Genomic DNA, 143838 nt, shown 5'->3' on the forward strand with positions numbered 1-143838 from the left:
AAACACACACAAAAAAATGATGATGCAGTTATATGTATCATCAAATTACCACCCCCTTTTTGTAGTGTTTTATCTATGTACCCATAGGGAATATTAGGAAAAACGGAATTGCAAATTAACTGAAAAAATGGAACAAACTGTAATATGCACAATCTATTTCTGAAATGAAAATTCAAACTTCCCTTATGTAAACAGGAATTCAGAAAGGGGGAAGTTCAGGTTAAAAGGATACTTCAAGATACGCCTTGATGAAAAGCAATTTAAAATAAAACAAACCCACCCGCCCCACATCCTTTTATTCCTCATGCTGTTTACAAATTTCAAACCAGAATTGGGCCTTCGTTTATGCTGAAGTTGCAACGCACAAGTCAAGCAACAGTTGTATATGACCCAGAATCGTAGATAGCTGCAGATTATATGACCAAAAGGGCGTCGCTCTGGATCACTCAGAACCAGTTCCTGGGTTCCTGCCAGTTCTAACCTCTTCTGTAGAAGAGGTTCCACAAATCTACCGTACAGTTTAGAGCCGGTTCCAGCTCCCTCCCCCCGCCTGTCCGCACATCATCAAGATGAAGAGCGAGAGGAGGAATTCTGGGAGTTGAAGTCCACAAATCTTAAAGCTGTCAAGTTTGAACACCCCTGGGGTTTTTTTCCTAAAAGGTTAGGGGTGCAAGGGTCTTGTGACTTGACAGCTTTAAGACTTGCGTGCTTCAATGCCAGAGTTCCTGAGCCAACATGACTGGAGGAGGAATTCTGGGAGTTGAAGTCCACAAGTCTTAAAGCTGTCAAGTTTGAACACCCCTGGGGTTTTGTTTTTTTCTAAAGGGTTAGGGGAGCAAGGGTCTTGTAACTTGACAGCTTTAAGACTCGCTTGCTTCAAATGCCAGGCCAACATTTTGTTTGCTAAGCAAGAGCGTTGTTAAGTGAGTTTCACCACATTTTACAAGTTGGCCACGCCCACCCAGTCACATGGCTGGCAAGCCACTCCCACCTGGTCACATGACCAGCAGGCAGCTCCCGCCCAATCACATGGCCAGCAAGCCACTCTCACAAAACAGGCCGCACCTACTGAAGAAGTTATAACAATTTTTGAAACCTACCACTGCTCAGAACATAACAAAAAAGTTCAATTCCAGTTCTCTGACAGACAAGGAACTGATGCTGCTTTTAATAGAGTCTTTTATTTTTCTTTTAATTTTTTTTTAACATTCTGGGGGCAGCTGATTGGACCAATAGGCTGCTATAGAAGTCCCCTTTTATTTCTTCTATACAACTGGAATGAGCTGTGAAAACAAAGTTGCATGCATTTGACTCTTAAGAAGGGGTCACTAGGGGTGTTTTAGGTCTTTACGTTTGTTTAGGAGGGGAGACCGATAGGTTTAACGCAGAGCTTTTCAATTTTGGCAGCTTTAAGCTAGCTGGGGAATTCTGGGAGTTGAAGTCCACACGTCTTAATATGGCCAAGATTAAAAAAAAAAAACCCATTGGTTTAAAAGTCTCTAACTTATTTTGCTCCTAAAAATGTAATTGTCCTGTTTAAATTGGGTATATATTGCTTTGTGAGATGAAATGCATTCTCACCCTTCTAAAAGAACATCTATTGTTTTAGAACAGGAGTATCGAACTCAATTTCATTGAGGGCCACATAAGGGCTGTGTTCGACCTGGGGGAAGTGGGGCAGCTTGATGTCATTCGTGTCAGGGGCACATGTGGTGGCCAAGTGCTAAGGAGGACTTCCCTCAGACCCTCTCCCCCTCATTATAATCTCCTTCCTTCCTTCCTTCCTTCCTTCCTTCCTTCCTTCCTTCCTTCCTTCCTTCCTTCCTTTCTTCATCTCTTCCCATCTTTCTGTCTTTTTCTTTGTCTTTCCTCTTTCCCTTCCTGTCCCTTCTTGGATGCTCAAATACAAAAGGGGAAACATTTCTCCTTCTCTTTTGTTTTTAACCCTCTGCCGGCAAAAAGCAACAGTGCCTTCTTTCCAGTGAAAACAGAGCCTGGGAAGGCCGCGTGAGCTCCATTTTCACTGGCGGAAGCACCGCCTTCCAGCCCTCCGCTATTCCCAGGGTGGCCCCACGGGTCAGATCTAAGCAGCTCCCGTGGGCCAGATATGGTCCGCGGGTCTTGAGTTTGACACCCCTGTTTGAGAGCCTAATAGGTGCAGAAGGGATACTGAAAGTATTCAAACAGTTCCAGAATTGTTTGAAGAATTTGGCAGCTTCTTTGTTTTGGGGGTTAGAAGGTAAGGATTGAGTGTGATCTCGGAGACCGTATAATTCAATCCTCTCCGTGGTGCAAGAATCTATTCCCACAGCATCCTGGACCAATTTATTTATTTTGCAAATATATATGGCTTCTCATCTTAGTCAAATATGTCTGGGCAGCTAACAAGCATCAAACAAATGCATACCTATAAAAACATAGAAGGTAAAGGCACCCTATACTCCTCCTGAATAACCACCTGACGCCTCTAAACCAGGTGTGTCCAACGCTCAGCCCTGGACAGCTATTAATGCGGCCCATAAGACTACATTTTAAACATTATTATGTGATTTTTTTAGCAATAGTTCCTATATTATATATTGTATTATACAGGTAGTCCTCGACTTATAACAATTCATTTAGTGACTGTTTGAAGTTACAACAGAACTCGGAAAAATGATTTATGACCATTTTCCCACACTTATGACCATTGCAGCATCCCCATGGACATGTGTATTTACATTCGGGTGTTTGACAACTAGTTCACATTTATGAAGGTTGCAGTGTCCCGGGGTCCTGTGATCACCTTTTGTGACCTTCGGACAAGCAAAATCAATGGGAAAGCCAAATTCACTTAACAACAGTATTGCTAATTTAACAACTGTAATGATCCACTTAATAACTGGGGCAAGAAAAATTGTAAAATGGAGCAAAATGCACTTAATAAATTTCTCACTTAGCAACATAAATTTTGGGTTCAGTTGTGGTCATAAATTGAGGACAACCTATGCTATAGTGTGTGTGTGTGTGTGTGTGTGTGTGTGTGTGTGTGTGTGTGTGTGTGTGTATACATATATACATCTTCTAGTCCAACCCCCTGTCTAGGCAGGAAACCCTATACTGTTTCAGACAAATGGCTATCCAACATCTTCTTAAAGACTTCCAGTGTTGGGGCATTCACAATTTCTGGAGGCAAGTTGTTCCACTGATTAATTGTTCTAACAGGAAATTTCTCCTCAGTTCTAAGTTGCTTCTCTCCTTGATTAATTTCCACCCATTGCTTCTTGTTCTACCCTCAGGTGCCTTGGAGAATAGTTTGACTCCCTCTTCTTTGTGGCAACCCCTGAGATATTGGAAGACTGCTATCATGTCTCCCTGGTCCTTCTTTTCATTAAACTAGACACACCCTGTTCTTCATATGTTTTAGTCTCCAGTCCCCTAATCATCTTTGTTGCTCTTCTCTGCACTCTTTCCAGAGTTTCCACATCTTTTCTACAACGTGGCAACTGAATGCAGGATTCCAAGTGTGGCCTTACCAAGGCATTATAAAGTGGTATTAACACTTCACATGATCTTGATTCTATCCCTCTATTTCTATATATTTCTATATATTTCTATATATTTCTATATATTTCTATATATATATATATATTTATATATATATATATATATATATATATATATATATATATATATATATATATATATATATATATATATATATATATATATATATATATATATACTTAAAGCATAAATATAACAAATGTAACAAAAAAGGCAACAGTAAAAAATATTGGGTTTCTGTCTGGATGGACTCTTGTGACGAGCCTAATGACAGAGAGTGGAAGTGTGACCTTCCTCCCATACTTGGGCATACCAGGGGTTGTGACTTTAAGTATATATATATATATATATACACACACACACACACACACACACACACACACACTTCGTAGATTTTCACGGGTGTAGGTATGCTGGTCTTGTTTTATTCAGGTCTTTTCCCGTGTAAGATTGAGATTGTCTTGGCAATGTTTCAGCGAGGTCTCACTCGCCATCTTTAGGCTGGGTTTTGGGTATATATATATATATATATATATTGCAATTATGCTGATAAATAAATAAAGGGAGACTAGTATAGATCTTTTTCAAGCTATTTAGCTCTCATCAGCTAGCCATACCCTTACCGGGAATTGAACCTAATATTACATATTAGGCAGTTATATTAGCCATTAAGCCACAGGCTCTCCTCCTTTTTCAGCTAAGCCAGGGAAATAGGTATGTATTGTGTCACAACCCCTGGTATGCCCAAATAAGGGAGGGAGCATACTGCTTCCTTTTTCTGTGTATCGGCTCACTCTGGGAGCCATGCAGGCAGAAAGCCATTTTTTTATGTTGCCTTGTTACATTTGTGGCTTAGTGAGTAATATAACTGCCTAATGTCACAATATATATATTGTGGCTAGTGGGTAATATAACTGCCTAATGTCACACTATATATATATATAGTTTGTCAGCGTCCTTTCTAAAATTTGGGGCTAAACCTGGACACAATATTCTAGATACAGTCTGGCCAAGCCAGAATAGAGTAAATACATTGAAGCTGCTTAAGGCACCCACTTCACTCTTTAAAACTCTTAAAACCTGGCCCCAAATGGGCCATGATGACCCTCCACCCACCTAGTTGGGGGGGCATCCCTTTGCAAGCACCAAGCAAAGCAATGAGGGTTTTTTTTTTTGTTTCATGCTGACGTAATATGCTTTCCCAAGACATGTTGCCTCCCGGTTGCTCACCTTTTGGCTTTGGCCTGCTTCCGATTCGGGTGGTTGCCATGCCCGCTTTTCATTTTGCCCGCTTTGCCCTTGGATTGTTCATTCAGGACGTTCTCATAGTTTTTTTGGAACTCCGCGTCCTGGCATGTCTCCCGGGGCTGAGGTAAGCGGCTGATGTACCTCGATTGTCCAGAAGTGCCTTCAGATGCGCTGGAAGGTCGTTTTTCTTGGTTGATGGTGGCCCCTTTCTTCCTCCGGATTACTAAGAAAGCCAGGATGGCCAACAGGAGCAGAATCAAAATTGGTACGATGATGCCAACATAGAGACCATACCGAGTGCTAGCAGTGCCAGCAAAGCAGGAATTCTTGTGGTAATCCGTTACATTATCCAGTCTTCCAGAAGTGAAGCACTGGCATTGGGTGCTTTGGTTTGAGCAGTGGTGGCAATAATCCAAAATGCCAGAGGCCACCATGCAGTGACAGTCCACGCGGAGCTTTTGCAGGCAGTGATAGGACACTTCAATGGATAGAGAGCCAAGTTGGTTCTTCTCCAAATGCAGGACCTTCAGCTTGGGAGTTTTGTCAAAGAAGTCAGAAGGAAGTTTCTTTAGTTTGTTATTGTGAAGAAACAACGATTCCAGCTTTTTTGGAGACTCCAATTCTGATAACTCTGGGATGTTGTTGTTGGATAGATCCAACTCTTTCACTTGTTTCCACATAGTGAAATTAACTTTGGGATAAGGGTTCTGGATACTCAAATTCAGGCACGGTGTCTCATTGAAGTGGTTAAAAACGGTCCTGGGACATGCACCATCCACGAGGCATCCAAGGGGGAAAAACAGCAGAGTGGCCAGAAGTCTCCACATCCTACAGTGCATAAAGGCAAATTGGAGGCATGTATCTGGCAAATGGGTGAATCTGTCAATTCTAATCCATCCTAATTCCCGTGATTTACAAAACTGCTGTCCTAATTTCCTCTCTTTTTCTCTCATTTATGCAATTCTGCTAAACCTGATGGTCTTTTACAAAAGTCAGCACCCCAATGTTGGGTTTTTTTGCCCAGCATCTCAAAATGTATGTATGTTAGTTTTGCAATTTTGCCTAATTTTTGCAGATTTCCCTCCCCACAACCCCATACAAAAGAATTTCCCAATATAATGCTTTTTCGGGTTATACTATATGAATTTTCACTTTTTTTAAAGAAAAGAGTGCCACAATATTTATAAAAAACAGTATACACATTTTGAATGATATCTGAATGTCACTTCATGCTTTGGTTTTAAAAAAATTAAAAATGAATTTGCATCTAAATCCTTCTAAATGTCTTTCCAACCTCAACAATAACATGGCAAAAAGGCTAGATCATTCTGTATCATGGTTTTGATTTGGCAGCCAAGGAGCCCTTCTCAATTTTCATTATTTTATTTTTTCATTATGTTATAAGGATTCTTACAACAATTAAGCCAAGTGTACAAGAGATCCTGTAACTGTATTCACATGGCACAATTGGTTGCAATGAGGAAGCTTTTCTAAGCCTTTTCCAGCTGAAGCTGCTTTTCCATAGATTATCATCATTATTTCTATGTGGTGAAAAATGCAGTGGGTAGCGCTATTTGTCAGGGTTCCAAATAGCAAAGGATTCCCAGATGTGCCATCATGGCTCTCTTAATAAATTGGAACTTTGAGGAATCCTTTGCCTTGGACTCTGATTTACCTTTGGATGCTATTTGAGCAGGGTTCTTTTTCAAAACAGAAAGGATTCCCCAGATGTTCACACTTTCTCTTTCTGTTTCCTTCCGTTCCTTAGCCGTCCCCACTTCATCAGCCTGCAGGCTGTCTTTTGTCGCCAACTTGAAGTCCTTCTCTTGTATCAATCAGAGACTTGCGTTATCCCTGATATCAGCAAGACGTGGTCAAAAGTATCGGCTGCAGTCTCAGAGCATCGAGACCGCACATCCGTACCGTAGGGACATTGGCTCCTCCTCCACTTTTGGATGCTATTTGGAACCCTGACATTATTATGGGCAGAATAGGAAGAGGCTTATTCCACCTTTATGTGGCCATTTCTTGGCAGAAATACAAATTTAGATTTTTATATCACATCTGTAAGATTTGGAGTGCTAAAAATTCATGATTTAAGAAAATGGAATATGGGGAACCACACAGTGGCTAAGTAAAGACTGACCAACTGAATGAGACCAAAGGTCGATTAATCACATTTTCGTGCGTTTCCAAAAATGGTCTGGCACATGATTGGCGTTCAAAGATAGATTGCCTGGGAATAAGGTGGATCAGGGGTGGGAGGATTTGCACGGATTCAGGCGATCCTCTAGCTAGCATTCTGCCCAGTTTGGCAAACCCCCAAATGTCACCCCTGGCTGGCCACGCCCACCCCATCCCACTCCTCCCAGGACTCTCCCATTCATCATGCCAGATAAGTGCAGGGCCTACACAGAGGCTCGGGGAGGGGGGAAATGGACCTACTGGAGGTTTGGGAAATCTGGAAATGGGCCTGTTTCCGGCCTCCGGAGGGCCTCTGGAGCCCAGGGGAAGCAGTTTTTGCCCTCCCAGAGGCTCAAGGAAAGCCTCCGGAGCCTGGGAAGGGTGAACCCTGCCCCCCGTGGTGCAGGAGGGTGACTAGACCATGCCCACCCAGCAACAGAGCAGTGAACCCGTTGCTGCAATTTTTGAAGCCCACCCCTGAGGTGGATCTACATAGCTAACATGCTCGAAAAAAGATCTAGATCAAGTCATTAAGCCCAGCCCTCAGATTCCAATGAAAGCCAATCAGATGTCTTTAGGAGGCCAATAAAAGCCATAAAGGGAAAGTCAGTTGCTGTTGAATACAAAAACTCCATTTTGCTATTAATGTCAGGAAACAAATACTAGAACTTTGAAATGAAATTTGCACCCTCAAGTCAGTCTTGATTCCTGGCAATTATCTGGGCATATTCTTGAAAATAGTTTACTATTGCTTCCTTCCTGGGGCTGAGAGAGAGAGGGACTGGCCCAAAGTCAGCCAGCTGGCTTTGCATCTTAGCCAGAACTACTCCACTTGACTCTCTCTTACTAAAACTTTACTAATCTAGATCATAATAGTAGAATCTTGAAAGTCACCTCTCCATCTTATACCAAAGAAAGTCAAGGCAGGGCAATCTGGAGAGTGTTTCTCACACTTTTCTTCATTCCTGTTTCACTAACAATTTTACTACTGACAAAGCCATCCCTGCTCACCTCTATAGTCATGTCCAAAAGACATACATTGGCCTCTCCTTCACTGTGAACCATTTACTAATGAGCAACTTTATTTTGTTTACAGAAGCATTTGTGCCTTCAGAAACAGAATGGAAAGGGTTAATGATCAAGGGGATGGAGTTTAAGGGTCTAGGACTGTTCACCTCACTAGTACCCTTCACCACCCCTTGTTCGCCTCCAGGGTTGGCAACCCTACCCCCCCCTGAAGAAACTCGACACGTAACACTTTCTCCCTCCCTCTCTCTCTTTCTCCCTTCCCTTCCTCCAATTGGGTGGTGGTGAACTGGCTCCTGAGCCCAAAAGGCTGGGGTGAGCAGTATTTCGCCAAATGGCCCGTGACAAAGGGCCTGGGACTGAAGAGGCTGGGTCCCATTGCCCAGGCTGAACAGCTAGGGTCCTTTCAGCGGAGGAGAAATGGTAGAGGTTAATGCCTGGGGGTGGAACCCTGGGGGCGAACAGTCCCATTCTCGAGTCTAACCGTTAGACCAAAACCGGAAAGATCCAAGTTCCTATTAAGCCACAACTATCACAGTTGACTAGTGTCAGTTAATACTTCTGTAAGACATGCTACCTCCCAAAGTTTGTTGAAGGATAATATGGGGGAAGGGGGAAAGGAGGGAGGAATTAATTAAATAAGCTGCCTGGAATGTGCGTAATATCTAAACTCAGACTAGGAAGACACCCCTTCAACTCATCCTCAGCCATGGAAACTCACTGGCTACTTCTCTCATCAAACCTTCCTTGTTGCGGAAATAAAGTTGAAGCTTCTTTATGGGAAAATAGAGTCAAGGAGTCCACAATGCAGACTGGATGGTTGAGAGATGATTTATACACATATGCAATCAACTTTATATCCTACTTTTCTTCTAAGACCTCAAGGTGATCGTGATAGTTTTAACTTCATAACAATCCTACCAATTACAGCAGGTTGATCTGAGAGATGGTGAAGGACCCTAAGTCACCTTTAATTAAGCTTGAAAGGTTGAGAGCGGAGTTGAATCTAATCCGGTGTAACTTTTAAAACCGCAACCCACCCGTTCTGTTGCTTTGCTTTCCCATCCTCTTCTATTGTACAGTAACTGCACTCCCATTCTGCCCCCAGTAGTTTATTCCAGCTGCTACCTGAGGAAGGCTTTTCAAGGCACTAGTCCACAAGATACATGGGAGTTATTTATCCACCCACCCCAACGCTGCTCACACCATACCTTGAAGTCTTCCAGAGGTCTTGTCAGCTTTGCTCTCTTGCGCTGTTGGCATTGCTTGTGAAGGGAGGAAAAAAAGGGAAGCAGTAAAAGTTCCTTCTTTAAAAAAATCTGTGAAGGGTGGGAGGAAAGAAACGGAAGTGCTGGGTGGGAAAGGCCCAGTTACTCAACCTCCTGAAAAGTCAGCACAGAGAAGTGTCAGCCATTGTTAAGGGGCTGAACTTAACATTTTGGGGTTTGGTCACATCTTTGCAAACAAGTTTCCTAAAATATGAATTGGTTCTTTGGAGGTGAGCGGCTGTTATGGCCCGCCAGCAGCCAGCAGAGCTGGCAGCAGATTCGGACAGGGAGGAGGTTGGGGAGGAACATGGGCCAGTCCTGGAGTCTGGGGAAGGGTCTGATGAGGGCTCTGTGTCAGAGGCAGAGAGGGGGACAGAGCCGTATGCCAGTTATCAGCTGCCTTCGGAGTCAGATATCAGTGAGGCAGATGAACAGCTGGAGCCTGTTCCAGGTGTGCGCATGTGCAGAATTGCCAGCTGAAGGGAACAGCTAAAGAACAGGGGTCAATTTGGGAGTAAAGCCACAGGTGAATGATGAATGGCCCCTCCCAGAGGAAATAAAAGAGGAGAGAAAGGGGAGTGGAGTTTGCAGGAGGCAATTAGTTCGCTTAATTGGTTCGTGACCCTCTGAGACTCCTTGCCAAGTTTTGCAGATATCGGCCTGGCAGCTCTCCAAGCCAGATAAGGTCTGTGACTGTAAATCCTCCCTTGAAAGACTTTACTGGATGTGAATGGGCAGAATTCACAGTCAATTATTAAAATGATTTTTTTTCAGGACAAGGAGTTGCTTCATGCTCGTGGGAAGCCTGGGTCGGAACAGCAGCTTCAGATCAGAAACCAGGAAAAAACGAGAATGGAACCTTGAGAGATGAGAGGCGAGGATGCAGCCAGAACACATTGGGGGTGGGGGTCAAGATGCACTCAAATTTGGGGCAGTCCATTGTCAGGCCCAATTTACAGGGAGACTAACACTGAATATGTAGGGGGGAAACTGTATGATGCATGTAAGTCCCCCTCTCACTGCACCTGGGAATTTCCTCCTGCCAGTCAGCTGTTGAAGTGGCTGTTGTTAAATACAATTTTAGCTTTCTTCTAAAGATGGGCATTAAACCCGTCTGTCAAGGTTCCAACTAATGAACCCACCAATTCAGCAACTCTGAGCCTTCTTACTTTCTCAAAGAACTGTTTTATTGAGTGACTCATTTCGGCACGATTGAAAACAAAACCACCTCTGGCTATTTCCCGTGCTTTCGGTATAATGGATAATTCCCTCCCTCATTGTCACATGTCACATTGTCCAATTTGGTGTTCTGGTGTCTCATTGGCAGCCTCTTCCTGTCTCTGGCCAGCACCTGTTGGGTTGACCTTGGTTCCCACGGGATAGTAGATTGTTTTGCCTGGTCTGCATTCCAGCCTCTCCCCCCTCCTATATTGTGCGGCAACCTGAGGAACAGAAAGATGGCTGCGACAGGCCCGATCCCTTGTGAAGTTGATACCATCTTTGAAAATGTTATCAGCCTAATACATGTAGTTGCCATTCCTTCTGTGACCATTTGAAGTGATGATGGTGCTGAACAAAAAGACTTACAGTTGGCCCTCAAAGTTGTGACCATCTCAGTGTCACCATAGTCACACGGTGATTGCCATTTGGGCACTTGGTGGCTAAATCGTGTTTACGACAGATTCAGCATCCCATGTGATTGCCATTTGTGACCTCACTGCCAGCTTCTGACAAGCAAAGTCAGTGGGGAAGCCTACAGGAAATCACAAGTCACGGTCATTACCTGGCACTTAACGACTGTGCCCCATGCACTTAAAGACTGGAACTGGAACTGCCAGAATTGCCATTGCAAATCCACATGGTCTTGTGAGTATTTTGTTTTACGACTGTGTCACTTAGCCATGGAGTTTCCAGTCCCAATTAGGGTCTCTAATTGAGGGCAACCTGTAACGGAGAGGATGGTACAGTACAGTGGTGGGTTGTCATTTTTTTTACTACCGGTTCGGGTGCGCTCACGGGCAGAGCCTCCCGCCTCTGCTACTACCGGTTCGCCTGATCCGATCTAAACTGGGATCAACCCACCTCTGGTACAATATTGCCATGAAGCAGGAATCTCTCTGCAGCTGCAATACACACCTGTCACCTATTTTAAGCATGGCTTCCTGTTTTTGGGGGGTTGCTGACCAAGCAAAAGTGGAAACTCTGAATGCTGTAGATGTGTTGCTTCCATTTTTATTTCCTAGCATGCCTCAGAGCTTCCATTGAACAATGTGGAGATGGTTCCTCCTTCGTGCTCAGCACCTGCTCCTTGGCTAAGCCTTTAAGCAGCAAGGGAGCACTTCTTCTAGGTAACTTCCCAATTTCCAGAAAATATCCTCTTAAATGCCTCCAGTGATAGAGCACCCACAGCTTCTGGAGGAAACCGGTTCCACTGTCAGGAAACTTCTCCTTAGTTCTAGGTCAGTGATGGCTAACTTTTTTTTTTGTTGCGTGCCAAAAGTGCATGCACACACACCCCATAATGCAATGTGTGCGCGACCCCCCCCCCGTGGACCCTGCTGTCCCACGCATGTGCAGACGACCTCCCTGCATGGGCCTGGCCCCATGTGCATGCACATGCAATCTCCCATGCTTCCCCCGCCCGCCACGCATGCACGTATGACTCTACCACCACATGCCTCCTGCTCATACATGCATGACCCCTGCCCTCCCGTACATGCATGCATATCTCCCATATGTGCCCCCCCCGCTCATGCGCAGCAGAGGCCCAAAAACCAGCTGGCTGGCGGGAGGCGCACACGTATGCACGGTGGAACTGAACTGGGGTGATGGCTCGCATGCCCACAGAGAGGGCTCCGCGTGCCACCTGCGCCATAGGTTCCCCATCAAGGTTCAAGGTTGTTCTAGTTCAGAGTGAAGTTTGCCTTTCTCAGACACAAGAGAAATGCTGGGAAGATCAAAAACAAATACGTTTGCTGTTGGAAGAAATATCCATCTGGTTCAGTTCCAAGCTGGGAGAAAGACAGTGGAAACATGGAAGCTGATTGGAAAGATGGTTTAATGGTGAAGCAGAACCACCAAGCACATGTGATTCTAGGTAGATGACCTCATGGAGTTGAAAGTGAGGGATATTTATACCTTCTCTTGGGCTTTACACTTGAACTTCCTGTTCCTGGTCAGGAACATATGTATTCTATTGGCTATGGTAGGGGTCATAGTTACCCCTATAGGTTGTCCCAGGTTTGGTTGAAGTTTGCTGGGTGATGCATTGTCCTTAGGAGATTGTGCAATGTGGTGAGCTCTGCTGCTAGTGGGTTAATCCTATTATCTCCTGGGTGGGGGGCATGTCTTAATCCCATCATACAATGCAATACAATAGCAGAGTTGGAAGGGACCTTGGAGGTCTTCTAGTCCAAATCCCTTCCTAGGCAGGAAACCCTATACCGTTTCAGACAAATGGCTATCCAACTTCTTCTTAAAGACTTCCAGACTTTAAGAAGATCTCATAACTTCTGGAGGCAAGCTGTTCCAGTGATTAATTGTTCTGTCAGGAAATTTCTCCTCAGTTCTAAGTTGCTTCTCTCCTTGATTAGTTTCCACCCATTGCTTCTTGTTCTACCCTCAGGTTCCTTGGAGAATAGTTCACCTGGAGTTGAAGGTCTTTTGTTTTGTATATAGGATGGCCCACGCTTTCCTAATGGGCAAACAATATCTGCTGGGGGCTATTATTAAGAAAGGTGGGGGCTGCTTTCCAAGAGCATGTTTCTCCATTTCTCATTTAGAGAAATATAATAGTCTACCTTTCTACTAGTTCTCAAAAGGTTTCATTCTTCTGGGAGAGGGGCGGGTGCTAGCTTTCTACAATGCTTTTAATCCAGGTAGACCAAATCTTACAAGCCCGAGTTTGCTCTTTCATGTACCCATCAGTTGATCAACAGGAAATAGATGCAAACTGGAACTGAAAAGACAGGCGTGCATCATAATTCCAGAATTGCAAGAGAGAGGAAGAATTCATGTTTAGTAATGTTCTCTGGGCCCCGTAGAGCTATTCTGCAAGACAGCAGTTTATCCCTTAAGTTTGGCATAGCTGAGTTGCTAAGCTCTATTTTTATCCAGACTTCTAGTTTGAGGGAACTACATAGCAGGCAGAAGAGATTCTTCAAATTATTTAGGGAGTTCTACCACAAGATAAAGGGACGTGGAGGCTCAGTGGCTAAGACCCTGAGCTTGTTGATCAGAAAGATCGCCAGCTTGACGGTTTGAATCCCTAGCGCTGTGTAACAGAGTGAGCTCCCGTTACTTGTCCCAGCTTCGGCCAACCTAGCAGTTCGAAGGCACGTAAAAATGCAAGTGGAAAAATAGGAACCACCTTTGGTGGGAAGGTAACAGTGTCCAGTGCATCTTCAGCGTTTAGTCATGCCAGCCACATGACCATGGAGACATTGTTTGATAGTGCTGGCTCTTCGGCTTTGAAACGGAGATGAGCACTGCCCCCTGGAGTCGGGAACAACCAGCACATATGTGCAAGGGGAACCTTTATCTTATCTTTTACCTTACCACAAGATACAATGTGTAGTGGTTGGATTTGGATTTATTCGACTTGTATGCCGCCCTATTCCCGAAGGGACTCAGGGCAGCTGAACAAAAGCCAAGGGGAGGGGAACAAATACAAAAAAGTAAGACAAAAACAAGACCACAATACAAACAATTTAAAAATCACAACAAGCACAACCAATTCGAGTAGGGGTGGAACTCAACAGCCCCAGGCCTGCTGGGACAGCCAGGTCTTAACGGCTTTACGGAAAGCCTGAAGGGTGGTGAGGGTCCGAATCTCCACGGGGAAATCGTTCCAAAGGGCCGGAGCAGCCACAGAGAAGGCCCTCCTCCGGGTGGTCGACAGCCGGCATTGGCCGGTAGATGGAATTCGGAGGAGGCCTAATCTGTGGGATCTAATGGGTCTTTGGGAGGTAATTGGCAGAAAGCGGTCTCTCAAGTACCCAGGTCCAATACCATGTAGGGCTTTATAAGTGACGAACAGCACCTCGAAGCGTATCCGGAGACCAATAGGCAGCCAGTGCAGCTCGCGGAGGATAGGTGTAACGCGGGTGTACCGAGGCGCACCCACAATCGCAGACCCTAACATCCTCCAGGCACTGACACATCATGTCAACCGCTTCACTGAGCTGGCATGGGGCGGACAGATACAATGGTTAAGAGATTAAGAGATCAGGCTAGAAACTAGGAGACAGTCAGTTCTAGTCCTTTCTTTGGCATGAAACCAGCTGGGTGACCTTGCACCAGTCACTTTCTCTCATCCCTAGGAAAGACGCAATGGCAAACCACTTCCAAAAAACTTTGCCAAGAGAAATTCAGGAACTTATCCAGGCATTCTCCAAAACTAGAACACAATTGAATGGAAAATAAAAATCCCACAAGATATAGCAAGGGAATAAAAGAATGGCTGTAAACATACCAATCATTAATCCCAAATGCAATTCTCTTGTTTATGGCTTAGAGCAAGAGGGTCAAACTCGATTTCATTGAATGCTGCATCAGGGCTGTGTTTGACCTTGTGGGGGGGCAAGCTGGGCATGGCCAGCTTGACATCACTTGTGTTGGAGGCATCTGTGGTGATCAAGTGCTAAGGCAGGACTTGCCTCAGACCCTCCCTCTCATTATAATCTCCTTCCTTTTCTTCTTTTTCTTTTTCTTCCCTCTTCATTCTTTCTTTTCCTTCTCCTCTTTCCTTCTTTTTCCTTCCTTGCTCTCTTCCCATCTTTCCTTATCTGTCTTTCCTCTTTCCCTTTCTCCTTTCCTGTCCCTTCCTGGATGCTGAAATGCAAAAGGGGAAACATTTCTCCTTTTGTCTTGTTTTTCGTTTGTTTTACTAGTCCTCTGCCAGCGAAAAGTGAAGGACTAGCCCAGGGGTGGGTTGCTAATCCCGTTCCAACCGGGGCCGGCGGCGTCCTCGTGCACGCGCGCAGTTCACGCATACGTCTTAGCACCTGCGCGATGCTCCAGCTGCTCGCAGAGAGTCGCGCAGGTGCTGTATGTGCCATCCAGCTGCTCGCGGAGAATCGCGCAGGTGCTGGATGTGCCATGCGCCTGCGTGGAAGCGCAGAAGCCTTCAAAGACCGGTAAGGAGCGCAGGCGGGCGGGCGGGTGGGCCCTTCGCCGTTCCCGGAAGTTACTTACTTCCGGGTTCGCCGACCAACCGGTTCGCGGGGACCGCCACGAACCGGTTGAAACCCACCCCTGGACTAGCCCATGGTTCCTCTGCCAGCGAAAACAGATCCTGGGATGACTGCCTTTGAAAGACTGACAACACCAGAGTATATGGTGCTGTACTTGAATTTAAACAATGATTATTAATTGAACTGTGATTAAAAAACATGGCTTAGTACATTATGTAAACCCAGCCAGTGACTGGTGGAGTCTTCCCCTGATTCTGCTTGCAATTTTGGACTATAATTGCTCCTAAAGATGACCATTCACTACTGATAGTCCTTAAAACTTTTATTGTGGGCCTTCTCACTAACATCTAACCAGCTGGTTGTGGATAGAAGAAGCAGGAAAAGGCTAACCTAACTCAGCAGAATTTTACTTAGATTCTTACTCACCAGCTGGTGGATGGCAAGACTGAAATTCTGCCAGAAGATTTCTCTAGCTAATGAGTTTTTGCAAAGGGGATCTCGAAAGGCTGTTGGAAAGAAAGGCAGGAACATGTCATTATAAGAAACAAAGGCCACTGGAGTTCAAGAGGAAGAGGAACAAGGACCTATCAGAGCAGTCCTGCGGAGTTAAGAGCAATCAGGAATTACTGTATTTTTTGGAGTACAAGACACACTTCCCCCCCACCTAAAAGAGGGTGAAAATTTGGGTGCCTCTTATACACCAAATGTAGCCTCACCCACCCACCGCCCCCCCACCCTTTGGCCTCTACCTCCCAATAATTTGCCTCCTTGCAGCAAACAGCCAGTTTCAGCTTCAGCACAGCCTGATTAGCACAAGCAACTGATTGTCGGCCTCCCAACCGTCAGCTGTTTCAGGCTGCAGGGATTGCCATTGCTTATTGCCACCTCCGCACACCCCATTTTTGGCCTCCGCGCCCTTTCCAATCCCCACTGGAACAGGTGGAAAATAGGGCTTGCGGAGGCCAAAAACGGGGCTTGCGGAGACAGCAATAGGCTATGGCAATCCCTGCAGTCTGAAACAGCTGATGGTTGGGAGGCCAACAATCAGTTGCTTGTGCTAATCAGGCTGTGCTGAAGCTGAAACTGGCTGTTTGCTGCAAGGAGGCAAATTGCTGGGAGGCAGAGGCAGATTCTTTTTCTTCAGGCTAAACTGAAACTGAAACAGGCGGTTTTCTGTTTGCTGCAAGGAGGTAAGTCAATAACTATAAATGTCTATAGAATGTTCAAATTATTAGACTTATTTTTTAAAGACTGCTTAATTATTATTCTAGACAATTTAACAAAATGAAGAAGCTTTTTAAAATAAATGCTTGATCTGAAGAGGCTCAGTGCTATTGCATCTTCTTTTAAATAGCGGAAAATAACCTATACTTTCAGAAAGCCACATCAATTTTAACAGCATCTGTACAAGTATAGTCTGAAATGAAACAGTGTCCTGTTGTAGTATTAAGATAAGGCAGCTGAGTTAGACCCTGACTTAGTCATGTTTGGAGTAGATCTACTTAAATAATTGGGAGGAGTTAGCGTGACCACATTTAAGAAAACTTTCTGGCATTAATATACTGCCATAATGTACATTTCTATGGGCCAGGCACACATGCACAGAAATACACCACAAACAGTGTATATTGACTGTACTGTTTGCTGTTTGCTATAAGGAAACAAATTCCTGGGAGGCAGAGAAAGATGTTTTCCTCCCCAAAAACTAGGTGCGTCTTATACTTCAGAGCAACTTATACTCCTAAAAATACTGTACCGAGAACAAGCTAAAATGTAGGGATTGAATAGAATAGAATAACAGAGTTGGAGGGGACCTTGGAGGTCTTCTAGTCCAACCCCCTGCTCAGGCAGGAAACCCTACACCACTTCAGACAAATGGTTATCCAACATCTTCTTAAAAACTTCCAGTGTTGGAGCATTCACAACTTCTGGAGGCCAGTTGTTCCACTGGTTAATTGTTCTAACTGTCAGATTTTTTCCCCTTAGTTCTAAGTTGCTTCTCTCCTTTATTAGTTTCCACCAATTGTTTCTTTTTCTTGCCTTCAGATGCTTTGGAGAATAGTTTGACTCCCTCTTCTTTGTGGCATCCCCTGAGATATTGAAACACTATCATATCACCCTTAGTCCTTCTTTTCAATAAACTAGACATACCGAGTTCCAGCAACAATTTTTCATGTTTTAGCCTCCAGTCTCCTAATCATCTTTGTTGCTCTTCTCTGGATTCTTTCTAGAGTCTCAACATCTTTTTTACATCGTGGCAACCAAAACTGAATTGTGAAAGCTTCCCAGCCCCCCTTTTAATACAGTACTGTATTTCTCAACCCTGGGAACTTTGAGCCATGTGGATTTCAACTCCCACACTGACTGGGGAATTCTGGGGGAATTCAAGTCAACACATCTTAAAAGTTCCCAAGGTTGAAGAAGCACCGCTTTAATAGATCCAGGGTGCCACCTGCAGGCAAGTATCCAAGAAGCAAGCTGCCTAGTACTTTTCCACAGGAGCTTGCTCTTTGTTCTGGGGCAAAATTCGCATTGGGGCTAGATGTTAATAATAACTGCCCGCCACTTCTTGCTTGATTAATGGAGATCTCTGCAAGGGGGATTTCCAAAATGTCAAGGAGGAGGCCACAACAACCAGGTGTTCAAAACCCTGCCCTTTTTTTCCCCTACATCACAGCGCCACCTTCTTGGCTGTTGGACCCCTCCCTGCAGACCCACCCCCCCCACCCCCGCCTCTGTCTCCCTGCTCTGTCACATTTTGTCACCTGGCTTGTGCAAACTAACACCCTTGCCTGGCTATATGTAGGTTGCTCTTTGAGGCAGCTATGGATTCTTCCCAGTGATGGTAGCCAAAGTCCAAAACACTACATTTTGTGTGATGAAAGTGATTTCTCTGGTAGCTGCCAGTCAAAGTGGAAAAGTGGTGCATAGCTGGGTGCCTTGCACCCTTGAGTGTGCGCAGAAGCCCCCTTTAAGAATCTGCCACTTTTATTTTTAATATAAGCAAAAGCAAAAACAAATTATTTCTCTTCTCTTCCCTTCTCTTATCTTCTCTTCTATTATTGGAAGAAATGTCCTTCTGGGTTCAGTTCCAAGTGGGGAAGAAGACACTGGAAACATGGAGGCTGCTTGGAAAGATGGTTTAATGGTGGACAGGATCACATGGTTTGAGGTCCTGGGCAAAAAGAAAAAGAGATGCTGAGAGTCCCTCTGTTGGGCTTTGAATTTGAGCTTGTGTTTTGATTGGTTGTCAGACTCCCATGGGGCCATGCAGAGGTAACTTTGTAAGTTGTCTGTGTCCCAGGTTTGGTTGAGCCTTGCTGGGTGATGATGTAATGAAAAGGCTTTGGGCAATTCCAATTATGGCTCTGCTTGAAGGAGGTAAATCTTTGTACAATAGACTGGCCCAGGCCTTAATGGCCTATTGACAAAGGGGTGTGTGTGAGTTTCTGCCTCCCTTTTAGGGGGAAATATTCTGCCCTTTTAATATTTCCTAAAATATCTCATTTTCCTAGGAGAGGGATGGGTGCTAACTTCCTACACCTATTCTATTCTATTCTATTCCATTCCATTCCACATTTTTTTAAATTAAATGTTGGGTCAATGGTGAAGACACACCAGGCTAGAAGAAAGCCAACTGGGTTAATCCCCAGGAGAGTCTCTCTCTCAGCCCAACCCACCTCACAGGATTGTTGGGAAAAACAGGAAGAGGAAGGAGTATTAAGTATATTCACTGCCTTGAGTTATTTATAACAAATAATAAAGGCAGGATGGATGGATGGATGGATGGATGGATGGATGGATGGATGGATGGATGGATGGATAGATAGATAGATAGATAGATAGAAATAAGTAAGTAAGTAAGTAAATAAGTAAGTTAAGTAATATGCTACTACAGTACTGTATTTCCTCTGAAGAAAAGGAAGTCCTCCCACAAACTATTTAACCTGCAAATGGATAATTATCGTAGATTTGCTGAGAACATTGAAATGTATGCAAATTAGATTCCCCCCCTCCACTTTTCTAATCTTACCTTTCTAGTAGAGATCTTAAATTTACTTGACAGAAAAGCATAGTAAATAGAATTTATTTTTTATTCTGGCTGCACCTAGCCCAGCTAATTTGGAGGAAATCCCTGCCCTGGCCAAAATATTTAGTTATGGACTTTCCCTAGAAAATCATCATTAAGCTATACTGTAAAAAGCACTCAGCTACATTAGGTAAAGGTTCCCTTTGCACATATGTGCTAGTCGTTCCCGAATCTAGGGGGCGGTGCTGATCTCCATTTCAAAGCCGAAGAGCCAGAGCTGCCCGAGGATATCTCCATAGTCATGTGGCCGGCATGACTAAATGCCGAAGGCACACGGAACGCTGTTACCTTCCCCCCAAAGGTGGCTCCTATTTTTTCTACTTCCATTTTTATATGCTTTCGAACTGCTAGGTTGGCAGAAGTTCCAATATCTAACGCACTGCCACAAAGAAGAGGGGGTCAATCTATTCTCCAAAGTATCCGAAAGCAGGACAAGAAGTAACAGATGGAAACTAATCAAGGAAATCTAGAAATAAGGAGAAATTTTCTGACAAAACAATTAACGAGTGGAATGGCTTGCCTCCCGAAGTTGTGGGTGCTCCATCACTGGAGATTTTTAAGAGGAGATTGGGCAACCATTGGTCTGAAATAGTGTAGGGTCTAGTGCAGTGAGGGCAAACCTTTTTGGCACCGAGTGCCGAAAAGGGAGCATGTGCATGCGCTTCTCAGGGCTGCAACCCGGAACAGGAGCTGCCAGGGGGCTGGTGCTTGCTGGGAAATGAACTTCTGGTTTCCAGCATATGCATGCACGCTGGCCAACTAATCTTCCGGGTACTGGTGCGCATGTGCGCGTGATGATCAACTGGCCAGCATGTATGCTCACGCTGGAAAACGGAACACCAGCTCTTCCCGTTTTCAGCACTGCTGCACGCACAAAGGCTATCTCATCGTCATGCACACATGTGCGCCAGAAACCCGGAAGAGGAACAGGCAATGCCTCACGTGCCAGGTGACATGGCTCCGCGTGCCACTTCGGGCAGGCGTGCCATAGGCTCGCCATCACTGTCTAGTGCTTGAGCAAGGGGTTGGACTAGAAGACCTCCAACGTCCTTTCCAATGTTGTTATTTGGTTATTCTGTTAAGTCCACTACAGGTGAAAAGAGTCACATGAACACAACATGCAGACTCTGCAAGACTCGGAAGTGTATTTAATAAGACGGAGCTAAATAAAGAGCCAAGATTTCTGTGAACTGCCATCGCCATTTTTAAATGCACATTCAGGATATATTTCAGGAGTTCTGCATAGAGAGCATCTTTTCCCATCAAGCTTCAATTTGTGCCCAGGACTCAGACCTTGATTACGGCCCAAGCAGCAAAGCACTAAGGCCACTCAGCAGGATATCCCCTTAATCATTAAAAATGATAAAAGATGCCTTCGAGGAGAACTTAACCCTGGATAAGTGTGTGAGTATGCCCATGGCATCTTGACCTTCCTTTATTGAACAGCAAATTCCTTCCTACCCATATCCCTGGCCACTGATCGCTCTATAAAGTGACATCCCTGATCACGTTTTGAGAATTTATTTCGGTGCCAACCAGAAAGCAAAAGGAGAGAAGGAGGCAGCCCTGTAAAATGGACAGAGAATTTTTAGAGCAAAGTGAAGTCGACAGCACCGCGATGACGGCGATAGTGGCCTGCATAGTAAAATGTACAATTCCCCCTCTCCCCATGCAGAGTGTGGAGGATATCAGGAAATGTATAAATGAAATATATAACATAGAACAAGAGAATCGTATTCAAATGGATACATACGGATTAAAAGGATCTGTAGCCTTCGTTTTCCATGGCTTTGTAGTGTCGCCTGCAGTGTAGGAATGTTTCTACTGGTATAGTTGTGTGAGAGAATAAGGATGAGAAAGAAAGGAGAGGAAAATACGTGAGATAAGGTGGCTGTTTTTATGTTTCTGCTTCTCCATCCAGTAGAACCCAAGTATTTATTAGACAGAGGCAAGAGAAGAAAGATGCAGCCAATTTTCTTTTAATTCCAGTTTAAAGGAAAGTGAGGATATATTTAGAATCACATGAAAGAGATTTTTTTTAGATTTATTTCTCTATAATTTAAAGAGAGGAGCAAGAATTCACCCCCTGCCTCTGCTTTTAATGCAGAAGTACGCTAATTGGAGAAAGGATTGCTAGAGGCTCTCTCTCTCTCTCTCCCCTCTTCCCCCCTCCTGTATTTTCATGCAAGACAAGGGATTTTTTGCTTGGTTCACACATTCATTGGTGAAACCTAATTGCTAAGGAGGTATATAGTGAATTTCACCTTCATCTCAGAGAGTGTTAACCCATGGTTTTTATATTAGTAACACGAAAGGGCTGCCGTTAAAAAAAAATGTTTCAGATGTGGCTAGCCTCCAGATGATAAAATTGCCAATATTATAATATTCTTGCATAAGGTCAAGGTTCCCCTGGCATATATGTGCTAGTTGTTCCCAACTCTAGGGGGTGGTGCGCATCTCCGTTTCTAAGCTGAAGAGCCAGCGCTGTCTGAAGACGTCCCCGTGGTCATGTGGCTGGCATGACTAAATGCTGAAGGCGCATGGAACGCTGTTACCTTCCCAGCAAAGGTGGTCCCTATTTTTCTACTTGCATTTTTACTTTTGAACTGCTAGGTTGGCAGAAGCTGGGAGAAGTAACAGGAGCTCATGCAGTTACATGGCGCTAGGGATTCAAACCACCGAACTGCTGATCTTTTTGATCGACAAGCTCAGCGTCTTAGCCACTATGCCACCGTGTCCAGACTATACCTGCATATACAGATCTATAAAATAGCCATCCTGGGGAGGAAAAATGGGTGCGGTTTTCTGTTCCTGGGTTTGAGTATCCTAGTGCCAGAAAAGTCAAAATAATAATAATAATAATGAGATGGAGCAACAGTCCCAGGAGGAAAAGTTATGCCTTCTTCTCAGCTAAGATGGAGAAGGAGGAGGAATAAGAAGTGTATACAATGTGCAGCACGCAGGAAAAATAGGAGAGTTTGTCTCCTTAAAAAATTGCATCATCGAATGAAGCTGAACAGAGAGAGGGGAGGAATGGTACAGAATCCAGACTTCGAGTGCTGGCAATCATAAAGGAATTCAAATCACAACAGATCACAAAAGAATCCAAGCTCAGGCGTCCTCCCCAGGAGTAAATCCAGCTTTGCTTGAAGACATTCAGTAATAGGGAAGACTTGAGAATTGGTTCCACAGTTCAAGTACTCTTAAATTCGGACGTTTCTTCTCCCTCCTTGGACCTTATCTCCCTTGTTCTATGTCCTGCTTTTTAGGATGGTAGAGAGCAGGTCTTGGCTCCAAATGCTTTCAGAGGAGAGTAAGAGAGCAGCCTTGATTGGAGCTCAAAGCCCTGAGCATTTTTACATGCATCCCATAATAGCAGTTAAGACTTACATACTGCGCCATAGTGCTTTACAGCACTCTCTGAGCTGTATACAAAGCCAGCATGTTGCCCCCAACAGTCTGGGTCCTCATTTTACCTGACCTTGGAAGGATGGAAGGCTGAGTCAATCCTGAGCCCGTCAGGATCGAACTCCTGGCTGTGGGCAGAGTTAGCCTGCAATACTGCATTCTAATCACCGCACCCACCTCTCCTCCTCTTACAATGCATGTGAAATAAAAATGTCAAATTAATGGTTGTGTGGCTGCCACCTCCGCTACCTATAGATGCCTATGCTTGACCTGTTCTGTAACATCCTCTCAAACATTTGAAAACTGCCACAGGTAGTCCTCAACTTGCAATGCGGTTCATTTCGTGGCCAAAGATACAACGGCGTTGAAAAAAGTAACCCTTCGGCTGTTTTTCACGCTTAACTGTTCATTGCAGTGTCCTGATGGTCACATGATCAAAATCCAGACGTTTGGCAACCGACTCACCTTTATGACGGTTGCCGTGTCCCCGGGGTGTGTGTGTCACGTGATCCTGTTTTGCGACCTTCTGATAAGCAAAGTCAAAGGGGAAGCCAGATTCACTTAACAACCATGTTGCAAATTGAACGACTGCGATGACTCACTTAACAGCTGTAGCAAGCAAGGTCGTAAAATGAGATAATACACACTTAACAATTGGCTCACTTAGGAAACCGAAATGTTGGCTTCAGTTGTGCTCATAACTTGACATTTATGTATATATGTATGTATGTATTATTTATTTATTTATTTATTTATTTATTTATTTATTTATTTATTTATTTATTTATTTATTTATTATTCAGCATATGGCAAGGACTGCCTATATTCTATCCCCATGATGGCAAACCTATGGCAGTGGTGGGTTCCTACTGGTTCGGCCCAGTTCGACTGAACCAGTAGTGGTTTGGCAGCCTGTGTCGCTGGAACTGGCAGCGACCCAGTCCTGCCACGCCCCCCAAACCGGTTGCCCAGGTGGCACCATAGGCGCCATCTTGTTTTTCAGTTCTGTGCATGCGCAGAATGATTTTAATTGCATGCACACGTAGTGCGCACACTAGTGCACCGGCAGTAGTGCCTGCCAGAACCCATCCCTGATGCAGCACCCTCTCTGTGGGCACGTGAGCCGTCACCCGAGTTCAGCTCCGCCATGCATGGGGGTGTGCCACCCGCCAGCCAGCTTTCCTTTGGGTCTCTGCCATGCGTGCGAGGGAGCTGGGGCACATGTGTGTGGAGGCACATGTGGAGCACATTCGCATGCACAGGGGTGGGGTACATGCGAGAGGGGGCATTTTGGGGGTTTGAGCGCACTCGGTCCGGAAAAGATTAGCCATCACTGTTCTATCCCCTCTCGGTTCTCTCTTCTCAAGGCTAAGCCCTCTCCTCCCTAAACCTTTTATCTCGTCGGGTTTAGTTTTTAGACTCCTGCCCCTCCTCATTAGCTTACCTCAAGCCTGCCCATTTGCCTGAATTATTCAACGGGTGCCGTATCCAGAAGTGGGGTCAGAACCTGAAATGGAATTTGATAAATCAGAGCATCCTAAATTGAGATTATTATTGCTTGTGTTCAGTAAACTCCCGTTGATATAATGCAAAATTGCAGTTGTCTTTCTGGCAGCTACATCACGCAATCAGCAACCATGCCAGGAATTAATGAAGATTACAAGCCCTGGGACTGAATACCATGGATGGTACTACTATCCTACTTGGTTCTTCTCTCCAATTTAATGAAACCATCGATAAACATGCTCGAGCAGAAGTATTTAAGCTATCTGTGGATCCACTTAATTGGCATGTTATCAAATCCACGCTCGTTTTCCTTTTCTGAATGTTTGTATTGACAAATGCTTTGCTGAAAGCAAGATAGGCCAGGTCTAGCATTCCCACAGTCTACTAATAAAATTAGCCAATCAAAAAACGACGATCGTTGATCAAAATGTCTTCCTGAGCTATTTATGCTGATTTCTGGAATTACTGCATTCCAGTGCTTCCAAATTGAATTCTTTAGTCTTTCTGCATATTGAAGTCAGACTGAATTCTCTGTAATCCCCTGAATCCTTTTCCTCTCTTTTTGAGCACAAGAACAATGGGTTTTTTGTTTCAAATTTTCTATACTGTTTTTATGTAGATTTTAATATTTTATTGTATACCGCCCAGAGTATCTCTGGGAGGGAGATGGTCAATTCTGAAGTATGATAAAATAAAATTCATTTGCTATCCGCCAGTTGCCTGCCCCGTCCCCGCGGAGGTTCGGACCCTCACCTCCCTCCAGGCTTTCTGTAAAGCCGTTAAAACCTGGCTGTGTCGGCAGGCCTGGGGTTGACGAGTTCCCTTCCCCCCCTCGAATTGTGTGACTGTTGATTGTTTTTTTTAATTCTCTTTGTATCTTGTTTGTTGTATTACCTTCTTGTTTTACCCCCCCCCCCTTTGGGTTTGTTAGCCGCCCTGAGTCTCTCCGGGAATAGGGTGGCATATAAATGCAATAAACCTTCAACCTTCAAACCGTCAACGTCACTCATTCTTCAGAATTTCTCAAACGTAATTGCATAGAGGTTCATAAGAGAGGCACGGTGGCCCTACTTGGAAGGTTGAGAGTTCAATCCTAGACAGCAACAGATGTTTTGCTATCAGAGCGCAAAGAGAAAATATCTGCTGCAAACTCTGCATAGGTGTCAGGAAGGGCATCTGGCAGTAAATGCTCAGCTCCATACAGTCACCCTGACACCACCCGAAGTAAGGGATTACAGGGTTCATCAAAAGAGAGGTTCACCTAAAGATTAGGAAATTCCATCAGTACCCTAGATTGCAATTCATCGGACCATGAAGATTTTATTTCATTCAGGGGTGTCCACCCTGCACCCCAGTCAGAAAAAGTCAAGAGGGCGGGAACAATGATGCAACCAAAGCTCCATCTGTTTCTTATATGCATCTCCATCACGATGTCATGGCTGCCATTTTCTTTTTCCTTTTTTTCACCATATTCTGCAGACGTCCCTGAATTCATTAAAAGTAATCTGGTATTCCCCGACCACATTTGTATCCGTTTCAAGCATGATTCTCTTCCTCATAGCTGTCTTCTGCTTGGAAAAGATTGGGATGAAATAAGACCTGATTAGTTCTATCTTTTCTTTGTTGTCTGCATTTCCCTTCTTTTTTAAACCCTGTTTAAAGAACCTCCTTTCCATTGTTCTTAACAACCATTACCAAATTCAGCTTATTTTAATCATTAGTTCCCCCTCACCTGAATTCTCCCCCCAACCCCCTTTATTTTTTAAAAACTTCTGGCCTGTGCCCTGTTCTGTTTTCGCATTTTTACTAAGATTTTTTTAGTTACCTCATTGGCCTCTTTTTCTGTCCTCATTATTTTTTCCATTGGAACTGATTGCAAATATGCCGTTAGTATGAATTCCCACCTTTTCTGAACTCCTTTCCCATTAGCTTTCCCCTCTCAAGGAATTCTACTTATTGCTCTTATTAAAATGTGCTCGTTATAGGTAGCTTTTTCTTCCTTTAAAATCAAGAACTCCAGAATGACAGGGAGTCCTCGACTAACGACCACAATGGAGCCCACAATTTCTGTTGCTCAGTGAGACAGTTGTTAAGTGTGTTTTGTCCCATTTTACAGCCTTTCTTGCGAACCACTGCGATTGTTCAATTAATGACTTGGTTGTTAAGTGGTTTTGGCTCCCCCTGTCAGACCTGGGAGCCATCTTTTACATTGGGCCTTCAGGCCTGCCACATTTGCTTCTGTGGAAAAAACGGGAAGGGGGATCAGATGGAGCATGGGTGATATATAGTCAAAATAACATTCTTTTCTCAGAGAGTCAAGGACGCCTTGCCCTGTAGCTGCTATGGTGTGACTGGGAGGCATCTCCAGTTTTGGATGGTGCCTGATTGGACCCTGTGATGGATATGTGGGTGCTGGGCAGGGAGTTCAACTTTCTTTTGGGTGGGGAAAACCTGGAAGCTTTCAGAGTTGGGTTTTTCCAGATGTGTCATTGTGACATCTCTAATAAAATAGAACTTTGAGGAACTTCAAGCCTTCTTTCGTTGGAGGTGTTACTTGGAACCCTGACACCTCCCCTTGTCTTGGCTTGTCAGAAGTTCGTAAAAGGTGATCACGTGACTCCGAGACATTGCAACGGTTATAAACATGTGTTAAGTTGCCAAGTGTCTGGATTTTGACCATGGGGATCAGTGGTGGGATTCAAATAATTTAACAACCGGTTCTCTGCCCTAATGACCAGCGGTTCCACCACAAATCCGCGAAGCCCTTATCCGCGGAGACATAAGCGCGAAGACTAATTCGCGCCGTTCGAAGCGCTAAGGAAAAGCGCGAGCCTACCGCAATGACATAATCGCGGAGGGCAAATTCGCACATTCTCAAGCACTCAGTACCCTAAACCTAACCTTAAACCTAACCCTAAAACAAACCCCTAAACCTAATCCTAACCCTTACCTTAATTGAAATCGGCTTTCTGCTGTGGCGCCGTTTTAAAGCGCCCTTCTGTTGCCGCGCTGTTGTCGTGGCGGTGATGACGATTTTATCACCGCTATTTTGACGAGCGCGGTTTTGTCGTGCCACGATGACCAGCTGGGTAGGTGGGGCTTGATTGTCATGTGACTTGGTGGGCGTGGCCAACTCAATGTCACTCACGTCAATGGGCGCTTCGCATCAACTGTTACAATGTAATCAGGGTTAACCAGAGGCAGTTTCTGTAAGCAGGGCAATAAAGATTAAGCTACAAACAACACCAGAATGTTTCCTTCCTGCCTTCCTTACAGGGATTAGCCCTGTGAAGTGGAAAAAAACAAAATGAGATTTCTTCCAACAACTGGTTCTCCGAACTGCTTAGAAAGTTAACAACCGGTTCTCCTGAATAGGTGCGAACTGGCTGAATCCCACCACTGATGGGGATGCTGCAACGGTCATGTATCTGTGGCAAATGGTCATATCACTTTTTTCAGTGCTGTTGTAACTTTGAACGGCCACTAAACGGACTCTGGTAAGTGGAGGAGGACTGCTTGTACGTGATCACTTCCCTCAACATTCAGCCTATAGGCCAGGTGCCCACATGAACCTGAATGTGATCCAGTCATGCCTAGCCCCCTCCCTCGTGCCCCATATCGTCGCTTTCCTCTTGTTTCCAGCCCATGAATGAGATGGCCTTAAAATACTGTTAGCCGAACCCAAAGAAAAGAGTGTTGTAAGTTGTGTTGTTGGTGCTGAGCTTGCTCCTCTAATCTTGCTCTCTTCCTGCAGACATTTTGGGACCAGGCTAGCAGAGGTGGGTTCCGGATCCCGTTGCAACTGGTACGGTGCAACAGGGCCCAGTGTCCACCACATGAACGTGCGCAGCAACACGCATAGTGCGTGCATGCGTCCTTACCTCCTGCGACACTCCAGCTGCTTGGCGGAGCGTTGCGCAGGCACCGTACGCTCCGTGCCTGTGTGCGGAAGCGCCGAAGAGCTCAAATACATGTAAGGAGGGCAAGTGGGCCCTCCGGAGCACTGTACCGGAACGGTACCCAGTGCTCCCAGCAGGCACTGGTACGCCCATCCCGGGGCGTACCGCCTGCAACCCACCACTGCAGGTTAGGTAACATTGTCAGTGCATGGTGGAGTGACTTTGCAGGTTTTATTTTTAAAAGAAAATATCTGCTAGTTTGTCCTAGGAGTCTTGATTGGAATATTTGCTTTTTCCTGCATTGCTTTTGAGGTGGAGTATAGTTCTTTATTTAATTGTTCTCCACTCAGATGAATCAGCCACATGAATTTAACCCAAAACCTAAAAGATCACACCTCCTGACTAGCGATCAACACTTAGATAAACAGAGATCAACATCAAGTAGTAAATGATAACCCGGTCAAGGAACTACCACATCAATAAACCACAGCCTAATCAAGGAACCACCCAAAATACTCCTACCAACACTTCCAGGGCAAGCCACATGCATATAAACAGACAGCAAAGCCCAGTCCTTTTTAGCATTGGTGATGTTATCCAGTTGGGTAATAAAATGTCTGCGAGAAAACAACTAAGCTCAGAGAGCACCACAGTGTAACCCTGAGCTACAAATATTCTCTTCTATCGGAATCCATAAACACAATGTGAGAAGCTCCGTCTACTGCTTACATTTCCTCAAGAAAGAAGGCAATGAAGATGAAGAGGTAAACAGATTTAAACACACCATCCTCACCCCATAATTATTAGCCAGAAAAATAGAAACCAGCATCAGACAACTAAAAATGATCAACCACCATTCAAAAAGGATGAACCACCAGTGCTCTTCATTCCCCTACACTGATGGCGTTACCTAGTCTGGTAATAAAATGTTTGCAAGAACGGGAGTAAGCTCAGAAATCACCCAGAAGCCAGCAGTTCAACCCTGAGCTACAAATATTCTCCATTGTGGTAAGTATTCCAACCTCATCCCAAAGCAGCTTCAAAAAAATCTGCTCGTTATCTGGAGAGAGAAGGAAGAAGGTTAACAGCAACTGAAACAGAGATAACTCACTTAGCAACCACCTGCTTAAAAGGTAAATATAAAGGTTCCCCTCGCACATATGTGCTAGTCGTTCCCGACTCTAGGAGGCGGTGCTCATCTCCGTTTCAAAGCCGAAGAGCCAGTGCTGTCTGAAGACATCTCCGTGGTCATGTGGCCGGTATGACTAAACGTCAAAGGCGCACGGAACCTTCCCACCAAAGGTGGTTCCTATTTTTCTACTTGCATTTATGTGCTTTCTAACTGCTAGGTTGGCAGAAGCTGGGACAAGTAATGGGAGCTCAGTCCGTTATGCAGCACTAGGGATTCGAACCACCAAACTGCCAACCTTTCTAATCAGCAAGCTCAGCGTCTTAGCCACTGAGCCACCACGTCCCTCAACTGCCTGCTTAGGAATGGAAATGCTGGTCCCAATTGTGGTTGTAAGTCAAGGACTCTCCCAAGAATCACTGAATGATGTTAAAGGCACTGCAAGTCACTAGAAAACCGTACTTAACATTTCCCACTTGCTTAGGATGAAGACAAGATAGTCCATCCTTTTATGTCATCCCCTACTCTCTATAGCAGTCTTCTCAATCTTGGCGACTTTAAGACCTGCGGACTTCAACTCCCATAATTCCCCAGCCAGCTTTGCTGCTCCATATGGGAAAAAATGATCTGGAAGACCAAGCATAATTTCTTGGAAGGCCTATTTGGCAAAGATTGCATCTCAGTAAATGTGGGAGAAATGAAATACCCACCTCATTGCACAGTATGAAGAAGGCTCTCTTGGATAAAATATATTTATTTCTTCATACCCACATAAATAAATTGTGGAGTTCATTTGCTCAGGATTTCATGATGGGCACCATCTTGGGTAGCTGAAGAAGCAATCGAATAAATTCATGAAAGTTTAATGCTCTAAATGGCTACTAGATATGATGGCTTTATGTCACCACCTCCAGAGAGGAAATATCCTTCTCTGTTCTTATTACTGAGAGCCGGTTGCTTGGGAACATGAATGGAAGTCTCAGCTGCATTTGTGGGTTGATAATGGTCTTCCTGAAAGCATCCTGTTGCACTCAGGAGGTACAAAATGTAATCCTAGGTAGACTTAATAGACCAAAAAGAACTCAGATCTTACATTTGGGGTGGAAGGCCTGCATATTTCAACTTATATAGCTCAATCACAATTCTGTTTTAGGACAACCATACCGGAATCAGAATCATAGGGCCGTGGTGATTGCTGACTGCCGACAGTCGGCAGTTCGATCCTGACTGGCTCAAAGTTGACTCAGCCTTCCATCTTTCCGAGGTCAATAAATTGAGGAGCCAGATTGTTGGGGGCAATATGCTGACTCTATAAACTGCTTAGAGAGGGCTGTAAAGCATTATGAAGCGGTATATAAGTCTAAGGGCTATTGTTATTGAAAGGGACCTTGGAGATCTTCTAGTCCGCCTGGGAGCCAGATCCAGCCCAGGGGATGCTTAGATGTGGCCCATGGGGCCACCCTGGAAATAGCAAAGGACCGGCCCGCAATGCCTGCCAGTAAAAACAGTTTGTGAGGGGCACGTGTGGCCCTCCTGAACTCTGTTTTCACTGGCAGAGGGGTGCTGGAGGCCGTCGCAGCCAAAAACGGACCTCAGGAGCCCGTTTTCGCTGGCAGAGCACTTGGGCCACCACATCCCCCTACTTGCCACAAGTGACGTCATGCTGGTCACACCCACCCTGGCCCCCTAAGATCAAATACAACCCTGATGTTGCCCTCAATGAAATCGAGTTTGACACCCTCTCTTAGTCCAACCCCCAACCCATGTCAGGCCAAGTAATCCTATTACATAATTCAAGAAGAGTAAGTATGAGCTAGATAAAAATCCTTTTGGTGTTCTTATAATATTTTTTTTAAAAAGGGGGGGTGTAGAAGTATTCACCAAATGGCGAGAATTCATACATTAAAATTTAACAGGAAATCTGGTCTAGAAAATCAAGAGAGAAGCCAGCAGGAAAGGTTACAAATCATGATCACACAACGTCTCGCTTAATAACTACAGCAAAAAATTAACTCACTTAATGACCATGTTGCTTAACAAGGAATTATCCAGTTAACGTTGTGATTGTATGTTGAGGGACTACCTGTACTGGATTGAAAACAATGTGGATTGTTTTATAGGCTCAGTCAAACAGACAAAATATAAAGAAAGCAAGATAGGAAACCATGCTGATAATTCTACTCTGGGTCACATGACTTCAAGAGAGACAGGAAAGGGACTTAGAATGGAACAGTCAGCAACATTCTAAGTCATTGCCCAATTTTTTTCTCCATAAGGATGCATGGAAAGAGTTCTTCAGGATTTTTTTTTCTCTGCAGTTCCTGGGTGGGTCCGGCTTTTTCAGACTCAAGACTCACGCCAATAGAAAAACCATTATACCAATAAAACTTAAATAAATACTTCTTCACAGTGCTTTATAGCTCTCTCTAAGCGAAAGGGACGCAGTGGCTCAGTGGCTAAGACGCTGACCTTGTCGATCAGGTCGGCAGTTCAACGGTTCAAATCCCTAGGGCTGCGTAACGGAGTGGGCTCCCGTTACTTGTCCCAGCTTCTGCCCATCTAGCAGTTAGAAATCATGTAAAAATGCAAGTAGAAAAAATAGGGACCACCTTTGGTGGGAAGGTAACAGCATTCCATGCACCTTAGGCATTTAGTCATGCCAGCCACATGACCACGGAGACGTCTTCGGACAGTGCTGAACCTTCGGCTTAGAAACGGAGATGAGCACCGCCCCCTAGAGTCAGGAAGGACTAGCACGCATGTTTAAACAGTTTACAGAGTCAGCCTATTACCCCCAACAACCTGAGTCCTCATTATACCGTCCTTGGAAGGATGGAAGGCTGAGTCAACCTTGAGCCGGTCAGGATCAAACTCCTGACTGTGAGCAGAGTTTACGTGCAATACTGGCTGGAAATTTTGTCTTTTTTGGATGGGCTGGGTTTATCTACATGGCTAGGAGTAGGTTTTTTTTTCCTTTAAATCAGACAATTTCCATTGAAGGGACTCAAATGAAAAGTCAGCCCTTGTGCCCTCTGGGGGAGCAGGGCAGCTTACAGGGCCTTTTGGTTTATGCATCAGTGGGAATATCAGCCTTCTGGTGATAACTGTGTCTCTTCTTCCAGAAGACTAAGATTGCTGTGCCTGAACGAGGTGGAGGAGGAGGAGGAGGAAGGAACAGAAGGAGGAGGAGTGAGATGTCCAGACTCCTCTCCCATAACGGTTGAAAACTGGGCAGGGAGGTGCGGCACCTCATGGATGAATTAAATGGTGCAATGGGAGTGCTGATTTCACAGCTGGTCTCCAGCTCTGAAGACAACTAATGTGCGTGTGCAGGAGAGCAGAGGACGGAAAACTCTTGTTACAGGTTGAGCACCTTAGCCTGACTTCGCTCCGCCTTAGTAACCAGCAGCCCCTGATGGAAGCTCCGATGTGAGGCCATCCTTGGGTTCCTTCTGCTTTTTTCAGAGTTATCTGCTGAAAGACAAACTGGTGAAAGACGTGAGCCCCTTCACGTCATTTTTTTCAACACTGTGGAGCTAGAAACAATAAAACCTGTAAGGAGTAAGGAACTTGGGTTCCGATCCCTTTTTAAGTAATTACATTTATTTATCGAAGCTATTAGATGGATTCTTAGTTGGGTTCTCCCTGGGCAATATTGTAGTAGATTACATTTATCATTTTTCATTTTTTACATTATCATTTTTTAGGGATGCGGTGGCCCAGTGGCTAAGACGCTGAGCTTGTCAATCAGAAAGGTCAGCAGTTGGAATCCCTAGCACCATGTAACAGAGTGAGCTCCGGTTACTTGTCCCAGCTTCTGCCAACCTTGCAGTTCGAAAGCACGTAAAAAATGCAAGTAGAAAAATAGGGACCACCTTTGGTAGGAAGGTAACAGTGTTCCATGTGCCTTTGACGGTTAGTCCTGCTGGCTACATGACCACGGAGACGTCTTCAGCTCTTCGGCTTTGAAACGGAGATGAGCGTCGCCCCCTAGAGTCGGGAACGACTAGCACATATATGCGAGGGAACCTTTACCTTTTACTTTACATTATAATTTATTACGGTTACATATATCCTTTTTCCAATAACATTTTTGTTTCTGTCTTGCAACACCCTTGCAAGGCAGGAAGACGACCAGTAGAATTCCAAGATCATACCTTAGTTTCAAGCTCAAAAACGGCCCCCCCTATTTTTGCATCTGTTCGCAGAGTTAACTCAAATACTGACAATATACTAAAGCCATAAATTACCCGACGGGACAGGATTCACATAAGCTTTCCAAGCCTCCCCTCCCCTCCCCTCTAAACCCCCGAAGTTAGCACTCTCCAAGGGCTGGTCGCTTTCACAAGCGCAGCCGCCAGGTCTCCATCTGACTTGGCTAACCGTGGAGCGGGAACCCAGCCTGCTCGCATAAATCAGCCCAGCTCTATAACCCGGGAGACCCAGAAAGAAGCGCGAAGCGGCGGCGGCGGCTTTGAGCGGCCCCCGCTTCTCCTCCTCGCCTTCCTCCAGAATGGAAACGGCATCGCCCTTTTAAGAGCCCAGGCGATAGGAGGGAGGGAGGGAGGGAGGGGGAGGAGGCCCCTTTCTTGGAACAGCCACGGAAAGGCGAGGAGGGGAGGGGAGATCGCGGGGAGGGGAGGGTCCGCCGGAGCCGTCTTCGCTCTTTGGAGGCAGCCCGGAGCCATCGGCGCGGCGCCCAGCCTCCCTCAGTCGGGGTGGCGTCCGCAGGCTCCGCGCTCAGTCTAGCTCGGGGGGCGCTCGACGGCGGCGCGATGGGGTTCCAGCGCTGCTGCGGGCGGCGGCCCCGATCCCCAGACCGCTTCCTCCTCCACCTCCAGCTCCTCTAACGGCAGGTGCCGCGGCGGGGGCTTCCCCCCCGAGCCATGTACGCCAAGGGCAAGGGCTCCAGCGTGCCCTCCGACGGACAAGCGCGCGAGAAGTAAGTGCTCCACTCCCCGGACGAACCCCCCCCCTCCCCAGCCCTCAACCTCCCCTCCGCCGCCTCTTCCTCCCCGGGGGCGACGGGGACGTCTCGGCACCCCACCTCTCCCGCTTGCAAGCAACTCTCCGCTCTTCCTTGCTTAAACTTTGAAGCCGGAGTTGGGCGCGCGCGCGTCGCTCCAGCCGCGACCCCCTCCCCTGAAAAGCGCGCCCCCTCCTTCCCTCCCTCCCTCCCTCGGATTGGGCGCCGGCGGGCTCCCCCTTGGCGCGAGGGAGCCTGCCGGGGTGGGGGTCGTGTTGGGGGGAGAGTCAGGGCTCGGCGCTCCCGGGGAGCCCCGTCGAGGAGTGGGTGGGAAAGTTACGGGATGGTCTTTCGGAATTTGGGGATGGGGGAGGTCGCCCGAGAACGGAAGAGTTGCTCCTGGTTAAGAGGCGGAGAAGGGGGAGGTCGGAGGCGTCCTCCTTCCCCCGCACACGCAGCCTTCATCCCTGGGAGAGCGAGAGAGAGCGGTTGGACAGCCCCGGGCACTTTGCGCTTTCGCCCGACGTGCGGGGATGGAAGGCACCCGGCGGGCGGCCTTTGCCTGGAGACCAAGCGCAGCTCCCCCCCTCCCCCCCGAAACTGCACTCAGATGGGGTTGCATCTGAGTGCGGCTTCGCCTCCATCGTCCGTCGTGCCTCCCCCCCCCCCCGCTTCCTCCCTGCATCGCTCAGTTGTTTGCTCCAGGCACACGTGGGCGGCTGGTGTGTCTCTTCCTGTCTTCGACAGACCCCCTTCTGTATGTCCCCCCCCTTCCCCAAATCTTCCTGCGATCGGGGGGGGGAGAGGGGGAGGAGGACCGTGACAAGTGGAGTTTACCCCCCCCCCCCCCGCTCCCCCGCCAAATGGAACCGCCGTGTCTCTGCTTGTATGCGCTGGAATGAGGACGCTGAATACCTCGGGGTGGCGGGGGGGGGGGGTTTGACCTCAGTTTTCCTCAGCGATGATGTTTTGCTTGCTGGAGCCGAGGAGGTTATGAAATACGTAGGGGCTACTCCGGGCGGGAGGGAGGAGGGAGGGATATAGGGGAGAGGGGGGTGGGTGCTGAAGCAGACCTCAATGGGGAAGGATTAAAACGTGCATATCAAAGTTATTTACAGAGGAGGGGGTTCCTACTGGTATTGCAGAGCTTCCCCCACCCCCAAATCTTACAGAGGGTTTTCTATTCCCGGATTTTGGACTATGCAGGCATGCATAAATGAAGTCTCTGCAATATCCCCCCCCCCCTTTTTCTGGTAAAGAGGAGATGTGGAACTCAAGGCCACCAGATACAGCAGGCTGCTTCTAGTCTAGTCACTGGAGTCAAATAGGGCATGTTAAGCAGTTTTTTTCCAACCACAGACCACTTCTATTGTTATGCCCACGCATATGGCTCACAGATCTGAGCTGTGCTACCTGTGAATTAGGAATTGACATCTAAAAACATCTGGAGATACCTGTTGGGAACAAACTGCTTCAGGATATGGGAGAGCTCACCATTTTGGACTACGGTATTTATTTTCTTCAGTGGCCATTCACAAATTCTAAGACCTTTGCAACAGAAGATTCTCTTTTATGATACCTTTACAGAAGAAGGGACGCGGTGGCTCAGTGCCTAAGATGCAGAAAGGTTGATTGATTGATTGATTGATTACATTTATATGCCGCCCTTTTCCCCGAAGGGGACTCAGGGCGGCTCACAATTCAAATCAGGGAAGGGGGTACAGACAGGGGATAAAAAAGACGAACATAACAATACACAATTTAAAGCACACAACAACCATACCATTCGAGGAGGGGGGCAAAAGCTCTTTAGCCCCAGGCCTGTCGGAATAGCCAGGTTTTAAGGGCTTTGCGGAAGGCCTGGAGGGTGGTGAGGGTTCGAATCTCCATGGGGAGCTCGTTCCAGAGGGTCGGAGCAGCCACAGAGAAGGCTCTCCTCCGGGTAGTCGCCAGTCGGCATTGGCTGGGGGATGGAATTCGGAGGAGGCCTAATCTGTGGGATCTAATCAGTCTATTGGAGGTAATTGGCAGCAGGCGGTCTCTCAAGGTTGGCAGTTCGCCGGTTCAAATCCCTAGTGCCGTGTAATGTAGTGAGCTCCCGTTATTTCTCCCAGCTTCTGCCAACCTAGCAGTTCAAAAGCATGTAAAACTGCAAGTAGAAAAATAGGAACCACCTTTGGTAGGAAGGTAACAGTGTTCCGTGCACCTTCGGTGTTTAGTCATGCCGGCCACATGACCACGGAGATGCCGTTGGACAGCGCTGGCTCTTCAGCTTTGAAATGGAGATCATCACCTCCACCTAGAGTCGGGAACGACAAGCACATGCGTGCAAGGGGAATCTTTACCTTTACAGAAGAAGATATCTGTTTATGGTAGGCAGATGCCATAGTACTACATAATGCTGCATAAATATGTTTAATAAAGTCCTTGGAAGATTTGATGGGAGGTCTACGAATCTCTTTATGCCCCTTTCCTGGCCCTTCCCCTTTGGTTTAACAGCTGTTTGGCCAGAAGACATTTGGTTAGGGAATGCTTTTCCCCCCACTGTTTCCTCTCCATGCCTTGAAAAGCTTCAGCTAATTAATTCCTTCTTGTTGAGGTGCAGTTTTAAAACCACCAAAACAGCAGCAAGAGAGAAAGTTGGCAATTGCGATGGCAGCATCTGGGCAGGGGTTCTGGAAACCTATCACAAACGTGGGGTCTAATAAGGTAAACCCATCATATCTGGGCTGTAGAAAGTTGGATGACCACTTGATAGCAAAATATGAAGGATTTTTCTGTTTCTCATTTCTCATGTCCAATGGACATCTGGATTTTTGCATCCCAGATAATGGTAGAACTGGAGCGCTTAAGGAAAGCAAAAGGGCCAGTGCTCTGAGGCCAAAAAATAAAGTAAAAAATGAGGTGAGAGAGGCTGCATAGTCACTAGCAAGACTGTGATACATCCTATTCAGTTGTGCAAAGGTGCAGTGAAACACAGAGTCAGAAATTAAACCCATCTCTGCTTTTCTTTAAAGCAGTGTTTCTCAACCTTGGCAACTTGAAGATGTCTGGACTTCAACTCCCAGAATTCGCTGGCTGGGGAATTCTGGGACTTGAAGTCCAGACATCTTCAAGTTGCCAAGGTTGAGAAACACTGCTTTAAAGCAACCGTGTCTTCTTTCCTGAACCATGCAATAGCTGCAGAGGCTATAATCCTTGGGGGGGGGGGGATCAGATTGCTTTAAATAGCTATAGATAGGTGCTATGCTTGTATTCCTCCATGCTCTGATCAAGCATCTTTTCTGAATTATTTCCACTGCACAGCTCTAGTAGCTACGCTAATCAATAAGGGTATGTGTGAGATAGAAATACAGTATTTTCAGGAGGTTTCCCCAAAAAAAATCCATCTAGAAAATTCCTATAAAGCAGGCCGCTCATCTTTGTTCATGTAATGTGGATAGGAAGGCTTGAATCCAGGAGCGTTCTTTGGTGAATCCCGAGATCCTTCGTCCTCAACATAAAACTACGGTTAGGACCAGAATGTCTGTTGCTAAGCGAGGCAGTTGTTAAGTGAGCCGTGCCCAATTTTACGACCTGCTTTGCCATGTCTGTTTAAACGAATCCCTGCAGGCAAGTGAATCACACAGTCATTAAGAAAATCTGGTTTCCCTCATTGATTTTGCTTGTCAGAAGCTGGCTGGGAAGATTGCAGAGAGCAGAGAGTTACCACTGCTATTAGCTGCAACCCTATAACCCTGAAAGTTGATCACATGACCCTGGGGATGCTGTGGTGGTTGTAAGTGTGAGTACAGGTCGTAAGTCACTTTTTCCCCCAGTGCCATTGTAACTTCAAACAGTCGCTAAGCAAGTGAATGGTTGTAAGTCAAGGACTACCTAAATTTTGTCTTGGAAGTGAATGTCCATATATTTGGGTGCCTTTATGAGTTTGCCTTGAAGGGGATGTGAGACAAGTGGCGCATCTAAACTATGCCTTGTGCAAAATTGCTGTCTTGAGAATTCCAGATGGTAGACCACACTTTTTTCTAACCTCATGCCTTTTAAGTTATGTTGAATTTGGATTCCCAAATCCAAACTAGAAGTCTAGCACTTTCGGCAAGCATCAAGTTGGGGAACTCAGTGGCCAGTCTTGCGATAATATCCTTCCCTCTGGAATCTGGTAGACCCACAAACACACTTTTAGCTTCCGGAAAGCCATAAAGGGCCAGATCTTCTAGGCATTGTGGTTGGGTACAGTTCAGAGGTGATATTCAGCCGGTTCAGACCGGTTCACCCAAACCGGTAGTGGAAATTGCAGGTGCCTCAGCTCTATGCCGTCCTATTTAGGCACATTTTTGAGGCTGGGTGCATGCGCGGAAGGCATGGGCTCAAGCAAACTGCATGCACGGAAGGCTGGGTGCATGAGCAGAAGGCCGGGCGCATGCATGGAAAGGGCACATGTGTGTGAAGCGAGTGGAGGGGGGGGCAACCAGTGGTAACAAAATGTGAAACTCACCACTGGTTCAGTTGGAACCTGAGGATTGTATGGATCGCAGATGGTGGGTTGGTGTGTGTGTGTGGGGGGGGGGGGGTTCTTGTTTTTGGCTTCATTATTATTGTGAACAGCCCGGAGTTTTGTTTTACAAGATGGATGGCCATATAAATCTGTTAAGCAAACAAACAAATACATGTGTGCGTGTGCAGGGGTTAATACAGTAGTGTTTAGTTGGTTGCTAGATCATCTGCCTCTATCTAGGTTTTATAGCTCTTTTTGCACAGCTAAAGTAATTTTCTTGGCAGAGAGGAGTTTTGCTCAGTAGGTAGAGCACATATGTTTTTTATCTGCAGGAATTCCAGGTCCAGTCTGTGATATCTCCAGGAACTAATATCATAGATAGCTGCTACTGGCAAAACATGGCTCTGAAATGTTGTGTCCTCTAACTCAGGGGTCTCCAACCTTGGCAACTTTAAGCCTGGAGTTGAAGTCCGCCAGGCTTAAAGCTGTCAAGGTTGGAAACCCCTGCTCTGTTTCAGGCAGCTAGTATGAGTTTACTTTATTTATTTATTTTAGTTTGTCACTCATGTACAAGATAACAGGAATAACAATGAACGTGATAAGAACATAGGAAATTGGTACAAATAAATGGGGACAGTAGGACAGAGACGTTAGGCACGCTAATGTGCTTATGGACGCCCCTACTGACCTCTTACAAATGAGCGTGAGGTCAACAGTAGACAGTTTAAGGTTAAAATTATGGGAGTTTGTGGATGTAACAAAAGAGTCAGGTAGTGCATTCCAGGTATTGACCTCTCTGTTGCTGAAGTCGTATTTTCTCCAATCGAACCACAAAACTGCGTTCGACTAAAGCGCGCTCAACGAAACCGCGTAACTGACGTCATCACAGCGCGACAACAGCGCGGAGAAAAAAGCACGCTGTAAATGCTAAAGCTAAAATTAACCCCTAAACCTAAACCTAACCCCCCCTAAACCTAATCCTAAACCTAACCCTTAACCTAAACCTAACCCTAAACCTAACCCTTACCTTAACTTGAATTGGCTTGCTTTTAAAGCGCTATTTAAAGCGCCCTTTTTTCTCCGCGGTCACTGTTGTCGCCCTGCTGATGACGTCAGTGACGCGGTTTAATCGGGCGCGCTTTAGTGGAGCGCGGTTTTGTCGTGCCACGGAGTTTGTATCTATTGTGCGCTCGTGTATTATTGCGGTTGAAGCTGAAATAGTCATTGACAGGTAGGACATTGCAGCAGATACCGTATTTATCGGCGTATAACACGCAGTTTTAAAACTAAAATTGCAAGCTTAAACCCTGCCTGCGTGTTATACGCCGATACTCCGGGTGGCAGAAGCCCGGGACCCAGTCAAATTCGCTGCGCAAGGTGAAACGGCCGGCAGCAGCCCTGCTCTCCTGCTGCGGCTTCTGTTTCAATAGGGAAGAAAACTTCCTTTCGCTTCCCGGGCTTCTGCCGCCCGGCAGAAGCCCCGGGACCCAGTCAAATTCGCTGCGCAAGGTGAAACGGCTGGCAGCAGCCCTGCTCTCCTGCGGCCAGCGTCCGTTTCAGTCGCTTCCCTTGTCCGTCTTGATTGCTGGAAGCAGTAACAAACGGCGCGTCCGCTCCGCAGCGCCCTGACAACCACCCCAGCCTCCGGCTACCGGGCCTCGCTGGAGTCAATTGCAAAGCTGCGTTCAGCGCTTTGAGGACCTGAGGCATCTTGGGAAATGTAGTTCCCTATCAGAAAGAATGGAGTAGCTGCGAATTTGTAACAACATAATATAACTTGGTGCTTCGCAGGTTACGAAAATCTCGTTTGATTTGCACACTGTTTTTTAAAAGTTAGATAAAGAAATTATGGTGTGAAAGCGACTAGATAGCCCCCCTCCCCTTCCTGTGTGTGAGAAAGGGAAGGAGAGGAAGGAAGGAGGGAGGGGGGAGGAAAAGAAGAAGGGAGGGGGGGAGAAGATGGAAGGAGAAAAGATGGATGGAAGGAGAAAGAATGGAAGGAGAAGGAGGAAGATGGAAGAAGAAAGGAAGAAAAAGAAGAAGGGAGGGAGAAGGAAGGAGGTAGGAAGAAAAGGGGAAGAGAGGGAAAGAGCAGAAAGACAAAGAGGATGAAGTTGATAGGCAAGAGGAAGGGGGAAGGAAGGGAAAAAAGAGGGAGAGAGTGAAGATGAGGAAGAGGTTTTTGGTTTTCCAAAAAGCAGTGATTCTGATTAAGTTTTTTTGCTCAAAGAGGTGTTTTTTCATTTCATATTTGCCTTTTAAGAGGAGTTAATGTTATAATTCATGTTCTAATGTTATAAATTTTAATCCAACATTAAGTTCCGAGCTTCCAAGTCATTTATTTTTAATGAAAAAAATTTTTACTCAAATTTTTGTGTTAAAATGGGGGGTGCGTGTTATACGCCGGTGCGTGTTATACGCCGATAAATACGGTAATTTCGTGTACTACACTTAGGTCAGACTGTAGGCAGCGTACTTCTAGGTTGTCCAAGCCCAACATTTCAAGCCTGGTGGCATCAGATATTCTGTTGTGAGCAGGGGAGTGGAGGACTCTTCTCGTGAAATACCTCCGGACTCGCTCAATTGTGTTAATGTCCCATATACAGTGTGGATTCCAGGCAGATGAGCTGTATTCAAGAATTGGTCTAGCAAAGGTTTCCAGAGATTGGTTTGAGCACGGAAAGCCCCAACCTCAGAACCATCAGTTCCATTTAAATGGTTTTTGAGTTCAATGGCTGGGAAAAACCCCTAAAAACCCCAAGGAGAGTGCCTGATTATTTAGATAAAATCTAAGCAAGATGGGGCAGTGAGTTGACTACTGTATGTGATACATCCATGTCATGTATTGTGAATATTCCATTTTAAAAACAATAACAACGGACTTATTATAATAGCATTATTCTTTGGATTTATGTTCTGCCTTTTTGCTAGGGGCTCAAGACTGCTTGTGGGGATTTTCCTATAACCACAAACATGTGGGATAGGCTGGGCTGAGAGAAAGTGACCTGCCTAAGGTTCCACTATGAGCTTCCATAGGTGAAAGTGGATTAGAACATGGTATTTCTCAGCTTTGGCAGCTTGAGGTTGTGTGGACTTTAACTCCCAGAATTCATCACACTGGCTGGGAAGTTCTGGGAGTTGAAGTCCGCACAGCTGCCGAGGTTAAGAAACACTGTTCTGGTCAATCACTTCAACATCTGCACTACAATCCTCTTGTATGGAGGATAGCCATAGCAATAGGACTTACACACTGCTTCGCGGTGCTTTAACAGTCCTCTCTAAGTAGTTTACAGTGTTGGCATATTGCCCCCAACAATCTGAGTCCTCATTTTATTGACCTAGGAAGGATGGAAGGCTGAGTCAACCTTGAGCCGGTCAGAATCGAACTGCCGAACTATCATTAGCAGAAGTAGCCTGCAGTACTGCATCCTAACCACTGCGCACCATGGCTCACAAGGAAAGAAGAAGGAGAGATATACAGAAAATCTACCAAGGACAGACAGTCGGGAGTCCAGGCAGTTCAAATGAATATATAGATGTATTGTTTTCTAAATCTCTCTGCAAGAATCTGACAATCAAAGCAAATTGGCGATTTGCTGCCAGATAAGAGGCAATGGAATTCAAGATTGGCTGGACTTGGATCTTTTGTGGGCACGATGGAATGCGAGACTGATGACGTGTTTGACCCCTCCCTTGGGCTCAGCCTGGTCATCTTCTACACACCCTTTCTGTGCACAGAGTGTCAAAACAGTCTAGTGGTTATGTTATTCAGCTAGGTCTAGAGCAGCCGTTCTCAACCTGTGAGTCGGGACCCCTTGGGGGTCGAATGACCCTTTCACAGGGGTCTCCTAAGACCATCGGAAAACACATATTTTCGATGGTCTTAGGAACCGAGACACTGCTCCTCTATAGTTGGGGGCCACCAAAACAAGAGGAACTATATTAAAGGGTCACGGCATTGGGAAGGTTGAGAACCACTGGTCTAGAGAAATCCATTCATGCCCTGTCTCACTGGTGGTATTCTGCCGGTTCGCCCTGGTTCAGCCGAACCGGTAGCGGCAGTGGCAGGCTCCGCCCACCCGCCCAGACATAATCACGCTCTGCACATGAGCAGAAGCAAGCGTGTGCGCACACTGCCAGTTCTGAACAGGTAGTGAAGGTAAGAGAAATCCATTCATGCCCTGTCTCACTGGTGGTATTCTGCCGGTTCGCCCTGGTTCAGCCGAACCGGTAGCGGCAGTGGCAGGCTCCGCCCACCCGCCCAGACATAATCATGCTCTGCACATGAGCAGAAGCAAGCGTGTGCGCACACTGCTAGTTCTGAACAGGTAGTGAAGGTAAGAGAAATCCATTCATGCCCCGTCTGCCAGAGAACTGCACTGAAGGACAAGGTGAAAGTTTTGGAAACTTTTATGGATTGTCCTTAACTTATAACCACAAGTGGAACGAGAACTTCAGTTGCTAACTGATACAGCCGTTAATTGTGTAGTGCAAAAAAAAATATATGACATTTTTGCCATGCTCATGAAGTGAATTTGGGCTTTCCCCACTGACGTGCTTGTCAGAAGCCTCCTGGGAAGGTTGCAAATGGTGATCACATCACTCTGGGAGGCAGCAAATGTCATAAATATATGCCAGTTGCCAAGCGCCTGGTTTTTGATCATGTGACTGCAGGGACACTGCAATGGTTCTAAGTGCGAGAAACCAGTCATAAGTTACTTTTTTCCGGTGCGCTGTCGTAACTTCAAACTTCAATCCTACTGATACAGGTAGTCCTCAACATACAACAGTTAATTTAGTGACCGTTCAAAGTTACAAAAGCAGTGAAAAAAAAGTGACTTTCGCAAGGTGGATAAAAATCCATTTTTTTAAAAATAAAAATAAAAATCGAATTTTTAAATTTAAATTGGATTTTTTTTTATTTAAATTGGATTTTTTTAATTTAAATCGGATTTTTTTTATTTTTATCAAATTCATTTTAATAAAATGTTTTGGAGTAAAAATCTATTTAAAGGTAGTTTTCTGTTTAAGATGCCTTAATAATTTAGTTTATTCAGCATGAAATGGAGTTTAGTTATGTAGCATGAAGCTGTATATGCTGCAATATTGGGTCTGTCGGTGAGTCATCAGCCGGTCAGAGGAAGAGCCACTGTGGGACAGAGATGACAGTTGCTCTTTAAAAAATTATGATTTAAATCGAGTTGATTTGAATTAAGACTTCTTACTAGTGATATAAACTATGGTTTAAATCTTGATTTAAATCAAATCCCCCCTGGACTTACGACTGTTTTTCACACGACCCTTGTAGCATCCCAATGGTCACATGATCAAAATCCAGATGCTTGGCGATTAGCTCATATTTATGACGGTTGCAGTGTCACATGATCTGCTTTTAAGATCTTCTGGCAAGCAAAGTCAATGGGGAATCCAAATTCTCTCAACCGTGTTACTAACTTAACAAAGGAAATGATTCCCTTAACAACTGTGGCAAGAAGAGTCACGAAATGGGGCAAAACTCACTCGACAAATGTTTCACTTAGCAACAGAAGTATTGGGCTCGGTGGTGGTCGTACCTCGAGGACTACCCGTATAAAATTTTGAACAGCTATATTCAATGCTTTGAGAATGCCTGTATGAGAATCAAAAAAAGGCAAGATGATCGCACATCAAAACAGGCTGGGGCTGTGAGTGCATTGTGACAACTACCACCTTGAGTTTTTTTGGCATCCCCCTCTCTTCTTTGCAAACTCTGTTCCTCCTGTTTTAAAAAAATACATTTTTATAAATGGAGGTGATCTGCTAGGAACTAAAAACATGGCAACCGAATATGAGTCAAGGAGCCCTTAACAGAAGGATTCTCCAAGGCTCCTGACTGCAGCCTTAATTCTTCACCCCGTCTTCCTTCCTTCCTTCCTTCACACATGTTTAAATATCATTGATTCAGAAGGAGGAGGACTTTGGTGCCCTTCATAGAATTGCTGGATGTGTGTGTGTGTGTGTGGAAACGAACATTAGAGAAGAGGCTGCTATCGAATTACTTTTTGCTCTGGAAGGAAAGCTGGGATATAAATCTAGCAAGTCATAGGTTTAGATTTGCAGCTATAGATTTCTGGAAAGGGGCCCATTCCGAGTAGAAGCGATGCTGTTGAAAAATAAAATAAAATAAAGGAGGTCGTGCTTCCCTTTTATGCCATGGGGGCCACGTTTGCTCTGGAGGGGCTACTGACTTAAAGGAAGGTAGGGAGGGGTTTTTTCACCTGTTTGAGATGAGGACAAAGCTAGACAGTTTTGGGAACCCCGGGAGAAACTGCGCCTTTTCTTCCCATGGCAGTACAATTTGGACAGTTGGTGGAGACGTCTAAGCTAGCGCTCTGCAGCACAGGAGCCCAAAGACAGAGCCTGTCTGCGACTCTTTGAAACAGCTGCATCTTTGGCTTTGCAGCTGCTGTGCAATCCTGGGATAGGTGTGGCTGTTTTAAGGAATTGCAGGCAGGTACCTGTCCCTGCTCCCGCGTGCTCCTGCGTGCGGTTTGTGGTTGAATCCAAAGGACTCCACCGATTTTCATAGGCAATTGCCAGGCATTTCAGGCAGTTTAAAGGAATGCAGTGCAGTGCAGTGGAAAATTAATTTACTGAATTCATTAGTTTCAACAGGTATTAATAGCCACTATCCTAATCCTAGTCTGCGGTATAGATTTTCCAGGCCAGATGTTCCCCTATCAAGATTTCTTGATAATAAATACTTGGCTTTACCTTCTTTATTTATTTTAAAAAATTTTTTAAAGAATTGGAAGCTAGCCTGATCAAAAATTGCATCAATGTTTTTAGACTCCACGTAGATCCCCAAGGCAGAAAATAAATAATTGGTGAGTGGCTGCAGCCTGGTAGAGTCCCCCCCTCCCTCCAAAAAATATGCCTACCTGCTCAGAAAAAGGACAGAGCAAGGCAGTTTGTCTTCAGGTAAATGAATATTTCATGCTTTGCTATGCGCATCCTGCCAGCTATTTTATGCAGGTGCCCAGAATTCCAAATGTATCCGGTAGCCCCAAAAGATTGGGGAGGCCCTCTGACTTGGAGGGGGTTTAATGTGAGATGTAGATACATTTACGGAGGAGGAAGAAAACTTCTTAGAAGCTTTTGGCTAGGATGGATGTGTGGAACCTCCATGTTTGGAGGCATTCTATCTCTGAATGCAAGGGATGGGCTGCTTCCGTTGTGCCACATACGTGGGCTTCGTGAAATTATCCAGTCTGTGAGAAGCAGAATATCAACGACGTGATGCAATACGGATATTTGATATGATGGACAGTGCAGGTATTGACTAGAATTCCTACAAATAGCAACTAAGCTGGGTTGTCAATCATTTTGGAATAGGTATTTACGATAGGTATATTTTGCAACAAATGGATATATTATTACTCCTGCCGTAATATTTAAAGCTTTTAGCGATCAGTCACTTCAAAATGGTTCACTTTATATTTTGTGTCGTCAGGAAAGAGAAAGTAATATCAGAAAAAGGAAAGGGGAGAAAAGAGAAATGTTAAAAATGTGGACTCCTCCCACTGTTACCTCTGACTCCACCCTCTTTGTGGAAGAACCACCCTCCCCTGACAAATTACTCCCCCAAAAATACTTTCTATATCAGTATTTAACAAACTTGGCAACTTGTAAGTTGTGCGGTCTTCAACTCCCAGAATTCCCCAGCCAGCAGGGCAGACTGGGGTATTCTGGGAATTGAAGTCCAGAGTTGTCAAGTTTGAAAAACACTGTTCTAAATCAACATACGCCAAAAGGGCCAGAACACATTTTCTTCTTTTTCTTCTTCTTGGAGCTTTAGCAAATGCAATGAAAACCCATCGGCTGTGTTCTGTTTAATAATCTGAAATCTGGTTTGATTTATATGGCCATCCATTTCACCATAGCGATTTTTTAAGCAGCATTTAAACTCAAAATGCAAGCAACATGCATCCATACAACTCAAGAACTTCATGGGCTGCAACAACTCATCTGTGCTCATGCCTAGAAACACTTCTTGGCCTTCAGGGCTTTGCCAAAATATGGCTCCAATCTTTGGGGCGGTATTCCAAAGGTCAGGAAAGGCCCTGGATCCTTGATCAATGGGACTTTCAGCACACCTCTCCTGCCAGTCCAGATTGTGTTGTGGCCCACCAGTGGCAGCACATTCATTTCATTTCATTCATTCATTTCCTTTATTTGTATGCTGCCCTTTTCCCTGGGGGGACTCAGGGCGGCTCACAATTCAAAAAGGGAGGGGGGGAAAGACAAACAGTATTCCAATATGGAAACAATACAACATATTAAAAGAGAGCACAACAGTCACACAATTCGGGTGGGGTTGAAATCTTAACCCCAGGCCAGCCGGGACAGTCAGATCTTCAAAGCGGCGCGGAAGGATTGGAGGGTGGTGAGGGTCCGAATCTCCACGGGGAGTTCGTTCCAGAGGGTCGGAGCAGCCACCGAGAAGGTTCTCCTCCGGGTAGTTGCCAGTTTGCACTGGCTAGTAGATGGAATTCGGAGGAGGCCTAATCGATGCGAATTCGGACAGTGAGGAGGTTGGGGAGAAACATGAGCCAGTCCTGGAGTCTGGGGAAGGCTCTGATGAGGGCTCTGTGTCGGAGGCAGAGAGGGGACAGAGCCGTATGCCAGTTATCAGCTGTCTTCAGAGTCAGACATCAGTGAGGCAGACAAACAGCTAGAGCCTTGTTCCCAGTGTGTGCATGTGCAGACGAAGGGAACAGCTAAAGAACAGGTTGACTTGGGAGTAAGGCTACAAGTCTACAATGAAATAAAAGAGGAGCAAAAGGGGAGTGACGTTTGCAGGAGACAATTAGTTTGATTAATTGGCTCGTGACTTTCCAAGACTCCTTGCCAAGTTTTGCAGATATCGGCCTGGCAGCTCTCCAAGCCAGATAAGGCTTGTGACTGTAAATCCTCCCTTGAAAGACTTTGCTGTCTGTGAATGAGCAGGATTCACAGGAAATTAATAAAAGGGGTTTTTGTTGGGAGGGTTCCTTCATGCTCTTGGGAAGCCTAGGTCAGAACAAGATGGACAGATAGAGGCAATCGGTGAGTGCTTAATCCATTTCTTGAGGTCACATAAGAATTGAACCATAAACCAAATGAGCTTGATGGGGCAACCGGCTGTGCTTCCAAAAGAGGTAAATCTAGATGAACCAGCTACCCTTAGCATGTTGTTTGGATACAACTGCTACGTCTTTAACTGATCTGGTTTAGTATGTTGTGTGAATACGACAAACCTGTCTCTAGTGCTGATAGTCTTGACTGGTGCAGGTAATCCTTGACCACAATTGGGGCCAGAACTTCTTTTGCTAACCAAAGTGGTTGTTAAGTGAGTAGTTCCTGATGTTGTTGTGGCTGAATGAAACCCTGAGGTAGGGGTGAAATCTAATTTTTTTTACTACCAGGTCTATGGGTGTGGCTTGGTGGGCGTGGCTTAGTGAGGGTCATGTGACTGGGTGGGGTGGCTATATAATCATGTAACTGGGGGATCAAAAGACAGAAATTCACAATGTTCTGCTGGAGCAGGGTTGGACTAGCTGAGCCCCATTTCCCTTCCAACCCTCCAATAGGCTCTGAAGCTAAACTCAGGTTTGTAGTCCTTCCTCCCTCCCTCTCTTTCTTTCTTTCTTTCTTTCTTTCTTTTTCTTCCTTTCTCCTTCCTTCCTTCCTTTCTTTCTCTTCCTTTCTCCTTCCTTTCTCCTTCCTTCCTTTCTTTCTTTCTCTTCCTTTCACCTTCCTTCCTTCCTTCCTTCCTTTCTATCTCTTCCTTTATCCTTCCTTTATCCTTCCTTCCTTCCTTCCTTTCTTTCTTTCTCTTCCTTTCTCCTTCCTTTCTTTCTCTTCCTTTCTCCTTCCTTCCTTCCTTCCTTCCTTTCTTTCTCTTCCTTTCTCCTTCCTTCCTTTCTTCCTTCCTTTCTTCCTTCCTTCCTTCCTTCTCCTTTCTCCTTCCTTTCTTCATTTCTTTCTTCCTTTCTCCTTTCTTCCTTCCTTTCTTTCTTTCTTTCTTTCTTCCTTTCTCCTTCCTTCCTTCCTTCCTTCCTTCCTTTCTTTCTTTCTTTCTTTCTCAGCACCTCCCACCTCCCTGTTTTTGGCCTAGCAGGCTTCAGGGAAGCCTCCTGGAAGCAAAAATGCCCCCCACCCCCCATTTTTGACCAAGCAGGCCTCAAGCAAAAACGGACCCCACCCCTGTGTTGGAGAACCTGTAGTTAAAAAAAATACTTAAAAGGTTTTTTTTTTAAGTTCCTAAGCTCAGCTGTGGTACATGTGATCTTCAGAAAGTGTCCCCCCCCCCTTTTTTTGTGTTTTTTACTACGATTCAGGTGAACCGGCCAAAATTGGTAGCCTTTCATCCCTGCCCTGTGGTTGTTATGTGAATTATGTCATTATTAAGTAAATCTGGCTTCCCCCATTGATGTTGCTTGCCAGAAGCTAGCTGGGAAGGTCGCAAGTGGCGATCACATATACTACGGGATGCTGCAAACATGGTAGAATATGCTGGGTGCCAAGCACCTGAATTTTGATCTTGTGACCATGGGAATGCCGTAACAGTTGTAAGTGTGAGGACTGGTTGCAAGTCAGCTTTTTTCAGTGCTGTTATAACTTTGAACAGTGGCTAAATAAATGGTTGTAAGTCCTTAATGTGGTCCTTAATAGCATTTTATCCAGTTCCCTTTTTCATAACACCACCCACTTTGTTGCTTGGAAGCCACTTAGGTGTAGAATTGTATTTGAAAGTGCCAGGTCAGAAGCTAGGAGACGGAGTTCTACTCCTACTTTACACACAGGTGACTTGAAGTCAATCATCCTCTCTTAATCCTAGCAAAAAGGCAGCAATGACAAACCACTTCTGAAATATTGGCAAGAAAACTGCATGGATTTCTCCACTATTGCCACTAGTGACTGACTCAAAGGGACACAACAAAATTAGTTATCATTACAGTGCCTATACACAGGTTACAGGACCTTAGGGTGGCTGACGGGGACAACTGTGATGACAGCATGATAGTAGCCAGAGCAATAGCTCTTAGACTTATATACCTCTCCATAATACTTTAAATCCCTCTCTAAGCAGTTTACGGAGTCAGCATATTGCCTCCAGCGATCTGGTTCCTCATTTTACTAACCTTGGAAAGATGGAAGGCTGACTCAACCTTGAGCCAGTCAGGATCGAACCCCTGTTGTGTGAGCAGAGTTAGCCTTCAGTACTGCATTCTAACCGCTGTGCCACCATGACTCATATCCCTTTCAGGGGATATAAAATAAAAGGGGCGGAACTTTGACTATACAGCCGTCATAATTTTTGTCCTCCACCTTTACAGATACTCCTGGGAAGTCACCTTTGCAAAATGAGTAACGTATCCAAGGGGTTGAGAGTGGTAACCTTGGACAGCATCTCAGTCTGTTAGACAACAGGTTCCTAGTTGGGTTTCATTTTGGTTAAAGCAGGGCTTGGCAATCTTAAACACTCAAAGACCCACAAAGGTCCTAACTGGAAGCCCCCACTTTCAATTCTGGAGCTGATCAGAAGTCCCATTTCCCCACCGTAGAGTTTCCTCCTAGCATGGTGTCCTTTTTCCTCTATCTGTCCTAACCGAAAGCCTTATCAATTGTAGAGCTGACCAGAAAACCCACCCCTTGCCATAGAGTCTCCTCCTGCCATGTCCTGCTTCCCCCCACCCCACCCCAAATCGGAATCTCCTCTCAAAATTGTGGTGGCGACTGGCAACAGGGAGCCGCAGCAGAGGGATGAAACAACCACATGCGGCTCCAGAGCCACAGGTTGCTGACCCCTGAATTAAAATGTAAAAATAAATGGAGGTGGCTCATTTGAAGCTAGAGCCATGGGGAAGGAGAGGAAGGGAGAGAGATTAGTGGCATGAGCTTCCTATAGTCACAACAGACAGTAAAGGAAATAGAGAGGCTAAGACATTTTTTCCCTGGGGACTCTTCTTGACCACACAGCCACAGCCATAGCCACTATCATGTCTTCTTTGACTTCACTGGGAACACCCGTAGCACCAGTTTCCAATAGCCAATTTCATCCTTTAGCTACTGTATGCATTGTGCGGAAAAAGTTCACCAGGTTTTAGCATTAAGAGCATGGAACAAAAATATCTGCTCTCATCATGGATAGACTGTCTCTGTAATTTCTCTCTACTTCTTGAAGCTTTTGGATTGCAGGTTTCTCTCACTGTGTAATTTGTCCTAGATCAGGTTTCCCAACCTAGGCAAATTTAAGATGTCTGGACTTCAACTCCCAGAATTCCCCACATGGCTGACTGAGGAATTCTGGGACCATGGGTTTTAAAGTTGCCAGGGATTGGGAAACCTTGTCCTAGATCAGGGGTGTCAAACTGGCAGCCCGTGGGCTGGATGCATCATGCACAGGCCATGCCCACCCCAGGTCTGTGAAGGGAAAAAACAGCAAAATGTCACATGATGGCAGTGTGAGACAGTGAGTTTGACACCCGTATCCTAGATCATTTTGATGTCAGGTTGAGGCTACAAAAGAAAGATTAAAGAAAAGTTGGTAGCACATATAAACATATATGTAATCAGATAGAAAAATGCATAAATATATATAGTTTCCCTGGCCAAAATGACTGTTATTCAAATGAAGGTAATCTACTATGATTTGGATGAATTTGTTCTTAGAATATTTCAAAGCTCTTTATTTTTGACCTAAAATAATTTTCCATACCTTTATATAATCCCCATCCAAGGAAACGTTACATTTCTGGTGTTTTAAACTATCATCTTGGCAGCTAGCACAGGAACTGAATCAGTTCCTTATACTGCATTAATTTATACATGCTAGGAAAAAAAATAATAACTGAACAGCAGGAATCGTTACGAACGATTGGTGACTTTTCCAATTTTTTCAAAAACTTCCAACTACAAGGACTAACTAATTAGATATTGATACCAAAAATAGTAATATGTGCCAATTTCCAGTACAATCTGGAAATATTACAATTAATGTTAAAATGCTTGCAAAGTGTAATACCGCCTATGGATTATCTTTCAGTCAATTCTTCATGAATTGCTGAAGTAGATTTAAAATAAATTAATGCCCCAAAGAGTTCTGGTGAGTTTCTGGAAGTTCAAAACCCATCATTTTCCTCAAAATATTTTTACATGTTCAAGAGAAGCTGTTATGTTTAATATAAGTATTTGATATAACATTAATGAGATACAAGTGAAGTAAATACATACCATGCTTCAAGCTATTCTGGCTTTTAATTGAAGACACCTGGATACTTTACAATAGATCTGATTGGGTTTCATTCATTTGAAACCAGGTTGGTACTTGTGGCAATTTTTTTTTTTTTTTGCAAAATATATTTAGAATTTGCAGGGTTTCCATCTATAATTAAATCTCTAATTCTATGTAATCCTCCTTATTCCTATTGCTTATGCTGTGCAAATTTATCCTCATGCTTAAGAAAAAAAATACTGGAAAATGGTAGGAAAGGTGTTAGTAGCAAACTAGCATTTGCCCCAGTGCAGATTATTCAGATGCTTAAATGTAAATGCAGATGTCAGAATGCAAATACAATACAGGAAGTGGGTCAGATAGGAAGCCATCAAGGGCTATGTGCACATAATTCATAGAGCCACAGGTTTGTCAAAGGTACTTTAGTACAATGTGTGAACTCAGAAGATTGCTGTAATTGAGCCAAGATGATGTGTGAAAGATTGAAAGAAATACAGAGCTACTGTGGTTATTTGCTATTAAAGCTGGCATTCTGTTTACTCAGACTGTATGTACCTTTAATTTCAGCACTAGGCAATGTAGATGAGCCCAATTGCTTTATATCTCTCCTGAAAATTTCCTAAAAGCCGTGGTTTGTTGGAACTTAGCTGCAAGATTAATGGAGTTTGATCTGATCTTGCAAAATAATCCAAAATGATGCTGTTAATTCTTTGCTACCAATGCCTCTTCAAGGACCTTTCTAATCTCCAGCACTGCTGAGGGGAGGCCTTTTAATTTATTTGTATTTATACATGTTGGAAGAAATGTCCATCTGGGTTCAGTTCCAAGTGGGGAAAGAGACACTGGATTCATGGAAGTTGCTTGGAAAGAAGGTTTATTGATGAACAGGATCACGTGGCTTGAGATCCTGGGCAAAAAAGGGAAGAGACAATGATTTTTTTTTTGGTTTTATGCCCTCTCTGGGCTTTGAAGTTTCTGGGGCACAGGAAGGTTATCCTGATTGGTTGCTGTCAGATGTCATAGGTAGCTTTGTAGTTTGTCTGTGTGCTAAGTTTGGTTGAAACTTGATGGGTGGAGCAATGAAAGACAATGAAATGCTCTGCCTGAAGGAGATAGATGATTGTTATGTAGAATAGACATCCACTTTGTTATGTAGAATAGACGACCGGGCCTTAATGGCCCATTAACAAAGGTCGATGGGCAAGTTTCTGCCTCTCTGAGTTTCTACTTCTCTTTTTAGGGGAAATATTCTGCCTTTTTAATCTTTCCTAAAATACTTCATTTTCTAGGAGAGGGGTGGGTTTTAACTTCCTACAAACGTTTATTTAAAACATGTGCATAGCTGCTTAACTTATATATTAAATCTATCAAAACCATAAACATTTAAAAACTGGCACCAAAGTTAAACTTCGCTCATACAGTCTCCTCATTAAATCTCTCACCCACCTTTCCCTATGCAGCATTTGGGGGGGGGGACCCAATTTGTCAATGCTTTTTGGGAGGCTAGGACAATAGAGGCCTGGGAAGAATAATCCACAGGGCAGAGGCTTTCATGGAAAAGGCAAATTTCCTGGCTCTCACCATATGGAAATATTTAGGGGAAGCGTGCTCATTCTATCTTCTTTTATTTATTTATTAGCCGATAACCTGGCATTGCCCGAGTATTTATTTATAGGGAGAAATTCTCCGGACCAAACATAATTTCTAATGTTGGATGTTCCCCCTTACAAGAGGGAGCCCCCTTGTGGAGTACTGTGAAGCCATTACCATGGCAACGCCACTGCGCTGCCGAGTAGAAGCCATTTTACGGCAGTACAGTAGAAACCACTTTAAGGCACAACAGGCTAACACACACCCCGAGGCAGTGGTGAAATTCAATTTTTTTACTACCGGTTCTGTGGGTGTGGCTTGGTGGGCGTGGGAGGGGAAGGATACTGCAAAATCTCCATTCCCACCCCACTCTGGGGCCAGACAGAGGTGGTATTTGCCGGTTCTCCAAACTACTCAAAATTTCTGCTAGGGGTTCTCCAGAACCTGCTGAATTTCACCCCTGCCCAAGGGGTTTTAGGGGTGTCTTACCTCCACTACCTTACAAGGACCTTACCTGGTTAGGACAGGAAGATGACCTTAGGGAAAACTACACAGAAAAGATTACCTGGCCGTATACCATATAGGGCTTTAGAGTTAATAACATCTTTAACTGCACCCAGAAAAAAACTGGGAACCGGTGCAACTCACCCAACAGAGATGTTACATGGGTAAACCTGGGCATATGTCACTGGGCTGAGGTGGAGTTACTAAATATTTACAGCCAGTTCATTGTTTTGACTGGCAGTCATAACAAATAAGATAAAACCTGCATGTGGCCAGACACGTATAAAATACATTAAAATGTACAAAAATCAGTAAGAACATTAAGCCAGTGTTATTGCAGCAAACAAGTTCTTAAGTAAAGTATTGGAATTTCTTCTTTTTCTCCTAGGTTGGCACTGTATGTGTACGAATATCTCCTTCATGTCGGGGCTCAGAAATCTGCACAGACCTTCCTCTCAGAGGTAAGAATAGGAACCAAAGCTTGGGGAAGGTGAGCAGATGGAGGAATATCCATTGATACGCAGCTCAATTTAGATTTGATCATTGTAGATTGGCTATAGAGAGAGCCTTAGTGGTGCAGTGCTTAGAGTGCAGTACTGCAGGCTACTTCTGCTGACTGCTCGCTGGCTGCAATTTGGCAGTTCAATTCTCACTAGGCTCGAAGTTGACTCAGCCTTCCATCCTTCCGAGGTGGGTAAAATGGGGACCCAGACTGTTGGGGGAAATATGCTGATTCTGTAAACCGCTTAGAGAGGGCTATAAAAGCACTGTGAAGCGATATATAAGTCTAAGTACTATATTTTCTTTAAAACTGAAGGTTCTGCAGAGGGGATTATTAAACAACAAAACAGACCAAAGTTTGAAGGTGCTTTTTTCAGGCAAAGTTTGCAATCTCTTTTTAAAAATATTTTTCAACACAGAGCCGAGGTCTTCATACTGCAGCTTGATGTGTAGCAATTAGAATTAAAATTTTAAGTTTCGCTTGAGTAGTTTTCTTAGCAGCATTAATGAAATGGTTTGGCACTGCCTTCTTTGGGAATGTTGCTTTGACATTCCAATTTAGTTCTCAGTGTTATATCGCCTGGTGGTCTCCCATCCATTACTAAGTAAGCCAAATTATTAATTGTCAAGGTGTTAAGCCAGGTGTGGCCAATTAGTGGCCCAATTTAAACACATGTTTCTGTTTTCTTATTTTCTCCTAGTTACATATTTTTTATTCAAGGAATTCCTTTGTGTCTTCAAAACATCCCTTGGGGATAGGGGGGAAGACAAATCTGAATAAAATGTTAAAATAGAAATGTATAATTGAAAGATACCAGATGACAGAGCTGGATAAAATGAATTGTTCTTCTGTTTGCTCCATTTTATCTTTTTGATTCAAGTCTCTCAGAAACACAGTTCGCACACTATTACTACTGCAAAATCTTAATAGCACTGAATTTGCAATCCAAAGAGCAATCCCCTTGAGCAAAGAGTAAATTCGCATATAAGTTGAGAGAGAAAAAAAATATTCCTTGGGAATCTTAACGCAGTGATAGCTTAATAATGCCTTTAGAGATTCAAAGGAAAGAATTCCCCAAGGACAGAAGTCTGATCTGATGCCTCCACACCCACTCTCTTGCGAACCAGATGCCAGAGTTTATCATTTCAAAGAACAGAAGAACAGCTCTCTTGGATGAAGCCAATGTCCATTTTAGTCCTGCAGTGTGTTTCCCATAGAGGCCAACTAGAGGAATCTTCGGTGCTCCTACGCTGCACCGTTGTTGCTTTTTGCAGGAGTTTTGAGACATATTTTCTCCCAAACCTGGAGAGAACATTGAGGGATTAAAGAGCCTGTCCTCCATTAATTTATTCAATGCAAAGTATTAACAGATTAACAGAGTTGGAAAGGACCTTGTAGCTGATCTAGTCCAACCTCCTGCCCAAGCAGGATCCTACATGATTTCTGACAGATGGCAGTCCAGTCTCTTCTCGAAAGCTTCCAGTGATGAAGTTCCCACAACTTCTGAAGGCAACTTCTGTTCCATGGGTTGATCGTTCTCACTATCAGAAAATTTCTCCTTATTTCCAGGTTGAATCTCTCCTTATCCAGTTTCCATCCATTATTCCTTGTCTGGCCTTCAGGTGCTTTGGAAAATAGCTTGACCCCTTCCTCTCTGTGGCAGCCCCTCAACTATTGGAACACTGCTATCATGTCTGTCCTGGTCCTTCTGTTCACTAGACTAGCCATGCCCAGTTCCTGCAACCGTTCATCGTATGTTTTAGCTTCCGGTCCCCTAATCATCTTTGTTGCTCTGCACTCTTTCTAGAGTCTCAACATTTTCAGTTTTTCTAATTAATCTTCAGTCTTCTATGTTACTATCCATCACTCTGTCTTAGAATACAGGACTTAACAACCATTCATTTGATGACCTTTCAGAGTCACAGTGATACTAAAAAAAGGGGGATTTATGACCACTCTTCACACGTACAACTGTTGCACCATTCCCACAATCACATAATCAGAATGCGGGGGCTTGGCAAGCAGCATGTATTTACAACAGTTGCAGCATCCTGGGGTTATGGTGATTGCCATTTGGAACCTTCCCAGCCAGTTTCCAACAAGCAGAGTCAGTAAGGGGAAGCTGGATTCACTGAACAACTGCATGGTTTACTTAACGGCAGTGATTCACTTAGCCACTGTGACAAAAAAAGAAAAAAGGTCGTGCAATTGAGTATGACTCACTTAACCACCATCTTGCTTAGCTGCAGAAATTCTGGTCCCAATTGTGGTTGTAAGTGGAGGACTACCTGTGGTAGATTTCATTCCTTCCTACTGCCAGGTACGTGATAGTATCCTGGATTATTTGGATGGAAGACTGCTAGGAAATCCCAGGCTGAAAATTACATCTGGGTGGGTTTTTTTCAAAGCCAGAAGATGGCAAGCAAGGACAAATTGCTTCCATGTTGATGCCAAAATATCTACATGAATATGTTTGTAAGGCTGCTAGGAGTTGGGCTGTACTCAAAAGAGGCTTACTTAATTTTTGTTGCTACTATTCTAAACTTGTTGGGACTTCCCAAGTAGCCTTCATCTCAGAGTCTTACCCATGCTTCTGCAATTAATGCTTTTGAACGGGGCCAAAAGTGTTGGAACGAAGTGGCTCAGTGGCTAAGATACTGACCTTGTCGATCAGAAACTTTGCCGGTTCGAATCCCTAGCACTGCATAACAGAGTGAGCTCCCGTTACTTGTCCCAGCTTCTGCCAACCTAGCAGTTCAAAAGCACGTAAAAAATGCAAGTAGAAAAATAGGAACCACCTTTGGTGGGAAGGTAACAGCGTTCCGTGCACCTTTAGCGTTTAGTCATGCCAGCCACATGACCACGGACAGTGCTGGCTCTTCGGCTTTGAAACGAAGATGAGCACCGCTTTGAAACGACCAACACATATGTGCAAGGGAAACCTTTACCTTTAAAAATGTTTTGCTGCTGATTTTTATTTATACTTGGTGTCGATACATCTCGCAGCAATATCCAACAGTAGTCAGCCAGAATTAATGGATTCTAGTTCCCCTGATACTGTTTTTCCATGGTGAAACCTTTCACCATGTTCAACACTGACTGAGCTTAGACTTTTGGGGGGGAAACGTTCAAGTGTGGATGTAGGAAATGAATCTTCAGTGACTTGTGGTGCTCTATGCTGTAAGAAATTTGTCAACTAGTTGAATGTAGTTTGCCACTCTGTCACCAAGAAAATTCTCAACTATATCCTTGAATGCTTTCTAGGTTATTTTCTCTGGTCCTACTAACAGTTCATTACACTGCTTATCATTGATAATGTATCTCATCCAACAAAAATGCCTTCCTTAATCTTGACATCAGTTATTCTGGGAAACATCTGTGTCAAATAACAGAAAGCTTCACCTTCCTTGTTCATTGCTTTCATCAAAATTTTTCATCAGTCCGAGCTTTATGTGAAGAGGGGCAAAAATTTATTTGTCGGGCCAATAAATGGTTCACATGCCACTTTTTCCTGTCTCGCAAATTTATCTATCTATCTATCTATCTATCTATCTATCTATCTATCTATCTATCTATCTATCTATCTATCTTAGCTATTTATCTTACCACTCTGGGCAGCTTACTATATGTATGTATGTATGTATGTATGTATGTATGTATGTATGTATGTATGTATATGTATATATGTATATATGTATATATGTATATATGTATATATGTATATATATCCTTCTCCTCCTCCTTCCTTGTTTTGTATTTATACATATACATATGCATATACACACTAACACATATACACACATAAATAAGTTGGTACCAACCACTAAAATCCAACTACCGATGGAGAAGGCAGAGGCAAAATGGGGGGTGGGGAGGTGGAATCTGCTCTTACTCGATCAACCACCTCCATTGTGATGCTCCCCCATTGGGGGCCCAAGCTAATTGGCAGAGCCAGGTCTTTACGCCCTTGTGAAAAGTAAGGAAAAATGGGGCCAGCCTCACATGGGGGAAAGCGGGGGGTGGGGGTGGAGATTGCCAAAAAGGCGTTCAGAGTTGTCAAAGTTATTTTACGTAGTTTTCTCTCTGGTAGCACTATGCTGCTAACTAGGGCATTCAAAACCTTTGCCAGACCTATCCTTGAATACTGCTCACCTGCCGGGAACCCACACTGCATTTTGGACATTAAAGCATTAGAGAGGGTCCAGAGGTATTTTACAAGAAGATTACTCTGCCTGTAATAAAATTCCTTCTACCACCAGGCTTGAAATTTTAGGGCTGGATAACCTTGAACTACACCATCTACGTTCTCACCTGAGCTTACTGCACAAGATAATCTGCTATAACGTCCTACCTGTTAATGACTAATGCAATAACACAAAGGCTATCAATAGATAACAAACTAAATTCTAATCTTGATTGCAGGAAAAACAATTTCAGCAATAGAATAGTAAATGTGTGGAACACCCCTACCTGATCCTGTTGTTAGTTCCTCTAACCCCCATACCTTTTCCCTTAAGCTATCTACTGTGGACCTTATGCATTTCTTAAGAGGTCCCTAAGGTGGCGTGCATAAGTGCACCAGCGTGCCTACCATCCCTGTCCTACTGTCCCCACTTAACATATACTCATTTTATTTGTTTGTGGCTATGTTTTGCTTATTTTTATCTGTTCGTTTGTGCCATTTTTTTCATGTGTTTTTCCTACTCGTTTCCTTGTACTTCTTGACAAATATAAATAAATAAGATGCTCCAGAGGGCAGGTGCAACATCAGAGATGACTCTTCTCCTGGACCCCGCCAGGTGGAACAATCAGTCTGACGGGGCCTATAGAACGCCTCTTCTGCTGGCAAAAGTGGGACAGGCCAGTCCCAGTGGGATGACATGGTCCATCAAGTAGCCTGGGAGCTTGCCCAGGTATTTGGTGCATTTGAGTTGCATCCCAAACAGCAGACCCGCCATTCTACAGATCTCCACAGATATTCCAGTTGCACTGGGTGTCCTGGATGGGGGAGCCTGTAGAGATTCTGTCATCCAGGTCATGGTTGTCCCAAAGGTGCTTTTTCAGAAGACAACTGGACTTCCTTGTTGTTGTTTTTTCTTTTGAAGACGTTTTGCTTCAAGAGCAATTCCATGTTTTCATGTGTTTGTTTCATTTGCGCAGCATAGTCAGCTGGCACTAAAAGGTATACAAGGCCCTTGTGTAAAAACAGAAAATTTCCATAAAGTGGTATCTGATAGTTTAATTTACAGATTACTTTTGTGATTAGCCACCTAAAATGTATGAGATCCGCCCAAAAGTGTTCAGGAGGCAATTTTTTTTATGGTCCAGTGGAACGCTGGGCGTTGTAGTTCTGCCACTTTTGGAAGTGCTAAATTGGGGAAAGCTGGTATTTCCTCTTTAACTGCTACTTTATTGTTTCTCCCCAGATCCGGTGGGAAAAGAACATTACCCTGGGAGAACCACCTGGCTTCCTTCACTCCTGGTGGTGGTGAGTAGCATTCAGTGTTCTTAATTGGACGGTGGGTGGAATGCATTGTCTAAATCAATGTTTTCCTACCTTGCAACTTTAGGATGTGTGGAATTCAATTCCGGGATAGTCCACACATCTTAGAGTTGCCAAGTTAAGAAAGGTTAGAATAGAATAGAATAGAATAGAATTTTATTATTTGTATGCCGCCCTTCTCCGGGAGGACTCAGGGCGGCGAACAATTCAAGGGGGAGAAAGGGGAACATAAAAAACAAAATACAAATAATAAAAGTAAACAACAGTCGCACAACCATACATGTCGAGAGGGGAGGGAACTCATCACCCCCAGGCCTGCCGGTTAGCCTAGATCAGGGGTGTCAAACTTGCGGCGACACATCATCACGTGACGTATTGCGACTTTCCCCCCTTCACTAAAAGGGCAGTGGGCGTGGCCAGCGCATGACGCATCAGGCCCATTGGGTATGAGTTTGACATCCCTAGTCTAGATGGATATTCCCTTGATTATTCAGTGTCAGTCTTTCCAAATACGATACTCTACAAGTGTCTGGACATCACCTACCACAGTTCCTAGCCAAAACTGTTCGGAGAACACAGATTCGGGAAGGCAGGTCTGTGAACATAGGAGGCTATCAGCTCAGCTCATCAAATTTGTTATTGGCTCTTCTGAATGATGGAAGATTTCCCAGGATCTTGGACCGGAGAGAATTTTTCCATTACAACCTGGTTGAGATCTTTTTAAGGGGATAAGTGCTGTCAGATATTGAACTCAGAAACTTTCTCAGAAACTTTACTGAGCAAGTTTCTTTTCCTCTTTGGTAACACCATTATTTGAGAACAAGGATTTCCCATTTAAGATAATGGCCATGAACAAACCAAGGCCAACAAACATTCACCCTATCCTGCTTCTCAGAATGTACTGGTAGACCTCACTTTGTAACCTCAGTTGGGACCATTGACTCCACCGCTAAGTGACACAGTTGTTAAGTGAAATATCATGTGACTGAGTCAGTTGTGCAACATCATTTCTTAATGCAATCATTAAGCAAATAATGGTGAATCCTTAAGCATAGCATCATGTGGTCTGTGACTTACTGCCAGCTTCCCCACTGATTTTGTTTGTTGGAAGCCAGCACTGAAGCTCACCATTGGCAATCATGTGATTGTGGGGCACTACAGCTAGTGCAGAATGCACACTGGTTGCGACTGGGGACTTTGTGACAGCTCTTAATTTTGAGGACTGGTTGCAAGTCCTACTTTTTCAGCACTGTCATAATTTCTAACAGTTGCCAAACAAGGCAATGGGTAAGGGTGGACTCTCCGTATTCTCAGCTGGGCTCAAGAGCCAATTTGCTATACAGTTAAGGTGCAGGCTACAAATCAGGAATTCTAGTTCTGCCTTAGGCAGGAAAGCCAGATGGATGACTTTGGACCAATTGTTCCCTCTCAACAACTCACGGGAGGGAAGTATTAAGTATGGATGCTGCCATGAGATGAACAAATTAAAAATAAATAATAATAAAGAGGAAGGAAGGGTTAGGGTTAGGGCTACCCTCAGGTGCTTCTCCAAAGCACCTGAGGGTCGAACAAGAAGCAATGGGTGGAAACTAATCAAGGAGAGAAGCAACTTACAACTAAGGAGGAATTTCCTGACAGTTAGAACAATTTAATCAGTGGAACAACTTGGCTCCAGAGGTTGTGAATGCTCCAACACTGGACATTTTTAAGAAGATGTTGGATAGCCATTTGTCTGAAATGGTGTAAGGTTTCCTGCCTGAGCAGAGGGTTGACTAGAAGACCTCCAAGGTCCCTTCCAACTCTGTTATTCTATTCTAAGGAAGGAAGGATCAATCAGGATCCTGAGAGTATCTGCATTCCTTCAAAAAAAAAACATGGAACAGGTTTTAACTTACTAGTCCTTCATGCAGTTTGAAATAGAGCATGTGGAAAAACCTGAGAAGTTGGGATGATGGCAGAAGAAATGGCATCGAGTTGCCAAATTTCCTATAACATAGGTAGCTTGTGCAATCTCTCCGTACATATACACAGATACCCGCATGCAGGCCCCACCACGCCCATCTTTATTTTTCCTGCCTTCTGCAGGAAAGTTTGCTGGCAGAGAAAATAGGGTGGAGAAAGTTCCCGGAAGGTAGAGAATTTTGGATACCCTTGGAAGAGGCGTTGACTGGGGAAGGGTACGCGTGTGCACGTCGGTATGCGTGTCTGCCGGATTTTTGCTCTTTCAGTCCCAAGCGTAAAAGTCGCCCCCTCCTCCCAATTCTTGTTGTTGGCTTCAGGCACAACTGGAACCCATTCAAGAGCTTTCCCCCTCTCAACGCATACTCCTTCCCGGAAACCCCCCTGTCCGTTGCGGCGTCTGGCTCCAGCTTCTACACATGGATGTGATTTGGAGGAATCCAGAGGCAGAATATTCCAGGGACCTAACTGGGGGTGGCGGCAATGGAGATCTGGCTTGATAAGTGTCCGTCCCCCCTCCCCCCCCAACCTTTGGCTCTTATCACAGGGATAAAGGGGGAGGGTTCCCTGTGCAGTGGGAAGAGAGTCTGGGAGGGCATGATGGATGAAGTGCTGTACATCCCCCCTCTCCCACTACGCTGACTCCCCCTGCCCCAGTCTCAAAACTTGGCCAGCTCTTCAGCTTTAGACGGATGGGCTGTTTAGAGCATCTGCCTTCTTCCAACTGCCTTCCCTCCCTCCCTCCCTCCCACCACATCCCTCTCTTTTTTTCCAAGGGTCTGATTTTGTTTTATTATGTACGCGATCGTGCTGCAGCTACATTTTCTACACTTTTCTCTCATTGCATCCTTCCCGTTTTTTTTAAAAAAGCATACGCACAAATTCCTTTTCTTTGTTTTCCCTCTCTTTCCCCTTTCCCTTTCTTTTTTTTTCCCTTTCTTTTTTTACATAGTCGCTTTCTTTCTTTTTTGCCTTCCTCTCTGTTTCTCTCTGAATCTTTCTTTTTGGTGGCATATTTCTCTATTGCCCTTCATGAGAATCAAGAGTTTTGGATCAAGGGACAATACAGCAATAAGATTTGGCGGCATCATGGTATAATAAAGAGACAGTTCATTAAAAGTGTCAGAAATGCACAGATGTACTGTTGAAATGATTAGATTTTCCTTTATCTGCCTGATATCATATGCATTGCAAGGTATTTATCTTCCTCCTGACATCTAATTTATTGTTTGTGGCAAAGTATATACAGTATTTGGTTTGAAGGATTAAGCATTGTAAACTCAGTTACCTATACACAAAGACACATGCATGTATACACATAGGTATGTATCTCTGTGTATATAATATTCAGTAGCTAACAAAAGTATAGTTTTATTATTTGCTGAGTCTTGATTAGCAGTTTCTCAATTCTTGATTCTCTGTCCAAGAATATCTACAGTATGTTCTTTTCTCTCTCTTTCTCCCCCCCCGCCCCCCTCCCCATTTGATTCCAATTAGGGTCAAAAGGAAACCAACTACAGAAGTGAAATTCAGGTAGTCCTTATCTAGTGAGTGTCTTGTTTAGTGACTAATTACAGTAGTGGTGGAAAGGTCTTTGCAGGTCTGTAAAGCAAAGGAAAACTGAAGTAAGATCATAAGCACAGTCATGGTTTCATTTAGCAACAACTTTGCTTAACAGCTGAGTTGCTGGTTCCATTCGTGGTCGCTAAACAAGAATTACCTATATTTTCTCTTACCATTTAGGAAGGATGAGATTCCATCTATCAATCATTTTCGATAAATGAGATCCATCATAGAATGAAATGTTTCTTCTGATAGTGTATTCAGAGCACTTAATGCTGTTCTGTATAGCAATACACACACACACATATATTCAGACAAATTTTGTATTATGCTTTGTAGAGCAACACCAGGGTATTTAGGCAACAAATTAAAACTGCCCTCCCGTGTGGTCCTCTAGAGAGGACCTGTTGCAGGAATGTTTTTCTTATAAAGTATGGGCCTTATTGACCTTGTGACAGGCCTTCTCAGTGGTGGCCCTCACATTAGAAATACTTTCTCTCGGAGGTACAGAAGTTTCTGAACTTGCTGGCATTTTGTAAACAAGTCAAAATAATTTAGTTTCAGTAGATGTTCAACGGTTAGATTAGATTAGATTAAAGGTTTGCAGATGTTTTGGGATTATAGTCTTTAAATTGTTGATATTAAATTTGTATTTTTGCTTTGTCTTTATTGTATCCTGCCCAGAGAATCAGGACCGGCTCAAGTGATAAATATTGTAAAATGAATCACAATTCCTCCCCCCCCCCCAAAAAAAAAGCACACGGGGGAATAAAAGCAAGCACAGAAATCTCTTTTTCCTCCTTGCAATTTGATCCGCCTTCATTGGCAGCATTAGCCTTTTGGGTGATAAAACCGAAATTCCTCTCCTCCCAATGCCCCAGGTCATTTTAAGCAAGGGCTGAGCTTTTGAGATATCCTATCTTTTAGGTTGTTGTGATCCTTGTTACTGCAATAAGAAGTGGAAAGAGAGAAGTCTCTTCCTTCTAGCAATCTCATTTGCTATATAAAATTACAAGTTACTGCATACACCAGCTTGTTATTTTGGTCATGAACACATTTATTTCAAGGCAGGTACGCATTTGTTTCAGCAAAATCCCAGCAAAACGGCTGATAGGCTCTCGGAAATGAGCCCCTGCAAAATTCAGGGAAGGCCAGCTCAGAGTAACATGCAAAAGGCTGCAATAATCTTGGGCTCGTATACCAGGAAGTAAGCCCGGGTGAATTTAATGGGGCTTCCCAGGCATCATATATGCCAATCCACCCCACCCCCACCCCAACTTATTTGGATAATAGAGCTATTTTTCAAGATTGGAAGTGGGACTGATTTTTGTTTGCAACTGAGAAGCAGGATGTTAATATCTATGGAGATTCTCAGTCATCCAGGTCATGGTTGTCCCAAAGTTACTTTTGCAAGAGATAATGGAACTGTAACGTGCTCTACATGGGGCAGCCCTTGAAGAGCATTCGGAGACTTCAGCTTGTCCAGAATGCAGCCGCACGAGTGATCATGGGTGCACCTCGGTTCACCCACGTAACACCTATCCTCCGCGAGCTGCACTGGCTGCCTCTTGGTCTTCGGATATGCTTCAAGGTGCTAGTCGTCACTTATAAAGCCCTTCATGGTATTGGACCTGGGTACTTGAGTGACCGCCTGCTGCCAATTACCTCCAATAGACTGATTAGATCCCACAGATTAGGCGTCCTCCGAATTCCATCCGCCGGCCAATGCCTACTGGCGACCACCCGGAGGAGAGCCTTCTCTGTGGCTGCTCCGACCCTCTGGAACGAGCTCCCCGTGGAGATTCGAACCCTCACCACCCTCCAGGCCTTCCGCAAAGCCCTTAAAACCTGGCTGTTCCCACAGGCCTGGGGCTAAAGAGCTCCCCCCCCCCTCGAATGGTATGATTGTTGTGTGCTTTTAAATTGTGTATTGTTCTGTTCGTCTTTTTTATTCCTTATCTGTACCCCCTTCCCTGACTTGGATTGTGAGCCACCCTGAGTCCCCTTAAGGGAAAAGGGCGGCATAGAAATATAATCAATTCAATTCAATTCAACTTTTTGGTTTTTCTTTAAAGACGTTTTGCTTCTCATCTAAGAAGCTTCTTCAGCTCTGGATGGTGGGGAATGGAAGGATTTATGCTCCTTGGAGACATCATTTGCATTTTTTTTGACCAGCTGTCTGCAAGAAGTATAAATCCTCCCATTCCCCACCATCCAGGCAGAGCTGAAGAAGCTTCTTGAATGAGAAGCAAAAGGAATTCAAAGAAAGACAAGAAAGCCCAGTTGCCTCTTGAAAAAAAGCACCTTTGGGACAGGTTGTTAATAGTTGTCTAGCACAGTGTTTCCCAACCTTGGCAATCTGAAGATGTCCGGACTTCAACTCCCAGAATTCCCCAGCCAGCGGCATATGAATTTGATGAATTAAAAATAAATCAACCTCATTCTGGAGTACCCCCAAAATTACTTGCCCTTGGTGACAGAATGGCTCGCTCATACAACACCTTAAAGCTAAATGCAGGTTATCGAGACACATTGTGTGCTTCTCATTGCAATTCCCAAACAGGAGAACAAAATGGTGGCTCAACGTGACAGCATGAATCACACCACGTAACTAAGACAGTCGCTGGGCTTCGCCACAACAGGGTGCAATTACAATTGTCCCGGCCTCATTTTACCATCGTTGGGTGTAGTTTATGAGCAGGTCTTCCTGGGCTTTCTAAATTTACAGCAGGAATCATGGCCAAAGTGAAGCCTGCGTGCATAAATCTACAGATACATATGCTTGATGGCGAGATAGAAATTCCAGGTCCGTGGCTAATTTTCCTTGTCCCTCTAAACATTCTTGGCAACTCGGCATTCTTGGCAGACACTAGGGGGATAGTTATGCTCCTCTCCCCCCCCCCCCACCTCCGCCAAGACTTTGCAGAAAGACCACAAGGGGAGAGGCCCCACGCAACAGCAGCGGCAGCGGAGATCACGTGACTCCTCTCCCACGGGGACAGGGGACTGCTTCCCAGAAACCCAACAAGCAGCCTGATTTATTGGAGGCTGAAACAAGCAAGGAGAGGATTCCAGGCTGCTGGGCTTAACCCTTCCGAAGCTAAAGGGAGAAGGTCAAAGGCATGTGAAGTGGGCATTTGGCCACTGGGTGGCTTGGGCATCTGCACAACTACAAAAGGACAGATCCTCGCCCGAAGACAGAGCCTCGCTTTGTTAGCGTTTGGATGGGAGCCTGCGGTGCCCGCATCTACAGCTCATGACCCTGGCCAGGAAGTTTGATATCAGCCCAATAGTCTGGTGGATTTGTGGTGTCCCCTGTCAACCTGTCTGACCCGTTGGATCGCAAGATGAAGTTGGTAGAAATAGAGGAGAGCAGGTATCATCAAAGGGAGGGATGGAATTTCATTTCATTCTCTTGACAGTAGCTGACTGCCCGGCTTCTGCATCTGGTAGCTAAGGGGCAGCTGCCAGGGTCTTCTGGCAGTTTCTGCACAGAGATTCTTTTCCTGGCATTCTGGTTGTAAGATGGAGAATTGCTGTTTTCTTCTGGCCCAAAGAAAGGCTGTATGTCCCCTTTGGGTAGCCCAAGACAGTCCTTTGCTCTGAAAAAAATAAATAAATCAGCTTTCACTTTATTTAAAATTAAACATAAGTAATAATAACTTTCCAGCCATTTATTTAACCATTCTGTCCTCCTGTTGCATTAAAAATTACAGTTTGATCATCATTCTGGAGGTGCTGAGGATCACAACTCCCTCCCTCCTTCCTTCTTTCCTTCTTTATTTCTCTCCCTTTCTCTTCCTACTTCTCTCTTCAATGTATTAATGATATTTAGAGACCGCTCACTTCCCTCATAGAGTGCTTTCAGTAACATCATTGCTCCAGGGATTCACTTCTGATTTAAATTCTGTTACACAATCACCAGCTGGTGGGGTTCTGACCTCAAAACTACTGTCCACCCTGGGTGCAAGCACCAGTTCATGGATAGACTATCAGAAAGCATTATGTTTGCTGGACCAGGAGTTGTCAAAAACGTCAAGATGGTGACTCTGCCCTCATAATTGAGACCCTGTTCCTTTTTTATGTACATCGTAGTTGCCATCTTGACTTTTTTTACATTGCCCCTGACCTTTAATTAACCACAATTCTCAGTCTAGTTGGTTACATTCTGAAAAAAAAAATTCTTAAGAAGAGCTAAGGCATTTAGCATTCAGATCCCAGATTGAGCTGAGGTTAGATTTAACATTTGGGGTAACAGAGCAGGACGTGCGTCATTCCATTTGCTTAGATCGGTTCAGTATTTTTCTGAACCCAGAAAACAGATTATATAGGAAGTGGTGTGTGTGTGTGTGTGTGTGAGAGAGAGAGAGAGAGAGAGAGAGAGAACGGATGTGGTAGCTCAGTGGCTAAGACGCTGAGCTTGTCGATCAGAAAGATCGGCAATTCAGCAGTTCAAATCCCTAGTACTGCGTAATGGAGTGAGCTCTCTTTACTTGTCCCAGCTTCTGCCAACCTAGCAGTTCAAAAGCATATAAAAATGCAAGTAGAAAATAGGGACCACCTTTGGTGGGAAGGTAACAGTGTTCTATGCACCTTTGTTATTTAAATATGCTGGCCACATGACCATGGAGACGTCTTCGGACAGCACTGGCTCTTCAGCTTTGAAATGGAAATGAGCACCGCCCCCTAGAGTCGGGAACGACTAGCACATATGTGTGAGGGGAACCTTTAATTGTGTGTTGTGTATGTATGTATGTGTATACACATATATACATACACACACACACACACACATACATACATAGAGATGTACGTATATACATATACATACATACCAGTGGTGGGTTGCAGGCGGGTACGCCCCGGTACGGGCGTACTGGATCCTGTCCGGAGCACCGGGTACCGTTCCGGTACAGTGCTCTGGAGGGCCCACCCACCCATGCTACTTTAAAGCTGTTGGCACTTCTGCGCACGCACATGGTGCGTACACCGCCTGTGCGATGCTCCGCTGAGCAGCTGAAGCGTTGCGGAGGCTTGCAGAAGCATCATTTGATGCTACAAAGCACGCATGCACTGTGCGCGTGCATGTGGGTGACGCCAGGGCTGTTCCAACCATACCAGTTGGAACGGAATCCGGAACCCACCACTGATACAGACATACATAGAGGAGGGAGGGAGAGCCTATTGCCCATTGTGAGAACAGAGCTGTTAGTCTGGGATAGCCAAAAATTAGGAGACTGATAGCGCCCTTTTAGTGGAACAGCTTTTGTTTTAACAAAATATATTGGTCTGAAAAGGTGCCACCGGACACCTTCAGATTTTAGGAAGTTGTATAAACTTTTAAATTGAGAAAATGAGCCTGGAGAAAGATAATCTCTGTTGGGTTATATTGCCTGCAATTCCAAGCATTTGCTTCTGTGCCTTGGTTAGCTGATAACCTTGGTTGGGTTCCAATACTTTATGTGGAAGTGCCACATCAAGGCCTTGGTATTTCAGTTAAAGCTGCTGGGAGAAGCTGCTCTTCCTGGAACCCGAATCCACATTCTTGGTCAGATCTGGGCAAATCAGTGAATTAATCTTTGAAAGCAAATAATCTACATGCCAACAGTCCAGATTTCTTCTAGGATTTCCCAGTTAAGTTATGGACCTCTAGCACATGCTTTTCTAGAACTTCTACTTTCAACAGCTCCGCCATAGCCAGGGAACATGAAAGGTCTAATATGGCAACATCTGGAGAACCACAAGTGGCGCTAAATTTGGGTGCAATGAAATCATGGGGAGCTTTAAGTTCCTTTTATTCTGTCCTCTTCTTCCCAAAGGTCCCAAGTCCATATTAACGATGCCTCTCTTTCTCCTCCTTCCCTTCCTATCCCATAGTGTGTTTTGGGACCTATACTGTGCAGCACCGGATCGGCGAGAGACCTGTGAGCACTCAAGTGAGGCCAAAGCTTTCCATGATTATGTGAGTACAGTGCGTGAGGCTGATGCCGATTGTGCGTACGGTCGTTCAGATGCTGTGTTCTTTAGACTTTGGAGGGCCTCCTGGATGAGACCAAAGTGAATGTAGTGAAAGAGAGATGAAAGTAATTTGAAGAGAGGTGAAAGCCATTCACTTGGAATATTGAAGGTGACCAGCTGAAACAACCCATAAAGGAATTCTGTTTCATCCATATTCTGAACGCAAGGGACGATTGTTGTGATACCAAACTGCAGACATCCTGTCAATCCCAATGTGGATGATGTAGGAGAAGGACCAGGGGAGACATGATAGCAGTGTTCTGATATTTGAGGGGCTCCCACAGAGGAGGAGAGGTCAACCTATTTTCCAAAGGCCAGACAAGGAACAATGGATGGAAACTGAATAAGGAGAGATTCAACCTGGAAATAAGGAGAAATTTTCTGACAGTGAGAGTAATCAACCAATGGAACAGAAGTTGCCTTCGGAAGTTGTGGGAGCTTCATCACTGGAAGCTTTGTCAGAAATGGTGTAGGCCAGGGCCTCCTGCTTGGGTAGGGGGTTGGACTAGATGATCTACAAGGTCCCTTCCAACTGTGTTAATCTGTTAAGACAGTGCCATCAAACACCAGTTAATCCTTGAATGACCCCTAAACATTTCAAGATGATTTGCATGTGTATTCTTTTGTTCCACAGCCCAATAACCATTCACCTGAAGTAAATAATAGTGAGTCACACCTGAGGGTAGAAATGCCCATCTTGATGGTGACTGATCAGGACAGGGCAATGAATGAGAGTTACCCAAATGCTTCTCTACTATTTAAACAAAACCTGCCCTGGTTCTGGTTCTGGAGGAAGTAGCATTCCAGCACTTTTTCTCGTAGCATCTGATTAGTATTTCATAAGCAATATAAATGAAAACCTCCAGACACTTTTATATAATCACTAGCAACTTGCATTTAAAGAATTAAGAGTGCCTCTGAGCCAGAGGTGGGTTCCTACCAGTTTGCACCTATTCGGTAGAACTGGTTTGTCAAATCTACCGAACCGGTTAGAAAAGGTTCCACCAGTGGACCCAGAAAGCAGGCCACACCTACAGAAGAGGTTCCAAATTTTTTTGAAACCCACCACTGCTCTGAGCATACAGAATCCATAATTGTGTAAATAGCAGCCAATAGATCACTGTTTCCCTCATATGGAGGTGTCACATAGGTAGAAAATGCATGGCACCTGTTCTCAAATCTACCTATAAATCTTTTCTAGAGATTCCTGGATTAATCACTCCAAGGTTTTCCATCCACTTGTAACAGGTCTTAGCAAAAGCAATTTTTGAAAGTCTTTTAATTCAGGGTTTCCCAACCTTCCCACCTCTAAGACACGTGGACTTCAATTCCCAGAATTCCCAACTCAGATATGATTGCCTGGGGAATTCTGAGAGTTAAAATCCATGTATCTTAAAGTTGCCAAAATTGGGAAACCCTGTTTTAAGTTAAAGAAGTAATTCTACTTTGGCAGGTTGATTAGCACTTATTCAATGTAGTCAATATTAGAATTAATAAACAATTCATATTCAAGGGTAGTCGTCTATATGTGGGTTTGTGCATGCATATGCAAACACACATGGCCTCGAGTCAATCTTCTGGCAACATCCTGGACAAATCTTTGCAGTTTTCTTGGCAAGATTTCAAAACTGATTTGCCATTGCCTTCTTCCTAGGACTGAGAAAGTCTACATCTAAATACCAGTTATTAAGAAATAACTAATAGAGGTAGGCTGTCCCATTGTGCCCTGTTCATGGGCCAGCTGGTATATGAATGGCTGTTTTTCATTATATCAAATTGAACCTCCTTGTTCCTAAATAGTATATAGTTAAATATGACATGTCTGTGAGGTTTTTGAATTTTTCTGCCTCCTTTTTGGAAAGCTTTTCCAATCATGAGTGTCCAGCCTTTTGGCTTGCCTGAGCTACATTGAGTGAAAACGAATTGTTTTGAGTCGCATGTAAAATATATAATATAGTTAATCTGCACAAATAACAAACTGCCTTCAGTTTTTATCTGGTGGGGCTGCATTACTAGCTGGCCCATGGGCTGTGGGTTGGACACACCTGTTTTAAATTGTAGTCTATTTTTTATTTTATTTTTACAGATAAGATTTAAATCAAGGGAAGGACTGACTGCTAAGAGAGCTGTTCCCTCTCTTATCAAGAGTGAAATGCAGTTATTTCATTGTCGATGTTCAGCTCTTCTACAATAGTCTGAGGAAGAAAAAGAACAGAACCAACGGCCTCTAATTAGAAGCTAGGCTAAGCAGGCATTATTAAATACATTATTAAACACAGGTTTAGCCCCCAAGATTTAGAAGATAAACAGACACTAGTAAAACCAAAGAATTGAACAAGATCCAATTATTTATTTATTTTAATCCATAATTGGATTCATTAATTTGATTCCGTTAAGGGGAAACGAGAAACGAAAACGCTTTTGTTTAAATAAAAATGAACCAAATATACCTTGCATTCAAATCCGGTCTAATTATCTATAAAATTTGGGGGATAGGGGGTGGGGAGAGAAAGAGAAGAGAGAGGAAGGGAGTGAGATAGAGGGATGGGGGGAAAGGGAGAGAGAGGAAGGGTAAAAGAAAAATTACATTTTAATTTTCTAGACTCAAACCCTTCTGTTATTCCTTCTTCTGTGTGTGTGTGTGTGTGTGTGTGTGTGTGTGTGTGTGTGTGTGTGCCCCCCTCCCGTTGCTCCCCTGGAGAATATGCTTTGGATCCTTTGTGAGCGAGAAATTGCCTAAGAGGAGTCATGCGGCGTTTGCTTCTGCTGTTTTCCTTGCTAGGTGGCCACGCGGTGCTGTACCACACATCCAGCTCTCCTCCCTGCCTGTTTCCATGGGAACCGCATTCTTTTTGGACCACCTTTCTTCTGACACACGCTGAGGCCAGCAGCCCTTGGCCTTGCCCACCTCTCCCTCTCCCACAGGCCAGCAGGGGTTAACTGTCCTAGATGTTGCCCACAAACTGGCCAGGTGCCACTTGTATCAATATTTCAGGGAGCGCTGCCGGAGCTCTCTGCATAGCAAATGATTAATGTTCAGTGATGGAAATCCCTCCCCCACCCGCCCTCACGCCATCCTCAACAACCTACATGGCCGTAGAGTACAATGGGTGGCTGAGTTCCCCAGCTTATCTGCCCAGCCTGGCCATATACAGGATGTCCTTGACTTACAATAATTCGTTTAGCGACTGTTCAAACTTACAATGGCATCATAAGTTACTTTTATGACCATTTTTCACACTTAACGGCCATTGCAGCATCCCATGGTCAGGTGATCAAAGTTCAAATGCTTGGCAACCGACTCGTATTTATGATGGTTATTGCAGTCTCCCGGGGTCAGCCATTGTTCTCCTCTTTGCAACTTTCTGACAAGCAAAGTCAATTTGGGAAGCCAGATTCACTTAACAACTCGGTTACTAACTCAACAACTGCAGTGGTTCGCTTAACAATTGTGGCACAAAAGGTGGTAAAATGGGGCAAAGCTCACTTAACAACTATCTCCACATCAGAAATTTTGGGCTCAGTTGTGGCCATAGGTCGAGGACTACCTGGGGGAAAGGTAGCGGTGTACATTAACTATGACAGTGTTTCTCAACCTTAACGACTTTAAGTCCTGTGGACTTCAACTTCCAGAATTCCCCAGCCAGCTGTGCTGGCTGGGGGATTCTGGGAGTTGAAGTCCAGGACTTAAAGTCGTCAAGGTTGAGAAATACTGAACTATGACATAAGTGATATGCTGCTGGATGACAAATAGACAAATAGAAAAAGCCAGGTTTTAAATTTGACCTCTGACCTGGAAGTTCATTGGGAGGCTTTGAACAGGCACACACAGCCTCATCTACATTGGTTTTTGGAGATAACAAGGAAGGCAGATCCATAGGTGCCTTGCCTTCAACTCCTGGACAAAGTGGGGTATAAATCTAATGAATGATTTTTCTTGCTGATAGCCAAGCCATATCCGATCTCCTTCCTGCACGATCAATATGAGATTCAAGTGGTTCCAAAAAGTTCCAAATAATTTGTTTTATTCGTTTAGTGACTGTTCAGACTCACACTGGCACTGAAAAAAGTAACTTATGACCATTTTACACACTTAACGACCATTGCAGCATCCCATGGTCATTTTGATCAAGTTTTTATATTCCTAGAGATTCCGAAAGGACCACAAAAGCCTTTGTATGTAATCTTACAAGATTTGGAGCAAGCCTCGCAATATTCTGGCCGTTTAATGTTTTAAGCACACATGCTTAAAACACATTGAAACACATAGTGTGTCACCTCAATACCAGAAAACGTTCTCCGTTTCTGAATTAGTAGACATCGACTCATAGTTATGGTGGATACCTCTCTGTGGCATAACATGATTGATGAACTGAAATCATTTACATATTCAGCAACTGCGATTAAGCAAATCGTGGCTTCACGTAAAACCATTTAGGGCCCGCAAAGCAAGCTCATCATGTGTGTGTAGCCAAATAGCCTATATGTCCATCTGCCTCTGAATAGAGCCTTGGTTGAGCTGAACTGAAATTTGATGAGAGAGACTAAGAAAGAAAGATTTATGTTGTATTTTTTTTGCTGGGCTTCCCGATTGGTTATTTATCTCATTCAGTGGTGGGATTCAAAAAAAAATTACTACCGGTTCTGTGGGCGTGGCTTGGTGGGCGTGGCAGTGGAAGGATACCGTAAAATCGCCATTCCCTCCCCACTCCAGGGGAAGGATACTGCGAAATCCCCATTCCCTCCCAATCAGCTGGGACTCGGGAGGCAGAGAATTGATGGGGGCAGGGCCAGTCAGAGATGGTATTTACCGATTCTCCGGAACTATTCAAAATTTCCGCTACTGGTTCTCCAAAACTGGTTAGAACCTGCTGAATGCCACCTCTGATCTGATTACTGCTGGCATGAATGTCTATGGAGGAGAGGGGTCAAAAAAGTCAAGATTGCACCCACAACTATGTAGTCAAAGCCCTGCTCTTTATACATGCAGTTAAAAAAGCTGGTGGGGTTTTGTTTGCACAGTTTTGTTTGGCCGCCATCTTGACTTTTTGACACCTCTTTTCCAGTGGACCCTCTGGCTGGCAGCTTATACCCGGGATGGCGAACTTATGGCACGCGTGCCACAGGTGGCACACGCAGCCATTTGTCAGGGCACGCGAGGCGTTGCCCTGTCAGCTGGCCAGCGCGCATGCGCACACTGGCCAACTGACTTTAGCTTTTTTTTAAAGCCATTTTTCGCCATCCCCATGCTCCAGAGGCTTTATAGGAGCCTGGGGAGGGCGAAAAGAGCCTCCCCTGCCCCCCCCCCCCGAGGCCCTCTGGAGGCTTCAGGAGCTTCCCTGAAAAAACGGCCCTATGGGCAAACCGGAAGTTCGGGAACGGACTTCCGGTTTGTTCGTAGGGTCCTTTTTAGTCCTCCTGAGGCTTCAGGGAAGCCTCCTGAAGGTCCCTGAAGCCTCCGGAGGGTTTAAACCGACCCTACAAGCAAACCGGAAGTGATTTATGGTTTGCTCGTAGGGTCCTTTTTAGTCCTCCGGAGGCTTCAGGGAAGCCGCCTGAAGAGGGCCTCCGGTGGGACGGTGGGCTGTTTTCCTCCCCAGGGTCCTATAAAGCCTCTCGAGCCTGGGGAGGGCGAAAAAAGCATGCAGAAAATGGGGGGAAGCACTTCTTATGCACACATGTACCCTGGGGGGGTCACGCATTGCATTATGGGTGTGGCACATCTGTGCATGACCCCCCTGCGCTCCCCGCCTTTATGGCACACGAGCCAAAAAAGGTTCGCCATTGCTGGCTTATACTTTCAGAAATGGATCTGGAGGCTTTTTTTTTGCTGGGGACAAATATGCGATACGATATTTCTCTACTCTGTTCTCTCATGTCTGCTTCGATTTTAATTTATTGCCAGAATTCCTTGCCTTTGAGCCTCAGTCGTCGTTGGGGGAAGTGGGTGTTTTCTGACTGAGTTTATTCCCCCCCCCAAAAAAAGCATGCATTTTGGGGATTTATTAATATCCGCTTTCAAGGCAGTCATTTTGTGAGGCTGCCTACGAGGAACTTTACAGGGTCGGAAAGATGAGGGACTCCTGAAATTCTGAGAGGTCATTCGGTCCATGAAGTGGAGATTCTTGTGCTTCTAAATAGAGGCAGATATAAGTACCAATGGAAGAGAGTATTTGTAGCTCAGGTTTGAACTGTGGTAACTCTGCAGTTATAAGATTGAGAGTTCTGGTTAGGTGTCAGTTGAAAAACAGAAGAGGAAGACCTGTGTTTCAACATAGAGTTCCTCTTGCATCTTGTAACAGAAGCTTGTTTGCTAATGGATCCCCATACCATTAGGGCAGTGTTTCTCAACTTTGGTGATTTTAAGATACGTGGACTCCTGAAATTCTGGGAGGTCATTCGGTCCATGAAGGGGAGAGTCCATACGGGGTTGTCACAGAGAGGAGGGGGGTCAACCTATTTTCCAAAGCACCCTGAAGACCAGACAAGGAACAATGGATGGAAACTGAATAAGAAGTGATTCAACCTGGAAATAAGGAGGGACTTTCTGACGGTGAGAGCAATCAACCAAGGGAACAGAAGTTGCCTTCAGAAGTTGTGGGAGCTTCATCATTGGAAGCTTTCAAGAAGAGACTGGACTGCTATCTGTCAAAAATGGTGTAGGCCAGAGTCTCCTGCTTGGGCAGGGGGTTGGACTAGATGACCCTTCCAACTCTTGTTAAATCTTTGGAAGGAGAAGAACTCTTAAGTCAATGAGGCGGAGCTCCACGTACGAATTTCCTCCAGGGAAAATTGTTCTCTTGTTTGCCTGCCTTCTCCAGTTGGGCCTATTTGGGGCTTTTCCAGCTAACCAGGCCATGTTGGCTGGCATGGGGTGGAGGAGGGTTTTTGTAGTCCCAACCAGGTTGCAGACATCAGTTGTCGGTTGCCTAAGTCCATATTCCCTGCCTTTTTTTTCTCTCCTTTCCTCATATAAGGGATAGGTTGTACAGCTGTGGGGCAGGGAAGGCAGCCAAGCGCTATTTTGAACTCTGACTTGGTTTTTCCTTGTTCTCTAAGCCAATCCCAACCTCCCCAGCTTGGAGGAAACACTAAATTATTTGGAAATGGCAGCGGGGAGCAAAAAAATCCCGGGGCCGTCTTCTCTGCCTGCCTTTCGAAGCAACAGCAGCAGTGTTGAATATTGTGTTCTAGCTGGCCTCCTGTGGAGGTTGGGGGGGCAGCGTTCTGCAGTCCTTCACCCACCCCCCTCTAAATTAAAACCACTTGGAGTGGAGACAATGCGTGAGGGGCCAGGCTGGAAAAAAAAAAGGCAGAAAATTCCTGCCGTCTTAACAGCTCCCCCTGGAGCCAACTTGGCTCTCAATGAATGCCTGCCTTGAATCAGAAAATGCAGCTCGGTCGTTCGCTCACTCCGCAGCAGCGCAGAAATCTCACAAATCTCAGCTCTGCTGCCGTGGCTCAGAAAGTCTTACAAAACAACTTCAAGCCCCACTATTTGCAGATCTTTTCTCTGCTTGAGAGGCTGGTTGTGCTGGCCCACCATGCGCTGGGCAGAGAAAACCTGGGAGTCTGAACCTCTTCCCCTCTCTCCACAGAGCTCTGCGGCTACTACCAGTCCTGTGATGGCGAACCTGCCCCCCAGTGACGCCATCCCCAGCGGGCCTATGTTGTCGGGCTTTTTTCAGGTGGGAATAGACGGAGGTTGGGAAAAAGGGGCCACTGCTGAAGCCGAAGCACCCTGCAGAACTTGCCTTCATCTTGATAGAGCCTCCGTGCTCGAAGGCAGTCTACCTTTGAAGCTGTCAGAAACTTGGCAGGGAACGTCTGCCTTATATTGACATTCAATCTTTACTGATTAGCCCTTGCGCCATATCAAAGAGCAAAGTTCCAGAAACAAATGATTACTAAAATTTGATAAAAGCAATTTAAAATGGAATAAAATATGATTTAAGATGGAATTGGAATAAAATGCAGTCTGAAATGAAATTGGAATAGAATACAATAATTTAAGAGAGATAAAATATGATAAAATTATATTTCGGTGTTGTCACCCCTGCAATCTACCCCAGTCAGTCCCACATATGCAGATCTCAACCGAATCATTTTGCTTTTAAGTATGGTGCTGGGTTAAATGTTATTTTCCGGTTCTGGCCGCCCATAGGGTAAGTTGTTTTGATGTGGGGATCCCAATGGGTCATTTGTTTGGTATATAGACCAAGGCACTTGTCTCTCACCCCCTTATACAAGCAACAATCAAATAGGATGTGAGCCAGGTCTTCTACCTCTGCCTCTCGGCAAAAGCAAAGACGCTCATTGTAAGGTATAGAATGGGATCTCCCATATCTGACCATTGTGTCAAGCTGTTCGAATCTCGCTCGCGTAAATATCTCCCTAAGATATTTGAGCAGTTGTAACTTCAACTAGATGTCTACTTGAAAAGTACTCAGCCATTTCAAGTTACCCACCTTACTAAGGATAGCTATATCATTTTGTGCATCTATATCCTTAATTCTTTGAGCAGCTCTTTTTTTGAGTTGTTCTCCTGTTATGCAAGAGACAGGAAGGCCACAACTTCTGCCTTATAAGTAGTCCTTGACTTAACAACCATTCATTTAGTGACCATTCACAGTTACAGTGGCACTGAAAAAAATGACTTGCAACCAGTCCTTGCACTTATGATTGTCACAGCATCCCCCTGGTCATGTGATCAGAATTTGGACACTTGACAACTGGCATGTATCTACAACATTTGAAGCATCCCAGGGCCCGTGGGTTTACCATTTGCTTCTGACAAGCAAACTTAGGGGGGGGAAGCTGGATGCATTTTGCAACAGATGTGCAGTAACAGCAGTAATTCATTTAACAACAACTGCAAAAAAGGCCATAAAATCAGGCAGGCATCCCTTAACAACTGCCTTGCTTGGCATTAGAACAGGCCTGTCAAACTGGCGGCCCACGAGCCAGATGCGTTCACGCTTAGGCCACGCCCATCCTGGCTCCACTAAGGCAAAAAATGTCACGCTACATCATGTGACGTGATTGAGTTTGACACCCATGCATTAGAAATTCTGCTCCCAGTTGTAGTCGTAAGTCAAGGACTACCTACACTAAAAATGACATACTGCATGAGATGAACTCTGTGTAATTAGGAGGGCCTTCTTGTACTTCTTATTGAGGCAGATATACGTAAGTACCAATGGAAGAGAATATTTTTAGCTCAGGTTTGAACTGTGATAATCCTGAAGTTATAAGACTGGGAGCTCTGGTTAGGTGTCAGTTGAAAAGCAGAAGAGGAAGACCTGTGTTTCAACATACAGTTCCTCTTGCATCTTGTAACAGAAGCTTGTTTGCTAATGGATCCCCATACCATTAGGCCAGTGCTTCTCAACTTTAGTGATTTTAAGATATGTGGACTTCCGCTCCCAGAATACTCCAGCCAGCCAGCCGTGCAAACTGGTGAATTCTGGGAGTTGAAGTCCACACATCTTAAAGAAGCCGAGGTTGAGAAAAACTGCATTAGGAAGCAATCCCTAATACTTTTCCCTTGGCCCCAGGCTTCAGCAGGCATCCCTGTTGCTTGGATTTATGCAAAATTACTGTGGATCAGGAGAAATCTTGAACAATAAGCCGCATCCATCTCCCTATAATTGCATTTCTGCTTCTTCCCTAAGGGACCACCTGGCTCCCAGCCATCCCTACATGCTCAAGCTCCCATGCACAATCCCAATGCGGCAATGATGGGACCCCATAATCAGGTAAGACCAGAGAAAGAGGCAGCCTTTTGTCATTGGCCCAGCTGTGCTCTGCTCTCCAACCTCATCCTTTCCCCAAATCTTGATCCATTTGTACCTTTTGTTTTACACCAGCACATCAAGTGTTTTTGGAAGGTGTACCACAAACTATTGTAATCCATTACTCCATACCAAGAAACTAAACTGCGGTCTATTCACAAGGAAGTCCTAATGAATTGTTGGGGATTTCCTTCAAGAAAATACACTGTTGTTTTAGATTAGACTGCTCTCTGAACCCAGGCATTGAATGTTATATGGCTTAGCTGTTTGTAGAAATTCATCCAATAGTTTAGTCTTATGTGCAGATCCAGCCACAGAGCTCTTGCCTGGATTTCAATTATCTATGAATAGAGAATTGTATCTTTTAGAATTACATGATAATCATCTTGCATTGGAATATCGTTTCCAGGTTTCTTTCCCCCCGGGATAATCTATTCCATCTCCTTTTCCCCAAGTTCTGAATTATGACAGTACTGAATGAACGATGGTTACAACTGGTTCTCGGAGTTCCGGTTGTCCCAGCACACACACACACACACGGTCATATGATCATGATCTGGGTGCTTAGCAACCTTTTCACACTGGTTGCCAAGCACCCCACAATCATGTCATCAACGTTTGTATCCATTCCTGCTGGCTTCACCAGAAAGTCAGTGGGGAAGCTGGCAAGGAATGTCAGAAGTCTCTGGGTTGAGTCTTCCCCAATTCCTCTCCGCTTACCGTGTTTCCCTGAAAATAAGACAGGGTCTTTTTTTTTAACCCCCCCTCCCCTGAAATAAGCACTTGGCCTTATTTTGGGGAGGTCTCATTATTTTTGAGGTGCAGGAGGTGGTGAGTGTGGTCACCTCATGGCTGCTGCTGTGTTGCAATATTTTCGGGGAGGGCTTGTTTTGGGGGGGGGAGGCTTATTTTAGCGCATGCGCTCAAATGTGCCCAATTGGGCTTATTATCCAGGGAGGTCTTATTTTCAGGGAAACAGGATATTATGTTTCACCAGCCACTTGCACACCCCTACATGTCCCTCCCCAACTTGGATAGCACCTTTTCTACAGCCCTTTGCAACCTCATACACCCTCCCTGATCCATGCAATGCCACTTGTGCATCCCCCTCGTACCTTCCCTGGGCACTCTACCTTTGCAGCACCTCTTGCATACCCTTGCCAACTCATGAGGCACTCCCTCCGCAACCTGTGTAGCGCCTCTTGTGTATCCCCCTCGGTCCTTCACACATCTGGCAGCAGCCAATTTACCTAACTGCTGTGCTGGAATTTGCACGTTCCTGCTGACTTTCCCACTGATTTTGATAGTGGGAAGCCGGCACGAAGCTTGCCTTGCCTAACAACCACGGAAATTCTGTTTAGAACAATAATGGGACTGCAGGGATTGCCATTGCTAAGTTGCGATCATAAGTTAAGAATTGTACTTTTGAAATTGTAATAATCTTGCATAATTGCCATGATTCCTTACTTGAAACCTCAAGAGATTTTTGAAAGGGGTGGGGATGAAGAGATTGCCCTAAATATCACAAATGTCATGTAATACAAAATCTTGCAAGATTGGTAAAAAAATCCCTATTTTTGGCCATTTGGGATTTGAAGTGATTTGAGCCTTTGAGTTATTGCTGATTCCTGGTGACTGCCTGGACTAGTTCCTACTGGTATTATTTTCTTGGCAAGAGGTTGGAATTGATTTGCCATTGCCTTCTTCCTAGGGCTGAACAGAATGACTGGCCCAAGGTCACCCAGGTGGCTTCGTGCCTAAGGTGGAACTGGAACTCCTGGTCTCCCAGTTTTTAGCACAGTTCCTTAACCCAGTTCAGTTCAGTTTATTTCATTTATATGCCGCCCTTTTCCCCCGAAGGGGACTCAGGGCGGCTCACAACTCAACCAGGGAAGGGGAATACAGACAAAAAGAAATTAAAAAAAAACAAAGCATAACAATGCATAATTTAAAAACATACAACAGTCATACCATTTGAGACGGGGGCAACAGCTCTTTAGCCCCAGGCCTGTCGGAACAGCCAGGTTTTAAGGGCCTTGCGGAAGGCCTGGAGGGTGGTGAGGGTTTGAATCTCCACGGGGAGTTCGTTCCAGAGGGTCGGAGCAGCCACAGAGAAGGCTCTCCTTAACCCTTAATCAAACTAGCTCTTCTAGAGATGCTCTATTGAAGCCCCTACATCAAATTCATTTTTACTTAATTTTGGACCCTTCTGATACCATTTGGACGGGGGATTATATTGCACATGTGTGGTGTTTGCAATTGTTGCATTCCCAATTCTGACCGGCAAGGTGGTTCTCAAAAGCTCCTCAGAGTCACCTTGCAGAGGAGGTGGGAAGTGATAATTAAGAAATAAATTAAAAAGCTATTGAAGCCCACAGTAGTTATGTAAGATGAGACAACATCACTCTCCTAATGACAACATCACTCTCCTAACATGCCAGAGGGACCATCCCAGCTGAAAGAGAAAGCTTCAGGGTATCTTTGAAGCAGGGGTGAAATCCACTTACCTTTGCTATTGGTTCGGTAGCAATGTGAGTGCACGTGTACTCGCTTCTCTCCCATGCGCCACCTCCGTGCATGCGCAAGACCTCCTGCACATGCGCAGAGCATCAAAAATGGACGTGATGAAACCCTGCTTTCTAGCTAATATAAATCATGCGTCACAGCTGATTGTCAGAAAAAACGGTTCCTGCGAACCGGTTTCATTTTTTTTACTACTGGTTCGAGCGAACCAGTAGTATTTTTACTACGGGTTCGGGCAACCGGTCCGAACTGGTAGAATTTTACCCCTGCTTTGAAGTTGTCCTGTTGAACTTAGCAAGGCTGGAATTGGGATGGCAGGGAACCTACAGCACTACAGAGGGACTTGTAATAGGTAAACCAGAGAAAAAGGTGGCTGCCAGTCTTTTGCCAGGTTACCATTTGTCTCATTTAGATCACTGTGACTGCAATAAATTATATTCAAGCCAAGTTCTAGATAACCCATGAGTGCACAGAGGGAATTATTGCAGGTATCTGAAGGCAGGTTTAACCCATGTTCATGATATTAGAAAGCTAAAATGGGTATCAGCCATTAATAGTTCCATCTCTTAGTCCTCAGTGTGCACATCTTTTCAGGAAACAGTGGTCAACGTGTGACCTTCCCAGTGTTACTGAACTACAACTCCCAGCATCCCTCATGGTACAGGTTGAGATTCCTGGAAATGGTTCCGCTATATATGGAGGGCGAGAAAATTTTTCTAACAAAAATCCAGTTGAAATTGAGAAGAACTTAATTATTTACTGAAAATGTCCAGAACTTTGGCATTTCCAGATTATCTGGGAAAGCATTTGGAAGCCTGGGGACAGCTAATCAGTCATTAGATTTAGTGATAAGAAGCTTAGGATGTGCTGTATCTCATTAACTTGCTTGGTGCCATTTTACTGATTCTCATGAAGATACCCAATTCAGTTTGCATTGTTTGGGGTTGACCTTTCCCAAAGCATAGATATGTGTGAGTCCCTCTGCAATTTACTGTTTTGGAGCCATTCACCCCTCTTTTATTCATCTGCAGCCATTCATGCCTTCGCGTTTCCCTGGTGGGCTCCGTCCTTCCGTTCGAATGCCAAGCCAGGTAAGTTCTTCCATGGACTGCTTTGGTAATTCAGCTCTCCCGTTTCACCTACAAAAATCCAGATCTGGTATCCTGTCATATTCTCTAGCATTTGTATAACTTTTCCATTACTTACTGATAGCAGTTAGCAAATGGCCAAATTGATCATTTCCATTAGATTATCTTCATTTCCTCTTTCCTCCAAAAGTGATTTAATTTCCAAGACCTCCTAACATCCAGCATTCATTACCTCTACTTTCCACCTCATACTTCCTCTGACTGCCCATCTGTGATATGGCATAGCAATGCCCCCAAAGCATCTTATGAATTAACCCTAAGCTAAGTAGCCTTAATAAATGGAATTTTGTTTTCTGCAAATTCTTTTCTGGATAATCCTTCCTAATCAATGGTATACTATAACCAATGAAAAATTAGACCACATTTTAAATTTTTGACAGGGGATGTTAGAAAAGTGGGTTTAGACCCCTTGGTCCACCTGCCATTTGTTCTTCTTGCTGTGTGACCAGCCCATTTCCACTTCCGTTCTTGTACTCTCTTGATGATATCGTATACTTTTGCTTGTTCCCTAATCCATATGCAGGTCCTTCTATCTTGTCTTGTGATGCCGAGCATGTATCTTTCCCATGGCTCTTTGCGTCACTCATAGCTTTTGTATCAATTGTGAGGTTAGTGTCCCTGTTTCACTGGCATATGTTAGAACGGTTCCACCACAAAACCGCGGTAGACAAAAGCGCGCTCGACGAAAGCGCGTACGTGACGTCATCACAGCGCGACGAAAACATCGCGCTGTGATCGATAAATGTAAAAATAAAGCGAAAACCTTACCCTAACCCCCCCAAACCTAACCCTTAACCTAACCCTAAACCTAACCGTTAACGTAACGCTGAACCTAACGCTAACCCTTAACCTAACGCTAAATGTAACCCTAACGCTCTAAACCTAACCCTAACCCTTAACCTAACCCTAACCCTTAACCTAACCCTAACCCTAACCCTAAACCTAAACCTAAACCTAACCCTTACCTTTATGTGAATCGGCTTGCTTTAATTTTATTTTTATTTCAATTTTTAATTTTTTTCGTCGCGCTGTGATGACGTCAAATACACGCTTTCGTCGAGCGCGCTTTTGTGGACCGCAGTTTTGACGGGTCACGTGTTAGAACAAGTGCACACACTTTTCTAGGCTTAGCAGGAGCTTGTTCTTGAAAATTATGCCTAGTGGGCCAAATGCCTGCCAACCACATTTAACAAACCATTCAATTTCCTTTATTGTATCACCCTCCCCTGAGATGCATTGGCCAAGGTATATGTACTGGTTTACTATGTCTAGTTCTTCTCTAGATATATTTTCCTTTCTTTCTTTGGTGAATAAGCATCATAATTTACCTGATTAAAAAGAGATGGATTTTCCCCCCCACTACAGCCATCTATGGGTGTGTCTGGCCAACCTCTGATGTCCAGTGCAATGGATCCGGCAATCCGATCACAAGGTGAGCGGTGAGTTAAAATGGGATGAGTGGATAATCAGAGTAACAGGAGACTATGGTGCAAGCAGGGAAATGAGATTAATGGTGGGTCTCTTTAGAATCTATATCCATCCATTTCATAAATAAATGAGATAAATATGTATCTCATAAATAAGTCAACAAATGTCAAAAGTATCTTATTAAGAAATTATTTGCATTTTTTTAAAAAAGCAAAGCACTTCTGAAATGTTTCTGAATTTTTCACATCTTTGCCTATATTTCTTTCAGCTCAGTATGGTAAAGCTAATACAAATGCTATGAACTTCTGAATTTGTTCTTTTTGCTTCGTTTAACTGCTTGAATGTGCAGATTTTTTTTGATTATTGCTTCTTCTTTGAGGCTTCAGACACATACTTTGATTCTACAGTTGCATCTTAAATATGTTTGATCTCCCCAATTCTCCCCTCTTTTCCCACTCCTTTTGCCACCAGTAGGGCATCCTAACATGGGCCCGATGCAGCGCATGACCCCACCACGGGGTATGACAGGAATGGCTCCACAGGTGAGCTCCCGATAGATTTTTGAGACAAGTTAGTGGATTTGGAACTATTATTTGATTTGAGATTGTGATGGGGGTTTTGTGTGTTTGTGTGTGTATGTATGCACATGCATAATGAATGCAAAAGATGGTCTAGAAGCTCAGGGAGTTTTCCAACTGCTTGAAGCTCACAGTTTAATTTGCATATTCCTTAAAATTGATGCACTTTGTTTTCATTCAGTTAGAATAAAGAAAGGTTCAATGGTGAATCTGGTGGGCACCTTATAAAACCCTGGACTCCTGGCTTGCTTAAAGTATATGCCGTATTTTTCAGAGTATAAGGCTTACCTTTTCCCCTCAAAATAGAGGGTGAAAATCTGGGTGCATCTTATACACTGAATACAGCATTTTTGGCCTCCCGAAACCCCACCCCCCTTTGCAACCATGCATAGCCTTTAGGAGGCTTCCAGAGTGCTCCTGGGGAGGGCAAAAATGAGTGAAAAACGAGCCATTTATTGCTCGTTTTTGCCCCCCCCCCTCCGCAGTCCCCAGGAACACTCTACAAGCCTCCTAAAGGCTATACATGCCCTTTTTTGACAAAAAATGGGCCTGTTTTCATAAGGTTTGCAGAATTCAAAAACTTTTTTTCTTAAAAATCTTGGCGGGTCTTATACTCCGAAAAATATGGTAAATACGGTAAATAAAGAATGAAACTAGTATTAAATGTTTCTAATCTGCCATTTCGGCTTTTATTTATTTATATTAAACCTGTATGTTGCTTCCTATGAAAATTTGCATGGTGACTCACAGTAAGTGAACAGACTTCAAGGCGGTGGATTAAGTAGTATAAAATATGAAGAAAACGTGAAAGCGGGTTCGTAAAAATCCATGTGAAACAGTAGCCAAAATACAAGGACTTAACAACCATTCATTTAGCAACCATTCAAGGTTACAACAACCAATCCTCACACTCACCATCGCAGCGTCCCCGTGATCAAAATTCACATGGCAGTTGGCACGTATTTACAGCAATTGCAGTGTCCCACCTGTCATATGATCGCCATTTGCAACCTTCCCAGCTGGCTTCCAACTAGCAAAGTCAATAAGGGAAGCCAGATTCACTTAACAGCTGCCTGGCTCACTTAATAACAGCAATGTTTTGCTTAAAGAATTACAGCAAAAAAAAACCAGAGGCCACTCGCTTAACAACCCATCCTTCTTAGTAATGGAAATTCTGGTCCCAGTTGTGGTCATAAATCAAGGACTACCTTTATATCTAGTTGACAGCTAGTTATTGTTTGAACTAGAGGAACAAAATACTTTGCCCTTAATAGTGATGTGGTGTTTCTTATCAGTGGTAGCCATAATGGTAATAATAGAAAGTTCCTGACCTCTGTACTAAATAGATAAATCCCATTGGGTGGAATTGGTGCTATAGGTGAGGAATGACTGGGATGGGAATCAAATAGTCTTGCTTGGTTTCTCTTCCTTCCCCTAATCCCTTCCTGCTTTTTCTTCATCCAGAATTATGGTGGTGGCATAAGACCTCCTCCAGGGTCCCTGGTATGCCCTGGTATGCCCACAATGAACATGTAAGTGTCCGCATTAATTTTTCTTGGGAAGGGGTAGCCAAAGGAAATAAGGGAGAGTGTGTCTTTTCAACAGAACAGGAACATCATCATCCCTTCCCAGGAACTCTTCCAAATGTTTGAGAGGTCAGCCTTGTACATTTTTCTCCGCAGAGCTCCGGGTGTTCGAGGATCCTGGCCAAACATAAACTCAAACTCGGTATGTCTGCTTTATTTATTTTTTATTTATTTAAATAAAAGTTGTATCTACAATTCAGAAAGTCACAGTGGCTGCATTCACACAACAGACTTCACCGAGCAGGCGAAAAACTTTGTGGCTGCAATTAACACAACACGTCGTTTATCTTTGGTCAGAGTTTTTGTGTCTTGGTTTGTGGTACACACCCAACCAGTTTATCTACTTTGTAATTCAGGAAACTATGCAGAGCCTCCCCAAATGGGTTAATTAGGCAACCAGGTTAAGCAGGTCTGCCAAATGCAGCCAATGCCTGATATATTCTGCTTCCCAGATAAGACCTTTATAACATTTATGTTTTATTGTGTTCTACTACTCTAGATTAAGGGTGGCTCAGTGGCTAAGATGCTGAGCTTGTCAATCAGAAAGGTCGGCAGTTCGGCGGTTCGAATACCTAGTGCCGTGTAATGGACTGAGCTCCCGTTACTTGTCCTAGTTTCTGCCAACCTAGCAGTTCGAAAGCATGTAAAAATGGAAGTAGAAAAATAGGGACCACCTTTGGTGCACACCTTCGGTGTTTATTCATGCTGGCTGCATGACCACAGAGATATCTTTGGACAGTGCTGGCTCTACAGCTTTGAAACAGACATGAGCACCGCCCCCTAGAGTTGGGAATGACTAGCACATATGTGCGTGGGGAACCTTTACATTTAATCTAGATGAAATGTTAATCTATATTGCTAGTCCCTGTATGATATGCCATACGCTAAATCAGTGGTAATCAACCTGGTCCCTACCGCCCACTAGTGGACGTTCCAGCTTTCATGGTGGGCGGTAGGGGTTTGCTGTAACTCTGCTATTTTATAAAGTTACTTCCCTACTTTATAAATCACTGTTGCTGTGGAACTGGTGGGCGGTTAGAAAATTTTACTACTTACAGAGATACAAAAGTGGGCGGTAGGTATAAAAAGGTTGACTACCCCTGCACTAAATAAATAAATCTGGTCCCCAGCCAGTGATTTCCTCCCTCTCCTTTCTATCTCCTTTAGGTATCCTATTCCTCCTCTTCTCCTGGCAGCTATGGGGTAAGTGGCTGAAGAGGTGTGAAAAGATGTGGGGTGGACTTCCTAAGCAAATTTTGAACTCCAGTTTTGATACAGGGCAGATGGATCTAATAAATCTGCTTGCAAGACATAGTTGATAATGTTGATGAGAATGACTCCTTCACAAGGCAAACCCCAGGATCATGAACATTATTTCTGTCTCTCTCTCTCTCCTCACAGGGTGGTGGAGGCCCCCCTGGTACCCCTCTCATGCCAAGCCCTGGAGGTAAGTATCCTGCGAATGAAGGTAAATATACATGTCCCGGGATAATGTTGGAGGATCCAATCTGAGTCAGTCAGCGAGACCAAAGGTTTATTCTTCCAAGATTTTGGGCTCGTGCTGGAGTTCATCATCAGAGAAAGAAGTTCTGTGATGATGAGTTCCAGCATGAGCCCGAAAGCTTGGAAGATATTTAGATATTTTTTTTAAAGATATTTTATTAATATTTATAGGCCGCCCTTTTCCCCGCGGGGACTCAGGGCGGCTTACATAAAATAGGGGGGGGGTATAAACAATAAACATAAAACAATACATAAGAGTAAAATAGTACACAACATTCATTCTTCATTCGGGTGGGGACAGATTGTGATCTTATCCCCAGGCCTGACAGGATAGCCAGATTTTGAGGGCTGTGCGGAAGGTCTGGACGGTGGTGAGGGTACGAATCTCCACGGGGAGATCGTTCCAAAGGGTCGGAGCTGCTACTGAAAAGGCCCTCCTCCGTGTAGTTGCCAGTCGGCACTGACTGGCGGATGGTATTCGGAGGAGGCCCAATCTATGTGATCTTATGGGTCGCAGGGAGGTAATTGGCAGGAGGCGGTCTCTCAAGTACGCAGATCCACTACCATGGAGGGCTTTATAGGTGGTGAGTAGCACCTTGAAGCGCACCCGGAGATCAACAGGTAGCCAGCGCAGCTCGCGGAGGATAGGTGTTATGTGGGCGAACCGAGGTGCGCCCACAATCACTCGCGTGGCCGCATTCTGGACTAGCTGAAGTCGCCGAATGCTCTTCAAGGGCAGCCCCATGTAGAGCACATTGCAGTATTCCAGCCTAGAGGTCACAAGGGCCCGAGTGACTGTTGTGAGAGCCTCCCGGTTCAGGTAGGGTCGCAACTGGCGCACCAGGCGAACCTGGGCAAATGCCCCCCTGGTCACAGCCGTCAGATGGTGGTCGAAAGTCAGCTGTGGATCCAGGAGGACTCCCAAGTTGCGAACCCTCTCTGAGGGGTATAAAATTTGACCCCCCAGCCTGAGCGATGGAACACTGGTCGAATTTTTGGGAGGGAAACACAACAGCCACTCGGTCTTCTCTGGGTTGAGTACAAGCTTGTTAGCCCTCATCCAGTCCCTAACGGCTTCAAGACCTCGGTTCACCACGTCCACCGCTTCATTGAGTTGGCACGGGGCGGACAGATACAACTGGGTATCGTCCGCGTATTGATGGTATCTTAACCCGTGCCTCCGAATGATCTTGCCCAGCGGTTTCATGTAGATGTTAAATAGTAGGGGGGATAGGACCGAACCCTGCGGCACCCCGTATGTTAGGGGCCTAGGGGTTGATCTCTGCCCCCCAACTAACACCGACTGCGACCTGTCCGAGAGGTAGGAGGAGAACCACTGCAAAACAGTGCCTCCCACCCCCATCTCTCGCAGTCGTCGCAGAAGGATACCATGGTCGATGGTATCGAAAGCCGCCGAGAGGTCAAGGAGAACCAGGATGGAGGCGTGGCCTCCATCTCTGGCTCTCCAGAGATCATCGGTCAATGCGACCAAAGAATAAACCTTTGATCCCGACTTGAATTGGATCCTTGTAAGTATCCTAGATTCTATTTTGGAAGGAATTTATATCTGAATGCCCCACTTTTCTGTCCCAATGCCTCAGAAAAGTCTTCCTCTATCATCCTGGTGTCTTTCAGATGTTTGAGTTTCAATACGTATAGTCGCTAGGCAACTTTTTCTTTTGCTTTATTTATTGAATAAGAACAGAGAGAGGAAAAAAAGAAAAGAATAACAAAAAGAGGGGGGGAACAAGGCAATACAGGTAGTACTTGATTTACAACCACTCATTCAGTGACTGTTCAAAATTGGAACGGCTGTGAATGAGGGGAACTTACGATCATTTCCCCAAGATGTTCGCAATCATGTGATCACAATCCAGGCATCGTTATAATGCCGTAATGAGCCACTATTGCATCATCAACATTTGCAACCTTCCTTGCTAGCTTCCCACAAGCAAAATCAAGGGGAAAGCTGGCAGGCTTGCTCACAGGTTTATTTTATAAGTAGGTCCCATTGCTTATTCTCCTGAGAACTTCCCTGTGGAGTATAGGACTCCAGATATCCGTCTAGCATCCCCTGCCTCTCTGCCCATTGTACCCCACCTCCACATTCCATACAGTAGTGTGTATTCACCTGCAGTCACCCCTATTCAAATTCAAACCTTTATTGTCAGAGTACAACATGTGTACAATGAGATTGGCTGAGCCTCTCCCTATTTACCCAGGATCCCAGCCCATCTGCCTATATTCTCCAGTGCCCACCCATTGCTTTGCTTATGCTGTCTTAGTGTCTAGTGGTTAAAGCACCAGGATAGAAATCCAGACCCTGTGAGGCCAGTCACTGTCTCTCAGTCCAATCCACCTTACAAGGTGGTTGTGAGGAAAATAGGAGGTGTATTAGATATGTTTGCCACCTTGAGTTATTTATAGGAAGGAAGGAAGGAAGGAAGGAAGGAAGGAAGGAAGGAAGGAAGGAAGGAAGGAAGGAAAGAAAGAAGAAAGAGAAAGACTATAACCAATCTACAGATTAACCTACATATCAAGCTAAGACCCTCCTCCAATGCATAATATAGTTTAGCCTATTATAGATTGAAGAGGCATCATTTCTGGCTAAATTTTGGAATGGAGCTCTGGACTAGACAGATGTTTAACCTCAATTAGCCAGATTTTAAACCCTAAGGATGAAGCCTCCATTTACTTGAGGCAGCATATCTATGAATACCACCCAACTTCATGTCCTGCTGATGGGACTTCCTTGAGATTTCTAAATGTTCACTGTATGAAAAGAAGACCACCTTGGTAACTTTTTCTTGCAATGTCCTGTCCTTGTTTCAGACTCCACCAACTCTAGTGAAAATATGTACATGATGAACTCTGTTGGCCCTCCACCAAGCCGGCCTGGGGTAAGTGCCTTCTTCATGCTCACTCCTTGTTTGCTGGGTGATACTCTATGACAAATTTCTTATTTCACCATGAGTGAGTTGGGCAGCCGGATCCTTACTACCCTCCCGGCCTTCCGCAAAGCCACCAAGTCCTGGCTGTTCCAGCAGGCTGGGGGGAGCTGAGAAACATCTACCTCCACAGAAATTGTGAATGTTGGTTTTGTTTTTAATATGTTGTCTTTGTCTCATTCCCCCCCTTTCCCTTGTCTTTTGTGAGCCGCCCGGAGTCCTCCGGGAGTGGGCGGCATACAAGACAAATAAATAAATAAATAAATAAATAAATAAATACATACATACATACATACATACATACATGCATGGATACGAGAGGTGGGTTGCTAATTTTTTTACTACCGGTTCGGGCGTGCTCCCACGTGTGCGTGCAACACTTCTGCGTTTGTGCCGCCGCTGCTACTACCGGTTCGGGTGATCCGGGCCAAACGGGCAGCAACCCACCTCACATACATACATACATACATACATACATACATACATATGTGCAAACATAAAGGAGAAAACTGTCATGCTTCTCCGCCTGGAATCTGCCCTTCCTCATTATTTCTGTATTTCTCTTCTTTTCACGTTTTCTGTGCATAATGTTTAGTTCTCCATGGGGCCAAGTCCAGAAGGTCCAATGGCTGGAATGAGTGCCATGGAGCCCCATCATATGAATGGATCCTTAGGTAAGTATGGACCTTCCTGCAGGGCAGGCCATGGACAATAAAAAATCCATAAATAAATACAATCCAATACATTCTCAATGTCCCCTTGCATGCTATAAGAGGTCAAGTCCAATTGAGTGTGATTTGGGTGATTTTAAGGCACATCCATAAAATTCTTACATTACTTACGTCTATTCAGAAATGTTTTGTCATTGGTTTCCTCCAAGATGTTTTTTAACTTCCCAGTCGAATCTCTAGATGTGAAATCTTCTCATGGTCTATCCAAGTCCTGACTAGCTCCAAGCTTGCTTAGCTTTTTGAGTTCTGCCAAGACCAGCTAGTTCTGACTGGAGCAGGAGCACATTGGGACACCAGAACGTTAACTCTGAGTATCCTCTAGCTTTATTTTTGGCAGAAAAAGATGAGGAACAACTTTCATGCTGCAGTACTGCAGTATCAGGGAATTGGTGTTCCTACACATATGTCCAATTATCTGTTGGTTACCTAGCAGGGATGTTATACAATTGAGATTCCTGAGCTTGAAATCAGATACAGATGTCCTTCACCTACTATCATTCCATTCAACCATTCAAAGCTAACAATGGCACTAGATGAATGGCGCACAGCTTGGTTTCTTAGATGAAACTTACATAACAATGTTAACTGCTCTAGATAGGACTAGAAATATGTTGGACCCGCCATCTGAATTCAGGAATAGTAGCTTCCCTCCTTCAAAGTCATCCTGAGACAGGCTGACTTTTTGACAGAGTTTAGTTGTTTCGGTGAAAGCTCTGCGAAATGGCATGATTGCAGAGGATCAGGTTATTCTTGGGGGTTTGTGGAAGTAAATGATTGTGTGAAAGGGACTATATAGCCAGAGTCAAGAACTGAACATTAACATCCCATTCAGAGGAGGCCTTGAGGAAAGATTTTTTAAGGCTTTCTTAAAAGCTGATAGTGAAGACAGCTGATATTCTACACCCCTATAACAGTGGTGGGGTTTACAGTGCGCGCATGCATCTTAGCACCTCTGCGAGCCTCCGCGACACTACAGCTGGTCAGCGGAGCATCGCACAGGTGCTGTGTGCGTGGCCGTGGAAGCACAGAAGACGTAAAAGACCGGTAAAGAACTCAGGCAGGCGGGTCAGCCCTTCGGAGCACTGTACCGGAACGGTATCCGGTGCTCTGGGCTGGCTCTGGTACACCCATACCGTCTGCAACCCACCACTGCCCTATAACCATTATGGCGACCTGTGGCATGCAGAACCCTCTCTGTGGGCATGCAAGTCTTCACTCTGGCTCAGCTCCACCACGCATGCACACATGCCACCTGCTGGCCAGCTGATTTTCAGGTCTCTGCTGAGCATGTGGGGGAGGTGCATGTGTGTGAGGGGGGTCATTCACTCATGTGGGGCACTGGGGGCGCAGTGCACCCCTCCGCGCCCCGTTTTTGGTCCCAGGATGCTGCAGGGAGGCCTGCTACGCCCAAAATGGGCTACGGGGGGGGCACACGTTGCATTATGGGTGTGGGCATGCGCATTTTCGGCATGCAGTGACAAAAAGGTTAGCCATCTCTGCTCTATAAAGTCCATTGGTAGAACGTTTTTATTGGTAAGAATTTCTTTGGATTAAGTGGAGGCTCCTAAGACTTTGGCTGCCAATCAATCTGTACTTTCCACAAAAGTATTCCAACCTGGTAGACATCACCTAAGGGGCCGGGTTTAACTGCTGTCCTTCTTGTTGCAGGTCCAGGTGAAATAGATGGGATGCCCAAGGTAAGGATTTGCATCATGGTGTCCTCTTCCAGAGGGGCCAGCTGGACTTCCACAGGCTCTGGGGGAGCCAAGGGATTAGAAGGGGATCAGGAACGATGATATGGCTTTAAAGGGGAGCATGAGATCTACTCGGTGGGCCCCTCTCAATGTAGAATCTTTATCTTTCGGAAGAAAGAGAGTCAGTTGACCTCCCCAGTAATTAGTTTGCCTAACATTGAAGGACTGGTATTTGGGAGAGAACAAGGGTCTTTCTGGAGCCAATTCTTATCTGAATCAAAAGTAGTCCTTGACTTACAACCACTCACTTAGCGACTGTTTGAAGTTACGACCGAGCCAAAAAAAGGGGGGGACTTAGGATCCAAATTTAAAATTTATTTATTTATTACATTTAGAGACAACCCATTATTCTGGTAGTTGGATCTCCCTGAACATGATTTAATTTTGGGCACTTAGCAATATTGCAAATGGCCATTTGCAGCATCCTAGTGTCACATGACTCTATTTTATGACAGTTTGACCCAAAACTGCCGCTTCTAATTTTACCAAAAACTGCTCTCGTAGAAAACCATTGATCCACTTAACCACCGAGGATTTGTTTATTGACTGCCTCCCAAAAAGGTTGAAAAATTGGCTTGGTCATGTGATCAACCTGTTTTGCAACCATTGTGACTCTCTTATGCTCGTATGTTGAGCACTTCCTGTAATTAAACTGGCTTTTTAAAAAGAAAAAATGCCAACCTTTTCCACACGATGCCTTTTGAAAGATGCTATCTAGAGCTCTGAGAATGTGTTCTAATCGTGGCTCAGATGTGAATTGCCTGTTTTTTCCCCCCCCCTCTCTCTCTCTTATTTCTGATTCCCAAGAATTCCCCGGGTAGCATGGCCAGCATAGCTAACCCACCGGGCACCCCGCGTGACGACAGCAGCAGTGAGATGGGCAGCAGCTTCATAAACCCCTTCCAAAGCGAGAGCGTAAGGGCCTGCGTGGAGCGGCGGCCGCGGAGGGGGCGGGGATCTCGGGGGGCACGTGGGGGGCGGGGCACCCTGTGGCAGGGTCGGACTGGGCTGTCAGTGCCAACAGCTAACAGTGCCATCTCATGCTGGAAGCAGCAGCTGTCAGAGGTGTGAAGAGGGGGCCGGTGCCCCCCCTCCGTGACGGACCCTTCCTCTAATGCTGTGGTGTCTCCCATCTGTCTCCCCAGTATTCGCCCAGCATGACTATGAGCGTGTGACCCGGCCCGGATGCCCAGTCCCAGAAGAGCCAGACTGATGGCCCCCCCCAGGGGTCTTAATCCCCCTGTATTTAATAACAGCTTCCCTTGATTGCTAGTCTCAGCTCCCCTGCCCCCAGTCTGGACTTTTGATCCCCGCCCAGGTCACCACCTGCCCTCTTTAACTGGTACTCAATAAACTGTAGTGGCGTGAGAATGGTCACTTAATCAAGTGGGAGAGCCGAAGGTTTGATATGCTGCACAAGCGGACAGTTACGAAAGGCAGGGAGATGCATCCTCTCCTGCTGGACTGCAGCATCCCTTACCCCGAGGGGTTTATGATGATCCATTGGACATTGGGACTATCGTCTACTGTGCGTCTTTGGACTTTTAAATTCTGCATTGTAGCAGGAACAGTTTGGAAAGCTTCGTTTTGGTCTCTGTTCTTAAAACCTGGTGGTATTAGTTGGGGGGAAAGCATGTGCATCAGGAAACATGGCTAAGACTCTTCCGGAGTTTTGGAAGTTCAGTGGGAGGGCTAGAGGGAGACACAAAAAGCCCCTTTTGGTGAGCTTGGGAAGTAAATGGGGAAGAGGTGGGTGAAAATTGGCTGCCACGAGATGTTTGAATTAATTTGGAGGTGTGTGGACTTGACTGCCAATGCAAAAGTTTTTGAGGAATGGGGAGACTCTCTTCTCTCATGTCTTTGGTTTCCTGCCTATCTTCATTGGGCTAGAAAATATATATATATAGCAAAATTGTTTCCTAATTGCACAGACTTCCATGGAAGTATTCTTGATTCTGCCCATATCGGTTGACAGAGACTGTGTAGTACCAGATGCTATTTGGAGGGGTGGGGGGGGAGAGATACCTAATATTGAACTCAAGGTGAATTTGAGCTTGTTTCCTGATGACTTCACAAAAATTTCCATGTTGTTTTCTTGGCAATATAGCATGGAAGTATTTTGCCATTGCATTCTTCTGGGATGTATTTTCAGCTTCCTAAAGCCTTGGGATTTCTTAGTGGTCTCCCATTCTGGTATTAACCAGATTAAAATCTGCACAGCTTCCGAACTTAGACAAGGTCAGCCAGATGCTGCCACCAGCTGATCTACTAGTTGCTATGCAAAGACACAAATTTAGGATAGCAGTTAGTGTTTTTCCCTGCATCATGTTTTTAGCCTTTTTCATTTCTCTCTCTCAAATATGGTGTTTTGAACACCTCTGGCATGCCTTTTCTGTCACCCCTGCCAGCAGTATCTGAAAAAGAAACTTGGCGCTGTAAGAGAACTTTATGGCAGAGGTGGACATTAGAGATTTCCCCTGTTCTGTCTTCCACCCCTTTCAGCTAAGAAGGTAAAGGGGAAACACTGTGAGTGACTTGTAAAAAAAAGGCTACACCTCCATCTCTTCCCAACATTAACAAGAATATAAAATACACCTTTGACTGTTTCTTCAAAAGTCAATCCCCCATCTGTCAGCTTTCAGATACTTCCTATTACAATTCCTGCCATCTATAGCCAGCAACTTTGGGTGGTGGGAGCTGAAAGCTAAGACCTGTGAAGAAAGTCATGGACTCAAGGATGTGTCAGTGAATACACTGCTTTGGAAGAGATTTAATCATTTGGCCTGTTCTTATACGTGTTATCAAAGGGACACAACCTTTGTGTATCCTCCGTGATAGATGGAGATGAATTGGCCCTTGAGAAAGACTGAACGGGGCTATCCTTTTGAGGTTTATATTGTGAAAGTGGCAACAATGTGAAAGTGATTGGCCTTTGCCATCTGGGAGGGTTGACTTCCCAGTCTAGTCTATAGTTCTGGAATGTCCTGAAGGTCTCACATCCATGTGCTAAGCGGGCCTAACCTACTCACCTTTTTTCCTAAGAACCAGCTGTACCAATCTCAGCCCAAGCATGGGTGATTTGCCACCATCATAGCTGGACAGCTTTTGAGCTCAAGCCAAGGGGAGCCCACTTTCTCCTTCATTATCAGAGGACTCTTCCAGCAGAAAGTTTACTCAAACATGTAACCAGTTTGTCTTCTTGGGTCTTAAATTCATTCAAGCTACAGAGGTCTTGACTTTTAGTGGTACTTGAAGAGTGCCATCATATTTTTCCCTTTCCTCCTTTGCTTTTTCCCCTGAAGGCTTAACACACCCAACTCCCTTCAGTCTCTTCTCATAGGACTAAAATTCCTATCAAGCCTATGAGCAGCAGGCAAGATCAAGAAAGAGGAAGACTAAAACTATACTTTACTGATCAGGCTACAGTTAACAGGATTTTGCAAGTCTGCCCATGTTTTCCCTTCCATCCTTCCAATACCAGGAGGAGCCAGTCTGAATCTTTTTCTAATACTTCCCCACCTACCTGGGCTTAATGCATGCTTCAGCATTTGTGGTTGTTTTGTGGGCTATTCTGTGTCTTCTTCAAGATCATCTCCGTTGTCCCTACAGTTCCTGGCCCAATGGGCCTACCTTTCCCCTACTTTCTTTGAACTCATTCCAGTTCGTTTCTTAAAAGTGGTGGCATCCAGAACCAGACTGAACAATGACATCATCTTTATTATTGTCATCATCCCCATCAAGTCTGCAAGCTGAGATGCCCGAGGGCCTAACTTTTCCAGAAAATACTGGGATTTGAGATCTCGGCTTTGAGATCAGCCAAAAGAGAACTGAGTCATTCTGTTTTGCTGGGTTAGATATGAGTGATCATTACAATTCATAGGCATTCAAAGGGAGAAAATGAAGAACGTAGTTGTACAGTACTCTCGTGACCCAAACTTCGCCCTTTAGTCTTTCATGTTCCTAAATACTTTGGTATTGTGATTAGGCATGGATGCCTGTGTTATTATCCACTGAACTAAATCAGCATAATCTTGAATTAGATTTGAAGTCTGAGAGACGTGCTGGAAGAGGTCACCTACAAACGTGGGAACAAAAGCTATTTCAGCTTAATTTACCTTTGAGTCAAACGAACTGAAGACGATACGTAGGCTTTCCATGTCCCTGATAAACTACCCTCTCCAGGCATATTAAAAATTAAAAGGAAGGGACAGCTTTTAAAGGGGCGTTGAGTGGTTGCAGATTTTGCATTCCCTGCTTTAGATCTGCTAGTTCTAGGTTTTCTGAAAAGAAAACGCTAGTTCTGGATTCCCCCCCTCCCCCAAATGAGCTCTTTCAAATGCCATTCTTCACCATCTGCTTTTTTTATAGCCCATCAGCCCTTGTTCCTCTTACATGGGCTAATGCTATACACTATACTAAAAAATAAAAAAAACCAGGCACAAAGCTCGCTTCATTTATGTGAGAACAGCTCTGGCCACAGAGATGCAAGTATGAGAGAGCTAGATTTAGAATGGGTTTACCTCTCTGAGGCCATTACTATTTCAGGAAGATCCCCTCTTCCCACAAGCCTATGGTTTCAGCAGCTGAATTTAGGTGGGCACAAAGAAACAATCTATAAATGTAAGAGCAATTTCTAGCTGATCGCATCCTTCCCAGCTCTCCTTGGATGCAGCTTGCAGTCCTTTCTCCAGCATAACTGGAATAGGATACTGACTCACTCTCCCACCCACCACCATCATTTCAGAAACGTAAGAACTCATGTCAGTGCCGTTTCTAATGCCACCCTGAAGAGAAACAGGTACATTCCATAGTAGCAATGCAAAAAGGCAGAAATCTATCACCCACCCAACAATTTATATAAAAACAGGCTCGTTATCCTATCCGTTCCTCCCTAGGAATTTTAGCAAGAAGGCGGGGAGGGCTCTTCGCATCATGTTCTCATTTCTGCCTGGTTACTCTGTAACTTCCAAAACCATGTTTACACTTAGCACTCCCAAAACTCTGGGATATGTGTGATTCTTTTAATAGCAAATGATTTCTATGTAAAGATTTGAGGATTTGGATTGTATATTCCCATTTGGTACAAAGCTTCCTTCTGAACTTAACCTAGATCTGTGGGCTGGGGAATAAACGTCCTCAGTCGGTATCTTATCAAATTCACAAGTCTCAACAAGTCAGAATTGTTTGGGAGGGGATATTTCTGCATCTCAAAATGTTGTAATATAGCTTCTTTTTTCCCCACCCAAATTGAAAGGAAAACAACAAAAATGTAGGCAAGGAAAAACAATATGCAAAAAGCTAGAGCAAAATTTTATATCTAAAATATCATAGTTTTAAAGTTACGAGTCATGTAGAAACAGAAGCAAATTAATTTGCGTCCAGAAAAAAATGAATCAAATTCATATTCATAACATCTTAACACTTTTGAAGTGTTGGGGTTTCACAGCTTTTGTGCGGTTGTAAAAAGAATATTGGGGAGAAATGTTTGACTCTGCTCCTTTTTTCTGGGTTTGGGGTCAGCTTCTGCACAAATTCAAAGAACGGGAAAGAAAGCAAATTTCCTGCCTCAATCCAGATCCAAAGGAATTACAGCATTCAGCTTGGGCTTTTTTTTTCATTGTTATTCTGTGTAAATAAAATACCATTTTTGGAGGAAGTCATTGAATTTTTAAGGTTTCCAATGAGAAAACTTGCATCAATAAATGTAATTTGGATTTTTTTAAGAAAAAAAAAAGTCTACAAGTGGTTTGTTTTTCCCTATTCAGCAAGCAGAACAATCTATTATCTTCCCTCAGGGGACAAAACCCTTACACTGCTAAGATGAAATCCAAGATTCAACTAAGCCAACATCTGGTGGCCAGATGCCAGCAGCAAGCCTCCTACAGGAAGATCACATGTTTTTCTTGTTTGAATCCTAGCAACTCGTTTTCAGTTGGAGTACAGAGGCATTGGTAGGGCAGAGCAAGAATAAATTGAATAAAATCTCTTTCTACTGCAGCAAAGATCCAGCCAGATCCCCCTGGATAGCCAAGAAACCCTTCCTTCCTTCCTGTTCTAATCATCAAAGGGACACTATTTCTTAATACTGAAGCTGTATTTAGCCATCCTGAGATCAGCTTGGTTCCACATCAAGATTCCTTTTAAAAAAAACGTGCTAGCAAGTTGCTGTCAGGTCCTAGCAACAACAAAAACCTTCTCCAGATGTTTTTTTTCCCCTAGTTGCCATTTACAGGATGTATTACTTTTCCATAGATTGTAAAAACCAGAGAGATGTGTAGGCCAGAAGGGGTTGAGGTAGCCTTCTTAGCTGACAATGGAAGGTTCGAGGTTGATATCACAAAGTAACCAGGTCCTCTCGTCTTTCAATCTATTTATTCCAATGTCACCATTAAAAAAAGGATAGCCAAATAAATCTAAATTTCTGAGCTAGATGAAAGATACAACTACAGTCACATTTTATTTCAGACATTCAAGCATTCAAATTGAATTTCATTCATAACAGGTAAAGAACACAGTAAAAGAAGGTATTTTGTCTATCTTGAACATACAGCTTTGTCACTACTACATAAAAATATAAGTAACCAAATACAAAAAAAAAGGGATTTTGGGGCGGTGGGTGTGTATCAAAGAGGCAGACAGTCCAAGTTGTAAATCTGGTCTGGTTACCATACAGTGTTGACTAGTAGTAGAGCATGCTGTGGGCTTCTAATTTGGCAGGTCAGTTAAGCGGCGGTGGGCACTGTGGTCTGGGAGGCCATTGCTTTCAATGGGATCCACAAAACCATTCATGTGGGGGGCTGCCTTTCTAGGAGTGGCTACCCAACCTGGGGGCACAGGGGAATGGCCATGCTTTGCACAGCCCCACAGTCTCTGGGTCTTGTACTCCAGCTGCATGTGGTTTTGAGGTGGGAGCCCCACGCAGGCCCTGTGGAAGAAAGGGAAAAAAGCCAGCAGGTTAATAATATACCTTCCTTGCAAGCACTCACCCACCCCCTCCCCCAAACACACACAGACACACAGGTTTTAAATCTTTAGTCACAAGGAGACAGGCTGATACCATGAAGGAAAGAAAGGGGGGGTTTCTCCTGCATACACAACTCGAGGGAGGACCATGAATTAAAACTGTTGGCTGGGAAATCTATGGCTGAGGAGTAACACAGACTTTAAGGAACTCTGCCATAAAACAGGGCTTTCTGGCTTTACAGAAATTGGGTAAGTTCACAAAAGTAGATGTAACAGCAACTAGTAACCATGACAACTAAACACAAATCTGTCTGGAGGGGACTACCTCCAGGTATCGGGTCCTTGGGGAAAACAGGAGGGCTGTTGTCTGTCTCAGACAAACACGTGGGAACAGAGTGCTACATTTGGAGTTAAAGTTAATGGGTTTAGGGGCTAATGGAGGGGCCTGAAAAGAGAGAAACCAGAGACCTACTAAGAAGAAATGTGCAGGGTTACCATGGTGACTTGAACACATTTCTCAGCAGGCCCAGTCAAACAAATTCAGGAGTTGCTATGGTTACCTTCACAACTCTTTGCGGGAGATAGGAGGTTCAGAATTGTGAATAAAAAATAGAAAATGCTCCTTTTGGTAACAAAGGGCAGTTGGGATTGAACCTATGTAACCAGAGTGCACCTTCCATACTCTTTAATTAAGCCTCAACTAGCTTAAAATCAGTTGTGTTTTTTTTAGCTGTACACCACCCAGAATCACTCAGAGTGGGATGGGTGGTACCTGAATTTGGTAAATAAAGGGGAGTAGTATGCAGAGAAAGTACAGATTTCCACTGAAGCGCAATCCAGATGCAGGAGGTTGATCCAAGAAGGTTGCCGTTACCTGAATAGGTTCTCAATGGCAGCCCGTTGACGGAAGAGTGCGTTGACCACTGGAGCTCCTTTAGGAACAAGGGGAGCCTTGCAGAGGAAGCTCAAGAGGGACAAGACGCTGTGAAGGCGCTCCGGCTTGGCATCTCCTATGCCCACCTGGATCCGTTGGCAGAGTTCAGCCAGAATGATCAAGTCCAAAATTATGGGAGCAGCCAGTAAGGAATCCTGCGGAACGTACCAGAAATGCAACTCTGAAGGTCGTCCCAAGTAAATCATTCCTTCAACCCCAAAGTGTAGGAAGACGCACCAATTTCCTACATTCGGAATTGGCAGTTAAGCCTTGCCTGTGAGCTAAGCAAGAAATGGAACACCTCCTTCCATGCACCTCCCTTACGATCTCTTGCCGGGAAAAAATAATCCGTAACCTCCTCTCCACTATAGAACCTGTTTGCCTCACGTGGAATCCTAGAGCTTTGTACTCACCTCGCACGTATTGTGAGTGACGATGGTGTTGGTCCCCCCCAAAGCGATCTCCGACGTATATTCATCTAGTGCCCGCTTGCTGTCACCGAGGTAGGGCACGTACTTGATCACCACCTGTCTGGGGAGCGTGCAGCGGTATTTATGAGCAAGCAATAAGTAAATAATCCCTTGCAGCCAAAAAAGATTAGCACCCCCAATATGCACCCCGTGCACACAACTGGATTGGCCCACAGTTGTGCCCCAAACCACACCACTGCTTCCCACTCACGCAGTGATCAGGATATTCCCCTGGTCCGTATAGGATGGGGTTCGACTTCACCATGTCGTCCACCACGTTGCTCTTGGAAATTTCCTTGGCGCGGAACTGAGCTGCTGCGGACAGGTTCCTCCCATCGTTGTTGCCCAGGTGGTTGTAGCTAACAATGGAGACTGGCTGTAAGGAAGAAAAGAGCAGTTGCTGCAAATGCAAGGTTTCTAGTCCTTAGCTTTTGGGAGGCGGAAAGGGTGCTACTCCAATCATGCACATATTTCAAAGCAACGACTGCTTACTTTCATGCTTCCTCAGTTCATTTTGGGGGATTAGATCCTTTTCTTCGTCTTTGGAGGAATGGCATTTGCATTCCCTTTGAGATCAAGTTACAGAGCCCCCTTATCTTTGCACACAGATTTTAAGGGAAGGGATACCTGAGGCCAGAGATCTCCCATGGTCATTTGTAGACTTTTGTTAATCTTTCTCCAGCTTTTCTACCATTCCTGAATTTCACTTACTAAAAGGGAAAGGTTTCCATCTCAGATGGGAAGTCGTCTGCCTTGAAACAACCCCTTCCATATGTGTTGGCCTATCACACCCCTCGCCCCGAATTTAGCCAAAGGGCAATGTAACTGCAGAGGATGGGAACGGTAATCCAATGCCTCAGGAGGGTAGCAGTAGCACTTGCACTATATTGCCAAAAGTATTCGCTCACAACTGAATCTGATTATGTGGATGGGTGAGCGAATACTTTTGGCAATATAGTCTATATAGTGCTTCACAATACTTTACAGGCCTCTCTAAACGGTTTGCAGAGTCGGTCTATTGCTCCCAACAATCTAGGTCCTCATTTTACCCACCTCGGAAGGATGGAAGGCTGAGTCAACCTTGAGCCAGTAAGAATTGAACTGCTTGCAGTTGGCAGAGTTAGCCTGTAAATTCTTCATTCTTACCACTGCGCCACGCCACCACAGATATCAGCATGGAAAAAAACTCTCCATGGTCAACCAGAGATTCATAAGCCGCCACACTCTGGATTTGTTCTATTTGAAATTGGTATAAATTTTAAGAACTTTCTGGAGGTCTTGAAGTTCGCACACAATTACAAAATATTACAGAAGCAGCAATTGGCATTATGAAGAACATATTTATCTAATGTTCATGGAGCTTCCTGTTTTTTTTACCCAGAGCCTGTGAATTGTTGCTTGATTATGAAAATGGGTAAAGTGGTACCAGTAGAGATCATACAGGTAAGGTAGTCTTCGGCCTACTGTGTTTTCCTGAAAATACGACCTGTCCTGAAACTAAAGCCTTACCACATTTTTCACATGGGCAAAAATATAAGCCCACCCCTGAACATTATCCCCCTGGACAACCCCCCTGCCTCCGGCCAGGCAGAGCACCGCTCACCAACATAGCGGTATCCTGAAGGTGCCAAGCCGCAGGATCCGGGAGGGTGGGGGGAGAAAGGTGCTCACATTGCTTGGCGCCTTCGGGATACTGCTAAGTTGGGGAGTGGCGTTCTGCCTGGCCAGAGGGGGGAGTTGCAGGCGGCTGCGCAATTTCGCAATTTAATGGGTTTATATGCCGCCCAATCCCAGGTGACTCAGGGCGGCTTACAAATACGAATGAAATAAAACAACACACAAGGGGAGAATACAAACAGTATTAAAAACACAACATACATCCGGTTTAATTGGGGGTTGAACCTGATTTGAATCAGCAACTCCAGGCCTGCCGGAACAGCCAGGTTTTGGTGGCTTTTTGGAAGGCCGCAAGGGTGGGAAGGGTCCGGATCTCTGTTGGTAGCTCGTTCCACAGAGCCGGAGCAGCTACAGAAAAGGCTCTCCCCCGAGTGGTCGCCAGTCGGCATTGTCTGGCTGATGGCACCCGGAGGAAGCCTAACCTGTGAGTTCTTATCGGACGGTGGGAGGTGTGTAGCAGGAGACGGTCTCTCAGATATCGTGGTCCAGTGCCATGTAGGGCCTTAAAGGTAATCACCAGCACTTTGTAGCGCGTCCGGAGACTAATAGGGAGCCAGTGCAGCTCGCGGAGGATAGGTGTAACACGGGTGTACCGAGGTACACCTGATATTGTTCGCACGGCTGCATTCTGGACCAACTGCAGTCTCCGAACACTCTTCAAGGGCAGCCCCATGTAGGCTGCTCCCTTGCAAACTGGCTCCTGAAGAGCCAGGCACAACCTCGGGGGCGAAGCAGCCATGAGGTGACCAAGCTCATGAGCAGCCACCCGGCAAACCCCCTCTCCAGCCGGGCAGAGCGCCATTCACTGACCTAGGGGGTATCTCTAAGGCGCCAAGCCACGTGGCGCTCTGCTCACTCCCCAGCTCTGCGGCTTGGCACATTAGGAATTCCCCCTAGGTCAGTGCATGGAGCTCTGCCCGGCTGGAGAAGGGGGTTGCGCGAGCGCCTGTTCCACTCCCAGCAGGCATGCCTCCTAGCCTCAACATGTCTGGGACCAGCTCTCCCTGCAGCAGCCAGTCCACAACCATAGAGCGCACTCCTAGAGCGGCCGCTGCTGGAAGACTCCGCAGCCGAGTTTTGGAGTTTAGAACCAGAGAAGACATTATGCTCAGAGTGCGGCGGCGGCGGCTGCAGGAAGAGCTGGCCCCGGACATGTTGAAGCTAGGAGGCATGCCTGCTGGGGGCGGAACAGATGCTCGCGCAACCCCCTTCTCCAGCCGGGAAGAGCTCCAGGCACTGACCTGGGGGGTGGGATCCCTAATGTGTTAAGCCACGGGAACTGGGGAGCAGGCAGAGCCCCACCTGGCTTGGCGCCTTAGGGATACCCCCTAGGTCAGTGAATGGCGCTCTGCCCGGCTGGAGAGGGAGTTTACCGGGCGGCTACTCGTGAGCTTGGTCACCTCATGGCTGCTTCGCCCCTGAGGCTGTGCCCGACTCTTCGAGAGCCAGTTCGCAAGGGAGCAGCTACCCGGCAACCCCAAAACAATAAGCCCTGTTTGGTTGCCAAGCGTCTGACATGCAGCCACAACTGGAGGGGGGGATGCATCTATTCATGACAGCTGGAGGAGTATTATAAAGGCCATAAAAGTACCTGTCCCATAGTTGCCGTGATTGTAGGCCGAAAACTACCTGTACTAAAGTTACAGCAAAGGTGGAAAAATCTATGCCACCCCCCTGTGCAGGGGTGGGTTTCTCGCCCCGTTCCAACCGGTTCGGTTGGAACGGGGCCGGCGGCGTCCTCGTGCACGCGCGCAGTGCACGCATGCGTACTAGCGCCTGTGCTATGCTCCAGCTGCTCCTGGAGGATCGTGCAGGCGCTGTATGCGTTCTGCGCATGCGTGGAAGCACAGAACTCGTCAAAACCGGGTAAGAAACGCGGGCAGGCGGGTGGATCCTTCGGCGTTCCCAGAGGTTACTTACTTCCGGGTTCGCCGACCAACCGGTTCGCGGGGACCGCTGCGAACTGCCTGAAACCCACCCCTGCCCGTGTTAATAAACTACTGTTCCCAGCATCCTTCATAAGTTGGGAGGTCTTGGGTTATTGGAAGCGGGAATTGCACCACTTGTGGGAGGCCACGTATTACCCAATCTTACAGAATAACCAGCACATCCAAGGGCATGCCCTTTCCCATTGTCACTCACCTTAATGCCAGAGCTGATGAGGAAGTCCACCAGGACTGACTTGAGCTTTGTCTGACCAGATTTGAAATCGTCTCCGGCTATAAAGACTCCCCGCTGCATAGCAAGCTCAATAACTCCTGGCACAAAGGTGTTTTGGGGGGAGCCATTGATGTAGGTACAACCTTCCAGGATACTTGCCACAGCGAAGAGTGTAGAAGGAGAAACCTCCAGGCCAGCCTGGGGAAAAACATCAAGAGGTCAACAGTTAGTCAGGAGGCCTGAAAGATTAGACCTTCTCTTCTGCCCTTTAGCTCACAGAGACCCACATCTTCAATGAACTATTGAACTTTGCAGATGTTGGAAATGTCTATAAATTAGTGAAAACACAGAACAGGGCAATGGAGGAAGGAGGCCTGAGATACAGAATAGTTGGTTCCCACATTGTACTAAGCCAAGATACCAACTAGAACTGGCTGGGTTCATTCATAAGGTCAACCATGAGCTATTATTGACTACAGTGTGCAGCAGCTGCCAAAAAACCCAACACAGTTCTAGGCTGTATAAACAGAGGGATAGAATCAAGATCACGTGAAGTGTTAATACCACTTTATAATGCCTTGGTAAGGCCACACTTGGAATACTGCATTCAGTTTTGGTCAGCACGATGTAAAAAAGATGTGGAGACTCTAGAAAGAGTGCAGAGAAGAGCAACAAAGAGGATTAGGGGACTGGAGGCTAAAACATATGAGGAACGATTGCAGGAACTGGGTATGTCTAGTTTAATGAAAAGAAGGACTAGGGGAGACATGATAGCAGTCTTCCAATATCTCAGGGGTTGCCACAAAGAAGAGGGAGTCAAACTATTCTCCAAGGTACCTGAGGGTAGAACAAGAAGCAATGGGTGGAAACTAATCAAGGAGAGAAGCAACTTAGAACTGAGGAGAAATTTCCTGACAGTTAGAACAATTAATCAGTGGAACAGCTTGCCTCCAGAAGTTGTGAATGCCCCAACACTGGAAGTCTTTAAGAAGATGTTGGATAGCCATTTTTCTGAAACGGTATAGGGTTTCCTACCTAGGCAGGGGGTTGGACTAGAAGACCTCCAAGGTCCCTTCCGACTCTGCTATTGTATTATTACAGTGGCTAGGTTCACGTATCTCACTTAAACCAAAACATCAAATATGTTTAAGGAAAAGTGGATAATACAATTATTTTTGATGAAATGAAAAAGTTGTAATGCAATTGCAAATTCTCAGTTAGTTTGAGGATATTGGAAATTGTAATACCCATACATTTGGTGGGGTGAGGGGGACTGGATTGGACACGGCTGCACAAGGTAATCACAGTTAATTAAAGCTGAACATTTCTCTCCCTCAGCCTTTGCTACAAATGTGTCCCTTTAAAATTTGGCCTATTGCTTGTTCTTTCTGAAAAGTCTTTATCTTAATTATGGTGCCAAAGCTAAAGCGTAAAGTAGGTGATATCTGGGACATACTTACACCACAATTATAAGTTGGTTTTTCAAAGCATTAACTTTCCTAGCATAGTCAAGTAGTTGAGAAAACATACAAATAAATATACTCTCATTAAAAGCCTGGCTCATATGTCATATGGGATGGGATGGGAGTGGAGAGGAGAAGGCAAATAAACAAGAACAAGAAGTTTTAAACTGGTTTAGATGTGTAACACTTCGGTGCCTAATCTCAATGCAACATCTCTAAAAACGAAAGTTCAAGTTAAAGAAAAGGAATATACATTTAAAACACGGGTGTCAAACTCGATCGTTGTCACGTGACGCATCGTGACCTTTTTGTCTTTGCGGAGCCAGGGTGGGCGTGGCATCTGGCCCATGGGCCGCCAGTTTGACACCCCCGATTTAAAGGAACAAGAAGAGCCAATACTGGATGAAAGGAGCAAGGAAACAAATGCACCCATATCTCACCTCAATTGCTTGGAGTAAATTGCTAGCTGTATCATTCACTCCAGGATGGATTTCACAGACGCGTTCAGTGTTGGCCGTCCAGAGGACAATCACCTTCTCCACCCCACTGGATTTCTTGAAGTCCTGGATATCATGGCGAATCCGAGCCATCTTTGGAGGATAAAATATGAAAGCAAAATGTCAGATGTTTACTACAAACAATGAATGAGCAGTTGCATTGCTGCTTCTCACAAAGAACTCATTCCAGATGGTCACACCAGATTCCTAATCAAGACACTTAAGCCAGCCTTTATAAAAAAATATCCTGGATGCATCACAAACAACTATTACTGTTTGTAAGCCACCTAGAGTCACTGAAAGGGTGGCAATATAAATTCGCTAAAGAAATAAATAAAACTACCCATAAATATGGGTGCAAATAAGCAGGATCTAATGTGAGAAATTACCAGTTCAAATGATCCAACAGCCTTTAATAAACCACTTTCTCCCCATCTGAAATTAGAAGGTAACATCCAAGATGAGTAAGATAATATGCGCTATATACCGCCCACTTGGGGAAAGCCCTGGATAAAAGTAAATAAATTGGGATTTAACTAATCTAGACAATTTAGATTATATATAATACTACTGTAACATTCGCATCCTCATTTTTTTAATTTCTGTTCATGCTTAACAATGCCAGCAATTTCCAAGGAAGTAATTTCCAGCAGCAACTGATGGGGAAGGCCTTTTGCTGAAATGGGACCACAGAGACTGCCTGGAAACTGATGGAGAGGATATTAGGCTAGATGGCCCAAGGCAGCTTCCTAGTTTAATTGGGGAGGGGGGGAATTAGACAGCTATGTTGTACTCCTAGAACATATTCGTGAAGAGTGGCAGATATGCCAAGTTTAATCTCCAAAAGCTTTAGATAAAAGTATCTTTAAGGTGAAAAATGACCCTTCAGTTCTCGATCTGCTTTGCAAGCTCACTGAAAACGTGCATAACTAGGAGAGCCATTTTGGTGTAGGAATTAAGGCCTGAGGCTAAAAACTGGGAGTTTCTGAAATCTAGTCCTGCTTTAGGCACAAAGCCAGCTGGGTTACCCTGGGCCAGTCAGATTCTCTCAGTCCTAGGAAGGAAGCGATCGTTAACTACTTCCGAAAAACCTTGCCAAGAAAATGGAATTAATCCAGGCATTTGTCATGAGTCAAAAATTGACTTGAAGGCACCCCTTCAAAAATCATCTCTTATGTAGGCTGGGAAGTCACTTTGCAGTGGTCGCGAACCTGTGACATGTGTGTCAAAGGGGGCATTGCCAGCATTCACCAACCCCTGATGACAACTATTCAGGAAAGCACATCCATTCTCTCATGATTTCCAGAGGTCGTGGAGGCTGCACAAGAAGGGAGTGTGCTCTTGGGCGTCTCTAAAGTCTTTAAAATTCATGCGAGAATGGAGCACACTTTCACATGGTTTTCAGAGGCTGCGGAAAAGCATCCTCCACTTCAAGAGCGAGGGCCTCCTGTAACCTGGAGCATCCTCAGGGGCCTGTCAACAGAAGAAAACACTGCCTGAAGGAAAGTGGTGCATGGGGAAGTCCTGGGGAGCTCTGGGCCAGGGTGGCAACTGCACCATTCCCCAAGCCTTGTGGTCCTTGAGGATGGTGCAAGGCGGCCTTTTAAAATGGCAGAGGTGGTCCTAGAACTGAAGTTGAGGCCTGGGCATTAACAGGTGCGAATGCTGGCTGGGGAATTCTGGGAGTTGAAGTCCAGACATCTTCAAGTGGCCAAGGTTGAGAAACACTGATCTAGGCTTTTTTATTATTATTATTTTTGACATGCTGGGTCGAAAAGCTCGCTACCACTGGTTTTAATGGTTATGGCACTAGACAGAGCAGGGAAATCTAAATTATATCCCTGCATTAGACATGTGAGCCAGGAGGGTGACTTTGACCTGGTCACTCCCTTAAACCCTATACAAATTCTCCCCCCAAAACCCGCTTGGGCCTGTCCATCTTGTTGCCAGGATTTGAGACTCAATAGGAAGCACCTGCAGGCTGGACAGAAATGCAAAAGCTGAACCACAAATACCTCCCCCCAAAGCCTTGAAGGAAGTGCCCCAAGCACACTTCCCAAAATTGCTATTCAGAATAACCAAATGGTATTTTTACTGCAGAAATATTCTAACTATTTAATTCAGTTTGGACTCTAATCCAGTTTTGACCGAGGTCGTCTTTAAGCCTAGCCTTACCTATTTGAAGAACGGCACTAAGGGGGAAGACAAAACAAAAAAACGGATCTCACCTCATAGGTTAGAGGGGTTCCTTTTAAAACAGACTTCTGTTACCTGCTGCACAAATTAATATTGTGCTAAATGGGTCAAGGACCAAGCCCTGAATAACTTTACCGGCCCTGTGGAACGATCTACCCGCAGAGATCCGGACCCTTACCACTCTCCCGGCCTTCCGTAAAGCCGTCAAGACCTGGCTGTTCCGGCAGGCCTGGGGCTGATGATTGATATCCAGCCCCGCTAGACGGTATGGATGATGTGGAATTTTAATATTGTATTTTCTATTTTTAAATTTAAATGTTTCTTTGTCTTGTTGTGAGCCGCCCAGAGTCCCAATGGGAGTGGGCGGCATACAAATTTTATTAAACTTGGAAACTTTACGCCTTCTACTCACCTGCTCAGCCTTGCTTCCGCTCAGAACGTTGTCAGCTCTTTCTCCCTGATTGGCAGCGATGAAATCCGGGATGTAGATGGAAGGCCGAGGCTTCAAGCACACCATGTAAGGCCGCAGCTGTTCTTGAAGGGGCCAGTCCAAGACCTCAGCCCTGCGCATGGCATCGGCCAAATTCATGGAGGAAATGTCCCAGCCTAGCAGGATGGAATTCAAAATGTATTGGCTGCCCATCTTACTCACAGGATAACTTTGGGCATTAATTGTCAGGCCCGTACCTTAATTATGACCACCCTCCTTTGACTGTTCTCCCCATTAAAGTACCGTATTTTTTCGGAGGATAAGATGTACTTTTTCCTACCCCTAAAAGAGGGTGAAAATTTGGGTGCGTCTTATAGACCGAATGTAGCCAAAAACACGAGGCACAGAGGAGGTGATGGTCTCTGGCAATCCCTGCAGCCTGGAACAGCTGATTGGGGGGTATTCCGGGAGGCCAATCAGCTGCTCATGCTGAATCAGGCTGCATTAATGTGCTGAAGCTGACCCGGCTGCTCGCTATTTGCTGCAAGGACATGTCAGAGTTTGCAGCAGCAATCACATTCAGAAAGCACACACAAGTTATGGATTCAGCAGGATCCAATAACTTCTCTTTATATGTAAAACATTAAGTACATATACAATACCAAAAGTAGTTCAGCAGAGAAGTTTCACTTTCAGTTTTAGTTTCAGATATCAGCACAGCCTGCAGCTTTAGTACAGAACAAGCCACACCCAGGCTCCTTGCTGTCTCCTTCCTTGTTGCTCACACAGCAAATACTGTTTGTTTCCAAACAGCCCTCAACTCTCTCACACACTGACAGGACGCTAGCCAGATGAATACCATGGATGCTGGTAGGCAGAGGCAGAATTTTCTTTTTTTTTATTTTCCTCCCCAAAAACTAAGGTGTGTCTTATACTCCGGTGTGTCTTATAGTCCGAAAAATGTGGTATGCAACTTTAAAAAGAAGGCAAGCAGACCCCCTTCCCTTGACATTTCTTTTCCTCCAAACCAGCACTTACCATCAAAAACAATATCATTGGGATGTACCATGGGAAGCATATCGCGGAAAGGAATATGGACATCTCCAGAGGAACCGGTCCCAAGACATACTGTGGATGCTTGTAAAAGAGAGCCATAGTAGTTGGCATGCTAAGGGGTAGAAGTGGGGAGACCAGACATCAGTATGGGGCAAAGAGAGTGAAGCATTCAATAGAACCACCTAGTGACCTTATCCAGCATGGACCACTTGCTTTTTATATTAAATTTTGGAAGCCTAAAGTTGGAAGGGGCTGCTATTGACTCCAGCCTGCTCCTGGGAGCCAGAATCCAAATTAAAGCATCCTAGATAGCCCACCAGGTTACACACCATTTGGGGGTGCCTTCAAATCAGCATTGATTTCTGGCTATTGCTTAGTAGTCACTACTCCTTCTTGGCAAGGCTTTTCAGAATTGATTTGCCACTGCCTCCTTCCTAGGGCTGAAATAGGATGACTGTCCAAAGTGACCTGCCCCCTTCCTTAGCAATAGCAATAGCAGTAGACTTATATACCGCTTCATAGGGCTTTCAGCCCTCTCTAAGCGGTTTACAGAGAGTCAGCATATTGCCCCCAACAATCCGGGTCCTCATTTTACCCACCTCGGAAGGATGGAAGGCTGAGTCAACCCTGAGCCGGTGAGATTTGAACCGCTGAACCGCTGAACTGCAGACAGCTGAAGTAGCCTAAGGAGGGACTAGAACTCACAGTCTCCCAGTTTCTGGCCTGGTGTCTTCTTAGACCAAACTGGCTCTTATACACAACTAGCCAATAACCCGGCGTTGCCCAGGTATTTATTTATAGAGGGCGGGGAATGTCCAGTCCAAACATAATTTCTAATATTGGATTTTCCCCCTTACCAGAGAAAGCCCCCTTGTGGAGTACTGTGAAGCTGTTACCATGGCAACTCCACTGCACTGTACAGTAGAAGCCATTTTACGACAGTACAGTAGAATCTATTTTAAGGCACAACAGGCTGTTTCTTAACAGAACACACATCCCGAGTAGTGTTAAGAGGTGTTAAGAGTAAGTCATCTGTGTACCAAATTTGGTTGAAATTGCTCAAGGAATTCCAGAGTTATGCTGGAACACACACACATAACACACACATTTGTGTGTGTATGTGGATGGATGGATGGATGGATGGACGGACGGACAGATACGATATAGATATAGAAACATTTAGGAAAATGTTAATGGGAAAATATGTGGTCCTCATAAGCCTACTAAGATTTCACTTTATATTTGAGCATCATACCCTATTATTTTCTCCTGCCTAAATTATCATCTTTCAAGTCCTCCAAGTCATGTTTAGCACAAATTTAAGAGATGATCTTTATATCTCCCCTCCCCCATAAAACTAAGGTTCTTCCATTGTCCAGGCAAGGATATATTCAGAACTTATGAATACTAGAGAAATGAATGATTAATATGTAACATTTATCTTTTTACAAGTTACCCTACTAGCTTCCCATCTTTCCTGCTGGTCGTGAAATATAGAAACATTCCTTTATATACAATGTTAAGTACATAAGATTCTAATACACAAAATTCTGTTTCTCTTCCTGAAAAGAGAAATATTACACATCTTTAAAAAAGGAAGATCCATATATTTATTCACTCTGATATTCAGGAAAGATGGGAGAAAAAATGGTCCCAAACTACTTGAACTCAAAAATTTTGGGGGTATAAAAACTGTAAATATTTTCTTTTTAAAAAATCTCTCACTAAAATTGAGCAACATAGTCACCCCAAATGCTAGGGTAGGATATTTTGCCGAACCCATTAAATGCTGTTTATGAAACCTTGGTAGAATATTCCATAATGTTTATGTGTGGTCTGGAGAAGCCTCTCACTAAAGTTCCCAAGTTTGGACACCCCTGTAACTAGGAGAAAGATGGCGCTAAATATTCATTAGACTTTGGAGATTTATAAACTAGTTTTCTCGCTCACAATTTAAGTCCCTCTCAGAAAACATGATACATATAACCAAGAATCCAAGTGGCTCACTTACCTGTTGACCCCTCTTGGTCATCCAAGAGAGACTCAACCTATTGGCCAAAACAGCAGCAGTCACTGTGGTGCCATTGTTTCCCCCCCAGCCAACAAGCATCACACCCAGCTTGGGGACCCGCAGGCCTGTGCGGAAAGTGAGATCAGTAGAAATTGGCTTGACCTGTGGAGACAACCCACCATAGGAACCTTGTGAGATCAGAAGCTCAGTGACGATGGAAGGACTCAGCAAGTTATGCTAACTCCAAAACAGAAAAACATTCCTTTTTTTTTGTACCGTATTTCTTTTAAACACAAATAATACAAACAGTACATATACAACTGAATACAAAAAAAGGAAGACAAAAGAAAAAGGGGGAAAAACATATTAAAATGCACCTCCACCCCCTGGAGACCTTTTCTTTTTTCTTCCCCTTTTATTTCTTAGATATACAATATATTCCAATTGTGCCCTTATACCCTCCAAAACATACATTCTTGAGTAGGTTTATTCCCTTTGCCTTCCACCAAAAATGCCTTCCATTTTTTTAAAATCCCACCCCCATATTTCATTATAATTATTTACTTTAATCATCCCTTTTTAAGTTTAATTTCTGTTGTTAACTTATCATTTGCTGCCATACTCCAAATTTCATTATACCACTCATTTCTTTGAATATCCCAATTTCGTCCCCATCTAATTTACAATCAATTCTTTTTTTGTTTCATTTATATCCCGTTTTTCCACCAGCAACAATAATGCAATCCGCAGTGACATCTCTAGATTCACATCCAACAGTGCTCTAATTTCTCTAAACACCATGCCCCATATTTTTTTGTGCACTATCACAATCCCACCCCATATGTTTATATGTCCCAACCTCTTTCTTGCACCTCCAACAAATATTTGTATATTTACCATCTATTTGATTTAATTGATGTGGCCTTAGGTGAAAATCATTCTTATTTCCATGCCTATATCATTTGCTGTTATTTAGACCAGTGATCCTTAATCTTGGTGACATTAAAGTGTGTGGACTTCAATTCCCAGAATTCCCTAACTGGCCTTCTGGCTGTGGGGATTCTGGGAATTGAAGTCCACAGACTTAAGGTTGCTCAAGTTGAGAAACACTAATTTAGGTGAATGGCTAGAATAACAGCTCAAAATTCCAATGGATCATAGATTACTTCATACTTAATCCTGACAGTAGATTCCCTCTCAGTCACCCACATTCTCTTCTCCTTGCTAACAAAACTCCTGCACTTGAGCAATGCTTGAGACTGTGCAGGAGGTGCTTAGTTCCTCTGACTAAGCTGTCTGCTTCCATTCAGAAATGATACGTGCAGATTTTATTGCAGTCAGGTTAACTGAGGCACCAATAGGAAGGCAGAACACATTCCCAGATGACCTTTGTTGCTGCTTTGCTAAGGACTTTAGGGTCCCCTAATTACCTTCGAAATCCCTTCCCAAATTCTGTATTTGCTCCAAGAAACAATCTCCTGTTCTCAGGGTCACTATAACATCCACCCCTCCAGATGGAATGCTTGCAAGTTGGTTTCTTTGACAAAATAGGGACCACCAGCCTCTCTATTTTATCAAAGAAGTCAACTTACAAGCATTCCAGGAGTTTATTTCCCAAGCAAGTGGAATGTCTGGAAGCTTTCTGACCTAGCTTAAGCTTTATAAACAGTGGGCAACATAAGAGGCCTAAAGCCAGTAAGTGAAAGAAAACAGGGAAGGATGACATTCAGGCCTCTTCTTTCATCTCTGCCCTTTATACTACTAGCCTCTTATTCTTATTTCTCAGCCAGATGTCTGGTCTTTACAGTTCCTTGTATGTTTTCTTTCTGTTCCCCTTATCTCTGCTTTCCAGTTTTCAAGACCTTTCCCACGCTTTGCCTTCTCATTGGGCAGTTTGGAACCAGGGGTCTTGTAAACCTATCATCCCAGGCTACTTTCAGTTTCTTCCCTACAAGCTGGATCATATATCTATTCCTAATATTGGTGGTTCTGGCAAACCCTCTCCACCCACCCCTAAGACTTTCATTGCAAATTTTATTTTATTTCACTCCACTTGAAAAAAAAGGTTGTCTTCCTCTTCACCCATTGATGAAGAACAGGTGGTATCTATGATTCTTTTGGGTCTTAATGTAGTATAAGATCTATTTAAAAGCTTTAAAAGCTCCTGGAGTGTTTTTCCTGTTTGATTCTATACCAGTGTTTCTCAACCTTGGCAACTTGAAGATGTCCAGACTTCAACTCCCAGAATTCCCCAGCCAGCATTCGCGAATGCTGCCTGGGGAATTCTGGGAGTTGAAGTCCGGACATCTTCAAGTTGCCAAGGTTGAGAAACACTGTTCTATACTTTATTTATACTCAGGCATCTAAGATAGGCAATCGACTGTTGCAATCTGAATTCTTGTTCACAATTCCTCTCTGCCACCAATTTACTAAGACTGAATTACTATTATTCTTCTCATCCTTCCTATTACCTATTTCTTTTTCTACTTTTGACCATAATTTTGTTGCTTGTACCTTTATGATTTATATTATGTATTTACTTTCCTATTATGATTTATGCCAATTGCTTATTTAGTATCCTATGACAATCACTATCACTAAGTATTGTATCTTATGATTTATGATGAATGTATTTATGATGACTATGATCATGATTTATCACTTATAGCTTTTATGTACCCTCAGAGCTTATGACCTGAAGACAAATTCCTTGTGTGTCCAATCACACATGGCCAATAAAAAATTCTATTCTACTCTCTTTTTTCCAGAATATTCTGTGCCATCTTTTTTCTACTTTTTCAGCCATATTACCACTGGTTTAGTGTTACCTGCTCCTTTTACATCAGCCCCTCATGTCTCATTGATGATTTCCCCCCTAAAACCTCTTTCACATTTCAGCAAAATGTGAAGTTCAGCAGAGCTTGTCAGTATTCCCTTCTAACAACAGTGCTGGTTGGATATATAACAACTCAAGAGGATTTATTGCTACCATCCTCTTCCTCATCATCGAATGATTTGGCTATTAGTCCCCCCACCCCCCAGTACCTTCCAGGAGTGGATCTCTCATAATCCCCCACCCAGCACTGGCAAAGCTGAATTTGACTGCTTTAACTGACTTTAATTGTGTATTTTCTTATTTAAAGCACAAACTGCCTTGGTTTTTTTTTTCCAACAAAGAAAAGCCACTTACCTTGGTGACACCATTCTCTTGGAAGACCTGTACTGTGTCATAGGTGTACTTAGCCTCAATGAACTCCTGAGTGTACTTCACATCTGGGCTGTCCACTACAAATGATGTTGCCATGTTTGTGCTGGATCAGGAAGGATGGGAATAACCAAGTTAGTCAGAGTTTTAACTCTCTCCCTGAGTTAAAATTGGACAAAGATTTTTAAGTTACTATTCTGTTCAGCTGGAAAGGCAAGATGCCTCTCTGGAGGGCAAGCAGCTTGCACAGTTCTTTTGCTGACAAGGACTAAAGGGCTAAACAAGGAGTCCATCTCAGACTAGGCTGCTTAAGGCCTTCCCAGGAACCTATAGTGCGGTGGCGCAGTGGTCAGAGTGCAGTACTGCAGGCTGCCTGCAATTTGGCAGTTCAAATCTCACCAGGCTGAAGGTTGACTCGGCCTTCCTTCCATCGCAGGTGGGTAAAATGAGAACCCAGAATGTTTGGGGGGGGGGGGGGACAATAGGCTGACTCTGGAAACCGCTTAGAGAGGGATTTAAAGCACTGTGAAGTGGTACATAAGTCTAAGAGCTGCTGTTATACAAAGACCCCACAAGCAAGTCTTCTCTATGGGAATCCTAGGTTTGAAAAACTATAGTTTTACTATAATGACAGGAAATGGCAGGTGAGAGAAATCCCTTCTGATTTTTTTTGAGTTTTTTATTTATTCATATAAATATCCACAAGTATACCATTACATCATAACACTATTATATATTATCCAATATTATGTCAGTTCCTCTCACCATCTACCAACCACCATTCTCATTTGCTCTTCCGATTTCCATACACCATATTATACCTAGTTCTGCAACAACCCTCCGTCCCCTCCCCCTCCCTCCCTCCTCCTTCTCCTCACTACTTTCTTCATCCCTCCTCTCCTTCCTCTTCTCTACTTCCCCTTCCTCTTCTCCTTCTCTTTTCCGAGGTGGCACAGTGGTTAAATGCAGCACTGCAGGCTACTTCAGCTGACTGCAGTTCTGCAGTTCGGCTGTTCAAATCTCACCGGCTCAGGGTTGACTCAGCCTTCCATCCTTCCGAGGTGGGTAAAATGAGGACCCAGATTGTTGGGGGCGATATGCTGACTCTGTAAACCGCTTAGAGAGGGCTGAAAGCCCTATGAAGCGGTATATAAGTCTAACTGCTATTGCTATTGCTATTCCTCACCTCTGCAATAGCAATAGCAATAGCAGTAGACTTATATACCGCTTCATAGGCCTTTCAGGTCTCTCTAAGCGGTTTACAGAGAGTCAGCATATTGCCCCCAACAATCTGGGTCCTCATTTTACCCACCTCGGAAGGATGGAAGGCTGAGTCAACCCTGAGCCGGTGAGATTTGAACCGCTGACCTGCTGATCTAGCAGTAGCCTGCAGTGCTGCATTTAACCACTGCGCCACCTTGCTTCCCTCTCTCCTCTCTCCTTCAGAGAATAAAGTGGGGAAAAGTTAAAGGGAGGCGTGACAAGGGACACTTGGGGAGAAGAGTCTTTGGGAAGGCGGGGTGTCTCCCGCAGGTGGCGGCCGGCGGAGTCCTTAAGGGAGACAGGCAGAACAGCAACGGGGTTCCTGCACCGAGATCCCCGCTTTCCTTGGCCGGCCCTTCCTCCTTCCCCCAGTCACTAGACACACCCACCCACCCCCTCCGCTTTTCCTGTCTTTCAAGCGGCCAGGTAACGCCAAAGGCTGGAGGGAGACACCGGGGAAATGCCGCCCGCCCGCCCGCCGCCTCCTCCCGACCCGAATCGGCTCCTTTTCGGGCTCTTGCTCCAGTTGCCCGCTTGCCTCGGGCCATTTAAAGCAGGAGGACAAAAGGCTGAGCGGAAAAGGAGGCGCCGGCGCCGCCGCCGCCGCTCCTCTACCTGAAGGGCCAGGTGCCCGTCCTCCTTCCCCACCCCACCCCAGGCAAGGCACCCCGAGCGGCTGCAGCTTAGCGCAAGAAGACCCGCATCGACCCACCTTCAGCTTCAACGGTCGGAGGAGTCCTGCTCGCTCGTTCCAGCGCGCCGGAGGTTTAATCAACTCTCAGGACCCGCCCCCTCCGCGGAGGCTCCGCCCCCTCCGCAGAGGCTCCGCCTCTTCTTCTGTTTTTTTCCCCCCTGAGCACGACCCTCTCGCCCCGCCCACGTGCGCTTTGGCTCCTTTGCGCTTTGGCTCCGGGGTTGCGCGCCCCTTCTTGGCTAAGGCTCGGTGGGATTTCTGAATTTGGGGTGTCTCCGGATAAGTCAAGCTCAGCTCAGTCTTGCGTAGCAATCGAACGGGGGATCTTTAGAAAATCCTGAGTTGGGAACTCAGGCTGCCATGCTGGAAGAAGACAGTGCGAAGGTGTTCACTCTAGGCAACCCTTGGCAACTTCAAGTCCCAAAATTTCCCAGCCAGGCTGACAGGAATTCTGGGGCTGGAGTGGATTGGAAGGGAATGGAATGGAATGGAATAGAATGGAATAGAATGGAATAGAATGGAATAGAATAGAATAGAATAGAATAGAATAGAATAGAATAGAATAGAATAGAATAGAATAGAATAGTTGGAAGGGACCTTGCAGGTCTTCTAGTCCAGTGTTTCTCAACCTTGGCAACTTGAAGATGTCCGGACTTCAACTCCCAGAATTCCCCAGCCAGCAAATGCTGGCTGGGGAATTCTGGGAGTTGAAGTCCAGACATCTTCAAGTTGCCAAGGTTGAGAAACACTGTTCTAGTCCAACCTCCTGCTTAGCTAGGAAACCCTACACCACTTCAGACAAATGGTTATCCAACTTCTTCTTAAAGACTTCCAGTGTTGGGGCATTCGCAACTTCTGGAGGCAAGCTGTTCCACTGATTAATTGTTCTAACTGTCAGGAAATTTCTCCTCAGTTCTAAGGTGCTTCTCTCCTTGATTAATTTCCACCCATTGCTTCTTGTCCTGCCCTCAGGTGCCTTGGATAATAGCTTGACTCCCTCTTCTTTGTGGCAACCCCTGAGATATTGGGAAACTGCTATCATGTCTCCCCTAGTCCTTCTCTTCATTGAACTAGACATACCCAGTTCCTGCAACCGTCCTTCATATGTTTTAGCCTCCAGTCTCCTAATCATCTTTGTTGCTCTTCTCTGCACTCTTTCTAGACTCCATAAATCTTAAAAGTTGCCAAGGTTAGACACCCTTTAGTTGTAAAGTTGCTTGCCTACCCATCTCTATCGCTGTGCCCTCAAAGGACCAGCTCTGCCATTGCCAGCCTCCAGACACAAACATTCAAACAGGGAGAACGGAGACTTATTCTCCTGTACCGCACCACCGTGACGTCATCCCGGAAGTCCAAGAGACCCAATACCTCTTTAGGCATGAAAAACTGGCTGGGTGACTTTGGCCAATCATCAGGAGACTTTTGAGTTCTAGTCCTGTTTTTGGCCTGAAAGGTGACTTGACCAGTCACTCTTTCTCAGCCCATCTTGCCTCACGAGATTGTTGTTGTGTGGAAAATAGGATGGAGGAGTATTAGGCATGTTTGCAGTCTTTAGTTACATATAAAGCAATAAAGGCAGGATAAAGTCAAATAAATAAATAAACAAACAAGCCTCTTTTGAGTTATTGCGATAGACACCCTTCTCCTGTGCATGCATCTATGAAAGCATCAGGAGTTTAGCTCAACTAGGAAGAAAGCTTTACGCACCAGAACAGAAAGTGGGATGGATTCCCTGCCCTAGACCAGTGTTTCCCAACCTTGGCAACCTGAAGATGTCCGGACTTCAACTCCCAGAATTCCCCAGCCAGCGAATGCTGGGGAATTCTGGATGTTGAAGTCCGGACATCTTCAGATTGCCAAGGTTGGGAAACACTGCCCTAGACAACAGTTTTTGCTGAGATTGGGGCCACAGAAGAATCAAGATGTTATATATGTGTTTGTGTGAATCATAATCTAGAACTGTTCTAAGTTTCCTTTTGATTCCAGCTTCCTTCCAAGGTGCAGTCCTGGAATACTGAATATGGAATTTAATACTGTAATGGAGTGTGTGGACATTCTGAAAGGGAGGCCTTTAATCCCAGATAAGAAGCGGTTTTTAGACAGTGTTTTTTTTATTATTATCTTAGACATTCTGGGTTTGGTCTTCCCTAGCTGCTCTTAAAATCCATTGTATTAAACTAGATAAAGTTTTAGCTCTCTGTTCCGCAAAAAAAGGGGAAGATTTGCAAAGTCATCTGCTTTTAAAATCCTCTGTCATTTGACCCCATTCCTTAGGGAGAACTGGCATGAAACCACAGTACTGTAGTCCTGGAATGTCTCCTCTTCTAATCCACCCCCCATCACGATTACATTCATAACAATTTGTACTTGCACTTGTTTTTGTTCTGAAAGGACCCGCAGGGAGAGACTATACTGCCCATTGTTCTTTTCTTTCATCCCCAAAAAACATAGTTGGCCAATATGTGTATCGGACAAAAGAAAAAAACAAGTGAGCTTTGTGAGCTTTCAGGTGCTACGGAACAAGGTTACAAAAGTTGAGAAATGGACAACAGTTGTAACCCAAAGTTTTGGAAGAGAACCATATAACCCGAAATTCAGCAAGAGGATCTCTAAGGCTTGTGTTTTTCAACTTCAGCAAAGATGTGTGGACTTCCAACTCCCAGAATTCCCCAGCCAGCATGATTGCTCAAAACTTCCAGACAGGTATCAGGTAATTGAGTCAAGGCAGTGGAGAGAGCATCCTTCAGCAAGTGGGGGGGGGGTCCCTTTTGCCTTGAAGGAGATAGTGCTGCATCTTGTCCTCAATAAATCATCACTTGACCATACAATATTGGCTGTTGGAAGAAGACGTTTTCTCCAGGCCCCTTCACCCCTACAATCAGTGGGGGGCAGTGGTGGGTTCCGGGAAGTATGGCCCGGTACAGGCGTACTGGTGGTAGCTGGGAGCAGAGGCCACCATACCGCAACGGTGGCTCATTTGGTCCATTTGCCTGTCTGCGTTCGTTACCACTTTTTGATGCAAACGGGCCAATTGCGCACATGCACACAATATGCGGCGTCTGCACAACCTCCGCCAGGCAGCTGAGTGCCGCTGGGTGGTGGCATGTGCATGTGCGCGTGCCCGACGAGGACACCCTGCCCCATCGCAGCGTATCGGTTGCAACAGGATCTCAAACCCACTACTGGTGCGGGGCCCAGAGGTGGCCTTTATAACTACTATCCTCCTTCTATAGAACAGCATCTGCCTCTCCACTGAAGATCCATATATCCAGCACTTCCATGAGTTGTAGAAAGGCTATTAAAATCTGAGGTGTTTTTTTTTTTTAACCAAGGTAGAAATTCTATGAACTCTTTAATGGGGGTTTGTTTGAAATAATAGACAGCAGGATGGCTCAGTGGTTGAAGACACTGTGATGACCTGGGGCAAGGCGTGGAGGCAACACAAGTCTGCTGATAATCCAAAGTCCCCTTGATTGCTCCAACTTTCGCCCAAAGTCTCCCACGTTTATGGCAAGTCCGGGAGCAAAGTGCGCTCTCTCTGTTTCTCTCTCTCTCTATCACACACACACACACACACACAGAGCAGCCTCTGGCTGCAAATAGTCCAGCAAAACGCTATTAACGCAACGGCTTCAAGGCAAGAAGTCCAGCGAGGCAAGGGAACAAGGCAATTATAAGGCAAGAAGTCCAGACATTGGCAACAGCACAAAAAACTGCATGAATTCAGCGCTTGTTCCCGACAAAAGCCCCTCCCCACAGTGTATCTCTAAGTCTCGGTCCACAATGCCTGAAGAGGGGTGGGGTGCTCTCCTCCTGAGTCATCAGGTCAGCCTGTACTGTTCCTACCTCCTCTCCACTCTCCTTGCTCAAGATCAAGAGGAGGCGGTCCTTGCTCTTCCCCTGAACTTCATTGCTCCTCGTCTCCACTTTCTGCCCTCTCTCCTCCCCTCTCTTGATTGTCCTGCCCCTGTTCTTCCCTGCTAGCAAGTTGTCCCAAGCCTGAGGGACTGAGGGCTGCCTCATCCTGCTTCTCCCAGCGTTCCTCTGAAGCCTACAAGGCCACCGCCTCGACGGTCATTGGCCCTGGGTCTGGCTTGTCCTCCTCCATGGACTCAGGCTCCGACAGGGCCATGACAGACACTAAACTTGTCAGTTGGAAAACTAACAGCTCAGGTTCGGGACCCAAAGGTCCGTTCCTTGCCCCAGCTCCTGCCCACCTTGCAATCCCAAAGCATGCAAATGCAAGTACATAAATAGGTACCACTTCAGTGGGAAGGTAACAGCATTCTGTGCACCTCAGTGTATAGTCATGTTGGCCACATGACCATGGAAATGTCTTTGGACAACAGTGGCTTCCTTGGCTAAGAAATTGAGATGGGTACCACCCCTAGAATGAAATACAACTGGACAGGGGAAATCTTTAAGTTTACTTTTTGTTTGAAATGGACATTTTTCGCAATCTCTGGCATTAAGTTATAATACTACCCTATTACTAGCGTTTGAGTATTTAGAACATAGAATAATAGGGTTGGAAAGGATCTTGGAGGTTTTCGAGTCTAACCTCCTGTTCAGGCAAGAGTTCCTATACCATTCCAAAGAAATGGTGCTCCAGTCTCTTCTTTAAAATCTCCTGCAATGTACAACTCTTGGAGGCAAACTACTCCATTGATTAATTGTTCTCACCATCAGGAAATTTCTCCACTCTGGATCTCTTTTTAATGCTCTTCCACCTGTTACTTCTTGTCCTGCCCTCAGCTACTTTGGAGAATAGATCAACCCTCTCTTCTTTGGGGCAGCCCCTTAAATACTGGAACACTGCTATCATATCACTCCTAGGCCTCCTCTTCGTTAGACTGGACACACCTAAATTGTTCATCGTACAGTTTATCCTCCAGAACCCTTCTCTTCTTCGTTGCTCTTCTCTGCACTCTTTCTAGAGTCTCAACATCTTTTTCGTACTGTGGTGACCAGTACCGGATGCAGCATTTCAAATGTCGTCTTACCAGTGCAGCATTTACTTCTATAAACAGTGCAGTATTTATTTCTGTAAACAAGTTAATTTGCCGACCCTGTTTATAGAAATAGGTTATGTAAGCTGATCAGAGTCAGCATCGGCTGGAACTGTGTATATGTCTAGGGCAGTGGTGAGTTTCAATTTTTTTTAGAACATCTTCTGTAGGTGTGGCCTGCTTTGTGGGAGTGGCTTGCTGGCCATGTGACTGGGTGGGAGTGGCTTTCTGGCCATGTGACTGGGTGGGAGTGGCTTGCCAGACATGTGACCGGGTGGGAGTGGCTTGGCAGTCCTGTGACTGGGTGGGCGTGGTCAACTTGTAAAATGTGGTGAAACTCACTTAACAATGCTTTTGCTTAGCAACCAAAATGTTCACTCAGAAACTCTGGCATTGAAGTGTGTAAGTCTTAAAGGTGTCAAGTTACAAGACCCTTGTACCCCTAACCCTTTAGGAAAAAAACACCAGGGGTGTTCAAACTTGACAGCTTTAAGATTTGTGGACTTCAACTCCAAGAATTCCTCCTCTCGCTCTTCATCTTGATGATGTGTGGACGGGCGGGGGGAGGGAGCTGGAACCGGTTCTAAACGGCACTGTAGAGTTGTGGAACCTCTTCTATAGAAGAGGTTAGAACTGGCAAGAACCCACCCCTGGTCTAGGGGCATTTGCAAAGGGTGGGGCTGGTGTAAAAAGGTCAAGATTATGCCAGTGCCATCAACGTCCTTTTAAATCAGGCTTTGTATGTGCAAGGATAGTCAGTGTCTTGATATTTTTTAATCCCCACCCCATACACTTCCTTTGTCAGAATATTCATGAACTGGAATAGGACATAGCAACAGGTCAGCCATTGGAGACTGACTGGAATAGGGCATGGCAACAAGGTCAGCCAATGAATAGGCTTAGCAACTAAGTCAGCCAATGAGGACTGTTTAGAAACTGAAACAGTATTTGCTGGAGGCAGCTAGGTGCCTGGGTGTGGCTTAGGCTTAGCTTAACTGCCCTGTTCAGAGGAGGTTCTCTTTGCCTGTATGAATCACTGTGCTGGAAACTAGTCTGTCTGCTCTGAACTCTCTACCACATTGAAAGAATCTGCTGTTAGTCTTGTACATTTATTCATGTGTTATTATGTATATAAAGAAGTTGATGAATCCTGTTGACTCAGTTATCTGAGTGTGCTTTCTGGATGTGATTTCTGGATGTGATTTCTACTGCAAACTCTGACATCCTTGCATAAATATTTTACTTAAATAAATACATTAAAAATTGATTTGAAAAGAAAAGTTGACCCAGAATTAACCTTGGGACAAGACGTTTCTCTGGATCCCGTGGCTTGAGTCATTCTTGAAAAAGCTTCAAGTGCCATCCCATATTTTTCCTCTGGAAAAAAAGACCAAAACTTTAAATAATTGAAGTCACGAGGAGGAAGGCAGAGGATGTCAGCCCCAAACCCACCCAAACCAACATCTCGACCAATAATTCATTTGTAGAAAAACAAGAGCATACCCCTGTCGGGTCTTTGGGCTCTTTAGCCATGTAGTATATTTCCTCACTATAGGAAAGAGCCAAACTACAGCCTTGGAACTAATGGTTTCGTAAGTGCCATAAATTCCTCATGGAGTCTTAGCTAAGGCAACTTGAACTGGACTGCAAAACTTCCAGATGGCTCCAAGGGCTACGGAAAATCCTCCTTGTCGCCCTCTGGTGGTTCTCTTGATTTTTGCAGCACAGGTGTGATAATGTTTTCCTTAGGAAACTATGTTCTTTCTCATTCTCTAAGGGAAAATCTGGGACGCGGTGGCTCAGTGGCTAAGACGCTGATCTTGTCAATCAGAAAGGTTGGCAATTTGGCGGTTCAAACCTCTAGTGCCACATAATGGAGTGAGCGCCCTTTACTGTCCCAGCTTCTGCCAACCTAGCAGTTCGAAAGTATGTAAAAATGCAAGTAGAAAAATAGGAGCCACAGCGTTCCCTGTGCCTTCAGTGTTTACTCATGCCAGCCACATGACCACGGAGACGTCGGACAGCGCTGGCTCTTCAGCTTAGAAACGGCATCACCCCCTGGAGTCGGGAACAACTAGCACGCATGTGCAAGGTGAAAGGAAAAATACTGAGCCATCTTACTGAGCCACTGTGAGACTCCTCAAATTACAATCAAGAGAAGATTCTGAGCCCCCAGAACCTCATACGAGCCTCTCTGCAAATTGGGAGTTTGGCCCCCTGAATCCTATCAAAGGTTGTTTCCAACTACAAGTAGTCCTCAAAATACATCCACAGCTGGGACCAGAATTCATGTTGCTAAGCGAGGCAGTTAAATGAGTTCAAAGCTGATTTTATTATCTTTTTTGCCACGATTCTTTTTTTTTTTCAAAGAATTTTTTATTTTATTTTTTATTCTCTTACATACCATTTTAAGTATACATTTACATAATTGTGATTCTTCTTTACATTTATCATTCTTATACATTTATTATTACATTTAATAGGTTATAATATACAGTTTGGGTTGCTTTATTTACCATCCCTTCCTCCTATTTGTAACACCAGCTTGTTTTCCCTTTCTTTTTTCCCTCCCTCCCTTCTCTACTTCGTTCCTTCCTACTCTCCTTCCCCTTCCTTCTTCCCTTACCTTTCTCCTACTCCTACTCTTCCTCTTCCCCTTCCTACCTTCTCTCCTTCTCTTCCTCTCCCTTCCATCCTCCTCTCCTTACCTCTTTCTTCTTTCCCTCATCTTCCTTTCATTCCCTCCTCCTTTCTTCCTTTCTTTTCAATTGTTGTAGGTGTCTTTTTCAGATCTCAGTTTATGTTTCCTTAGGATGGTATTTCCACCAACCCAAATATAATTTAGTATCATTTCTTGTTCCCTTACCTTCGCTAGTCTACCCTAGTTATGTAGTTTGCCATGGTTCTTAAGCAAATTGTCATAGTCATTAAGCGAACGATGCAGTCATTAAGCTTCCCCCCCCCCCCGTCTTTGCTTGTTGGAAGCCATCCGGGAAGGTCGCCAATGGTGATCACATGACCCTGGGATGCTTCAACTGTCTTAAGTACATGTCAGTTGCCAAGCGCCTCTGTTTTGATCACATGACCACAAGGACAGTGGTAAGTGTAAGAACCAGTGGGGTTGCTTTTTTCAATGCCATTGTAACTTCCGTTTGCTTAATAAATGGTTGTAAGTTAAGGACTGCCTGTAGTCACTTTTCAAGCAATAGAAAGGCAAAATAATTCACCTTGTGGGGAATGAATCATAGTCTTAATACGGGTAGCTATTTAATTTAATTCTGTGTTCATTTAAACCTCCTGCTTGTTTGTTAATGGGTGCTGATTGCCGGCTGCAGAAGCCCCACTTCTGAGCCTGCCCACAGCAAGTGGGAGGAAGGTCCGTCCGGCTTTAGAAACAGCTCTTCCAGCACCAAAAGAGTTCTGCATCTCCCACTCCTCTAATTTGAGTTGAGGATGAGGAGATGCTCCCCAAGCTTATTTTCCACTAAGGAAGATGGTTTTCACCTGGGACTCCCAGATGCAAACAGCTTCAATGCTGGAATGCTGGTTAAGAAGCTGCTTTCAAGGTCAGCCTTAATAGCACCAGCACTTAGACTTATATACCGCTTCATAGTGCTTTTACAGCCCTCTCTACGCGGTTTTACAGAGTCAGCCTATTGCCCCCAACAATCTGGGTTCTCATTTTTACCCATCTTGGAAAGATGGAAGGCTGAGTCAACCTTCAGCCTGGGGAGAATTGAACTTCCAAATTGCGAGCAGCCGGCAGTCAGCAGAAGTTGCCTGCAGTACTGCACTCTAACCACTGCGTCACCGCGGCTCTTATGTGAAGGTGCTGGCTAACACGGCTTCCCCTTCCCCCCAGTACAGAGGCCTCCTTTGTTAGGCATCTAGCAGCAAAATATGTGGTATATCAGAGCTGGTCTTCTACCAGTTTGGACCGGATCTCCCGAACCAGTAGTGGAAATTGTGGGTGGCTCCACCCACCCACACCCAGGTCTATGGCATCCCATTTAGGCCATTTTTTCACCAAACCGCTCACATTTGCGAATTGGTAGGGAAGGTAAGTGTATATCACCCCTGTGGTACATGTATGTTAAACAGCCTCCATAATTTAGGGAACAACTCTTCTTTGGGTAAGAGAGCTTCTGCGGTCAGCCTTCCCCCCTCCCCTGCTCGACAATAAAGCCAGCCTTGCTGCCTAGGAGCATCTCCAGGATGAAGCTTCCCTTGGAGAAGTGGGAGAGAGGACTTTTGGCCACCATGACCACAAAACCCCACCTTTCTAATTGCCAAAAAGTGGGTGGCCTTGAAAATCAGGAACCATATAAAATGAGGATGTATGTATACGCAGATCTGCCGGTTCTTTAAGTAATGCTGAATAATATTCTAAAGTTGGTAAAATATCATGGACTGGATTTGAAAATTATGAGAATGGGTGATATATTCTTCCCCACGGCAAGTAGAAGCTGAGATGGTTAAAATGATTCTTTTATCCGAATAAGATATTACATTTAATTTTGTCTCTAGTTTGATATTGTTTCTGGATTTTGTGTGTGCAATGATGGGGGAGAGGGAAGAATCTTTGATTCTGTTTTTGTAAACTAGAAAGGCTTCTTGTTATAGAAATGGCTTGTACATACTGTTGTGTAAAAGCAAAAAGTTGTGGTTGTAATGTTGTTAACTTTGACTGTGCCAAAGAGAATCAGACGTTGGTGCCCTTTTTTCCCCTTCCTCTCTTCTTACTTTTCCATGTTTTTTTTCTTTGTATTTTATAGTTAGAAAAACTAATAAAAAAGTTAGATCAGAAAATCAGGAACCAGGAGGGCATATCTGCAGCAGGCAGACATAATCAATAAAAGCAGGGGCCCTTTCACACACAATGCCCCCACACCACCACCAGAAAGCTTGCCAATGCTTACTTTGCCCAATGGCACAGCTGGAAAACCCCTCTTTAAACTACTAGTATGGTAGGCGTTGTGGCCCAGCAGGATCCGGTTGAGCTGCTGATGGACTCGGATAGCGAGGAACCATATGAGTCTGCCCTGGATGATGTGGAGGACCCTGGGCAGGGTTCAGACTCGGAGCAGGGACTAGAGAGGCTGGTTGGCCACCAGGAGGCGCCTGAGGCATGGAGCAGTGGGGAGGATCAAAGGCAGTTTGTCCCTGATGCTAGATTGAGAAGGGCTGAGAAACGGAAGCAGCAACTCCGTAGGCAGACTCAGAGAAGATGATTAAGCTCAGGTGGTTGTTGATTGGCCCCTCCCAAGAGAGATTATAGGTGAGGCGTTGGGAGGGGACATTTGCAAGAAACAACTGTTCGAATTAGTAGTTAAGAAAATCTATCTCTGTATTCTAGTCATGTCTGTTCGTTTGGACCATCTGCATTGCTTTGTTTGAACTATCTGGGTTGCTGCAGAGCTACTCTATTGAATGTGAGTTGCCTGGGCCCTCAGCCAAAGGATTTGTTATCTCAGTAATTGAACAGTGGCAAACAGCCAAGCCTGTGTTCCGGTTTATTCACAGGCTGGGGAGTCAGAAAGGTAGGTATGAGCTGAACATAGCACCCTCCATTAATGTTCTATAGACACGCTCTGTTCTGACCAAGGCTTCCCAAGACTATGAAGCAAACTCCTAGTTCTGACAAAAAGCTCTTTCATTAATTTAAGGTGAATTCTGCTCATTCACATCCAGCAAAGTCTTTCAAGGGAGGATTTATAGTCACAGACCTTATCTGGCTTGGAGAGCTGACAGGCCGATATCTGCAAAACTTGGCAAGGAGTCTTGGAGAGTCAGGAACCAATTAAGCGAACTAATTGTCTCCTGCAAACTCCACTCCTCTTTAGCTCCTCTTTTATTTACTGTGGGAGGGGCCATTCATCGTCCACCTGTGGCCTTACTCCCAAGTCAACCCCTGTTCTTTAGCTGCTCCCTTCGTCTGGCAACTCTGTGCATGCGCACACTGGGAACAGGCTCCAGCTGTTCGTCTGCCTCACTGATGTCTGACTCTGAAGGCAGCTGATAACTGGCATACGGCTCTGGCCCCCTCTCCACCTCCGACATCAGAGCCCTCATCAGAGCCTTCCCCAGACTCCAGGACTGGCCCATGTTCCTCCCCAACCTCCTCCCTGTCCGAATCTACTGCCAGCTCTGCTGGCTGCTGGCGGGCCACAAGACGCTCACTGAGATATCTCCAAGTCCTGCTCTCAGCTCTTTGACTTATTATGAAAGAAAGGCATTCTGAAGATATTTAGACTTCAAAAAGAAGCCTGAGAGAGGAATGCTAAAACTTCTGAGTTCATGAAAAGATATCATCAAGAGGAAGATCAAGGCTTGTTCTCCTGCATCCAAAGGAGAAGAATGCAGAATAATTAAGGGGAAGGAATGTTAGGAGAAAAGGACCCAACCTCAAGAATAGGTGGACGATGGAATCAGTTACTTCATGAAGGAAGCCATTCTTCTCTGGATAGAGCTATGCTTATGTGATATCATGTTTGGAAGCAATGTCAAGCAGATTCCTCTGTAGACACAGCTGCAAAGAAGGGAAACCTGGGTTTTAATCCCAAGGTTGGCTCAGTGGCTAAGAGGCTTAGCTTATCGATCAGAAAGGTCAGCAGTTCGGCGGTTTGAATCCCTAGTGCTGGGTAATGGAGTGAGCTCCCATTATTTGTCCTAGCTTCTGCCAACCTAGCAGTTTGAAAGCACAAGTAGTAGAAAAACAGGGACCACCTTTGGTGGGAAGGTAACAGTGTTCTGTGCACCTTCAGCATTTAGTCATGCTGGCCACATGACCACAGAGACGTCTTCGGACAGTGCTGTCTCTTCAGCTTTGAAACGGAGATGAGCACCGCCCCCTGGAGTCGGAAATGACTAGCACGCATGTGTGAGGGGAACCTTTACCTTTAGTATTATCTTTAATAGAAAACAGAAGAAAAAATATTTTGTAAGGGTCTGACCTACATGTTCTCTTCTTCGAAATAGGTGACCACACATTTTCTTGCAGCATAACAGACCTAAAGCCATGCGGCAAAAAGTGAGCAAAAGGATTGATAACACACACAAAAAAAAAACAAATCACAATATCTTTCTCTAAGTTTAAAGATGTGCCTCCAGAGGTTGTGGGTGCTCCAACACTGGAGATTTTTAAGAAGAGATTGGACTACCACCAATCTGTCTGAAATGAATATAGGGTTTCCTGCCCGAGCAGGGGGTTGGACTAGAAGACCTCCAAGGTGCCTTCCAACTCTGTTATTCTGTTATGGAATTGGATTTCAAGATCCTATTGGACCTGGATTCCATCATGAATAAGTGCAGAAAAGGCGGTTTTAAAATATTTTAAAGCCTGGAACAGGACCTTAAAATCTCAACTGCTATCTAGCCTGCATGGGGGAGTCCATGTACCATAACACTGATTTGAATGTGGGATGTTATGAACGTTCTGATCAGCCATTTTTATGTTATGGATGTGATTTTTAAATGTTGGATGTTTTGATTTGGTTTTGATGATCCGGCAGCCAGAGACTTATTTCCTTTGTTTGAATCTTGTCTTTATTATTTTTATAAATAACTCAAAGTGGTGACTATATCTAACACACCTTCCTCCTCCTATTTGCCTCACAACAATAATCCTATGAGGTGGGTTGGATCGTGACCCGTCAAAACCGCGGTCCACTAAAGCGCGCCCGATTAAAGCGCGTACGTGACGTCATCAGCAGCACGACAAATACGACCGCGGAGAAAAAAGGGCGCTTTAAAAAGCGCTTTTAAAGCAAGCCGATTCACATAAAGGTAAGGGTTAGGTTTAGGGTTAGGGTTAGGTTAAGGGTTAGGGTTAGGTTTAGGGTTACGTTAAGCGTTAGGGTTAGGTTTAGGGTTAGGTTAAGGGTTAGCGTTAGGTTTAGCGTTAGGTTAAGGGTTAGGTATAGGGTTAGGTTTAGGGTTAGGTTAAGGGTTAGGCTTAGGGTTAGGTTTAGGGTTAGGTTTGGGGGGGTTAGGTTTAGATTTACGCGTTAATTTTAAGTTTACTGATCACAGCGTGCTGTTTTCGTCGCGCTGTGATGACGTCACGTACGCGCTTTCGTCGAGCGCGCTTTAGTCTACCGCGGTTTTGTGGTGGAACCGGGTTGGATTGGGAGAAAGTGATTGGCCCCAAATCACCCAGCTGGCTTTCATGGCCAAGGCAGGACCTGAATTCATGGTCTTCTGCTTTCTAGTCTGATCCTTAACTTACTAGAACTGTGATGGCGAACCAGGGGTGGGATTCAAATAATTTAACAACCGGTTCTCTGCCCTAATGACCAGCTGGGTGTTTTGCTGAACCCGACAGAATCTTTAGGTACAAATTGTTAGATCGAGTGAATGAAGGCACCCTCAGGCTTCAGAGTAACAAAGAGCTCTTTATTAGCACAAGTCAACTATGTACAATCCAGCGAAGGTTCAGTCCGACAGCAGCCCTTTTATAGGGAGCTGTCAGACCCTTCAACCAATCAGATTGAATCTCTGTTCCCGCCGGAACAGAGGACCTTGGTGTAAACCATTACCAATGTTTCTGGTACCTAACACTAACTGTTTTACTGAAGGAAGGAAAAAGTGAAATTGTGATATATGGGTTTGGCAATTAGAAAGGGTAGATAATGAAAAGAACATAATTATGATATAATCTTAAGAGAGAGAGAGAGGATAAAATATAAATGCATTTATAAGCGATGTTGAAATCGGAAGATGCTCCTTTATCGCATTTTCTTTTTTCCGTCTTTTCTTCTTTATCTATTCAGTCTTCTTATTTATTCCTTCGCTATAATTGGCATTCTTTTTATCTTGTTAAATAGTTCTTTTGTAAAATGATTTTATTTATTTATTTATTAAATGCATACGCTGTCCATTCTCACTCTGAAAAGTCGCTCTGGGTGGCTTAAAATAATAAATAGTAAAAACATTAAATACAAAGGCAAGAGGCAAAAAAGGGGATGATCTTCTCAATTAATCTACCAAACACCTCCAATGTTGAGCGCCCCATCAAGACCCCAAATTATCTGGCAGAGCCAAAATAAGCAATTTATGCATTTGACAAGAGAGGACCTCATCTAGGCAGCCCCCACTTCTCAAGGAAGAACATACAGTAGAAGAACAGAATTCGAAGGGACCTTGGAGGTCTTTTAGTCTGACTCCCTTCTCCTGGGTATAAGAGATCCTATACCCATGATGGCAAACCTATGGCATGCGTGCCACAGATGGCATGTGGAGCCATTTGTCAGGGCACGTGAGACATTGCCCTGTCAGATGGCCAGCGCACATGCTTTAAGACTTGTGGGCTTCCAACTCCCAGAGTGGCTGAGGAACTCTGAGAATTGGAAGTCCACAAGTCTTAAAGTTGCCACGGTTGGAGACCCCTACTCTAAACCAGTGTTTCTCAACCTTGGCAACTTGAAGATGTCCGGACTTCAACTCCCAGAATTCCCCAGCCAGCATTCGCTGGCTGGGGAATTCTGGGAGTTGAAGTCCGGACATCTTCAAGTTGCCAAGGTTGAGAAACACTGCTCTAAACAACACCTTCCAACTTCAAAAGTTTTATGTAAATACGGTGGCTGAACCCCAACAGGAATCCTCCTATTAATAACTAAATAAATTAGAAGGAAAAGCAGATGTCTTTTAAAGATTCCCATTTTAAGAGCAGGAGATTCTCAGAATATTCACCAAAATCGTAATTAGCTGACCCCCCCCCCCTCCGTGCTTCCTGCTCCCCCTCTGCCCATTTTTAAGTTTTAATATTATCAAATAGATGGAAGAAATGTCCTTCTAAGTTCAGTTCCAAGTGGGGAGAAAGAGATTGGAAACATGGAGGCTGCTTGGACAGATGGTTTAATGGTGGACAGGACCACATGGCTTGAGCTCCTGAACAGAAAAGGGGGATCACATGCTTCCAGATGTTGGGTGAAGAAGAAAAGAGAACGAGATGCTGAAAATTCCTGATTTTATGCCCTCTCTGGTCTTTGATCTTGAGCTTGTATTCTGATTGGTTGTCAGACTCCCATGGGGCCATGCAGGGTCAATTCTGTAGGTTGTGCTTTGAGTTCAAGTTTGGTTGAGTGTTGCTTCTTCCCAGGTGCCCTGTGGTGAGATGGGTAAAGGCTAATACTAGCATGCCTTAATCCCATCACCCTGGAGCTGAAGGGGGAGATTTTTGTTATGTAGAATAGACTGGCTCAGGTCTTTTAATGTTCCATTGACAAAGATGGGGGCTATTAAGAGTGAGTCTGTTTCGTGCCTAAAAATATGTTTCTCCATTTCTGATCAGGGAAATATAATATTCTGCCTTTTTAATATTTCCCAGGATATTTCATTTTTCTAGGAGAGGGGTGGGTTTTAACCCTACAATATTTAACATGGCCCATTTTTATTGTTTTGTTCCTTTTACTGTTATGTTTACATTTTTATGATCCTCCCCCCCCCCCATTTTATTGTTTAGTTTAGTTTAGTTAGTTTTAGTTTTATTTATTTTGTATGCCGCCCACTCCCGAAGGACTCCGGGTGGCTTACAATAAAACAAGGGAGGGGGATAATACACAAAACAACATATTAAAATATACAACAGTCACAATTTCCGAGGGGCTGGATATTTCGAGAGCACCCCGGCCTGCTGGAGTAGCCAGGACTTAACGGCTTTGCGGAAGGCCAGGAGGGTAGTAAGGGTCCGGATCTCCATGGGGAGATCGTTCCAGAGGGCTGGAGCTGCAACAGAGAAGGCTCTCCCCCGGGGAGTCGCCAGCTGACATTGGCTAGCAGATGGAATCCGGAGGAGACCTAACCTGTGTGATCTAATTGGTCTATGGGAGGTGATCGGCAGGAGGCGGTCTCTCAGGTACCCAGGTCCGATGCCATGAAGGGCTTTATAGGTAACGACCAGCGCCTTGAAGCGGATCCGGAGACTAATGGGTAACCAGTGCAGCTCGCAGAGGATAGGTGTGACGTGGGTGTACCTGGGTGCACCCACGATCGCTCGCGCGGCTGCGTTCTGGACCAGCTGGAGTCTTCGAACACTCTTCAAGGGCAGCCCCATGTAGAGCCACCCAGTATAGCCACCCAGTATAGCCCCATGGCGAGATAGACAGCAAATAAATTTAACAAACTAACCAATAAATGGGTAACTTTCTTATAATTGTGGATATGAGATGAGAGAAAGAAGGAGAGATCAGTGCCCCTTTAAGGGACAACTGTGAAGACCCTGGACTCTTTCTGACTTCATACATTCTCCCCTTGAGAAGGTTAAGGGAAGAAATCAGAAACTGCAGCCCTGCTGTTTGTCAACAGGAATTAGGCAGGAGAAATGGGGAGCCCCCTTCCCTTCCCTTCAGGTTGGCCGATGGCCAGAGCAGCTTTGGGGTTGTTGTGGCTAAGGAAACAAGTGGAAATTTACTTGACTTGGCATCGCTAAATGGGACCAAAGAATCCAGACAAAGAAATGTGATTTTTGGAGCCCAGAATTTGCTGAGGTTAGGGAATTCCAACGCAGAGCTTGTATTTCCTCGTTGCAGGACTGAACAATGTGTGATGGGGTGGGGAGGGGGGTGGAGGGAAAGGGGGGAGAAATTAAAGAAACCGTTCCCAGCCTCCCCTTGCAAGTAAAAAGGCCCTCGCTTTCCAAATGAAGCCATTGCCTTACTGATAAGGAGAAAGAATTGTTTTTTTTCCCCTCCAACCTCCATTTGGTCACAGAGTTGAAAAATAAGAAAGCATTACTGTAGGTGGAAGAGGAAAGAAAGAAGCCCTTCGGATCTGACTTCCTGAGGAAGACTCCCCACTCTGCTTGCTTTCTAGAAGTTATAGTTTTTTAGCCCCAAAGGGAAGCCTGACATTGTGCAAAGCTCCAGCCTACCCCCAGTGTAATCTGTGTTTTTCAAAAGGGCTTCCTGGCCCCAGGCAGCCTGCAACGGCATTCTTGGAAAGTAAAAGTGGCTTTCTTTGGTTCTCCAAAATTCCTGATGAAAATCTTGCATAGGGTGAGATAGGGAGAGGTGAAAAAAGGAAAGCTACGGTACTTTACCAATTAAAGGTAAAGTTTCCCCTCGCACATATGTTCTAATCGTTCCCGACTCTAGGCGGTGGTGCTCATCTCTGTTTCAAAGCTGAAGAGCCAGCACTGTCCGAAGACACCTCCGTCAGGGGTGGGTTCCAGCACAGACTACTGCCTGTTTGCTCAGGGATGTGCCGCAGAGGCGCAGTACAACTAAAATTGTTCTGCGCATGTGCAGAAGCCAAAAACAAGATGGTGGTGCCTACAGCACCACCGGGAGAACTAGTTCAGGGGCATGGCAGGCCTGGGTCGCTGCCGGTTCCAGCAACCCTGGCTGTCAAGCTACTACCGGTTCAGCCCAACTGGTCCAAACTGGTAGGAACCCACCGCTGTCTCTGTAGTCATGTGACTGGCATGACTAAACACCGAAGGCGCATGGAAAGCTGTTACCTTCCCACCAAAGGGGATTCCTATTTTTCTACTTGCATTTTTACGTGCTTTCGAACTGCTAGGTTGGCAGAAGCTGGGACAAGTAACGGGAGCTCACTCCATTACGCAGTGCTAGGGATTTGAACTGCTGAACTGCCGACCTTCTGATTGATAAGCTCAACGTTTTAGCCACTGAGCCACCGTGTCCTTTCAAATCGATTTACAGTCACTTTTTTTCTAGGGCACAGCAATAGCAAGAGCATTTATACTTATATACCACTTCACAGAGCTTCACAGTACTCTCTGAAAGGTTTACGTAAAGCCTCCCAAAATCTGGGTCCTCATTTTACTGATAAACTCTTTAATAGCCCTTTCCCCCATTCGAATGTATTTGTTTCATTCCTAACCCCAGCCCTGTGTCCATCTTCTGATTATATATATATATCCTTGTAATTTTTTTACAAGCTCCTTGTAGCCTTAGGCTGACCACATCATCCGCATCTCCACGTGGCACGACATAACTGCGAATGTCAAAAGCGCGCCGACAACACCGCGGCGCTAAAACTGCAATGTCAAAAGCGCGCCCACAACAGCGCGCCGACAGAAACGCGATTTAACTTAAGGTAAGGTTTAGGGTTAGGTTTAGGGTTATTTTTAGGGTTATGTTACAGCGCGCTTCTGTCGGCGCGCTGTTGTCGGCGCGCTGTTGTCGCGCGGTTTTGACGGTGCGGTTTTGTTACCACGCTTTAGTCACACGCGCTTTAGTCTACCGCGGTTTTGTGGTGGAACCGCATCTCCATGCCTGCTTGGGAATGTCTGACAGTCCTCTCTATTTATTTATTATAGGAGTCTGACCTCAGAACTCATCTGACATCAGGCTCAGCAGTTTTCTTGTCACCAGTACAGAACTGGTTTTAGAATACAGAATAACAGTTGGAAGGGACCTCGGAGGTCTTATAGTCCAACCCCCTGCTCAAGCAGGAGTCCCTAAACCATGCAGAAGAAATGGCTATCCAATCTCTTTCTAAAAACCTCCAGTAATGGAGCACTCACAACTTCTGGAGGTGAGCTGTTCCACTGGCTAATTGTTCTCCCTGACAGGAAATTTCTTCTTAATTCCAGGATGGATCACTCCTTGATGAGTCTCCATCGGTCACTTCTTGTCCTGCCCTCAGGTGGAGAGTTAGTACTGCTTTATAGTGCATTGGTTAAACCACACTTGGAATACTGCATCTAGTGGTGGTCAAGGCAAAAAAGATGATGAGACTATAGAAAGGGTGCAAAGAAGAGCAACAAAGGCGATTTGGGGACCGGAGGCTAAGACGTATGGATGGTTGCAGAAACTGGACATGTCTAGTCTAACGAAGAGAAGGAATAAGTAGAGACAGATGGGTTGCTACCAGTTCACACCAGTTCGGGCGAACTGGTAGTGGCAATTGTGACTGTCGCCAAACCGGTAGGTAGAACCAGTTTGGTAGAACCAGTTCGTCAGATCTACTGAACCGGTTAGAAGAGGTTCCACCAGTGGATCCGGAAAGCAGGCCACACCTACAAAAGAGGTTCCAAAAAATTTTGAAACCCACCACTGACACACACACACACACAGACAGACAGACAGACAGACTCACACAGAGAGAGAAAGAGAAAGAAAGGAAGAAAGAAAGAAAGAAGGAAGGAAGGAAGGAAGGAAGGAAAGAAAGAAAGAAAGAAAGAAAGAAAGAAAGAAAGAAAGGAAAAAAGGAAAAAGGGACAGAGAGACAAAAGGAAGGAAAGAGAGAGAGAGAGAGAGAGAGAGAGAGAGAGAGAGAAAGAAAATACATGGCCGACAAGCCACTCCCACTAGGTCACATGGCCAGCAAGCCACTCCCACAAAGGAGGCCACACCCACAGAGTAGGTTCAAAAAATTTTTGAAACCCACCACTGGGGTGCTCCATCACTGGAGGTCTTTGTTTCTCATCTTCTTCTTCTTCTTTTTTTTGGCAGGATTCATTTTTAGAATTACTTTCCCTGGGTGGGTTGTTTTAATTGTGCCTGCTGATCCTCAGCTGCCTCCATCGCCATTGGCGATCTTCATTTCGCACCCCAGAAAAGTGGATCAAAAATTATCACACCCATTCAGGTTGTTTTCGAGGATCTTGGCACTCCCGCATTCTCTCATTGCATCCACCATAATGGTCCCCACACTTGCAAACAGAAGGTTCCACAGAATTTGGTTTTTAAAAAAAAGTCAAGATGGCCACAACAAAGTAATCAAAGTTCCCTGCCTTGCTTGCATATATTTGCTCTCTTGAAAACTTGTACAGTGATATTTTTCATGGCTGCCGTATTTTTTCGGAGTATAAGATGCTCTGGAGTATAAGACGCACCTTAGTTTTTGGGGAGGAAAATAATAAGAAGAAAAATTCTGCCTCTGCCTACCAGCATCCATGGTATTCCGCTGGCTAGCTTCCTGACTTGGAACACATATTAACAAGGTCAGCCAATGAATAAGCATAGCAACTAAGTCAGCCAATGAGGACTATTTGGACTCTGAAACAGTATTTGCCATGTGAGCAACAAGGAGACAGGAAGGAGCCTGGCTTAGCTGAGAACTGAAAGTGAAACTGCTTGTGTTTTGCTTGTAATTACTGCTACCTTGGAAAACCTGCTTTTGGTATTGTATTGTATATTATTATGATTTTGAATCCTGCTTACTGGTGTGTGCTTTCTGAATGTGATTGCTGCTGCAAACTCTGACCAACCAGGTCAGCTTCAGGACTTATTGCAGCCTGATTCAGCACAGCTGATTGGTGGGTAGATTGAATGGAATATCCAGGCTGCAGGGATAATCACAGACCATTACGATTTTGGCCTCTGGTGGGGGTTGGGGCTCCATTCAGCGTATAAGACGCACCCAAATTTTCATCCTCTTTTTTGGGGGGAGGAAAGGTACATCTTATACTCTGAAAAATATGGTATATTGTACACTGTACCATTCCATTATTTTGGGGAACCTGCTGGCTGGGGGGAAAAAAAGGGCAATTGAAACAGAAGCCCCTAAAATTGGAGATGAATAGGCTTACAATGCTTACAATTCTTGTTTAGAAATAGTCGTATCTAAAAGAACGACAAAAATGTGTATAGTCAAAGCTAGGGTTTTCCCAGCTGCAATGTATGGCTGTGAAAGTTGGAACATAATGAAGGCTGAGTGCCAAAGAATTAAGGCCTTTGAACTATGGTGCTGGAGAAGATCTTGCGAGTCCCTTGGACTGCAAGGTGATCAAATCGGTCAGTCCTAGAGGAGATCAACCCTGACTGCTCCTTAGAAGGCCAGATCCTGAAGATGAAATTCAAATACTTTGGCCACCAAATGAGAAGGAAGGACTCCCTGGAGAAGACCGTAATGCTGGGAACGATTGGGGGCAAAAGAAGAAGGGAACGACAGAGAATGAGGTGGCTGGATGAAGTCCCCGAAGCAGTTGGAGTGAGCTTAAATGGACTCCAGGGGATGGTAGAGGACAGGAAGGTCTGGAGGAACGTTGTCCATGGGGTCGAGATGGGTCGGATACGACTTCGCAACTAACAATACAAAAGAACAGGTCTTTTTATGCAGGAGCATCATTTGATGGGGAAATAAAATTCCAATTCTCACGTTAAAAAATAAAAGGTTGCAAGAAGTAAGTTGCAGGTTTGTTAAGATACAAAGGTAGCAAACAAAGCAGGCTTTGCGATTGTAATAGGATCACTAGTTTTCTGCAATGACAAAGTTATAAATGAGACTTTTTAAAAAAAACTTTCCCAGTGATGCAAGCACAATCATTTTTGCTCGTGACCCGACAAAAGCGCTAACGTCATAAGCGCGCCGACAACACCGCGGCGCTAAAACCGCGATGTCAAAAGCGCGCCGACAACACCGCGCCGACAGAAGCGCGATTTAATTTAAGGTAAGTTTTAGGGTTAGGTTTAGGGTTAGGTTTAGGGTTAGGTTTAGGGTTAGGTTTAGGGTTAGGTTTAGGGTTAGGTTTAGGGGTAGGTTTAGGGGTAGGTTTAGGGTTATGTTACAGCGCGCTTCTGTCGGCGCGCTTTTGTCGGCGCGCTTTAGGGCTAATTTGTCGCTCATTCGTCACGCGGTTTTGTCACTGCGCTTTAATCACCGCGGTTTAGTCAGGCGCGCTTTTGTTGTGCGCGCATTTGTGGTGGAACCATTTTTGCTAACCCTGGATGCGGCTTTGCGTGGCTTTGTGAATTTGTGTAATAAAAAGAGATACAGTTTAAAATCTGCCACAATTGTTACAAACAACCAGTTAGTACATCCCACTTGGAAAGGTCTTTTTCCCCTTCTTCCTTCCCTCCCTTCTCTAACCAGAGCATTTAGCAGGCAGTGAGAAAGAAGATTCTCTCTGCCCCCCCTCCCTTCCCACCCCCCCTTTGGCATGCTTGGAATGGCTGATATGAAGCTTGGGGCAGGCGTTGGGTCACAGGAAGACAAGAAAAGCAAATTTGGAGAGGATCCGTTCTTAAATCCAACAGCCAAACCCCCCCAAAGGAGCAAAAAAGCAAGTGAGGAAAGCACCAGGCAAAAATCTAGTTGGTGAATTTAACACACCTCTTTGGGTTACAAAGCTAAATAAGTAATCCTTCCCAGTTTCTTCAGTTCAAAGTTACAGCAGCCCAGGTAAAGGGGACGTATGACCTTTTCCCCACACTTACAACCGTTGCAGCATCCCCATGTGGTCACATGATCGAAACGGGTTAATATTTTTGATGGTCACTGTGTCCCTGTGGTCATGGGATCCCCTTGTTTGTGACCTTCTTGGCAAGCAAAGTCAAAAGGGAAGCCAGATCCACTTAACAACGGACTCATGAACTTAGCAACGGCAGTGATTCACTTAACAACCTGTGGCAAGGAAGGTTGTAAAATGGGGCAAAGTTCACTTAGCAATAAAAACGTTGGGCTCAATTGAGGTTGTAAGTTGAGGACTACCTGTAAAATCACTCACCGGTCAATCTCTTGAAGCCCTTAGTTCATTTATTCATATACTGTATTTTTCGGAATATAAGACGCACCTTTTTTCCTTAAAAAAAAAAAGGGTTAAAATCTGGGTGAATCTTATACACTCAATACAGCATTTTCTGCCTCCCTCTTTGCAAAAATGGGCGTGCATAGCCTTTAGGGGGCTTCCAGAGTGCTCCTGGGGGCTGGGGAGGGCAAAAATGACCGAAAATGGGCTGTATTTTGCTTGTTTTTACCCCTCAGCCCCCAGGAACACTCTGGAAGCCTCCTAAAGGCTATTCATGCCCCCTTTTGACAAAAATGTGCCTCTTTTTGTGAAAAAATGGGCTGTTTTGGGGAGGTCTGCAGACTACAAAAAAATTTGTTTTAATTTGCCTCTTCAAAATCATGGTGTGTTTTATACTCCGGTGCATCTTATACTCCGAAAAATACGGTACATCCTCTGTAATCCAGCTTGGTTCTAGAAAGGCCCTTGGGATAGACTACCTCTGTAGGTTTCTGCCTACATACAATATTACGACTAAGAGATAATTAGGAATTTAGTTGTTATCAAATCAGAGCATGAAATAGAGGATATCCTTGACTTATGACCATTTGTTCAGTGACCGTTCAAAATTACCACAGAACTGAAGGAGTGGTGATTAGACCCATCCTCAGATTTACTGCTGTCCCAGCATCCCCATAGTCATGTGATCATAATCTCTGTGCTTGGCAACACTGCAGCCCCCTGTGATCACGTGATTGCTGTTTACAAACTTTCCTGCCAGCTTCCCCAGAAAGTCAATGGGGAAGCCGGCAGGCAAGGTTGGAACTCATTGACATAAGTCTCTCCCTCATCCTCTGTGCTTGCACCTAACTTCAGGCGCTCAACAACTAGGCTGCATTTATGGCCATTGTGCTGTGCTGACGGGACTACATTTTAAAAACATTTTTTGCTGAAAACTGGACGTTACTTCTAGTTTTTTCCAAAATTGTGTCTTATTATAAACCACTGGTTCACTTGACAATCTCAGGGTTCATTTAACATCTGCCACAAAGAAGGTGATCAAATTGAGCTGGCCGTATGACCAATCTGTTTTACGATTGTGTGCAACTGTGAGGGGTAGCGTCCATTATGGTCATAATTCAATATTGCTAAGGAAACCATTGTAAATATTTCCCTGGATTCCTTGGGTGCCGAGATTGATTCAAGAAAGCCTTTCCGATACAAGTAGTCCTTCATTTGCAACCATATTTAGATCAGCATTTCCATTGCTAAGCAAGGCAGTTGTTGAGTCACGCCCAATTTTATGACTTTTTGCCATGTTTGCTAAGTGACTCATGCGGCCATTAAGCAAATCCACAGCTTCCCCCACTGACTCTGCCAACTGGGAAGGTCTCAAATTAAGAACCCAGGATGCTGCAACTGTCATAAATATATGCTGGAGAGCCTAAATTTTGATCACATGACTGTGGGATGATGTGATGGTTATAGGAGCTGTGATGGTGCAGTGGTTAGAATGCAATAGAATAGAATAGAATAGAATAGAATAGAATAGAATAGACCACAATACAATACAATACAATACAATACAATACAATACAATACAATACAATACAATAACAGAGTTGGAAGGGACCATGGAGGTCTTCTAGTCCAACCCCCTTCCCAGACAGGAAACCCTGCACCACTTCAGACAAATGGATATCCAATATCTTCTTAAAAACTTCCAGTGTTGGAGCATCACAACTTCTGGAGGCAAGCTGTTCCACTGATTAATTGTTCTAACTGTCAGGAAATTTCTCCTGAGTTCTAAGTTGCTTCTCTCCTTGATTAGTTTTCACCCATTGCTTCTTATTCTACCCTCAGGTGCCTTGGAGAATAGTTTGACTTCCTCTCCTTTGTGGCAACCCCTGAGATATTGGAAGACTGCTATCATGTCTCCCCTAGTTCTTTTTTTCATTAAACTAGAGATTCCTAATTCCTGCAACCGTTCTTTATATGTCTTTGTATCACAAGCTATCATGTTTTCCCCAAAATAAGACCCAGTCTTATATTTTGTGGGTTCCAAAATAAACACCAGGGCTTATTTTAGGAGATGTCCTTCCTCCCCCCATGTACAGGAAGCCCATTTCTTATTGCTCGCAACCGCAACAAGGCAGGAGGCTGCGTGGTGTGTCAGTGCCACTAGGAGGCGAGAGTGGAGCTGCCCTACACGCCACACACCAGCTTATCTCAGGGTCCCCACAGCCAGGCCATCCACGCCCCGCTTTGTAGCTGCAGCACTGGTGCATTGCACAGCCTCCTGCTCCATGTTGGCTGCGAACAAGCAACAGAAGTGGACTGGTGGCCATGCAGGCTCCTGCTGGACATGGCTGTTGGTGCTGCCACTGTGAGGCAGTTGTAGGGCATGGCTGGCCTGGCTACAGGGGCACTGAGATAAGCTGGTGCAGGGCATGTGGGGCAGCTCTACTCCCCCCAACTGCCTCTGTTAGGAATATAATTCTAACGGTTGGGTTGGCAATAAATCATGTAACAATGCTGTACCTGT

The 143838-nt window shown here is 44.9% G+C and overlaps 3 protein-coding genes across 6 annotated transcripts in view; 1 reads left to right on the forward strand and 2 right to left on the reverse strand.

The window, feature by feature from the left end:
• The window catches only part of LRRC25 (leucine rich repeat containing 25), an 18169-nt gene extending 8879 nt beyond the window's left edge, over positions 1 to 9290 (reverse strand). The window contains exons 1-2 of the mRNA XM_032238994.1: positions 9216 to 9290; positions 4777 to 5622 (exon numbers count right to left, since the gene is read on the reverse strand). Coding sequence (XP_032094885.1) covers positions 4777 to 5621 — 845 coding nt within the window. The 5' untranslated portion in view covers position 5622; positions 9216 to 9290. The remainder of the gene's footprint in view (positions 1 to 4776; positions 5623 to 9215) is intronic.
• Positions 9291 to 34129: 24839 nt separating this feature from the next.
• SSBP4 (single stranded DNA binding protein 4) lies at positions 34130 to 99094 on the forward strand. Of its 4 annotated transcripts, none has more exons than XM_032238721.1 (18): positions 34130 to 34440; positions 54700 to 54772; positions 60240 to 60301; positions 69716 to 69800; positions 77455 to 77544; positions 79531 to 79614; positions 83205 to 83264; positions 84687 to 84753; positions 85221 to 85291; positions 86792 to 86859; positions 87010 to 87055; positions 88081 to 88116; positions 88315 to 88360; positions 91249 to 91316; positions 91960 to 92038; positions 93764 to 93792; positions 94657 to 94764; positions 94995 to 99094. In XM_032238721.1, the coding sequence occupies exons 1-18, from the start codon at positions 34385 to 34387 to the stop codon at positions 95022 to 95024; spliced, it is 1158 nt and encodes a 385-aa protein (XP_032094612.1). In that variant the 5' UTR covers positions 34130 to 34384; the 3' UTR covers positions 95025 to 99094. The 4 variants fall into 4 exon arrangements, with proteins under 4 accessions (XP_032094612.1, XP_032094619.1, XP_032094597.1 ...); XM_032238728.1 differs by having other exon boundaries at positions 85224 to 85291; XM_032238706.1 differs by having other exon boundaries at positions 94657 to 99094.
• Positions 99095 to 100202: 1108 nt separating this feature from the next.
• Positions 100203 to 118937, reverse strand: ISYNA1 (inositol-3-phosphate synthase 1). The gene is made up of 11 exons (XM_032238736.1): positions 118887 to 118937; positions 116897 to 117017; positions 113707 to 113868; positions 111678 to 111807; positions 110622 to 110815; positions 107957 to 108106; positions 106036 to 106251; positions 102428 to 102592; positions 102160 to 102273; positions 101687 to 101901; positions 100203 to 100774 (listed from the first exon to the last, which is right to left on the reverse strand). The coding sequence occupies exons 2-11, from the start codon at positions 117008 to 117010 to the stop codon at positions 100555 to 100557; spliced, it is 1680 nt and encodes a 559-aa protein (XP_032094627.1). The 5' UTR covers positions 117011 to 117017; positions 118887 to 118937; the 3' UTR covers positions 100203 to 100554.
• Positions 118938 to 143838: the final 24901 nt, after the last annotated feature.

Source organism: Thamnophis elegans, chromosome 1, assembly GCF_009769535.1.
Source record: "Thamnophis elegans isolate rThaEle1 chromosome 1, rThaEle1.pri, whole genome shotgun sequence".
Classification (NCBI taxonomy): domain Eukaryota; kingdom Metazoa; phylum Chordata; class Lepidosauria; order Squamata; family Colubridae; genus Thamnophis; species Thamnophis elegans.

Bases quoted from the DNA above. Each gene is read 5' to 3' on its own strand.
- SSBP4 (XM_032238706.1), top strand. From the start codon at position 34,385: ATGTACGCCAAGGGCAAGGGCTCCAGCGTGCCCTCCGACGGACAAGCG. The intron at 91,317-91,959 runs GTAAGTGCCTTC...CATAATGTTTAG, and splicing joins CTCCACCAAGCCGGCCTGGG to TTCTCCATGGGGCCAAGTCC. The intron at 93,793-94,656 runs GTAAGGATTTGC...CTGATTCCCAAG, and splicing joins AAATAGATGGGATGCCCAAG to AATTCCCCGGGTAGCATGGC.
- ISYNA1 (XM_032238736.1), bottom strand. From the start codon at position 117,010: ATGGCAACATCATTTGTAGTGGACAGCCCAGATGTGAAGTACACTCAG. The intron at 106,252-107,956 runs GTGAGATATGGG...GTTTTTCCCCAG, and splicing joins ATTTACTCCAAGCAATTGAG to GCTGGCCTGGAGGTTTCTCC. The intron at 102,593-106,035 runs GTGAGTGACAAT...TCTTCCTTACAG, and splicing joins TCATCAGCTCTGGCATTAAG to CCAGTCTCCATTGTTAGCTA.